This window comes from Pleuronectes platessa, chromosome 14 (assembly GCF_947347685.1).
Source record: "Pleuronectes platessa chromosome 14, fPlePla1.1, whole genome shotgun sequence".
Taxonomy (NCBI): Eukaryota; Metazoa; Chordata; class Actinopteri; order Pleuronectiformes; family Pleuronectidae; genus Pleuronectes; species Pleuronectes platessa.
Window position 1 is genome coordinate 10333270 of NC_070639.1, and position 121896 is coordinate 10455165.

The window sequence follows — 121896 nt, forward strand, 5'->3', positions numbered from 1 at the left end:
CTGTATCAGATGAATAAACAAGAGTTGTTCCACTTAAAGCCACGAGATGGCGGCATTAGTGTGTTAGATGAAGTAAGAGGCGGCGTAACTCCAGGGGCTGAAATACAGACCATTCAAAAAGTGTCTACATATGAAGGACAAACAACTGCATAGGTATATATATATATATGAATTAAAAGATAAATTAATTCAAATATATGCTTGTTCTGTATTTGTTTACTTAATTATGTATGTTTTAACACAGATGTTTATACAACAACCACTGGTACAGTTTATATATGATATAATATGCTCTATTTTCCATACGCCTACTGACCAAGTTGTGTCTATTGCGAACACACTTACATTCTCACCATCATTGAGACGGTTCTGCCTAAGCTTCTCTATGTCAGCCTCAAAACTCAGGGCTGTTGTAATGGTGGCTCTGTGCCTGTGGCCCCTCCACCTCGGATTTAATCCTAATTTCTATTTCAGCTTGTTTGGGGGGAAGTGATGTTCTCATCTGACTAATCCTCAGCTAGCCTGCCAATAGTCAGCATCCACTATCCCACCTGTCATTCAGAAATTACATAATACATGTGTGCATGTGTGTCTGTTTGTGTGTGGATAAGTGATTTTTATATTGCAGGCATGAAGAATGAGGTGAGTGGGTAAGTGGGTCTTTCATGATGATTAAAGGGATAGTTCACCCCCAAAAAATCTTGGATGACACCACAGGAGCAATATGGAGGCAAATTTTCTATTTATTTCTGTTGTTCTCTAGCGTTTAAAGAAGTGGTTGCCATTTACTTTAATTGTATTTGATTTGCTGCAACCCTGTTCACCCCTGTGTTTTGTGGACCCAAACACTTCACCCACTGCTTCATTTGCAAAGTGCTGAGTAGATAATGAGTGCATTTTCGGTGAACTGTCCCTTTAAAACCCTCTCTGTCAACAACAATATGTCAGTAAATTACAATTATAACTTTAGTGTCATTTAAAATTGTGTTTATGGGTTATGCAAATTGGGGTTAGGTCAGAAACTCTAATAGATAACGGACGGATATTATAGTTTGTCAGGAGATCCTTTAGTGGTTCAACCCTGTGTTGACCTACACTCACCAACAGAGAGCAGTAGCATACAGTAACAAATGGAACTAAAATGGTAATTTAGGAGGCATAGACATTTAACATGGGCCTTAGAAATACAACTGTTCTATTTTATGCTCATAACTAACAGAAAGTCCTGGAGGTGTTGCCTCTTCTCAGAATCAGAATTAACTTTATATGAGCGTGGCCACTATGTGCAATAGAGATAAACTGCACAAGAAATTAGAATACATTACATTTAGCTGACATCTTTGTCCAAAGCGACTTACAATAAGTGCATTCAACCATGAGGGTACAAACCCAGAACAACAAGAATCAAGGAAGTACAATTTTCTTCAAGAAAGCTAAACTTTATTTTAAATTTTTTATGCGAGGTAAAGTTGGAAGAGATGTGTCTTTAGTCTGCAGAGGAAGATGTGCAGATATTCTACACAAGGAGAGGGGATCTTATGAAGAAAGTGCATTTGTATAATGTACAGTATATACATTCCGCTTAGATTTATATTGCTGGAAATGTGCAACTGTAAACCTGAGATGAGTAACAGCATAATAAATTATAAATAATTCGGCTTAGTGGTGGATGACTAATGTACAGGTGTATTGTTGTTGGATTGTTCCTGAGATTGAAGGCCCCTCTTGTGAGAAGAGCAGAAAAAATATCTTCCTGCTATAAATATTTCACAAAGTTAAATCTTCTGACGTCCTTATGTAAGGGCCCCTAGTAACAGCATTTAAGCCGAGTCTTTGGCACATCCTCCCGCTTCCGCTTTTTCTCTCCCCGTTTTCCCTCCAGCAGAGTGTGTGTACTTTGTGTGTATTCAGGTTTTATAACAAGAGCGAGGGGTGGAAAACAACATTTGGACTACAGGGATTTAAGGAGATGATCCGCACACATCAGACAGGCCAGTGACATTCACTTCACCGCTGACACTGATGAACACACACAAAAAAGCAAGCTATTTGTGGTGCTGCTGTTCACCTTACAGGACCATCAGTCTGGACACTTTTACGGGCTTAATGGATGAGGCATAATTAAACAGATGCTTGGGCACAGTTGATTTGATGGGCTGAGTCGGGCACTGGGTGGAAGATGCTGCCTCACACAGCGTGCCTGGCTTTGTGGGAAGCGTCTGTGAAGGACTGAGAAACCTTTGCACCAGTTGTTTCTTATCATCCCTCAGTGAATGATGTGGTTGATGCATCTGTGGGTCCTGGATTTAGGCAAGGAAAGAGAGAGAGAACACCACTGTCGGCTAAATATAATGACCTTTATACATTTATTACAAAGATCTACCCTCAGAAATTTGGTCTGTATTTATATATATAGAGCGATAGGTAAATACTTTATTGATCCCGAGGGAAATGTAGACATCCAGTAGCACACAAAACAGTTAAACACAAGAGCATTTTTTTTTTTAAATAAGTCAAGAATAGGTTCATGCAGTGAGTTGAAAGTCGAGCCACCACAACTACTACAAACTTAGGCACTCCACTGTAAAGGAGTACGTGCTAATGGATATATTGACTACAATATTTTAAGTATAAGATGATTGAAAGACTCATGACCTGAGGCAGAGTATTGAAGCCAATATAAATACAGATCTAAATATAAACAACTGAAGCTATACAAAGCTATGCGTTAGACTAACATAGCCTGTCAATGTATGGTACAGTAGATGTAAGTGTGTTTAAGAAAAAGGTGAAATTCACACGTTAATACAGTGCATCTATATGTAGCACTTTGGGGGTTGAGCATCTTGCCTAAGAGCACTTCGGAATGCGGAAGGGGGGTAGACTGGGATCAAACCGCCGACTTTCTCGTTAAAGGTCGACCAAAAAGTACAGCAACATCCATGAAAGCAGTTGAAAATCAGTCTTTAAAAGCCTTTCCCATAAAAGATATGTTTCCAGCAATGGATTGCAGTAAGGTGCTGCCAAGTCTTAACTCCACAGGCTATGAAATCCAGAGCCACGGGCCCCTGATGGCAGAAACTTGGACACCAGCCTCGACTTAAGAGCTAAGATATTGCCTTTCTCCTCCGTAATGCAAAAGCAACATCACTCAGTTCTGTCCAAAGTAAACCCCACTTCCTCAGTGGACAGCGGTGAGCCCTCCAATAGTAGGAATCACAAGTAGGGTCATGGTGAGCTTGGGCCGCAAGAAAGAGAATTGTAGAGGAGATACATATAAATGTGACTTGGAAAGGAAATACTTCTAAAATACAAATCCAGAGAGGATTCATTCTAAGGCTGATAAAATTGATGTGAATAATGTTCCTTTGTGTGTGACAGACGGCAGATTACAGGACAATGGATCGTACGCTTGCCAGGCAGAGGCGCTTCCATCCAGCGACCTTCTCCATCAGCTGAACATAATCTACGTCCATTCCTCACACTTGGCATGCGCCTGCTGCATTCACACCCCCACTCAACTTAAACCGCCTGGCATATGGGAAGCAATAAGAAGATTTTATCTCGCTCTGCTAACAAGTTCAGTGAATTATTATTAGTGCCTGGTTGGAAAAGGAATAGACAGTGTAACTAATGTCCGTGTTATTCAATTGACTAACATCAGCTTCATGAATATTCACTGCTCATTAGAACTATCTGTCTGAACGGAGCAGGCCTCCTTCGTAAATATGCGACACAGAAAGTTGTGGACTTCATGCCTGCCCCTCTGATCGGTGAAACATGATCACTTTCACATCATGAGTCCAGAGGAGAGTCTAATTCGTACTTGGCTCCAGCCAAATATGGGTCATTACAGAGAAAACACGCTCTTCCAGTAAAACTGACACCTGCTTCTTTTTTGTAGGCAGCTCTGAAAGAAATGAATGACGCAGTAAACGTTGAGGTAAATAGTGTCATAGCTCAAAGTACAATTAAACACAGTTCGGCTCCATAATAATTGGCAGCACTCAGTCGATAAAAGTGTACTTGATGCTCAGTGGATACTTAATGGGCTCCGACTGCAGAGCGCACTCACTCACTGCACTTTCCTTCACGTCTTTGCTTTGTGCTGTTATTGTATCGGGTAATGGCTAATTCGCCTTCAGTCAGATTGAGCTGACATTTACAGGTATCCAGGTGAATGGATTTTTCTTCCCTTCACAGCTCCTGTTTGCACAACACACATATAATGCAACACTGAATCATGATGGGAAACACGTTCATTGTTGGGAGCTTGTCGGTTGCTTTTGATCAACCAAGCGTCTGTGCATTAGGCAATTAGGCTCCAGGAACTATGTGTAAATAAGGTTTAACAAGACATTCGGAGATCTTCTCGTTTTGTGCGCCTCTCGGTGTGTGTTTATTTTGACAAACAATTCACCCACAGAGAACTTCCGGGCGCCACCAAAACATTCGTTTTTAACCACCCCCAGGGCACTTGTTACTTTGGTAACCCCACAGCTCCTTACTGGGTGTGTAAGAGTGCAAACCACATTAGTGTAAACCGTCTTTGGTGAATTCTGTATTATCACCTGTCCCCTACACTACCATCTATTTGATCTTTTATCTATCCCTCTCGGTTGACTTAAGCAGCTGTGGCAACTAGACTGTTGGCTTTTCGATCCCCATCTCCACCAATTTGCATGCCGGAGTGTCCTTGGGCAAGATACTTACACCCAAATTTGCCCTGATGTGTAATGTGGATGTATTATGTGAATGGAAAACTGTCCTGTAAAGCACTTTAAGTGGTCATCAAGACTAGAAAAGCACAATATAAACACAGACTGTTTACCGTTTGTGCGATAAAATAAATAAAAGAAAGGTTTGTATATAGTCTAAGGAGCTATTATTGTACACACACGTAATAATCATACAGACTCCAGGCGTCTTACTGGAAGAGCAAGTGTGTGAATTCTTCTTCACACCCACCACTGTTAGAAAGAGTAGGAACATCACCGACACAAACACCACCGCCATAAGAGCTTATACCTTCTGTCCGTTTTGTGATTATTATTCATCAGCTTGTCGAAATCTTTATTAGAATTGGACACTTCAGTGGATCGGATGAGGTTAGGGAAATATCACATAGACGCAGTGAGAGCCAAAGTGGTATTATTAATAAGCCAACATGCTATTTGTGGAATCCCGCGATGAACAGCCTCGAGATGCATCATACATCGTGTATGTGGTGTAATGAGGTTTGAACAAGTCTGTCTAACACACACACACACACACACACACACACACACACACACACACACACATGTTCCTCTCATCTTATCACCATGGAAGTGCTTCAAAGGACTGGTCAGAAGCTCTAATGTGCTGTAAGAGCTTCCTACAGACATGTCTTGAAGGTGGATCACATTGTGAATACACATTGAATATATTTGAAGTTTCTGGTCATTTTTCCCATCTGCAGACATGTTAACAGATAATAAGTAAATGCTTCCAGATTATATTCTTCTACCCTGATCCTTTAGGAGAAGGATCCTGATACACCATCCGGAGGTCATTTGGGGAAGAACAGACAATTGGTCGAATTAGCTCGATCTGTTTCTATGAACTGAGATAAGGTGACTGAAAAAGGATGAATGGATGGATGAATATTACAAGAAAGCGAGGACATATCAGCTTTATCATATCAGTTTTGGCTGTATTCCAACTGAATACAGCCCGGAAACTGCACTTTCTCATAAGTAATATATAATAAATATGAACCCTTCCTGTCATACTTGAATTTAAGCAGATTTCTGATGCTGTTTGCATATCGTTGTAACATAATGAAATGGAATTTTGATTCTCTTGCTCTCTCTGTGACTTTTGGGAGACATATGAAAACACACACACACACAGGAGGATTTACAGAGAGGGACAACTGAATCCCATTTCCTCCAGTCTCTTGACTTTTTCTTACCACAAGACTTTCTAACGAGACATTTCAGACTGATGTCGAGCTGCAGTAAATGTTGCTATGGCGGCTCTGCTGCAGCTAAGTGAATGTGCATGTCGCGTCGTGCTAGCTGCAGAGGTCACGGGCCACACAGATGGGATGATGATTCAAGAGTTAGTGTGTAATGGGGTAAAATGTTGTCATCTGTCTCACTCTTTGCTTCGGGTGGCTACTTTCAAGACTCACTAATCCTGGAGACACACAAACACACACATAAGTAAACAAACAGATACAAATTGCTATGCAACAGTAACAAGCTCTTCTCTCTCTTTCTAACCTCCTCTCTCTCTCACACACACACACACATATACACATCACACACACACACACATGCACGCATAAGAATGCAATAACACATGCATGCAGACATGTACAAAGGTCGCATGGAGCATCAGTGGTTAGACCCAAATGGAGTTGAGCCCTGACTGACAGCATCTGTTTCAAATGCCATCTGCCGCAGACATCAGCCACCGGCGGCCCGCGTCTACAATAAGTAGACCAGGAAATGAAGTGACACTTGCATAACATGGATCCCGCTGTGCAGGAAAAAATGAATATGTAACCGTTTTAGTCAAAGTAGGAAACTGAATCCCCCAAAAGAATGAAGAAACAATCGTAATAATAATAATAATAATCTTTATTTCTTTTTTTACATAAACTCGACAAATTCCCGAGTTATGGATGAAAAAGATTCAGGGTATATACAATTAGCTTCTTACATGCAGTCGTTGCCTTTTCAGAGGTTATAAAATCCTGAGAAGTCTGAACTCGATACAGTTTGGTTTTACAGTGGCCTAATAAATAAGCCACCTCTCTGTTCCCCATTAGTTTCCTTCTCCTTCAAAAGCCATGCGGTGACTCACTCCGTACTCCGAGGGGCTATGACAGGGCGTCTTGCGTTCAGCGACGTAGACGGTGACTTGCTTTGCTCTCAGGACTTTGCGCACACGGGTCTGATGACGACCGGAGGAAACCTAAAAGCCGAATTTGTCTCAGCATACGGGTCAGTACACGTGATTCACCGATAGCATGATGCACGGTGTTCACTGAAGGGGTCTCGTGCTGTGTGGGCTTTGAAACTGTGTGTGTCCAAAAACACACCTAAGGGACAGCTGCCTCTGAAGCAATCAGTTTCTGTGGCCACAGCCTCGATCTGTGAATCACACACAGTGAATAACATGCTACAGCGGTGGTACGAGTGGCCATTGTAATAGGAAATGAAACGATAAGTCATGAATCCAATGGTTGTTGTGTCACGATTGTTTATGATGAGGATGTTTATCTTTCGGCTGTCATACGACTTCCTTTCAGCACTACCCTCCCTTTATGTAATTATTCATTTCAACCATCTAACCACTTTTTTTTTGGGGGGGGGGGGGGGGGGGGGGGGTCCTCTCTATGGAGGCCGCCATGTTTCTTGCGGTAGCCCAGACTGGACAAATTAAACAGCCTTTACGTTTTTTATGACAACTGAAGGTTACCACAGGTTTGGAAGGGGAGGATGAGGTGAGGGGTGTTCAGCTGCAACATGCAACTTCCCCAATTTGTCACTAAATTCTACAAACTGCAACTTTAAAGACTTTGCATTTGCATTATACAAAACGTCAATGCTGTGCTTTTTACCTTTGCCAAATGCAGCTGTTGGTCTGTAAGTGTGTCCCACTTTTGTGAACCCGATATCTGAAGAATAATTTAAGGAAATGTATTCAAATTTATTCAAATAAAAATGTTGTGTTCAAAACTCAAGGGTCAAGGTTGCGGTGACCTTACAGAGTACTTTTTTTTTGCATTTTGAACACAATAGCTCAGGAACATAATCCATGAAATCCTTTCAAATTGGGTATGAATGATCACTTGGACTCACGGATGAACTGATTAGATATGTGTGGTCAAATGTAAGGGTAGGACCTGTTTTTGTTCTTATGAAGGCTACTTCTCACACACACCGTGGAGGGACGTGGTCAAAGCGAAAATTACAGTGACCGCATACAAATCCACAAAACAAATGTATGTAGACTGAAGCGGCGCTGGTTGGCCACACTATAGTAATCCTCATTTATTTTATTGTCAGCGGGATTACGCAAAAAATACTGAATGGACCATAAAAGAAACAATCAAATTATAGGGTGGATCCGGACAAAGGGGGCAGACCCAGGATTTGTTATCATTGCAAGATTGTTTTTTTTTTGACATTTTCAGCATGGGAGAAAGGGGAATTATCTCAAGGAAAAGCTCAGGTATATTCAGGGAACTGATATCTATGAATGAGTGCAGCTTGAATGAATTAAAGGAGACTGTTGGACCTTAGTGGAGGTGTGTATGTGTGCAAAGCTACTATGTAGAATTAAGCCTTGTAACAGTGTGACAGATACAAGGGTTGTAAATATATGTACTAACAGATCTGACAATGTTGTGAATTTGACAATATCAGTAAACTGCTATAGATGTGCATGCAGCAGTTGCTGCTTGCAAAAAAAAGCTCAAGTGAAATGAATTTAATCGTCAGTGGCAGGATATCACAAGGACACACAAATAGCATGACATCACACAGAGGGATAAACCTAATTATTCTGCTTCACTTGTGTCCCTGAAGTCCAGAGGAATGGTAGTGACCCATCAGTGTTTTCTTAATGCAAAGAAAATCTAATCTAGATAAAGCAGAGGATCTCCTGAATTCAGCTGGATATACAAAAGCTTATGTTTGGTTCAATCTGGTTGATTAGGTTGAATTTAACTTTTCTTCCCATACATCACCTTGGCAGGCAGCAATCATTAACTTTTAATATTTTGTTATTTCACTGGCATTACCTGATGGCAATTAAATTGGCCATCGGTAGAGTGCTGTTATCCGATTCCACCGGCTCTAGTGTCTTCAGGGTTAGTCTGCTTATACCCTTTATATATTTGGAAACAATCCATTAAGCCAGATTTGGTTTCTCCTTCAAGGTTTTTTACAATGAGTGGCTTAAAATAGCTCCACAGTATAACATAGATAAACATGACAATATCTGGCATTGATTACCTGCAGCCCTTTTGGTGGTTATGTGAAATCCGAGTGTTACACAGAGTCAGATATCATTTCCAATAATATGTGAATATGGTTTGGTCAAATGTATTTCAAACACATGACATTATAGTAAACACATGACAGACATGTGGGTGCATGTATGTGGTGTAGGACAAAAACCTGGACCCATTTCATTTGTAGTGTCAGTCACTCAACAAGAGAAAGGAAAAACTACTTCCCACCCCCCCTAAAAAAAAAAAAAAAACTTTTAAAAGGGGAAAATAGCATTGAAACCTGAGACAGAGCCACATCTGAAGGATCCCTGTACCAGGACGGACGAGGTGCAGTAGATGCCGTGTGTCCTGTTTCCACTTTAAATCCATCCATTGACACAGTCGTTCCCTGATACCCGAATCAACCATTTAAAATGCATGGGATAAAGTTTGCATTATTATTTCATGATTTTATTCATGTGAGAGGTTTTCACTGTGAGGTTTTATAACACTGCATAACATTATTTCTGTTTTTGCAATTTGGTCTCAGATCACAGACATTCTATCTTTGTCTCATGACATCTGACCACACCAGAGCCTGAATAAAATCAATGTGAGCCTCCCACGGACGCATATATGAATATTTTTATCTTCCCAGAATAAACAATGCAGAAAAGGTGTGCATTTATGTTTCAATTTCACATCTTTACTAATAAAACTTCTGTATATTTGCTTGTATTTCTGTTTCCTTTTACTGGTATTATCTATTATAACGTTTATGATTAAACTGTTAAATAGCAAACCTCTTTGTCTTAAGGGTTTGAAGGAAATCCTTATCAGTCATGCTCACCTTTCACTTTCATTATTCATATAAGCTTTCTGATTTGATGCTTATCTGATAACACAGCTCAGCCCGAAATCAGTGAGCAGAGGTCGGATCCAATCCGTAGCTGTAAAGACTTGTGTGAACCACTGAGTCAATCTTGCTCTCGACTGTTGAACTTACTTTATTTTGGTGTTTTCTTTTTTGATGCAACTGATCAGCATCATCTGTCATGCGCAGGAAGAAACGCTCAAGAAACGTGACTCCCATCACACACACACACACGTTTTCACACTCCTGGAAGCTACAGTGAGAATTTGGTTTGAACCCAGGCAGAGGCTGGGGGAATCTACAGCTGTTTGCTCTGACTCAGACTGAGCTGTTTGCAGGATTTTGTAGGCGTGCGTGCACACATTACGTATGGTGCAGCACAGCCAATCACAGCATCTCTCTCTGTGTGACAGCAGAGTTCGGGCTGCACTGTGACAGCGATAGCAACAAGTGATGATGAGGTAGCTTGGTCCAAAATGAGGAAAAGGTTATCCTATTGGAAGATGAGCAAGGGTCAACTGCCTAGAACTGACTATATTCAGATGTTAATCTTTCCTACAAGTCTGCATTTCTCATAGGTTGTCACTAAAACTAATAACTTATCAATTTGAATGGGAGAATCAAAAGAGATGAGGGAAATCTCAGCTCTAAACCTTTGAGTTATATATATTTTATATAAAATGACTCAAAAACAACACAGTTGATTTTTTTTATTATTGGATCAGCATAGGAAGTTCATACGCCCAAATTTTTTTAAAAACAGCTTGGTCCATGCTTGATTAATATTGGCAGCATTACTCAGCATAAACATGACAATATCTGGCATTGATTACCTGCAGCCCTTTTGGTGGTTATGTGAAATCCAAGTGTTATACAGATCAAGCCCCCACAGAGTCTGATATCATTTCCAATAATATGTGAATATGGTTTAGTCAAATGTATTTCAAATTACAAACACATCACATTACAGTAAACATATGACAGACATGTGAGTGCATCTATGTGTGGTGTAGGACAAAAACCTGGACCCATTTCATTTGTAGTGTCAGTCAATCAATCAATCACATTTTATTTCTACAACACATTTTCACGAATTACAATTTCTCTCATATGGCTTAACAAAGTGTGACGTCCTCTGTTCTCAACCCTGAACAAGAGAAAGGAAACCCTAAAATCTATTGGATCACTACACACACATACAAACACACACTTTTTTCACAAAGCAAATATTAGGGTTCACATTGGATACTTTACAAACCTCTCGTGGCTTAACCTGAGCTCAGCTCCGCTGGATTGGCTGATGTTTTTGTAAAAGAGGATTTGGAGGCTTTCAGGCTGAAATACCAGAATGGCAGAGCAGGGATTAATTCGGTGTTTTCATCAGCACAGTGGTGCAGATGGCCTCCCATGAACCGACTCAGTGCGACGGCGGGTTTCCAAGCTGACTTTTAGCCAGCCACCTATAAGTCACATTATCAATAGGTCGTAAGAACATGGACAGTGAACGCAACAGAAGGTGAAATGTAAATAGTTTTTCAAGATCAATGTTCAAATTATATCAGACATATAATTAGACTAACACTGTGCAGAGTAGCTCCCATGTTGAGTGTGTACTACCTGCCCATCACAAAATAATATAACATGTAGCATTATAGTACCTGGTAAAGAAAGTTCTACATTGAGCAAAGAAAGGGACCCAAATATTTTTTCTCACAAATTCGTCTACAGCAGCGAATAAGAGGACAAATGTGAAGATATTTATCTTTTCTCTAATTTACTTTTCTCTTATTTCTGTCATTGCATGGTTCTCTTTTTCTTTTTTTACTCTATCCATACCTGTATTAATTTTCCTTTGTTTGCAAAGCACAGGCTCAACTCTTATTGCATTGAACATGTTATAAAAATAACTCTGTCTTCTGCCCAAATGCTGTGTGGTTCGTACAACAGTGTTTTTGATTTATCAAAACCACATGATACTGAATTTTTTATTTTATTTTCCAGTAGCAGCTCTGATTAATTCCCGGGAGCAATAAAACATTTCGGTCGAGAAACGTGTTTAATCCCTGAGCCGACACTACTCATGCTCAGAACAGGAAACGGATGTTTATTCAGTGGTATAAAAATATAAACTGATGTTTTAAAATAATTCTAAGCTGCTTGGTGAGTAAAAATAGCAACAAATGTGTTTTCTTTGACCCCTGCTGTTTTCAAAGTGAAGCCGTTTCTGACCCACACCTTCTAAATATCAGTGCTGGCGACACAGTTTGGCTTCTTACACACTGTGCACGACAAAAGAGCTTTTTCACTAACCCCTCAAAAACATAGAGTTCATTACACCACAGCTACATTTCACGTTTTCTTTCATGCATAAATCAATTGTATTACAGGCTTCCTGCTGCTAAAATGGGGTTGGTATGGAACACTTCTAAAGCACTCTTAAAATATTTTTGCCTGTCCACTAAGTCTAACCAAAGCAACTCAGAAATCCAAGAATTGTGGTTTTGTCCTAAGATTTCTATACATTTACAATGTTTTAAATTTCTCTCTCCTTTTTTGGAGCTTGATAAGATTATCAACTCTCTGCATCTCTCTGTTGGTCCAAATCATATTTACCACTGGAAATGAGGTTTGATGTTTACACCCCTTTCTGCTTGTTTCTTTGTTTCTACGAAACTCAATGGCAGGATGCAGAACTCTTCAGAAAAGAACTCATTAAATGTAGGTGTGGATCTGAATCAGAAAATTGTTCGAGGTGGTTTTTATTTCTCACTTCCTTTAACATTACGAGATTTCTGACTTTGTAGACATTGTCACTAATTTCCAGTGGAGTAATTCATGGATACTAATGGAAAAAAAATACAGCATATTTACTGACCCAATATCTATGATTGTGCACCGATCGATTTAATTTAAGTTGACAATTGGACCATGGCGAGGTATGCACACAGATTGCTGCTCAAGTTTTGTCTTTCTATGTTCTCTTTCTTCCTATTTGTGTACATCTTTTTCATTTATCTCCCTGGTCGATGTGTGTGCTTGTGAGACTGCAGCGCAGAGGGCACAGTGGGTAAAGCCTCCCAGACATGTTCCTCTTTCTGTTGACTTGCTGTATTGAGCGACTGGTTAAGCCCTGCCAGATCAGTGTATCAACAGGGGACTCCAGTCCGTTAAGCTGCTGTGGGTGGATGCCTCACCGTCAAGGCTGAGCTTTGTGTGTATCCTTCACTCCTCCACCACACAGAAGTGGAAACTGTATCACATAGCCAGTTCTTATCAAGCGCTGCAGTGTTACCATCACTGTTTTCCACCACGGAGAAAGACACTGATGAGAGGTTCCAAGGCCAGAGTATTGTTACCCGTTTGGGCTGGAAGATAGGAATCTTTAAATCTCCATGGCAGGTGCCCAGGTCACCGGGGAACCCTCCACAAACCACGTCCTTTTCAACAGTGAACACATCCATCTGCCATTTATCCAAATGAAAATTCTACCTGTGTAATATCTTGAGATTAAGTGCGCTAGGGGGTTTCTTTCCTGAGACATCAAATCAAGCACAGATATAAAAACACATTTACACTAATATTAATCTTTAAGCCAGTTGTATTTACCACTGTTGATGTGGGCAAGATTCAAAGAAATAATAAACACATCCTGCTTCTTGTTTACTTTCGTTTTTTTAAATTTCTTTTTAATTTGCTTCCTGCTGAGGAGAAGCGAAGAGCCTCCAGAGTAATTATTTGTGCTCTGCATCTCTGACATGCCTTCCCACCGCTGATTAAAGTTAACGTGAAGCCTCTGTGTTGGATCAGTCTTAGCCTGACCTGTTTGTGACACTGGGCCACATATGTCATTCAACCTGGCCGGCTGCCTGTGGTTGCTTCAAGGTAACAAGAATGAATACCCATGGAATTAGAGACTGCATCTATAGGCTACTTTCTGTTAGCTTTGATAAATTCACTAGAGTTCATAACCAAATATGGCAAAGCGTGAAAACAGTTGTCAAGACATTTCACACAAAATCAAAATGGCAGCGCTGAAGGAGAAGTCAGAAGCCTGCAGCTCCTCCATTAAATTGAAATAGACAGCATTTGTATTGGCCCTTTTCAAGCTTAACCACACAAAGTGCTTAAGTGTACAGAGTCACACTCACCCACTCACACACAAATTCATACAGTGCTTCAATATATTGTGCTTCTCAGTGGTAATTTGGGATTCAGTGTTTTGCTGAGGGAGAATTCGAGGTTCAGGCCGGAGGAGCCAGTGATCAAATCAACCGACACTCCCTTGTACAGCTGCCGAGGAGGAGTGTTGCTAAAATCTGAAATATGCAGATTTGGTTTCAAGTTGGGCATTCGCCAAGCAAGAATTTGCATTCATTAGTGTGTGAGTGTCACCCTGCTGAAAAAACTGGAGCCGCGATATTTCTACTGTTTGCTGATCTAGCTTTTCCCAACACGGCCTCTGGAGTTATATTGGTTAGTGAAACAGGCCACCTTTTCAAAACTCTAACCATCTAAAGAATTGAAGCCAAGACCTCCTGGATATGAACACTGCCATCCTGTTCCTTTTGAACCAGAGGCTGTGCAGTAGTGATCTGTAGCGAGGTCCCATCCATACACATGCTCAACCAATACCGAGTCAAGATGTGTATTTGAGGGACCTCAGACTTGAAAGTGAAAAAAAAAAAAAAACACTATTCCATGTTTTAATGGGATTACTAGTCCCATTTTAACACCTTCCTTGAAGATACACGTATTTGTTGTTTGACACCCCAAAAATGTATTTGTAAATAGTAAATACAATTAAGTTAAATTGTAAAGTTTAGATTTTTTTATGTTTTAATTTGTTCTAACCCACAGACGGACGGAAGCACAAACCACAAGTGAATGAAAGCCTAAACCTGAGGCAGACAAATCATATCAGAAACAGCAGGTGAGGTCAAATAGGTCAGAAATAAAAAAACACAGACTCTTTGGTACAAAGTGCTGTGGAAGGAAGAAAAGCAACGATTTCCCTTTCCTTAACTGGAGGCATCGTCCTCGCCGCTGTGCTCGAGCACTGATTCCACCGCCAGTACAAGGCGGTGAGGGGAAGCCAGCAATTAGAGACGATAGATTTAATAACCTGAGGAGTCGACTGTAAACTCATCCTTGGGTCATTCGCATCTCTAATCACAGGAGGACAGGGGCAGAGGATTTGAAGAAGCTGCAAGGTTAATTGAAGGTTGATGAGATCTTTCATGCCCGAGGCATATTAATGTTTAATAAAACACGACACATTGGCTCATATGGCAGCTTCAGTCATAGCCGGTCTTTGCTGTATCGAGACCGAGTGAGTTAATAAATCGTGCCGTTGATCCATAAAGCTTTATGAGCCGCAGGGCTTTGTTTTACTGAAGGCTGCGGCACACTAGAGGATAATTGGGCCAATTTTCTCCTCACAACGTTCCCAGAATTTACACATTTTTTTAAAACAAATTTTAATGCAACTATCTGCACATATGTTGAAACAGCATAACTGATTTACAGATTTATAAATTGATAAATTGGTTATAGATTGATAAAATAAACACAAATAGATTACATACACCATTACAAAATAAATAAACATTTTTGGAATTAATAAACAAATATGTAAAAATGAAGTAAGGTAATGATAAAAAATGAAATATACAAAACAAATATACAAAATAATCGGAATTACTACTGATTAAGCCAGAACATCTTCGATCTTGAATCGATAATTCGATAATCGAAACACGCAACAGCCAATGAGAGTGAGCTGACCGGGAAGCGTCGCCAACATACATAACTGAGACCAAAAACCAAACATTCGATTTCCAATTTATTCCAATCCCAGTCCAGCGCCTAAAAGTCGTTTGCCGTCCGCCATAAAAAACCTGAAGAGGGATTATGTGCTGTGTTCCATAGACTGTATACAAAGAGGTGGAATCTGAAGATTATAAGATTACATTCGGTTAAATCTGTCATCATATCTGTGGTCTACCATGTTTATCAAATAGGTCAAGAGTTGAAAATCCTCTTGTGTGGAGTGGACTTGAGACTAATTTGGAGATTCAAGGTGTTATGTTGAATCGTCTTTCCGACACCAGGTAAAAAAAACATATGGCTTCCAGAGAGCCTTCTCCACCTGACTCCATGTTGTCTGTGGGTTCTTCATTCCCCGTTAAATTAACTGCTGATTTCCCTTTGGTAGAAACTGTCTCATTCTTTGATGAGCACGTTAGGATTCAGCTCTGTTGTCGCAATTCACCAGCATCCCACAGGCGGACGGAGAGGACGTACAATACACAGAGCAGCAGCAGCAGCAGCAGCCGTGTTCCACTCGTTCATATTCCTCCCTCTTCTTTTCTTTTAATTTCATCCCTCCATCGGTAATCATCATGGAATGAGATGCAGTGGACATCTGTTATCACCTCTAAATGTTCTGATTAGATGAATTCCGTGCAAATCATTTGTTTTGCCACTTCTAACACAAATTTATTCAGTCTCCATCTGTCCAGTCTTTTCTTCATATAATCAGATGATCTAGATGAAGAGTTGAAGCTCCACTTTTTATCTTTTAATCGTAGGGTTTGACTAATGTAATGAGGAAGTTCACCACATCTTACCTGAAACTGATCTGATACAGAAAAAATGAAATAGTGAATCCTGCCAAGGTTGTTATGCTTCAGATATGATACACCTCATATCACATTGTATGAAGTGTTGGTCTTTCACAGGACTTCACTTCCTCCACAATTTGACTGTTCAAATTTGTTTTATGTAAATATTTGTGCATTGTGGGCACCTCAACACAAATTATGCTCTGGTAGAATCAGGCAGGATAAAGAAGCTCAATACAAGTGACTATACATTTGTGTAGGCTCAGTTATTTAAATGTTTCTCAAAATCAAAGGTTAAGGCAGAAAACATCTATTTAGAAAGACGTTTGCCAAATTACCTACACACATATTTTGTGTTAAATACGCAGTACATGTAAAACTACATGCAGATTCAGATTGAAAAAGAACAGACTTCCACTACAAAAGAAGAGGCTTTTAAAATAGTATTTAGTTAAGCTGCAAGATAATCCATCGCATCATATATGGTAACTGCAAGGAAACCAAAGCTGAATCAAAAGCACCAACGGGAATCTCTCATGGGCTGGTTCTGTGACATGTGCAGGCTACACATGATATAACTGTCAGAATCTGGGTTGTGCAGGTGGACCCGAATGCAGGAGCCAAGGTAGAAAACAACTAAAGTGTCCTTTAATTACAAAGTCCCAAAACAGAAAAACACTGGAAACTAGTAGGAAATTACTCAAACAAGGCTAAACATAGAAAACATTAAGAGACAAGAAGTAACTGGAAACATGGAGAAAACACAAGAAAGCATCAACATGGGAAAAGGCAAACGATGACGGTGAACTGACGAGAACAAAAGGAAGCTCGGAGACTTATTTACACAAGGGAGGCGGGGTTGAATGAACACAGGTGAAACACATGAGGAACAGGTGCAGGCCATCACAAGGGCGGGGAAACAGGACAAAGACAGGAAGCAGGGGCATTTCTAGGGTTGAAAGAAAGGGGGGGCTTAGCCCCTAAGTATGCTGAATGTTTGCGCCCGCAAAAATTCAGCATCCTTAGGGGCTAAAAGAAGTAGGAGTTCAATCTTGCCTTCTATTTTTCTTCCACAGATGGCGACATAATTCTGAAGACCCAAGCCTCCCCTGTGTTTACGGATGACGATGTCACCTTGTGTTATCAGCATCAGAGCGGCAAACAAACCAGCTTCTTTAAAAACGGAGCATTGATTGACTCTAACAGTTCGTCCGGTTCAGACCGAGTCGTAAAGATGACTCTTAAGAATGTGACACGGGAAGATGAAGGCTTCTACAGGTGTGCGTCCCACGACAGACAGCTGCAGAGTCCAGAGAGCTGGTTATCAGTGAGACCGGACACAGGTCAGCTGAACATCATCACTCTGCTGTGTGTTCTATAGAAGTGGATCAGTGTCACATATCAACTGTTGTTTCTTTTAGGAAACTCCACATCAGAGGAGACTCCAGCCTCCACTGGTATTTTTCTTCTTATCATCTTATCATTAATATAATTGACTGCTCTAAATCATTTTACATGTATCATTTCTCCTGTGTTTGTTCGAGGTTCCATGTTGTTTGCTCCCTTTGAATCGTTATTTGCTATTTCTTGTCGTCTGAAGTTATAAAAGTCATGGAAATCGTCGTGCTTGTTTTATATCTTTTAAGGCAGAACAAACAACTACCAAGAAACTAGAAATAACTATAAAGATTAACCAAACAAATACAATTTGACACAAATCCACTGCAAACAGACAAAAAAAAGACTAAGTGACACAACACAAGTCTGAAGTGGCACAAAATGGCTACAGAGAGACACACAAAAGTACTACAAACAGACAAGAAATGTAGAAAGAGAGAGAAAGAAAGAAATACTCTACATATATATTCTACATGCACCTGATAATATATTTCCATTCAGCTGATTGAGTCAAATAGATTTTTTAAATTTCAAAATTTACTTCGCTAATTTAGGCTCTGGATTTAAATGCTACATTTTTTTTAGAAAGACCCGAAACCATTATGTGTCTGTCAAGATAATTAAGATGCATGCCACACTGCATTATTCCTCATATACTACACTGCTTATCATTTAAAAGAAGCACATGACTGTAAAATAAATACATGTGCATGCCTTTAGAAGCCGGCATCTTTGGTAGTAATTTAATGCAGTCGGTTTTCAGTTCTTCTCTTTATTGCATTAGAGGATGAAAAGGAACCTGAGAAGAATAGTTTTTTCCACTTTGTTTGATAAGCAGGGGTTTAAACAAACGGAGCTATTTCTAATAATATTGAAAATATTGGCTATGTCAGGGATTACATCTCTTTGCGAGGACTTCACTCTTTTAATGACTGATATAACCAGGGGTGGACTGGGACAAAAATTCAGCCCTGGCATTGTCTGTCCAGACCAGCCCACTACATTATCAGCGGACACCACATAGAAGTCCACAAATCTTGTGGCGTCTTCTCTCATGCATACTACTGTTACCACCTAGCTCAAAGATGGCAACAAGAAGGGAGGCCATACACAAACCTCTCAAGCCAAAAGTAAATTTATTTAACTCCAAATCAAGATAGCTCTAACTACATAGTGGGATGTGTAAAATATGTTACGCGTCAGTGGTGTTAACGGTGTTTGGATGTGTGAAAATAAGGTGTGATGTATGTTGTAAGGTGCAGAAGCAAAGAAAAACAAAGGCTGAGGGCCCCATGCCCCTGGAAGCAGCCTTTAGATCTGCAGCTGAACCCTAGCCCAAAAGGGCAGGCCCAGGGTGACGCCCCTGCCAGCTCTACTTGTGTCTGGAAAACAACTCCTCAGGCTCTCACATGTCAAGTGGTCAACCTGAGAAGGACATGGATACAATATAATGTCTCTAATCATCACAAATTAAGTATGATTTCATAAAACATAAAAAATTATAAACTCACCAGACTAGAGGAGACTCAACAGACATGGTACAGTGAAGGCAGAGAGTGGAGGCAGACAGAGAGTAAGTCCTCGAACATTGACAGAGGGGGAACAACTCCTCATGCTCTCGCATGTCAAGTGGTCAACCTGAGAAGGACATGGATACATTATAATGTCTGAAAAATAAAGAAAATGTTTTCCTCTGTCCTGCACCTAGAGTTGAGAACTTTTTGGATGTGTGTTTCTTTTAAAACCTTTTGAAAATTATTATAATTATGAAGTATGAATTTATACATTAAAAAATACATGATAAACTTACCAAATTCTAACAGTGGTCCCAAATGTCCACATATAAAACAGAGGGAGAACGACTCCTCAAATATATCACAACAACCTGTAATGGAGAATAATTGGTCATTTAGTGTACATGATCACACCATTAAGGATCAACACATAAGCACTCTCATCTCTATTTACAGCTCAGAAAGTTGACTGATGCCATAGCAAGAGTAAACGACGTTAACAGCTCTTAGCTAGCATAGCTAAATCATCTGAACAATAATAACCCATAATATCACAATTCGGCATATTAAAACAAAATCAAAAACGTTTTCTACTTTGTTTTGGACATGCTACAAAAATGTAGCCTAGCCAGCCCCAGGCCAACGTTACTTACCATGTCTGCCTCCACTCGCTCATCATTGTCGAGTCCTCCTCGCTCGTCTCCCGGCGCACCTGCTGCTGCTGGGCTGGTGAACCCGGCACCAAATAGGTCCGTCAGTTTGGCACATGTAGCAGCCTCCACCTCCAGAGACTTCAGCTTTTTTTCCCGATGCTTCTCAGCGCCACCCGGGCGTTTTTTACTCTTATTATCCATTTTAAGTTTCTGTCTCAGCAGCAGGCCGTCCCGCGACTCCCCCCGCCGATGCCATGAGGTCCCGCCCCACCCTGGTTTGTGTTATGATTGACAGCACTGTCAGGGCTCTCTGAGCCTGTCAGCCCATGATTGATTGACAATGACAAACAATAGACCAATAATATGTGTCGATGCTGGCAACACACTGCTAGCCCTCTGTAGCCAATTGGCCGGCCCAATTGGAGGGAATTTAGAGAGGAAGAAGAGAATATCTGGTTTCTCCACCCAATGTGGACCGGACCGGCCCACATTGGGTCAACGGCCCACCGGGACGATGCCCGGTATGCCAGATGGCCAGTCCACCCCTGGATATAACTCACAGTATGAGCAACAAAGTAAAGACTCAAGATCATCCAGTGCTGCTGTGTGCACACAGTTTGCCAAAATACAGTATAAATATGACATGGATTTTCAGGAAAGCATTTGGTCTGAGTTACCAGAGGAACAGAGAGATGACGTGAGGTGCAGGACAGAGAGCAACATTAATATTACAGCCCTGCACTGTAAGACACGCTGAAGACATTGTCGTTGATATGCCGTTCATATGAAGTTCATATATTCTAACAGCCTCTATAGCGGTCAAACCAGTTAGGCCTCATTGATAGACCATGTTAGCTACCAATTTGTTGCATTTTGCATTAATAGATCACTACAAACAGTACACGTCTTCTTAAATAGACCTAAAATCGACTTTAGACAGAAAGATGTTAAGGATCTCCAGTACTAAGAATCTAAAACAGTAAAAATTAACTCTGAGATATTTTTGAAATCCGACACTCAAAATCATACCCCATGCCATGTGTAAGGTAGGGCAGTCGGTGGATGAACAGAATGTGTGTCCATTCATCGTTGAGGAAGATATCAGGAAGTCCTACTGACAGACATTGTTGTGCATTTTAAAGAACAAAGTATTTTCATGTGAGAGAACAAGCATTTCAATGAAAACTAGGGCTGCGCAAAATGATCAAAAGGTCATATCCTCTTGTAGAAGTCATTTCATATCCAGTTAATCATATGTATTGTAATTGGTCATCCGTCTCCGTGATTCTTTAGGTTTTGTTTGAGCTCTGAGTTGTATTACTCTCATCCATAGACACCTATGAAGGTATTTTCTGCTGCAAAACACTTGTAGAAAATCGTCTTTTCTTAAATGATCTCCATACAGTGTAACATGAACCTCTTGGTAAAATAAATTTAAACTATTTAAGTCTGAATTTTGTTTGGAAATATCCTGGGTTGTATAATGTTCACATGTTCGTTTGTGATGAAATACTGCGGCTAAGAGTTACACGACGAAATGAACAATGTATTTTGTTTCATTTATGTATACATGCATATGTATATGTATATAAACATATATGTAAATATATATTGTATATATATATATATATATATATAATATATATATAAATACTAAGACAAGAAGGTGATAAGACAGGAGCCTTTAAAAAAATTTAAGATCAGATGCTGCAAGAATGACGCAATTAAAAGTCCACCAAAATGAAACGTCCTGTTTTTATTTACAGAAATAAATGATCGCAAAACTTCCTCATCAGTAGGTGGTTATATCACCATAGCAACCAGATGCTAAGATTTGAAATAGAAGATTATTTTGATTGACAGGGACACTCTCTCAATACCTCCTTTGATTCTTTGATGAACAGCATCAAAGTTGGTATTTTGATAGGAGACCTCTGATTGGCTGTTGATTGCTTTAAATACTGTTACATTTTAAGACAGCTGCTATTGCACTCTGACCTTGACTGAGGTAAGTCATGTCTCACTCTCTCTCTCTGTATTTACCCAGCATGCTAACCAATACAATTCAGGCTCATTATTCAAGTTTGAAATTAAACCACTGTATAATATGAAGCTTCTGCTGTTACATGTTGATAATGTGCGGTTTTCTGTTGCTTTTATGACAAATGTGAAAATATTGTTGCTGGCTTCTTTTGTGTTTTCTGCTGCTTATCTTAATGAGTGATATTTGTTAACGTAATGCTAAGTAGCTTTAAGTCGCCGAGGCCAGGCAGAGCGAGGCATTGTGGACAAAACACCTGTAGCACCAGGAAATGTTCCCATTTCACAGCTTATTCTACCAAACGATGTGTTTTGTAACATTGGGAAGATTAACCTTGGTGTTTAACTTTAGTATTTAAGATAAAGTAAAAAAAACAACAGCTTCCATCACTGCCAATCAAATTCAGATTAAAATTCAAATCAAAGGGGCTTGGTGCCATGGTGATTGATGAGGGAAATTTTATTTCCAAAAACATTTACTGGTGATTTTTTGGTTAATGTGTAGTTTGAATGTGTTGAAGGACAAGTTGACGGAAGCTTAAGTTATTGCTAGGAGCACATTACATGAGGTGTGTAGCTCCTTTAAGGAAAAAAACAATTATTTCAGAGAAAGCTTTTCTGGAAGGAGCATCAACTTGCATAACTTGCTCACACGGCCCCATTTTTTTACTCTCACAAATTTCAAATTTATCTGTGTGACCGGCAAAGTCTTGGAATTCTCACGATGTCTTTATTTCACAGATAGGACTTATAGTTTCTGAATTATAGTTGTTTGAGTGGTGCACTCAGAGTTTAGATTTCTCTCTTCCCAGTGAGGAGAGAGCAGTTGCATTCAGTTGAGTTTCCATGGCAACCAGATACACACGTAGCAGGAGGGGAGTCTCTCTCTCTCTCTCTCTCTCTCTCTCTCTCTCTCTCTCTCTCTCTCTCTCTCTCTCTCTTCTCTCTCTCAATCTCTCTCGCTCTCTCTCTCTCAATCTCTCGCCTAAACCAGCCAGTCTGTCTCTCTCTCTCTCTCTCATTCTCTCTGCGTGTGTCTCTCTATCTGTGTCAATTGTTTTATATTGAATGTTTGATAGATCAAATTCACCTAAATCTTACACACTATTTCATCCTGTCACCTGCAGACATAAAGCCTTTTGACTTCAAGTTCCAGACAAGAGCAGAAACTTCTTCGGAAAATAGTGCATCCACTCATCCAACAGCTTCTTCAAAAGATAGATCTACTCTCTGTAGTGAACCATGGAGAAACCAGATATTCTGAAGATCCTCAATGATGAACTCCTCACAGCCTACAGGAAGATCAATGCTCTTAAGGATGAGGTGTGGCAGCTGCAAGACCAGCTTCAAGACAGAGATGAGTTCATAAAGATGGCGGTGGAGAAGGAGAAGGAGAAGGAGAAGGAGAAGGAGAAAGAGAAAGAGAAAGAGAAGGAGAAGGAGAAGAGGAAGGAGATTGAGACCGAGACCGAGAAGGAGAATGAGATCCAGGCCCTGACGGAGAAGGTGGAGCAGCTGGAAAACCAGCTGAAAGAGAAAGATGTTGTCATAGCGAAGGAGGTGAAGAAACGGCGCGCTCGCCTCAGGGCCTATCTTGACTGCCTTGCTGAGCTAACTGACTGTCAGGCCAAGGTTAAGCTTATGGAAGCAAGGCTGCACCAGGAGCCACCTCAGCCTGATACAGGATGTAGTAGTAGTGAGGTGGAGGTGGAGAAGGAGAAGGAGAAGGAGAAGGAGAAGGAGAAAGAGAAGGAGAAAGAGAAAGAGAAGGAGAAGGAGAAGGAGAAGGAGAAAGAGAAAGAGAAAGAGAAGGAGAAGGAGAAGGAGAAAGAGAAGGAGAAGGAGAAGGAGAAGGAGAAGGAGAAGGAGAAGTACAAGGACAAGGAGAAGGACAAGGAGAAGGAGAAACTTGTGACGATCTACAATGTCGAAATCCTCCGAGCCAACAGGAACATTTTGATTCTTAAGGAGGAGGTGTGGCGGCTGGAAAACCATCTTAAAGACAGAGATGATATCATAAAGATGGCGGTGGAGAAGGAGAAGGAGGAGGAGAAGGAGAAGGAGACGGAGAAGGAGAAGGAGAAGGAGAAGGAGAAGGAGAAGGAGATTAAGATTGAGACTGAGACCCAGAGGGAGATGGAGACGGAGAAGGAGAAGGAGAATGAGATCCAGGCCCTGACGGAGAAGGTGGAGCAGCTGGAAAACCAGCTGAAAGACAAATATGTTGTCATAACGAAGGAGGTGAAGAAACGGCGCGCTCGCCTCAGGGCCTATGTTGACTGCTTGGCCGAGCTCACTGACTGTCAGGCCAAGGCTAAAATTCTGGAAGCAAGTCTGCACAAGTGAGCAGTGAGGTGGAGGTCAACATGGAGAAGGAGAACGAGAAGGTGCTTGCTTCAGGGCCGAAAGGAGACAAAACTGCAGCAGGAGAAAACTCCAACTATGGGACTGAGCTACAGAAAGGAGGAGGCCGAGATGAGCTGGAGGAGAGAGAAGAGGTGGAGAAGCCCCCACCCTCACCCTTTTTCTACTCCTCAAAACAAACCCCTCCCCTGTCCCCCTTTGTACATATTTGAAATGATCTAATGATGTGTTGTAAATATGTTAAACTTTTTGAATAAAAATAACTAGTAGAGTAACATGTACCTCTGTCTTTCTGAATATAGATACAGGATTCATTGATCAATTAACACAGTGTTGGAGTGAAACAAATCAGTGTGATTCATTTAGTTTGCTACTATTCATATGAACACAGCAGAGCATAGACAAACAATGTTTCTTAACTTTTTTACATTTGGTCAAATCTATATATTAATTATGACAACAATACAATAATAATACTATCATCTCATCTGAGGGCCCACCCATCACACTGACCACGCCCATCTGACACGCACACACACTCACGCACACACACACATGCACACACACACACACACACACACACACACACACACACGCATACACACATACACGCACGCACACACACACACACAAGTCATTATCATTTATATATTTACTGTATATATACACATTTATTTCAATTTATTCATGGTTGAGGTCAATATCAGATCAGAAGACATGTTCATGGCACTGAAGTCAATTTAAAATTATATGTAGCATGTTAGAGTTTTAAATAACTTGTCCATGTGTAAAACAATAGTTTAATTAAAAAAAAAAAAATCACAATAATTATTTTGGGGGGCTGAAGCACATTTTAGGGGGGCTTCAGCCCCCCTAAAACAGGCCTAACGACGCCCCTGACAGGAAGTAAGGAGTAAACTTGGACACACAAAATGAACACAAATCTAAACACAAGGAAAACACAGGTAAAAGTCAATAAACAAAAAGAGTCCATAATCAAAAGACTACAAAAAAGAGTTTAAGGTCTAGAGTCTAGGCCCTAGACTCATGACAATAACTTGGACTTAAAGAAAAAAAAAACTTTCTGAAATAAATTAGCTTTTGCAGACAATCTCATGACAACTCAATTTAAAACCTTTTGGGAACAATAAATGCAGTGTGACCTAATTAATGCAAAAATTAAGAATTTCAAAATGTAATTAAAGTTCAAACTGGAACATAAGAATTCTGTCACTAATTATGTTTCTAGCCTTGGTGTTCCCTGACTGATTGAGCTCCAGTGTCACCACCCATGAACATTTAATGACCTTGAAATGTCCTTTTCAAAATTATCGATCTGCCCATTAGTCAGCCTTTTCCTCACATCACGTCTCTGATGGCGACAGCCGTGACCCTAATGCACTTGCTCCCTCTCCCCGTGGAGATGTCCTGTTAGCATGATGAAATTACCAAAGGTCACCTGTCTGTATCATTTGCAGGTTTGTGCGAAGCCCTCCTGTCCTCAGGCCTTCTCAAAACCTCCTTCCCCTGTGAGACATCTGCTGAGACATGAAAGAGGGAGTCACATTGTCACACCTTTGGTAGACACCACTATTTTATCTGGAAAGCTGGCAACCCTACATTGAAACTCACCCACTCGCTCAGCGCTCAGGCTCTCAGTGGTGTGCTGAAGTAAAACGAGTGATGGAACTCACTGGGGAAACAGATCCACACTTCCGTCATCGGAAACACGTCAGAGTCATCTGACGTAGGAGCTATAGCACGATGGGTCCATTTCCTGAGCAAGCAAAGCTTTTTAGATGGAGGCTCTTTCAAGTGCATGTATGTGCTAATCCAGCCCTTATTTCGGGAATGTCTGAACCTTAACCAATACAGTATTATTTCTTGCACAGTGGGACTCCCTCAGTATTGGCTGCAACATTATAAGACAATGTTACTTTTGTCTCTGTAACAAGGGTGGTCTGCAAACATAGATTTTCCTTTCTCATGGATCAGAAGCATTCAGGTAGGGCCAAGTGTGGGTATTGACTTTAAGGGCCTCAGATATTTGAAAGCCGCTGTAATGCTTTTGGTCTTTGCAACCACCCAGCTGGAAAAAGGCAAAGAAGAGTAAACACAAACACAACAGTTTTGTCACTTTACCAACAGTCTCTGCAAGCTCCCTGTAGTAGCCATCTGAGAATCTCTATGCTCCCATGTCATTGATGAGGGAGCACAGAGATGCTTGTTGATACTGACTTCTATGCAGACTTTTGCCTCCAGGGATCCATGTTGCATGTTGGGTCCCCAAAAAAATACTATTATTAGCCAAATGAGAGTAAAAATATATGTAGTCAGCCTCCTTGGTGGATTGCTGAAATCCATGGTTAACTGCATTTCACAATTAATTGTCTGACCCCCACTGTCCACCGTCCCGATATTACAACACACATTAGTTTTTGCACTGGAAAACTGTCTTAACTGTAAGATAACCTCCAAGGTTTTGGCAGCTTGGTTTTGCCGGTATCTTCTCAGAGCTTCTGCTGAAAGCATTTCTCTGTGGTGGCCCTCCATAGCAAAAAAGAGTAATCAATTTAACCAATCAATCATCTACTCCAACGCCTTGGTGGCTTGCCCAGTCAGACGTTCAGTCCCTTCTCTCTTAGGTCCAAGCTGGATTAGCTCAGCTCCTATCCCCGCTCTTCTCCCTTCCAGTATAGCTATCATTCTGCAACCTGAGCTCATCTACACACTTTATGTCTGAGTACCGCTAACTTTTCTGTGGCTCTCACAACATGCCGGCTCTTGGTACACACACCGGGACTCATTGAGACCCTTTCACAATAAACCTGCTCAAGTTAGAATGAGTCAGATGCATTTAGGTTGTTGTAATGTGGTTGTAAAGGACTGAACTGTCACTGATAACTAGACAGTATTTATTACAGTGTTTAAGTGTGGTGTTTGTTTACCTCAGTTGACTGAGAGGGAACGTACAGAGATAGAGCTCAGAGAGGGATGAGCAGAGAGAAGGAAGGTAAGTAGTGAAGTCTGGGTTTTATGAGGTGCAGATTGACTAACATCCCAACGCAAAAGCATTGTTAGTGCCATATTTGTATCAAGTGGAAACTTTCAAATACAAAATTGGAGCGCAAAATATAGAAATTAAAATATTCTTCACAGACGTGTCACTTTTCCCTCCTCTCAACCGCCCCCTTCTTTGTCCTGGACTGAACATATTTACCTCCTTCCATTATATAAAATAAAGCCAAAATATGCCAGATGCAGGATAATGACCATGGAGGGGAGCTGTAATATTAAGGTCCCCCCCAACCAATCAGGAGCCAATCTCAGCTGACACTTGTGATGTCCCGCCCCTTTTTTTATTGCATCAAATAACTAATCAAAACAAAACTTCTCTGAAGAAAATGACGATTAAACATGAATCAGTACGATAACAACCAACATAAAATTACAGAAACCATCTTTGAGAAATACGTATTTGATGATATTTGAGTACAACTATTATCTATGGAGGATATGCGAGTGCTCCTTAACTCCTTATGCAATCGCGTCCCGTATTCGGGACGCAAGGTGTGTTTTTTTATCGATCAGCGTCAAACATTTGTATTTAAAGAACTGTGTCGTACAGCTAGGTACTAATGCATGTAATGTAGTACTAATGTAGAAAGCTAAGATTCTTCTGATTCCACTGATGTAAACCATTTAAAGATCCGATCACCACAGCCGATACAATCAACGTAACAGTCAGACAACTTACCAAAAAAAATTATTAAGACAGTCGACGTCACTCACCTAAGAAGCATGATATTAATCCACAGATCAATAACATTCCAACAAAAACGGTGTTGGTACATTGATAAAGGTCCAGACGATCGAATCCAGTAACATAATCACTCCATAGAGTAGCCAGCAGCTAAGTGCCAACTTTGACTTTTTTTCCGTCGTAACTTCTGTTAGAAAGTAAACACAGCGGCTCAATGGATTTCAAAATGGAGGGTGCACTCTAACCTTTAGATGGACAGCTCATTCGACCCAATTGGAGAAGGCAGGGGTTGTCCACATTCGGCAAAAGCCAACGAGAGCCCTCGTTTACAGACAGTGCGCGCCCTTCTTCTGACGTGGCGAGGCTCAGCCAACTGCAGTCGATTTTTGTTATGACTGACTTATCGTTTAGCCAATTACATTTTCCAGGAAGTACATGTCCTCCGCGACCTGATAGAGAACTATCAACACACAGCAAGTCACTGCACAACAGTGAACACGTGCTTCCAGAGCATCTCATCTCCATGCGTAACAGTAAGTGAGCACTGGTTTTGAGATCGGTGCGTAAAAGTTCGGGGGCGTTGCTGTGAGATCCGTGTGCAGAATTCAGTCTTGCTATGGAGCGTTTTGAAGCTACACTATGGAGAAACGTTTAGAGAAATGAAACTTGATGACCGAACAAGCAAAGGGATCTGTGTTATCGGCGTGACAGCGACAAGTCTGATGATGACGTATCAGAGGAAGACAGCGACACGTCGTTTGACTACGAGGCAGACGCCATGTTTCAGGAAGGACGAGACATTACTCTTGACAAGTACGTATTTTATTATAATAAATAACTAAATTACTGTGTGTGTGTGTGTTCGTGTGTTTTTTTAGGATTTGCTGTTGATTAGTAAAAGGTGTGGATTTAGATGTGGGAGAGATAATAGTTGTCTTTGTTTGAGAATTAGAATGTGCATATAGATGGTGGAGAGGTGAGTGTGCCTTTGTGTGTCGAGATGAATGTGAACAGATATGCATATAGGTGTGGGTGTGGTGCCTCTGTACAGCTCTTCTAATAGCTCCCGACTAATTTTTCTTTTCCCACATAGGTCCATCGAGGTTCATGGGTGCTGACATCCTGATAGGGCACTACAAAGTCCTCCACAAGCCTCCTCCTGCAGTCGTGACTGCTACAATGGCTGGCATGTATCCAAAAATTTGAAAGATGTATATTTGAATACATTTTTAACCATATGACCAGTTTTGTCTCTTTTATATAAAAGTATGATTTTTAGTGTAAAAGTAGCCTTTTTAGCCTATTTGGTTACCATGGGTACCAAGGGTCCTTTGGAGCCTCCAAATGGCCTTTTTGGAAAACACCCAGACATGCCCTTAGTAAAACATCTGTAAAATATTCATTTTCTTTGGTATTGTGTTCAAATTTGAACTTGAGCTAGTCAAGGCTTCATGCTAGGGTCCCATTGGGTTTTCCAGCTCATAAGTCCCAGCTATAGTCAGCAGCAGGCATCTGTTTACCAAAAATATTCAGGCGAAAATAAAAACCTTCTACCTCACTGTGTGCCAACTGCTATTACTCAATGCAAGTAGCACTTATAGTTATTCTGACTATTGGGTAGGGAAGATCAGAATGTTACCTTTAAAAAGAGACCAAGATCATGCATGTACTCCAAATGGTTCAAGAACAGCTTTCAATTTAATTTGGGTGTCCTCAAACAGGCGTTTTAGGCGATTTTCACCCGTTTCTTAAGAGGTTAATGGATTTTAAAGTGGTAGGTTTGTAAAATAAGAGACCTCACTCTTTTCTGAGGTAGGCTTTTAGCCGTTTGGTAATAATAACCATATGCATCCCTCTTTATCGTGGAACTGCTAACGTGCATTAACACTCACTCATGTCTCCGTTTCCATGGCTCTCGCGGCTCTGTCCATTTTTCCATCCTGTCTTTCAAGTAAGGGCTGATGGGAGAGTCGCTGACCAATCACCCTGACCTGCCCCATTTCCTTTTCACAGCTCTGCCGGGCCTTTGTTGTGAGTTGAAGGTGGTCGTCTCGCTGTTGTCAACCACTCTTCTCTCCAGCACTTATTTTCTGAGTGTGTGTGCTGAATGTGTGAGTCCATTTGTCGATCATCTGAGAGATGGGAAGCAAACACTGTCGGAAAATACTTCCAACTCAAGCCAATGGACCTCATGCCAGAACTAGATAAATGAGCAGATTCATTCTTACGTAACATTTTAAGGATTTAAGAGAATTTGTGGCATTCACAAATTTTCTAGAGCTTAAATCTCTTGAGGAAGAGCATTTATATAAAAGGTGCGAACCTCTAAACATATTAGTGTTTTAAGTGGAAGTTTTTGGGCACAGAAGTTCCTGACGCACTTTTTAGTGGTAACATGTTGAGTTAAACAATGTTTTTTATCATCCTCCCAAAATATTATGCAGAAGTCTGCATAAAACCAACTAATTATGAAATCAAGAAGTGATCCTACTGTGATAATGGTTGTTGAGTTGTTTAACATGACCTTACAGCAGCAGTGAGTCCTGCTGCAGAGACTAATCATCAAGAGAATGAGCATCTGTCCTATTTTCCCCCATATGATGCATGGTATTCAGCAAAAATAGACAAAATCAAAACTGAACTTCACTACAGTTTCAAGTCCAGGAAATATATCAAAGACAAGAGAACATATATATTGTGAGAGTTTTATTATTATCAAAGGAGAAACTGGAGGCTACATGTTAAGTACAAAATCACAGCAAAACCCCAATAGCTATAATATTATCATGTAAATTAGTAAAGAGAATATTTTTTCGTATTTGGTGAATGAACTTAGTTCAAGGTAATTCAATGTCACACCCAACTCAGTAGGTCCAAATTCACCGAGCTAAATTTAATTAAGGACGAGTCAGTGCTGCAGGCTGGATTCTTGGGAGCAGAGAAACCCAAACCTAATTGCATGCGTTTCTCAAAGAGGACTAAACGTGGCATCTTGATTATGACTTCTGAAGGAAGGTCGACTAACAGCCTCACCTTTCTTCGTCCATCTATCTATCTATCTATCTATCTATCTATCTATCTATCTATCTATCTATCTATCTTTCCATTTTGTGTATTGTATTGTATTTGTAGACATTCCTGTGTGTATCCAAGCTGCCAAATAATGTCCCATGCATCCCACCCTGTCACACAAACGAGATGTTATTTCACTTCTTAGTTAGTTAGTTGCTAAGCTACTGAAATGCACTAATGAAATGTTCCATTCTTTTGAAAGAAGGACCCCCTTGTGCTGGTTTCTTCTTCTTAGTTCTTTAGTGAGGTGGGGGTCTTGGTGTGATTACTTCCGTAAACTGCAGGGTGCTGCGTAAATGTGAGGTGAGTCACAATGTAGCTTTGCTTTCATGACTTTCTACGTGCCTGTCCCCACTTCTCCATCAGCACGACTACCTGGATGCATTCTTTTCTCCATCAGCTTGTCAGACCCCATGAATGACCGGGAACCCGTTCACACTGAGTCGTGTTGCTAATCAATTCCGTAACTACAGCAGAAGCAGCTATTACAAAAAGCCAAGAAGAAATTGCAATTTGTTTGTTGATTTGTCACTGATTACATTTAACATCCCTTGTTATAATGTTTATATACAGCAGTAAGTTATTTTGATGCCTTCACATAAAAATTTGTTATAAATTCCATGAGCATCTGGTTGATAATGAGATTTCCCACAAAACAAGTGAATCATCTGAGCACCTTAGCCAACAAAGCAGAAGTTCCCGGCGGCACAAAGGCCCAACAACTCGTCAAAGCATTCTCCAGGGATCTCAAGTGGTCTTTGAGCTAAAATGTCACCTCACAGCAGGAGTAAGAGGGCCTGAAGCATTTTCACCCAGGTGCGTGGTCCTTTTATTGGTCCTGTACACAAGAGTGCCGACATTTTTCTGAAAACACAAACTCTCTACCTCATTCTCTGACGTCCTTTCACAGCTGTTCAGATGGAAAGTCTTTTATTCATCGCAGGTAAAAGCTCTTTAATGGAGAGCTATTTGTTCCGAGCCTTCGACAGACGTACAGTCATTTTTACTGTAATAATATCCAATGTATTAATCCCCAGTATAGCAGCAATGTTTCTAATGACTATATGTTTATAGGTTGAAGGGATACTGACGAATACCATGATAAGAACCCATGGGATACTTTGCTTTTGTTAGAATGATTGTGTGATTCATCATATCTTATCTTATTCTATCACACTGCTGTAAGAGATAACAGTACCAGGAGTCTCTAGTCATTCTAGATGCTCCATTACATCATATAAAGATGGACGACGGTCTCCTCTTCCTACCACTATCCAGAAGTGAAGCACTAGGAGAAACATCAGACAGAAACCATATTTCAGAAAATTGTATCCGACATGTCCCATCCACTATCACTGAGGAGGCAGGCTTTGGCTTTCTTTTTGGGTCTACGAGCTGTATAGGTACATCAGTGTCTTGAGTGAGAATCAAATAGGTGGCCACTTGCACAAAACAAAAGTGGACAAAATTCAATTTGTATGGTGGCGCTAGAGGAAAAGGTGATCACAATCCTTTTTGTGCTTGGGAACCATAAATATCTCCACAGATTTCCGTAACAATCCATCCAAGTTATGGAGCTATTTCACCATTTTAGAGCGGGGACTGAATAATAATCGATCATTACCATTCTGCCCCAAAAAAGACAGAAAAAACTTTAAACCTGGCATTTAAAGCAGCTTTTATGTAGCAGGCAACCACAAATAATTTATATATCCACAGCAATGTCTCATGACAGTGAGCAGTTGCAAAGGCTGCATCATCCCTATTCATCTGTTTATTATGCATCAAAGTGTATGAGTTGTTATGTTTATATTCTAAGAGTAAGCTTTATGCATCCCCATCCTCGTGCATCCTGCTTCCAAAGAGATCACACCCTTCTTTCCAGTGCACGTCTTCTGCCTTCATATACCGCCACAATGTGATTATTCCATCCTATCGCTGTGCAGGTTCCCTCTTGCCAGAGAGGCAGAGGCTGAATCTCCTCTCAAGTGACAGTATATAATATGCTGAGAGGACAAGGAAGGTCAAGGGGAGTAATTATTTTCATCCTGTGACATGTCCCATGTGACACTCACAATGTCAGAGAGGTATTGCCACAGGAAATGGAATAAAAATATGAACCAGTCCAGGCGATCAAGACTCACACAAGGAATCTATGTTTGACACTCCTTGGAGACAGGATGGTACATATCTGAATTGAAACCCAGGCAGCTATGCTCTTTGAAGGCCGGGAAGGTCACCAGTCAAATAAACACAATGCACAAAATAAATAAACACAAAATCCATTACTGCATTTGATGGAATCCTTTTGTTGAAGTTTTCGCATGTTTTATTGTTCATTAAGACAAATTGGTTATTTTAAAGGACACGGTATAAATATATTTACCTTTTATGTGCTGCTGCTGCTGCTGGTGGTGTTTTGATGGAGCTATAGAGGGGCTATCTGAGGAGAATCTGTGTACCAACGTTTAGTTTGCTTTTGGATTCCATTAAGACCATTAGGCCCAACTTCCATGTAAGCAAGAGAATGGGTTGGTGGCAGCGCCTGTGCACTTAACCTTATTGAATTTCTGTATCGTCTCATACTTTACTGCAAAAAACTACACTGTTCCTCCTTTTGCAACCTCGGAGCTTGTTTTTTTAGTCTATATCAGATGTTCCACATAATGTTTTTTTTAATTCAGGGGAACTTGCCCCGCAGAAAGATAAACGTTCTTTCGAGGAGCTGAGACTAACTCAGATGATAATGAGCACATGAGCATTTTCAGAGAACCCAGTCAAGAAATAAGGACAGAGACGTGAAGAAATCCTTTTTTTCTGAATTTTCAATTTACAAGGGGATTTTTTTTCATGACAAACCTTTTGTATATGTACATTTTAGGAGAAAATAAGGCTTTAAGGGGTTTGATGAAGGACTGGAGTGGGACTTTTAACATATGAAAAGCATCCACAGTGCCTTATATTATCTTATTTTGATTTGTATTGTTGCTGCAGAATTTCAAAGTCATATAAAGGAAGATTGAGGACATTGGGTAAAATTTGAAATAGAGACTTTATTAGAATCAAACAACATTACAAGCAAAAAAACTCCTGGATAATCACCCAGTTGTACAAAGACAGTTTAAACTGTTTATGTGTGTGTGTGTGTCTGTGTGTGTGTGTGTTTGAGAGAGAGAGAGAGAGATAATCTAATAAGCCACATTTGTCAGCATTATATCTCAAAGACCACAAAAACCATACCACTAATTCCACAAAATCTGCCTACTCTCTGTGTTCTATACTACTATACTCTATATTTTCTCCAACACACACACACACACACAGATACACAAAAAATGCCCCATATATAGATTATACAAATGCAGCGAGACTTATCATGTCTCTCTTGTCTGCAAAGTCACAAGCAATAAACAGTGACTGTGACAACAATCATAATAGTAATTCCTCTTTGCCTTTATAAAGGAGGTAGACCTGTTGAACCTCCTCCATCCAGAGCACAAACCAGAACGGAAAACCACACATTCCAAACCAAATGTAAACACCTAAGGCTTTGCAGCGTCATAGCAGCACGAACATCCTCGTCGAAGACACGTGGAAAGCAGCCAAGACAAATCACATTAAGTTTCCCCCACTGAATATTCCATCTCAAAGTTCTCGCCCGTTCAGAAAGGACAGAAGCTGCGGAAGCCTCCGTTTCATTAGCGTTAACCCACAGACGTCTGACAATGTCAAGCCAACCCCGAATCTGTCAGTATCCGGAGTGCTCGCCCAAACTCTTTTCCATGGATGGAGAAGCAACACTGTTATGATGCTTTCATCTTCTGCTTTGCCTCAAACAAAAGTGACTCATGCATACACAGAGCAAATGTATAAAGATCACATACTGTACACACACAAACACACACACACACACACACACACACAGATACTGTACACTCAAAACATACTTAAGGCAATGGTGGCCTGTCAACTGTGACCATTCGAGTAATAAATTTGCCCTGGTATGCTTCTCTAACCCTTTATCCCTGCTCATCCCACATGAGCCTACGGCCTGTACAAGCTGCTAAGAAACATGGCACACTGCTCCATGTCACTGACAAGCCAGATCAGCTCCTAATTCCTTCATCACCGGGCAAATATTAACAGAGAATATTGAATGTCATACTAATAACACCTGATTTTGGTACAATTACAGCATATTCCACAATTATATGTGAGCAGGTACGTGCACAGATATGGAGCAGATACAAGTTATATTGGCCTCTTGCTAAAGACAGCTTATGTGTCTACCCACATTCACAACAAGATGGCTGCACTAATACAAAATCCGGTAAACAACAGCAGTAATGAGACGATACCCAGATGTTTGACTATCAAATCCCTGGATCTTAAATCCTCATCATCAGGTTCAACAATATGATTCCCACAGTACACATGGATCATAATGTGACGGCTGCAACGACTGCTTCATCTTCATTATATTACAACTCTGAAGACTTTATTAAAACATGACTTACGATGCAACCCTGCTGCGCATTTGCCTCGAGAGCTGCCTGATCTGTTCATCTGGATGAATCAATAGCAAAGATGTTTGTGACAGCTATAAAAATAGGCTACATTGTCTTTCTCTTTTTCCCCCTAGTTCTTTCAAGGGACAATGAAACTCCTCATTGTATCAGCAAATGTCTACTAGAAATTAATAGGGCGAAGCTGGCGGCTGTTCCGAGATTGGGGACTTCCAAAGATCCTGAAAGCCCCGAGCTCCCTGTGTGTCTTTGCTAGTTTGATAAATTGTGAAATTGTTGACATTTGTGGTGTTTTTTTATTACAAAAGTGCGATCAACACAGGAAGTTCCTGAATTATCAACTAACAAGAGACGCTGCAGTGCTCACACAACCCTGTCTCCTGAAAGTCAGGTTTCTATAAAACAGATTTGCAAGAGTAAAAAAATGTGAGTGAAAGAGGCAAATGTCTTTTATCAAGGGTATCAGTAAAATGGTCTGAGAACACTACATTTAGTTTGTTTTCCAACACAATATCAAATCTCGCAAAACCATATTAGCTATAGGGACTCATTTTACATGGGTATGTTTACTCACATTCCCGGGATATTGAAGCGAGAACATTTATTTGCCAGTTTCATAATCAATCATTGTTATTTAATCCTCTTCTGCCAAACAGTTTTGTAATGGATGCATGTGGAAGAGCTGTATATTAAAGCAAATTTGCTCCTCAAACATCAGCTCGGCTCACGTTAAACAATTATGACCTCATTCAAACTACTATCCCTTCTTCTGTCTTCCTTTTTCCACACATTGGGATGGCGTCCTTATCGTTGAGCAGCAGCACTCCCACTGAGCACAGCCACACTCTTTGTCCCTGACACTTGTGTGTTGTGACGAATGGTCGCATTTTTATTTGGAGGAATGGGCTCTGCCCCCGAGGCAGCTCTTCAGTCTGAGCAGCGGTGAAGGTTCCAGCACAGAAACAAATGAGGCGCTCGAGAGCCCTACATTTCACTGCGATACGGACCATATAGTGCGAAAGCTATGAGATGTCACCGTTAAGCATCGTGGTAAGAAGCTAGAATGAGCGGGAGGTGAAGGTGAAAGTGGTGAAATTACTCAGCATAAGCAGTGACAGCTTCGTGAAGAGAGGGAGGTACAAGCAGCGTGAGGGAGTGAGGACTTATTATGCTATAAAGACCTTAATGTCTTGGCTCAACTTGATTGATAACTGATGTTGATGATAAACAACATGAGAATAATCTTTGATGTCGATTCGACACTTAAAACTTTCTTTTTAATGTTTTTGTAGCCTTTTAAATATAGCATTAAACAATAAAAAATTGTATTTACATTAGAGGTTTTGTACTTCGTGCAACACTGACGTGGTCAATAAGTATTTAGAATATTTAGAATATGGATCAACCCACTACATAAACTAGTACTAGAGACTTTCCTGCTCACATTGCACTAACGTGGAGGCAAACAGGATTTTAATGCCTCAAGCCATTCACTTTACTTAAACCTCATAATCAGCTGCTAGTTGGAAGTAGTTCGTTGCAACTCAAACCTTAAAAGTTGCAATTCTTGACTTCTCTTAGGGGAATAGTTACAGTGGCTTATTTTCCTCGTTTTGTTTTGGCTAACATGTTAACCAACCGTTGCCTAAAATGTACACATTCAGCATAAGTATTAATAGCAATTACTTTGAGTCCTATTTCCTGTTTCCTAAATCTCAGTCAAATATCCACTCTTCAATTCAGTCATCAAAGTATTTTTATTTACGTGCCCAGTGTTAATTTTGTGAAGACTGAAACAAAGCTAATTAGGTGGCATCTGTCTGTAATTGGATGTGAGTGAGTGAATGATAACCACTTTGATCTGGAGTATCTTCTCTTGAGCAAGTTATGAAGTCAGACAGCCTGTGGCCCCTCAGAGAAATCAGCGTCTCGCCGCTTTCTAGACAAAAACTAATAAAACACTGTAAGTGTCACTCAGAAACAACAGCCCAGACATCTGCGTTATAGTTTTTTTCGGTCTGTGAAACACAAGCAGCCACATAAATAGGTCCTGTCTGGGATTTACTGCAGAACTTCAGCCAAAGGAAGTAATGGCTGCTTTTTCCTAATGTTACAAAGGGACTGAGAGGCAGACAATTCAATTTGAAAGAACACAGCCTGTCAAACACAATCCCAAACCAATGTGGTTTTATTGTATGAGCATATTTGAGCTCATAGCCATGCATACAAAAGCCTGATCCCCATCGCGCCTCAAGATCACATCCGCAGCTAGACGAGTGTGTGTCTGGTGCTTTATAGATGACGGAGCTCTTGTCTGTCCTCACTAATTTAGAAGGTGTGTGAAAGTGAAGGTTGTGTCACTGTATTGCACAAACTATTCCAGTCCTCATTCTAAATCTGCCTGTTTTAAATAAGAGGTTTGCTTGGCCTGTGGCAGGACTGGTTGCAGCTTTCTGTCTGAAGCTGTGAAAGTGACCTGCAGTAGGTGAAGACTTCCACAGACACCTTAAGCTGCACCACTTTTGTTGCACAAAGTTCACCTGTTTATTCAAAGTTCAGTGAAGCTGGACTCTGAGCACCCGGACCCACAACTGGTGAACTGCTCTGGACGTTGTGATCGACAACGTCACTTCATGAGTATCATGTGTCCAATTGCAACAAATTCAACACTGCACTTCCTTGGGCCCTTAACAATACGCACAAATTGTTTCTTGAGATGTGTGAGTCCAATACAGACAGACAGACAGACAGATAGACACACAGACATTATTATTTTAAATGTTATCATATAGGACCAGCAGTAGCAGATAATTCATATTAATAATTAATTAGCACATTAGCTTGAGACTTGGTATTTCACTTGCTAGATTTTCCATAACACAAAAGTAGTTTTTTGCTGATGAGGCTCCATGCACACTGTAGTGTTAGTCTCCTGCAGTAATACATTAGTATGATTGATACAGAGTAAACGACCAAATCTGCAGACTGATGTAGAATCTTTCCACAAAAAAAAAAGGCCCACGGGTCCGGCTCATACATCTATAGATGAGAGTCTGACAGCATTGTGCTTTGGTGCACTCTGAAAAATATGCTCATCCTCTCAGTCGGGCAGAGTTGAGGTCGTAACACAATTACTGTGATGTGAGTTGGGGGGTGGCAGTCAGAGCCCGGGCATGACGACCAGAGACCTGTGAAGCCTGGCTGTCTCTCTGTGACCTGCAGGTCGGCTCAACAACAACAACAAGTCACCCGACTTATTCCTAATGCTGCAGGAGCTTGATCCTCGTGTTATCTCAAAACGCACTGTAAGCCTGCAGAGAACTTATTGTGCACAAAAATCACTCTTCAGTGTTGTCACAGAACATATATAATAACAAAATGGTAACATTTTACTGCACACATAGGTTACTGTACAGTCGGACGTAGTAGCTGTGGTGGGTTGTTTGTGCACTGTGAAGCTCTAAACTCTACTAATACCATGAACTTCATTACATTACATGACATTAATATTCAGTGGTAGAGCTATTGTCAATTGTTTTGTCATTCTGATGATGTATATTCAATAAAAAATATACTGTTTGCCGATAGATATATGCACAAGTGTCAAGTGTGTTCATTGGCAACAGTTCTCTCTAATATATAACATTAAATCATCTTTTAAAACTCATTTTTTCTGTCCATTTTGCCTTTTCTCTTGTACTCAGGGGAGTTCATTGAGTTTCTCTCTCTGTATCAGGAATAAATGTAGGGGCCATTGAATAATCTCTTAAAATCACTCAGATGTGATTCCAGATGATCTCCCCAAAGTGATGGGTAAGGGTTATCGAATATGCTGATTTGCTATCTTCAGCTGTGAGACCCTAATATGAGGAAGAGACCCAGTTCAAATGTGGTCAGCAGAAAGGACACATTATATATTAACAAGCATTGCACCATATACTCAAGATAAATTGAAAAAACCCTAACCCTAACCCTAACCCTAACATCACAGTTTCAACCACATCACAAGGCATCATACTCTCCATGTTCTGTAAACGGTTTATACCTCTGGAGGGTTTTTTTTCCCGCACCCACACAGTTGTGTAGAACAGACCAAATGGATTTCTTCATCAGAGGCGTCAGAGGAAAACTTTCATTTAAACTCGACTTCCGTGTGTGAGGCAAATCATGAGCAGACAAACTTAACGTAGTAAGTAGTAGCAGGCACTTGGTCCACAAGGCAATGGAGTTTCCATCATTAACACTAACAACTGACAGCAAACAATAAAAAGATTTTAATGGCTACAGTTCTGCGTCCCTCACATATCACACAGCTACCCACTACTCATTTCCTCTGCGTGCGCATTAAACACACACGCACACTCTGCTTCCAAGCACATCATTTGTCTTGGTCCTCTGTGCTTTTGTTAATATAGCTATGAAGGTATTTACACTGTGAGATGGGGTTTCATTAAATAATCGCTACATCATTTTACACACACACAAGAGAAACCTCTACGCGGCTACATCACACGGCCTGTTTATATTTTCACTCAGCATCACATCTCGTGGGGACGAGCACGGAGTAAAGTAAAAGGATGTGGGGGGGCTGTGTTGCCGTAGCAACTTTCTCTCCTGGACTGGGCCTGCATTCGCCTGCCTCAGCAGGTTCCCATGGTGCTGACTGTAGTGTAACTGAACTTAGACATGGACGCCCCCGTGGCAATAACGTCCTCCTCATTGTCCCGTAGGCCACGGCGGCGGCGGCGGTGGCACGGCGCGGCGCAGCACGAGAACGTGGCGAGCAGGGCTTTGCGGAAACGCGTGTTCATGAAGCAGTAGATGATCGGGTTGACGCAGGCCGAGGTGTAGCACAGCAGGTGGATGAAAGCGATCGGGGCACCCGAGAGGGCGTGCGTGGCGGAGATGTCGTCGAACGCCCGCCACGTGTTGACACAGTACAGCGGCATCCAGCAGATGAAGAAAAGTACAACGATGACCACCAGCATGCGGATGACTCGCTTCTTGGCCTCCAGCTTGGCCTCGGACGTGTTGCTGCGGAGCCGCTCTGCCTTGACCGGGCGGCTCGATGCGGCCATGGTGGACATCTCCATTGCGAGCGGCCGCTGGACATTAACGTAGCAGCCGTCTCCATCATCACTCCCACAAGAAACAGTCGAGGTCAGGCCATTCTTCACATCTGTATGAGCAGAGTGAGAGAGGACAACATTTCTGTGAATTTGGAGCCAGATGAACTGTAGAGATGGGAGGATCTGTACCTGAAGTATTAATGACACGAACTGTTAGTCTTATCCATTCTGTGGACACATCAATAAAGACCTTCTTGTATTTTCTCTTTTATCATGTGGTTAAAATTTAAAAGAACTCATCAGTATTTGAGGTACTTAGCCCTGCGGCTACTACTTGCACTACACAAATGCAGTTATACTACTACTACCTTTGTACATCAAAGTTTAACTGGGCACTCACATCTATACATAATGCGATAACGCTTGACAGTGGGCGTGTCTGACGCTTGGCGCTGGTGCAATCATTATGACAAAAACGAATCAAAGTTTCCAACATAACTAATAATCCCCAACCTGATGAAAACTAACCAGATTTGATGTTAGGTAGGACTCTAAATTATTGCATTGGCCAGAGCCTGCACTTCCAAACCTGCTTGAACATGTTCTGATTGGCTGGTGCCTAGCGTGGAACATTACAGAGCCACACAACCACGGTGCAGTTCCACAATGCACGACATCTCCCCATTCAGAGCATCTCTGTTGAAGACTCCAATGCACGACACTGTCAGCCGGGTGCCGATACTCACTGGCTTCTGTGTCCTGGAACCTTGAGATACATGTTATGAAGTTACTCTTTATATTTATATTTAAATAAACCTTCAAATACATTGAGACTTTGTCAGTCCACTTCAGTGGCGTCATACTTTTGGAGCCCAAAGTGAATCATAAAGGACGAGGCTGATTGAATTGTTGAGAGCAGTTCAGAGGAAGGCAGGCTACAGAACTCAGTGCTTTGCAGATAGAGCGAGTGCTTGGTGTTTATACAAACCGCTTTGTGTTACATGGACGAGTGGATGGTGCTGTGTGCCGAACATGTTAGGAGACTTCGTATTATAATCGTAAAAACAAATCACTTCCGATCTGTTACAGTGCACGCACGCATTCCTCAGCTTTATTTTTGTATGAATCCTACTGGAGTCCTTTAAAGAGCAATTCTCGGTTGACCCACATTAATTATATATCAGAGGATGAGGGAGGTTATTGATACAAATGTTGTAATCCTGCTGTATAAAGCACGCTGAATCCAGTAATAAGAGGCCTAAAGCGGGCAAATACAAACAGGAAGTGCTGCTGCAGAGGGAGCGTATTCGCTAATGCGTTCCTGGATTAAATAAAACACGTGTTATCCTTTCCCGCCTAATTTCCTGTTTGGTTGTTTTTCCCCCATGCGCTTGTCTCTCAAGCTCTTTATTTAGGCAGCCTATTTCTCTCTCTTAGAGCAGACAGATGGTGATGTCCAGGCCAGCAGCTGCCAGCCAATTCCGTCCTCTAATGGAGCCCCAGCAAACACACTCCGCGCCCCTGTCATCAATCCCGGGCCCACTGTCACATGCCCACAAAAGGTTATGTTCAAATTAACCGGCAAACATCACACTGATTGAGGGGCTAATGAAAATCTCCTGATTAAATGAAATGCCTCATCGTTAACATAAATCATGCGGGGGGGGGAAAAGAAGGGGAATTGAATGGATGGTGTGATGATATTTGTTGGTATTTCAATTGAGACATAACTATATAATTAAAGTGAAATAGGCAAAAAATGAATTGATCAGGCACATTTATACTGTTTATTTGTCAAATATCTATTTTAAGGGCCCTTTTTAAATATAAATTGATTTGGACTGCACTAGCTGCAGGGTTAAGGGCAAAATGGACGGAGTTTTCTGAGTTTTTCTTCAACGCTTCCCTTATTACAGTACGCCACATGACTATCTGACATGTCACTTGACTCAAAATGTGTTTTCAATATACAACTCTCTTCCAGAGGCCTCGGCAACACACGATCTGGGAAACTCAGAAACACAGAATACCTGTTTATTACAGTTCCTGAGAGAAAAAAACGTGTTTCAGAGTAGAGCTTTAACAAAATAAAGTTCATAATACATCAGTTTTTCAGCGGTGTGGCACGTGAACAGCATTGATGAGCTCTTGAACAGGGTTAATTTAGATTTGCAGTGTCTTTTGTCCTTCTGGGTGCTTGTATTTCATGGTTTGGTTATTACACAGAAAGACAAGTTGAAGATTGTCCTTCTCAGTTGGAAAGTTTAATTTTGGCACCTCTCTGTTGAAAATAGCCTTTGCTTGTCATAGGTGGATAGCTTTGATTACAGGCGACAATGGCACAGTGATGCTCAAGATAAGACTTTTGGCAGCTGTTTTCTGCATCCTTCCCACATGTGGTGTTTCGCCTCACCAGTAGAGTTTTTCTTGTGGCCCATCTCAAACTGGATGCCTCTGTAAAGTTCCCTGGAGATCAGTCCGTAAGCCACAATCATCACCACCCCCGGGATCGCAAACAGCACAAGCAGAAGCAGAATGTACCTGAAAGAGAGACAAGAGATGCAACTGAGCCAATTTTCAAAGAATTTACATCAACTACAATCACCCTACATATCGTTTATTTTATATTTTAATCGGAAATGGTATACTCTTTTAATCATTAGTCAAATGTAATGGTTATACATTAGAGGCACAAATAGAGTCTAGTGCTCATGTGTAGATTTACACACCCATAATCACCACTGAAGTCAGATACAACAAAGGCACACACACACACATACAAAGACATGATTTTCAGCTGGGCAAAAAATACACAAAGATATTCACAGGGTTGACTGAAAACAACCCTGAAGCTTGTTCCATCGTAAGTCCAACACAAAAATACAGGTAAACATCCGTCTGCTCTGAACATCTGCCACTTCCATAAAAACACCCGAAAGAAAGAAAGAAGGTAAGAGCTGCAGAAAACAGGCTCCAGGTTCATCTCAGGTTTATTTGACGTGAGACGCCACATTGTCCACACAACAAATGTCTGGGACAGTAAAGAAGATGGAAGACCTGACTGCACGTTTTGTAGCCAGTTGCATTTTATGTGGTGTCTCAGACATTTAACTGATGAGAAGCACAGTGAATAAAAGATAAACAGCAACTGGCAATTACAATCTGACAGCGGGATGTCTGCATAATACAAACTTTTACTCTGAATATTTGTATTGCTACCTGCGTCACATTTAAATGCATGACTGCTCGGTCTTTATTATATTTGTTATGATGGACTACTTCTTCTACGACTGTCAGTTTTTATGTAAAATTGTTTCAGCCGATCCTGTTAGATGGAGGCGGCACGATGCTATAGCGGTTAGCACTAACAAATCACAGGCAGAAGGTTATGGGGCTTTGAACACTGATTTGACTGGGTCCTGTGTGGGTGGGGTTTAGATGTCCCACTTTGTGCCTGGGTGGGTTTTCTCTGCTTTCCTCCCCCAGTGCAAAGACAAGCAGGTTAGAGAAACTGCAGACCTTAAAGTACCCCATGTCTTGTAATGTCAATTAATGAACACAAACCTTAGAAAGATGTTATGTAACTGACATTAATGAGTAACTTGGCTCTGCTGTGCTTCGGTTCTACTAGTTTAGAATGACGAAGTTAAATCTGATTTAAAGCTTTAAAGTAACTGACTCAATATTCCAGTCAATGTTCAACAGTGAGCGGCTTTTTTTCTGTCAGGGCTCCCTCTCTTTGGAACAACCTCCCTGAGGATATCTGTCTGAGAGGATCCATATCCTCTTTTAAATCCCTCTTAATGACCCAAGTGTGCTTTGCCAGGACTGAGACTGGTCTGAATTCACCTTTATTTTTTTTTTTTTACTTATAAACATTCCACTAAATTTTCTCACAGACTATTCTAATCATTTTAGAATTTTTTGTTTTATTTAATCTTTACTCTTTTCTAACACTTGTATTCTTATATGCCCAGATGCTGTAGGATTTTTAGATTGTTTATAATTGTTTGTCTTCAGCTCTTCAATATCAACTGGTAAAATTCTCTGTGTTTTGAAAGGTGCTTTATAAAGTATTATTATCAATGCTGTTATTTTCCATTGTTTCCGTTAAACACCATCGAACAATACAGAATAGAAACACACACCGCTCTCAAGCCCAACACTCACCAGGTCTGCTGGGCGATTGGCAGTGGCCACTTGAGGCGACACTGGTGCGCTGTGGTGTTGTCGGGGCGCTGAAAAGTTTCCAGGTGACTGATGATTGGATACGGGATCATGATGATGAAGGCCAGCACCCATGTGGCAGCGATCACCCGATAGGCGTGGGACCGGGTCTGCCACACCCGCGACTTCAAGGGGTTACAGATGGCGCTATAGCGCTCAATTGCTATTGCAACCAGGCTAAACGTGGAGATGCTCACGGATAGGCCTGAAGGGAAATAAAAAGAGATCATTTAGAAAGTAAATAAACATACGTGTCTGCACCCCAATGTCTTTTAGATTGATGAATGAAAAGTAAAAATACGCCTCAGTGGTCAGAGTTTGGACCAGTAATAAAAAGTAACAAAAACACGATTGTTGATGTGATAACTGAGAACAGAATGTGGTCATCAGTGGAGACGTGCTTACAGATGAATACAATGTGAGGCGGCGAGGTGGGGATGGTTATCTGGGTATTGTGGTGCAGGAAATCAGGTCGGCTTCGGCTACTGATGCAATCTACTGTCTCCCTCCTGAAAAGGGCGAGACAGGAAATTACTCTTTACCTCTCTTACCATGTCCTCAGCAAGAATACAAACTGTGCGTGTCTCTGTGTGAGCTTGTGAGTGTGTGCCTGTGTGTGTTTGTGTGTGTGTGCGTGTGCGTGTGCGTGTGTGTCAGGACCCTGTGGTGCAGTCTGTACCTATAGAGAAGCTTAAGAACAAACACCAGTGAAGCAAAGACCAATCAGCCCACGGTGTGTCCCTGGGGTTTATCTTCACCGTCCCTCAGTGCATCCTCTTGAACACTCTCCCTGTTCTTTACTTAATCCACCTTTTCTATTCAATTTTCACTCTGCTTTTCTTTCAGCAGCATCACAATCTCTCAGAATTTACTACTTTATCTTTTTACCCCCTCAACTTGTGGTGGTGATACGTTGACTCAATAAACAAAACTTCAATCATATAATATGTATTTTGATACAAAATAAGAAAAAAACTTTTAAAAAATTGATACTGGAATTGCATTTTGTTGATTAGTTCGATCTATTCTGTAGTAACACATAACTTGTATTTGATACTATCGCTCTATACTTATACTTAAAGGACAAATTTAACTTAAGGAACTGTTCTTCATTACTTCCTTTTTTGAGCCCCATGTATGAATAAAGCTTACCTTTACATAAAGAATTGAAAACACAAACTGAGCACAAGACTGATACCGGCTAAATATTATTAAACGTTAGGGAATTGTAAAGAAATGTCTTTTGTTATCAGATACACAACATGAGCCCCTTCTTGACTCAGATGTGTAAGAAGCCTGAATACCCTCCTGATGATAAATAGGTTGAGACAACTTAGTCTCTTACAATCACCATTAGCTGCAAGAATCCATTCCACTAAGAATCTTAACAAATCTCCTATAAATGAGAGCTTTAATGATAATGGTCTGTGGATGTAAAGCTGATTAATGGAAATCTATATTTTTCTACAGTGCAGTAGTGAAAAGGTTGTGAGAGAATAGATTGCAGTTTGTTTCAGTGGCTGTTGCACTTCAGGTTAACAAGAGAAATAAATCAATGCACAAGCTGTTTGGAGTTTTAAGCATCCGCATTTAACACACCAAGCAGGACAGTAACTAGGGTCATTTTATTTTGGATGGATGTGGATATTAAAATGTGTCATTGACGATGCTGAGACATTGCTATGACACGCCTCTGTACAAATACTAATAATAATTTAGTTTTCATTAAATGAGCTTTCTTAGCAAATATACTGTAAGTATCAACATGTGTTTCACATTCTCTAAGATTTTGAGGCATTTTAACTTGAATTAATCTTCTTTACAATAATCTTCATCCTACATTTACTTTGGAATAATTATTCCAAATCTGCCTTTTCTATTGACTGATACTCCCATTGATAGACATACTTTCTAACCTCCAGTCGACCTCCTGTCTGTAAGAGCATGCCCCGCAAAGGACTGAAATATGACTAAGCTGCATAGAGATCAGTTCCAAATGGCATTTCACAGCAAATTCCACTGAAAGAGCTTCTGATATGAATGGCTTGGGAAACATAATTTGACATTGTGCATATTAAAGAAGATACATATAGCTGTGCTTTGTCAAAGTAAAGCGTTTTCATATCATCCCTTTCCACAAGTTCAGTCAGTTGACTGAAAACATTGAAGACACCAGCCTGAGAAACAGGTTGATAAACCCATTATCACTTTAATATGAATCATTTTGTTAATTTACTGACACAACCCTGCGACATGATTTTTAATTTGGTAAATTTATCAAAAGCTCAATGAATTAGTGAATGTCACAACAACATACGACTAATGTTCTGATGATTATCTTGCGGAATTAACTAAATGATTCATGACATTCATGAGCCGATATTGTTTTTGAAGAGACAATTATAACCTGATAAATGACTAGATAAATCACCATGTTCTGTTAGTGATCTTTGTTCACTTCAGTCTTTCAAATTTAAAAACAGACGCCCACTAAAGAAAGTAAAAGGAGTAAAAGAAGGTAAAATAACGTGAAAATTATGTTGATTCATCCAGTATCAGTTATCTGGGCTGTGCAGTGACATCACTTCCTGTTCAATACATGACCCCCTCCCATTTCCTCTCACCCATGAAGTAGGACACTATCTTGCACATGGCCGCTCCAAAGATGAAGTCCTTGAGGATGCTCGGGATGAGGGTGAAGGGCATGCAGAACACGGCCATCATCAGGTCACTGACGGCGAGGGACAGCAGGAAAGTGTTGGTCACGGTGCGCATGCGCTTGTTGAGCGTCAGCACCACGATGATCAGCAGATTCCCGAACACACTCAGGAAGAAGATGAGCGAGTAGAGCAGGATGCGCAGCGTGTGGTCCTCATCTGGTGCAGAGGGAAACAAACAGCAGGAGAGGGGGTGTTAGAGGGTGTTGTGCAATAGTAGGAGTAGAATTGACGTTGGCTAATTATTAATAATCATGAAATATGATTATTAAAATAACAATTATTTCTTAAAAATAATCAAAAATGATAAAGCTATTAATTAAGAAATGTAACACATTTAATTAGAAATGATACGGTTATCCATTAATAATAGTTAAAATAATTAATGAAAACAATAAAATTATCAATCAAGAATAATACAAATCTGTAATCATTGCTTATTGTCGCGGGGCACCACCCTGGTTACAGGGACCAACGATACAATCTATAAATATCAGTCTCATAATGATAAATGTCAAATCAATAATCTCAATATTTAATATTAATAATTATTTAATTAACAGTGAAGGCTACTAAGTTCGAGCACAGGCAATCATAATCCAGCTGCAATCACATACATATGCACAAATAACCACAGACTACAGATACTTTAATTACAAAAGCATTTATTAAAAAGGGGAAATAAAGTTAATGTTAGATAAAGATAAACACAGCAGCAGCACTTATCACAATTCAGAAAATACATGTAAAACCGGCGGTCTACCTATGTATGTCTGTCTCGGTGTGTGTGTGTGTGTATGTGTATGCATGTGAAATAAAGTTAGTGTTATTTAATGATTCATCATTTTAACAAACTCCCATATTTCAAAGATAACAACAGCAGCCGCTTATCACAATTTAGAAAAACACATGTATTCATCTATGTGTATCTGTGTGTGTGTATCTGTGTCAAAGTGTCTCTGTGTGTGTGTGTCTATGTATATGCATGTGAAATAAAGTTAGTGTTATTTAATGATTCATCATTTTAACAAACTCCCATATTTCAAAGATAACAACAGCAGCCGCTTATCACAATTTAGAAAAACACATGTATTCATCTATGTGTATCTGTGTGTGTATCTGTCTGTGTCTATCAATGTGTGTCTGTGTGGGTGTGTCTGTGTGGGTGTGTGAGAGAGCGAGAGAGAGAGAGAGAAAAAGAAGGGGGCGTGGCGATGACGCAGTCACTTGGTGACGTCACATCTAAGATGGCGGCCGATCATGATTCGTGGAATCAAGGCCTAAAAACTCTCAAAATGGCGGATTGACTACAAAACAAGATGGCGGAGCCGTTATGAATTTAGAGCCAGAATGGGAGGAGAGGGAGAGAGGAGGCGTGGCAATAATAGATTCAAAATGGTGGTTTAACTTGCGTTATTCAAAATGGAGTCTATGTTAATGACACCATGTGGCCGGAGCTCACACTGGTGGTCGTCACATGAATTGCACCAAGGGATTTTCAGACAAAGAGAATTCTTTGTCTCTGCTTTGGCGTTCGGCCGCATGGCTTCCAGATGTGTCCAGCCTCTCTGAATATAGATTTAACTATGTTACATGAACTGTATTCTAAATACAGATCGGATGTGTGTATAGGTCGGTTTAGAAGGAGAGAGAGAGAGAGAGAGCATACAGGGAGAGAGCAAAGCTCTTAAAAGCACAGTCAGAGACAAGTTACATTTACTTTACCACTCAGCACCCAAGTGGCGTTGTGTGCTGAGGTTTGAACGGTAAAGTCTCTTTAAAGTTGTTCAAACGGTCACAATGAGCTGGAGACGCTGCTCACGGCGCTTAAAAACTGTGGCACAAGGCCGTAACCGGAAACCGGAAGTGGTGAGTCGCCGCTAACACTAGAGACTCGGCGGTCTCATACAAAACAAATACATTCAAGTATTAAAACAATACGCTACGTATTAGATTAACATCTGCCCAGACAATAAAGCCTCTTACTGTACCACCCTCGCGGTGTGCGTGCGCGTCGGGCCAGTGAATCACGTGGTCTCTCAAGCGGTCTTCGGCCGCTGGACCGGACAAACAGCGGATTTGCTCGTGCTGCTTCGATGGGATGAACGTCGTCCTTCTTCTTCAGGGATGTGGAGCTCGTGCTCCTCAGCGGAATGAATCTCGCGCTTCTGCAGGGGACGGCTGTGGAAGCCGTTTGTAGATCGTTGGGAAAAGAAAAAGTCCGTGGGGAACGTGAAACAGTCTGAGATTGTTCCGTGTGCAATTTCCTGTTTGGTCTTTTCAAGTTAAAAGAGCAAAAGTCCTTTTGAAAATAAAAAACGTCGACTGAATAAAGAAATAAAAGAAAGGAAAGAAAATAACTCTGGTAAGCTAAAAGTTAAGGTTGCCCCCTTTTAGCAACTAAATCAGCTGGGAGGCCCCGAAGGGGGCCTGGTGTTGTCTTCAGAGCAGGGTAAAATGGCAGCGATGTTTGGGGTTCATGGGCTTTTAAATTACCTGAGAGGTCCTCCTCCTTGAGGAGTTGGTCATAGGATGATGCTGGCTTTAAGCCAATTGAGTGTCAGAGCTGGATCTGAGTGGGCGGGGCTTGGAAATCAGCGGGGTTCCAAGGCAAACCCCAGGACATTTTTCCACCACCAGGGGGAGATTCTTGAGCCTGCAGGAGGATGTTTTCCCGCCCAAAGTTTAACAACCCTTTGTTCCTCTCGGCTCCAGTGTCTGGTGGCACCCCGCTGGGCTCTGGCCCAACAAGGGTGAATGTCTTTTTCTTCCTGAACCACTTCATCAGGTCGGTTTTACATCACGATCGATAGGATCATCCTGAGTTTATTGATTTTCACCACCTTGAGCCAGCAGTGCTGTGTATAACTGCGTCTCACTCCTGTCTCTTTGGGTTTGTTCGATTACTTTAGTAAAGAAGTTGTATGAGGTTATTATTGTATGAGGTTGTTCAAGAGTGTGGTCTTTCAGTTTCAGAGCAGGACGTATTGATTTCATGTCCAGTCTTGCAATTCTTTCACTCAAAACCAAAACTTTGCACTTGCACTCAGGTATTTTGTTGCAAAAATGTTCTGCGCTCCAGTTTTAGCTTTTCTGCTCACGCTGCTTTTGTGCACATGCAAAACGTCTGCCCTCCTTTTCTGAGTCAGTGAATTAGAGGGGAGAGTACATTTCGATTTTTATAGTTGCTGGCAACATTGTTCCCGGTACGTATAAAACTAAATTGATACTCTTGATTTTGACGCATTTTGTTGACCAGCAATCTGCTGGACTCCCGCACGCAGCAGGTGATTGAGGAGGTGTCGTTGTTCTTCCTCAAAGTCCACAGACAGGAAGCCAGTGTACTACTAAAGCCAGTGGAAGGTGTGTTATAGTAATTGCCAGTAACACAACTACAATGAGGGCAGGACAGCTTCATTTGTCAGCACTAGTTGATTGGTTGAGGGATTTAGATTCTTGTCGCACATAGAAATCCAAGCGAAAAAAAAATTCATGAGAAGAGGAGGCTATTTGAGTGTGACGCAGGGTTTTGAGAATGGAATTTTTGAGAATTACTAAATCTGATCTCAATAAGTCCTGCTTTCAAACTGAAAGATCCCACTTTTGAATGAAGGCTGAAAAAAAAACCATACAAATATTTGTGGGCATGTAAAGGAGGAATTTCAAGAGGACAGAAGCTGATGTGGATCAATTGGAGTGCAAACATTAATATTGTCCACATTCAAAGTTGAGCCCCCTTTCTTCAATACAGAGTAAAATAGAAAGCATTGCAGCCGGCAAGCTCATAGTCTGTGCCTTCAGCCATTAGTGGCTTCACTGGATCATATCCTATAAAGTCCATGTTATCTGCTTCCTCTCTTATCTTCACCTAACCCCCTGCTTAGCCACCACACTTTTTACCGGGTGACTGTGCCTGTATCCTGAGGATTAGAGGGACCAATGTGTGCCTCGAAACAATCACACACTCAGAAGCTCAAATTCAATCGACACGCACTCAAGCCTTCATCCTCTGGAAAATACACAAGCAACAGTTCCTCAAATGCAATAATATGACAGCAATAATATCAGCTGCACGGATCTGTTGCTATATCTATACATTATTTTTTTTCTCATTTCACAGAATAGATTCATCCTTCAGGCGTCTTGACCTTTACCAGTTTCCATCTTGTTTTCTGTTGTTTTACCTTCAATGGCTTTATGTATCTGCTAATATCCTCTCTCGAATAAAAGTAGAACTATGACAAGACACACAGACTCATTTCATCATGCAATGATTTGTTCGGGGGGGGGGGGGGGCGGTGGACTACGTCTCCGATGTTGCATCCACAGGCCATCTGAATGCATTCAAGACTAACCTGAAAAGATCACTGACTGTCAACACCAGAAATGGCTTTGAAAACAAGTATCTACATCTAATACACCTCGGATGTAGATCGTGCACACCTGGCTGGGGTCATTAAATCGGAGCTCCACTCATCTGCCTGCTTATCAGAAATCATCTCTGGTTCTGGCAAGAAGTGAAGGAGGAAAATCAGCTGCAGGATTTAGATTCTCCTGAGCCACACGGACAGACAGCATGTTGCTTGATTGATTTAAAGCTTGTTCCTGCACTCATTCACTCTGAAATGTTTCTATGTCACTTGCTTGCTTAGGCCCTGTCTCAATTCACCCCTTATCCCTATACCAACTGGCCCTACTCCTTCGTTTTGCGTGTGGCTGTGAAGTGCTAGTGTTGTCCTATTTCTCTATGTGATGTAGGGGTAGTTGGCATCTAACCCTTCAAACACCCCTTCAACCGCAGTGTATCCTTAAAGTGAAGGGGTATACAAAATTCCTTAATGATCTATATACAAACAAGGCGAGTCGACATGGCCTACCCTTAAATGTCTGAAATCTTGCTAAATAATCATAAAAAAAGAAAATCGTATTTTGGAGGGGGCGCTCCCAGCGAAGAGCACTTCATATCTAGGGGCAGTGCCAAGGGATTTGCATTGGGGCAGGGCGTAAATACAGCCTCCTGGTTAAAGGACCAGTGGGAAGGGTTTAGTGACATCTATTGGTGAGGTTGCAGATTACATAGCACCCTTTCCCTATCTCCTATCATTCCAAGCTTTGGGACAGGCCATTAGTGTGGAATTCAGGCGCAGCTTGGTCAACAAAATTCACTGAGTAAGTTTGTCTTTCCACCCCGTCTCTCTCGGATACACAGACACTGATGCACATTCAGTTTTCCCATCTAATGACATGTGGCTTCACCATCTGTCCACACCCTCCTGTGCAAATAAGAAGCTGTAGGCGGTAGGTGATGTTCTACAGACGGAACCCTCAGGGTTTCTCCTGGAGAACAGGCTTGCAACCAAAACCTAGTGTTTCATTCTGTGCTGGTGGTGAGGGGGCGTGCACATCAGTGCAATAGAAAGGTAGGGACAGATGATTGGTTAGAGAGGAGAACCAACGCTCTCTCCTTTATTACTGTCTCTCGCACTTTTGCCGAATGAAAAATGTTACAATGCCTTCTACCTTATCAAAGCCAATTAGTCTTCCTGCGTGCACACTGACTGTGAGGGAAACACCGATAGATCCCTCAGCACCACCACTCGTCCCTCCCGGCCAGAATAGATGCTACACTCCTCAAGTGTATAGGGCAGAAACATTTGTATTAATCTCACTTTTGCATTTGATGCTTCACCAGTATGCATTGGTCAATATGTGGGACAGATTCCTATCCGTGCCATATAAACTGAGCTCTCTGTTCCACAGCCTGCACTTGATGGATTCATATGATTCATAAAACTACAACGTTCAAGAAGACAGTTTAAACTAATAAGCCTTGCAGCGCACGGTGGAGCAGGATTTTTCTTCTTGACAGAGCTGTACAGTTGGCATGATACACACAGACAGCTCTGCAGTTTTTAGCCAACTGGAGGCAGATAAAAAAGTTGTGAACACAATATAGACATTGACGCATCATCACCTTTCAACTGTTTATGTTTAAACGTGTTGCTTTTTTGCACATTTAGCTGTTATGGATAGCCACATTAGAAGCTGTTTTTGGCACAAGAATACATTTATATGGTAAAACATGTAGGAGAAAGTATGAATATAAATTTGTGATTACAAAAACGACAAAGAAATTCAAATGATTCCACATACGATACTGTGAGATTATTGAGATACAAGTAAAGTCACATTTCTGATATCTGTATGCAGTGTTAAAGAATCACACAATCGCTGTTGGTTACAGTGTTATATTTAGCGAGCAGACTCGAGAGTGCTCCCCCTCTCCCTCTTCCCATTAATACAATTACAACTAAGGCATTTCCCAAAATTTCTAATTATTTCGTTAAACTGGGATGAGGTTCATTAGAACAGCAGTTGGTGCAGGGATCAACCCTCAAGCTAATTTTCAGCCACAAACTCTGAACCAAGCTGCAACGAAACGACGGGCTCAATGCAAATTTAGAAACAGGCTTACTCTATAGTCCACCAATTATTTAGATTGTTATTTCCATTTCAAAGAGCCACACGACAGAAGGGATGCCTGTAGCACTGGAGGTGTGGGTGTGGAGTGGGATGTCTGACCACCGGTCCTGGATCACAGCATGTTCCCTGTTTGCCGACCAGAGGAGCTGAGAAAAAGCTGAGAAGTTTGTGAGAGGAAAAAGACTCTGATTCAAATTCCAGAGGTTTTCCTCTTCCAATTATCTCAACTAATTGAGGCAGATTGGAGTACGCTGCTTCAATTTATACCTCATTTACATTATATCCATTTCCTGCACATGCTATCGCTCTAATGTATCTGCATGTCGTCAAATGGATAATGACATGCAGTGTTATTTCAAGACTGATCAAGTCCAGTCTGTGAGGTCGGGGTTGGATGGACGGACCTGTCTGTCTGATTATAGCTGAAATAATTGTGTCTGTTCTCTATGAAGACATCTGATGCTTTGTTGACCTGAGAGGATGCACAAACTATGTAAGCAACTTTATATGGATTTCACTTACTTACTCCACCAAGGAGGTTCGGTTTTCATGTTTCGTGGATTTTAATTTTTTTTCATTTATTACGTTTGTTTGTTGATTGACTCGTAGGCAAGATTACACAGTTGCAACTAAATGGATTTTCCATGAAACTTGGTGAGGGTGTCATATGGGGGGGGGGGGGGGGGGGGGGGGATCCAGCAAATATTTCCCCACTTCCTTAAACGTTGCATTTTTCAACATGTTCAATGTTTTTTCCAGGGAATAATTCATGGATCTTGATGAGAATCAGGCATGTTTGGGGAACTGATATCCATCAGTGTGTGCAGCCTGGTTGAATTTAAGGGCCGTGGCGGAGGTATACACTCTACTGAATGCCATTCTAGTTGTGTCATTTTGTTTTAATATATATTTTACCAACAATTTAAAAGCTGGTTAGCAGGTTCCTCAACAGCAAAATGAAAGTAATTCAGGTGAAAAGTAAACTAGAGTGGCAGACGCTATTATTAGATATGCAGCCAAAATAGTGGATGAATTATTAATGAGGTTCGTATTCCACCCATGAATATTTAGGTTTTCATTTTTAGTTTTTTTTCTCACAGTATATCAGACATTATATAGACTATAAATTACACCCCTCCTCTCCTCTCGGTTTAATTCATATGCAGTGTGTGCCACTCTGTATCCCAGCTAGCCCTTCGTGTCGCTGCAGCTATCAGAGAATAGACAGCTCCGCTCCTATAAGACCAAGGTTTTCTTAAATGTCACGGATATAGTGGCTAATCTAGCATGGCAAATGTCATCTAAATCTTGCCACTAAGCCCAGTGACCCCCTCCTCCACATACATTCGATGGAGGCGCTGAACGAAAAACACTTTCTGTTGACTGACAGGCTACAGCAGGCAAGTGGCTCTTGTCAAAGCGGTCGGAATGGAAAAAACAACGCAGTGGTTGCTTTGCACACGGCGCAGGTATGCATTGCATAACACCTCAACTCTCCACGGGCGGAGTGAAACCAGACTGTGAGATGCGGAGGTAATGACAAATACACAAAAAGGAAAGGTGAGGCCAGAGAGAGGTGCTGGGAGAGTGGGTGGGGAATGAAAAGTAAAAAGCAGGGGAGCTTTTTTTTATTGTTTTTGTCTAAATGCCTTTTGTCAGGAATAAAGTGTTTTGTGTTCAGGGACTGAAGACGGTGCTCTGTTCCACATGTCGTCTGAAAAGCCCTTTTTTGTCTCCGTGATCATCATTAGCAAAGTAATGATCTCCCACTGGTGTATGATGAATTAACATGTCATGACTCTACGCTATATCATTGTTTCCCCGTGTTTTGTGCAATGACCAAGGTGTGCCTCCAGCAAGGCAGTCAAGCCATGTGCCACCTAGTGCACAGAGCCTGCAGGTCTTTCTTCAAATCAGACGCAACACCTGCTAGTGGATTCAATGTGAAACCATTTTGTGGTTTTCTGCTTCAGCGATTTGTTTCCCTTCAGAGGTGGACAAGGTCGATGACAGCATCCACGAATACAATCTCACAGCAGTCACATTTAAATTTTTTACATATTTTACAAAGCTATGAATGACGCAAAGGATGCATCTTGCACCATTAAGAAGATACAATTTAAAGCTGCCTTCGCATAATAAAAGGCGAACGTTTCTCAGAGAGATTGATAAAAGACATCGTGGACATCAAATATGCTGTTGACAACTTGATGAAGACGTTCGTGGCAACAATGGTGCCTTCAATGTATGTGTGCTGTATCAGAATAAAGACCACTGATTAGAAAAATATATGATGCGACAGAGTACATGTTGATATTCGTGCTATTGTGAAGCGTTAATGGAAATCGGACTGTGATGCGACTCAATCTCCTCTGTGGACACAGAGCTGCGGATGGGAAGAATAAGCCGACGTGGCGGAGGAGCAAATCGATTTGTGGAGTGACGGAGAGCGTGATGATGGTGTCAGCAGCTATGAAGGGTCACACGCGTTCATTTTCTCTCTTTAAATGATGATCTCTGGGTGTGAAGTTCTGTTAGAAGACGCAAAACAGAGAGAAACAAGGCAGTGAAAAGCCTGAATGGAAAGAAGTTTGTGAGTGTATATGTGGGTAACATAACTCAATAGTGCAGCATTAAAATAGATAAAGCTCCTACTTTGTCTAGGTTGCTGTGATAGAGCGTAACAGTGACCTCCAACTTTAAGAACAGCTCTAGTTCTCCCTTCATTTTCAGAATCCCCGTTTTAGAAAATCCTCATGAAACAATTTTTTTACTTATGGATGATTTTAAAGAGTGAGTGAACTAAACATCCCATAAACCATTGCAAACGATTCCTTTCCAACAACTTCCAGTATTGACCTTAACCGTGTTATAGTGATGTTCATCCAGTTGGAGTTTTTTTCCTTATCTAAAAAAAAACAGCAGCATGTTAGGTTCATGTTACGATTTTAATACTTTCTCACGTATCTTGAGATCATTACATCAAATTGTCAAAAATTGCATAATCAAGAAATGAAGTCTCGAGCAAATATATTGTATTCACTTCATTTCCATATGTTATTGCAAAACAGAGTTACAGTAATTTGTTTGCACATGTGATAGGTGGTTGGAACTGACAGTTGAAGGTGAGGGGGGTGCTCATGTGCAGGCCTGGGTTATATTAGGGTAAGAGGCTCAAAGACCTGGGTTAGTACTGGGATGTGGCAGAGTGGGCTAGTGGTGAAGCCTGGAAGGGCTGGGTTGTTATTGGACTAGAACGACAGACATGTGACAACTTACTCCAAAATCACTGAGACAAGTTGCCATGAACTGCGATGTTTGCTGGTGCTATACCTATACCTTAAAATTCTTCAGCAACGGTATAACAAGAGACTTTATTCTCCTCTACAAAGTGCAAATTTATAATTGTGAATATCTTTTAACGCGCATGAGATTATTACAAAAAATGTCAAGTTAGATTTATGTACTTTTAAGTGTGAGAAATGGTAAATCAGTGCTCACCTCAGTGAAGAGTGTGCCTTGCTTTTCCCAGACAGGATATGACATCAGACCAGGCAGATGCACAAATCTAGTATTTTACTTTTACGTATCGCCCTCTAGAGGCGAATATAAACAATGTGACAAGATGCCCCAGTCTCCCCCAAACACTGAGCTATCAAATCTTATCCTACATGATTTCAACGGTTGTGGTAAACAATATCCATGCTAACAGCGAGCTCCACCAATCAGACATGTCACTGTTATACCTGAGGATTTGGGATATTGTAGGACTTCTCCATGACATCACAAATAAAACATAACACACTTCAAACTTAGCTGATATCATTTTGACTTGGAGCTTCCAAAGGAGCATACGGCATCTTCTCACAATAGCGTAGCTGGTGGTAAGTCTACCTTGGATGGTTAAAATCTTATGGATGAAAACTTTGCTTCCAGAACAATGCTGTTGTCAGATGTATCCTTGTTTGGTTTGTAAAGTGTGACTTCTGATTTAGTTCAGGATAATAAGTCATTATCATGCCTGCATGCTACTTATCACTCATCACTGACATGTGTCGAAGATTACAGATCACAGTGGGGATGACCAACGGTGAATGGAATTTTTGAGAACAGTGTTTTTCACAGCTGGGACACTCATGTCTCCCACTTATTATGTTAACATGTCACCTGCCACAATGAAGGTGTTCACATGCACACACACACACACCTCATCAACTAGCAATTATTGGGGATAAAAATAGAAAGTGTTGATTGATAAAGTAGCAGGTCCGGAAAGAACCGAGAGGGAATTGCAGGATGTGTGTCTCTTCTCAAGCCAAGTCAGTTGTATTAACATCGCTCAAAATACCCACTTGTTCAGATGTGACCTGCGACTGGAAGACTCTGCAGACCCTCGATTTGGATTAAGTGCTTGGAATTGGTTTGTTGAAAATAAGCAGCATGAGGCCGCAGTCCAGTTATCAAGCCATTTGAATACATCTTTTTTTATGAATTAATCCCCTTTGTGACCAGGATTTGATTCCTGACTCTCTATCTCTCTCTCTCTCTCTCTCACACACACGCACACGCACGCACACACACACACACACACACACACACACACACACACACACACACACACAAACACACGCTAAGCCTTTAGAGAAAGAGAGGCTGGCACATCAGAATATAATAACCCAGTGAATTACAGAAGGATCAGACACTTAAAGATGTCATTTACAGGGTTTCTTTTTATCATCAGAAGTCCTACAAATTATTCTCTTCAGTAGAAATTTAAGTGATAACCATTAAAAGAAACAGTTTACCCTCATTCAAATCAAGAGCCAAGCTGCCATGTTTTTCTGAATGAAACTGAATGGTGGTATTTTTGAAGGGAGGTTTCATTCAACCTGGCAGTATTGTAGCTTTTCCTCAATTGCATCTCCAGCTGGACACAAGTTAAGTCGGTTCACTTTCTTCACAACGCAGCAGGCAGAATATATAAGAAGGAAATGCGGTTGTGTTTGCGCCTTTAATGAACCTCGGTGTAACAAATAAGAAGTGATGTGTGTGTTTGCTCACCTCTGTGCCTCACGCGCCGAGGTGTGAGGTGTGTGAAGGCGTTGCCGCAGGTGAGGTTGGATGTCTCGAAGCTCCCGTTGCCCCGGAGCGCGTCCGCCAGCGCTGCGGCGCACTCGGAGGAAGTGGAGGTCTCGTTCTGCTCGTAAAGATCCATATTTTGAATTCGGAGTTACAGAGAGTTCAAATCACAGCTTCTGTCCAATTTCGTCTGGGTCTCTAGAGGGGTGAAAAATAACGGACTCTGCATCCGTGTCCCATCTCACTTGGCGAGCAGAGTGGAGAAGCGGTAAGTGACTGTCTCCCAATGCCCAAAACAAAAAAGAAAAACATTAGTTTATTTATTTCGGATATTTTTTCCGTCAGTAGTGGAGAAGCGTCTCACTTGGCATCAGACGCGTTAATCAAGGATCTGTGCGCACCAGGAGGGAGAGAGGAGGAGGAGGAGGAGGAGGAGCGTGGCGCTCTGCTGCGCCTCTGCCAAGTGAAGCGCATGGAGAGAGCGACTGACTGCAGAGGAGAGTGGAGGACTAATGTAGTGCTGCTGGTGTGTGTGTGTTTGTGTGGACGTCACTAAAAAAGGACTGTTTTACACACACACACACACACACACACACACACACACACACACACAGCGTCAGTGCTGAGCAAATTGCTGCTAAATATGTTTAACTGATGCAAAACGCAGAGGACACAGACTGTGTCCACCTGAACAATTATTAAGAATATTTTAATAAGAAAATAGAGAAAAAAATGAAATATATTCTGGCTCTTGACTTGTGAGGCTGTTGCAACCATATCACTAAATCACTGATATTGCGATTCTCTTTATCTTAGATGCAATTTGGAAGAATAAATAAGTTTAAGCTATGAATTGCTCCATATTTCCAATGTGACAGGTCTGACACTGTTTCACAATCTATTCTACGACTGTGGTTCATTGTGAATAACTCCGACTGATGATAATTTAATTTTACAGTCTCGTAGATTGCTCCACTTTTAGGTCGAAAGCATTTACTTACAAAGCTTATTCATTAAAACCTTATTAGAGCTTTGTTCAATAAAAGCGCCTGTTGTGGTTGCAGGGGCTCACTGTCGCCCCCACCTGGTGCATGGGTGCACTTTCCGTCTTTATAAATTGGGTGAGGGATCAATAAGCTCTGTGCTGATGGGGAAGATTCTGGTCTGCAGTGTTGTCTCCGTCCTCAGCAAGAGTACAAACATCATCATCTCCTCACCAACGACAAATGGAAGATTCCCCTTTAATGCGACTGGAAGATCTTACCTTATCTTAAGCCATCCTTCACAAAACCGCAGTGATATTAAAATACTCCAAATCCTTGTTTGGTGTTTTTAAACAGCCACTTCCTTATTCCTTTAATTACCTACAGTCAATATTGGTTTATTTTAACCATCAACACAATCAGCCTTGAACAAATAGTTTTTCCTCTGTGGAGTTATGGTTTGAATAAATGACTAAAAACTAAAAACATGTCATCCAGATGTTGGAGGTAGTGGATCATCGATTCTGCTCCATCGATTGTAATTTAGAACACCGGCAGTGGCTTCACAGATTAAATGACTCAATAGAATCAGTTCGTTATCATAATGATATTGATAATTGTAATAAATTAACCTGATCATATAGTTGGCATTTATAAACATTTACGCAGTGTCTGTATATTTAGTAAGTTGCTCAAAAGAAGAAAAAAAACCACACAAACACTGAAAGGAGACAGCAATAAGTTCAGTAATATGCTCTATGTTCTGATTATTGACGGATTGATTTGATTATAACGTCAGGAGGTTTTTGTCTGAGTTTGTTTGGAGGATTATGCAAAAGCCGACTCGTCCGATTTCCATGAAGGTTTGACGAGGGGTTGGATCCAGGAACCTTTTCCCTTTTTGATGATAGAAATCACACATGTTTGGGGGACCGATATATTATTTTTGTAATTTGGTGCAGACCCTAGTAAAAAATTAAGATCAAGTGAATTTAAATGTGGTTTCATTGGGGGTCTGTTGGGCCCTTCGGGGAGGTACATGTTTCTGCTCTGCTGGCTAGCCTTCTAATTCCAATTGGGGTCAAAGAATAGGAGCTAATTTTGCCTCTATAAGAATCTCATGGTTTTGTTTTTCAATAGGATTGTACTTTCTCTTTGATAATAGTTATAACATTAATTGCATTACATTTAATGGAAGCTTTCATCCAAAGCGACTTCAATCAACCATGAGGGTACAGACCAAGAACAGCAAGAATCATTTAGGTACATTGGCTTAAAAAAAGTCAACAACGTGTTACATATAAGCCCAACTTGTCTTAGACCATCTTCTTAGCCAAGGTGTAGTTGGAAGAGATGTGTCTTTAGTCTGCGGCGGAAGATGTGTAGACTTTCTGTCCTGACTACAAACAGTCGTGATCTTGTTGAGGTCCTAAGTGTCTCGCAGTGAGGGAGAGTTAAAAGGACAAAATGTCTCTGCTGAGTCTCTGAATAACCGCTCTGATCTGGAATGTAATTTTGTGTAGCTGCCATCTCTCCATCAAGGATTTACAAACCAAGATCATACGTGTTAGCCAGATTGTCCAGCTGCATCACTGTGCCCCACTGAGCCGAGGATGACTCACAGAGACAACATGTTCTCTGAGCCCGGACAGGTTACACGCTTGTTTGTGTCTTCCGCACCACCTGTACATTTGGGAGGTTCAAATTGCTCTGCTTTCTGAGGCATGTTATTGTTGCGGAGAATGCTGGGTTTGGCCCCTGAACGCTCAATTGACTCCCGGCAAATGGCTCCCATTATTTCACGCTGCCCAGCTCTCATCATTCTCCTGCTCTAATTAGCCGGCTCGGGCAGGTCCTGTCCAGAGCCTCTTAGCCCCTCATAAACAAGCTGTGTGAGGACGCTAATCAACGTGAAGAGAGCGACTAGTGCTCCCTGCTGAGTGCAGTAATCACAAACTGGCATGGCTGGTTGATTACCGATGCTCCAGTGCTGATGACGACAGGTTGGAGATAATCACTTGTGCTGTGGCATTTTGCTCATGCCTGTATCCTCCGGTTGCTACGGCATATTAATACTCGGCTGCAGGTATGGTAAATACACAATGAGATTTCGTCCCAAATAAACAACTGCAGCTCCGCGGGATTCGTCAGTCCGGGCGGCCAGCGTCACGGAAATACTTTTCTTTTGGCAAACACAGGGCCGTGACAGGGGGTAATGGATAGTGAATGCATCAGTGCTAAGCCGAGCTGAAGGAGATTCCTGTCTCCTGCCTCTGCTCCGGCGGCAGCTCCTGGACCCCTGTTATCGATTGTTCAAACACGGCTCTGGAGCTGGAGCGGAGTGTGTGGCTGCAGGTATAGAGGATGTTTGTGTTGGTTATAATGGAACCAAAACATCAGCTGCCACATGACACTGGTCTGAGGACACATACACCTGGATCAGAGTGTCTGTGTGTATAAGCTGGGAGGCCCGGTGCCCACAAGCCTGCACTGATTCCTCCATTTCCTGCTGGTGCTCATCAGCAGAGAGTCACGTTTTCTGCACTTTACCCATGAGCGCTCAGTAAAATAACAGTGAAGGCACATTTACTGTACTGTACAATTTTGAGAACTTGACCATTAGCATTTTATGCTATCTTCCTTTATTGAATGGTGCAACAAAGTGTTAACAAAAGAAGCGTAATCGAGCACTGGGTATCATAATCAGCTGAAAGTGAAAAGACAAAAATAAGCGACAAAAACAAAAGGGACACAAACAAACTGAGGAACATGCTATCAATTCAACCGGGTGGGTATGAGATGTGAAAACAGAAGGTCTGTGTCTGCAGAGGGATGTGTGTCTGTGTGCAAGGATCAAGATGATGGGAGGTAAGGGTATTAAGTGATGCAAGGTATAAATGGGTTTTGTACAAGCTATATGTGCATCATCACACAAAAAACAAATACAAATCTTGCATTAGTGCTTACTAGTCAAATAAAATGTAATATCTTATTTAATATGTTTTCCACCCCAAGGTGCATTAGGGGATCATTTCTAGTGATGACACTACACTGAAGGGCAAACAACAGCAAGAAATGGGGAATCACAACGGCAAATAGCAAAACACAACGGGGCCACTATATGACACTCGTGATGACAATAGATAGCGGCGCCATGTTCCGCAAAGCCCCTAAGTCTCACCTGGTGGATTCAGATTTGAACAGCAGACATATTTTGACCTTGCTTTGATTTTGTCTACTTAATGTCTAAGTTAATTTGGTTTTGAATTGCTGATGACTGAGGGAAATGTCATCATCTCTGTGTGTATACATGGAATTACAGAGACTTATAGTGTCCCTAGAGACTGTGTGAAGGGATGAGCCTATAGGATCTTCTTCATAGAAGTCAAATCCCAGTGATTAAACAGAGAAAATGAGCCTCACCCTGAAGCACCTCAGCACAGTGATGAATTAACTTCAGCAGATTTGTTTCTCTCGGCTTTGGTTGAGTGCCTCTCACCTTTGTCCCACGCCGAGGACAGCGATGTAATAATATGTATTTTATTACCAAAGGACTCTCCCAGAGCACAGTCACCATAAAACTGGAGGACTGGGCTACACCCGAGCTCTCCATGAACTTTGGTGAACCTGGAGAAAGTTGCCTTTTTTTTCAATCCACTCAAGAACAGAGTTATGGAGAGATTGTTAAGCTCACTTCTGATTCATATCGACATGGAAAACGGTTAAATGGTCTGCATTTACAGACGCACACACACTCACTGATCCATCAGGATACTTTGACATGTGGAACCTAAAGGACACTTGGACTGGACGTTCCAATATGAGGACGAGCTGCTCCTCCTCCTGAGCCACTGCTGTCAAAAGCTTAAATCTTAAAAGAGATGCATGACTGCGGTGAGGAAAAACATATTATAGTCCTAATGTGAAATATATTGGACTATAGATACTAATTTTTACTTTAGCAAAATTAGAATGACACCCTGCCAATTAAGGCCCACTTTGTCACTGGATTGTCACTTTAAGTTTGTGTCTTGACAACAGTTTTTCCTTTCCGTGCTTTAGGTGAAACATTTTACTGCAGAGGAAAGTGCACGTGTATGTAAATGAGTAAATATGCACATGATGCATCACCTGTGATGTAGTGACTGTGATGTCTGTACTGTGCAGCCCCCTGACGGTGCCGATCACCACCTGCGTCATCCACATTTGACCTCCGCTGCTTCACGCTTCCATCTGTCTTACTGGGGGCAGATTGCACAGCGACATGAGACATTTACTTACAAAAAGCTCAGTTAAATAACTCATCCTTTAGTCTTACCTTTGGCCTGTCAAAGTCCCTGCAGGGAGGCCGAGAGGGAGGGCGGAGGAGGGAGGAGGTCACGTTGAAGCTAGAGGAGATAACAACCAAGCAGCAACAGGTGAACTCCTCCTGACTGGTTCCCCGAGCAGAGACGAGCTGGTGAGCACTTTACCTGCTATGAAAATATGAACTCTCTGATTTCATTTTATGTATATACTATATTAATTCTTTGCAACTGTTCTTGTAAATGTAAAACCTCTATAAGCCTTTAAACTTTATGTGAACATTCTTTTGTGGTGCATTGATGTTATATCAAGTGTCTGAAGCTTGAGAATTGTGACGCACCTAGCTTTATAATGGAAAGCTACTACAGCTACGAATATGGCTGGATTAGGAAAAAAATGTGGGTACATTTACGTGAAAAACATATTTTATACAACTGTCTTCAAAATATTTGCACAACCCGATACAGACATTGACGTTTCTTGATTCAAAATGCACTTGGCAAAACATTATTTTCTTTATTGTAACTGATTAAAGGAGAAGATTAAGAGGGTGATAAATGACTTAAGATTTAAGGTTTGGTAAACAATGACTTCTTAGCATGTGATCAAGCTATTTAGATCTGAAATAAATGTGTCGTTAGCAGTAAGAGTGCAGGCATTTTGTTCCATTGTGATGTATTTGTATACACTGCTGAGTTAAATTACTGAATGCTTAACTCATTTTACAGATGATATTTACAAGTAATGCAGTGGATTAGGATTATTATTGTTTTCTTTTGTCAACAGTTTTTTTCCTGGCTCTTGAAATTACATTTTAACCCATTATCGTAAACAGAAAAACTGGAAGAATTGTATGCCACTGACATAACATACGTTTATTCTGTCAATCAATAGACTAAAACGCTAACACCTGCCCACCTGCACACAAACACACACACACACACACACACACACACACACTTTTCCTTTACGACCCTCTGATATGGAAATAACAGCTTAAAGGGGAGGATTAGAGAGACATTCCTTACTGTTGAATTCAAAGTCCAAGCCGTCTTTTGAAGAGAGTCACCACCACAGTCAGCTGTGCCTGCCTAACCATTAACTGCCACTGCAGTGCTGACAGGGGAGATTAACCGAAGCTATCGGCCCTTCTATGGCTTCTTTAAGTCCAGGGCTATTCTATGAATATGTTTAAAGGATGACGGTGGTGACAGGAAATGGGGGGAGACAGAGGACAGATATCAAAGGTTATGAGTAAATCCAATGGTGGCAGCTGCTTCTCTACTGAAGGTTTACATTGTGGAAAATTGAGAAGCATATAGCACTTGTTTAAATCACTTGTGTGTGTGCGTGTATGTGTGTGTGTTTGGTCTTTCCTCCTCATCAGGACATGGCAGAGTACAAGCCGAAGGTGATATCTCTTACCAAGAGGCCGGGTCAGACATTTGGCTTCTATCTGAGGCTGGAGCATGGCGAAGAGGGTCACCTGGTTCGCTGTCTGGATATGGGAGGACCGGCCGAACTGGCAGGCATGAAAGATGGAGACCGCATTATCCGGGTCAATGGAACATTTACTGATGAACTGTCCCATTCAGTGGTGAGTAGAGGATGTGAAAATACTGCAGGGCATTAACCAAATCAATAACCACACCAATAAATCCTGTCACAAGCATCTTTCCTCAGACGCTGCTTTGTTTCCCCGGTGCAGGTGGTGGACCTGGTGAGAAACAGTGGCGCCTCTTGCACGTTCCACATCCTGAATGAAGCCTCCTTCAAGAAGGGAAAAGCAGAGGGAGTAAACTTGTCCAAGCCTCAGAGCACGTCGGTCGCCAATGGTGTCGCCAATCCAGCTCCAAATCCCAAACTCTGCTACTTGCTCAAGTCCGGCTCCGAATACGGGTTTTCTCTTCGCTCAGACAAAAGTGAGGTCACAAGGCAGCGTTTGAAAAGCTCAACTTAGGAAAACTGCAGATAAAACCAACAGACCCTGAGAGACATGAATCCTAACACAAATGTTTTACCCCCTATAGATAATGAAACAGAATCTGAGTGTAAATTTGACTTCAAATTTGCTAAAAATGGCTGAACATTTGGTTTTACAGAGTGTGTAAATGTAGTTTTTAAGACAGATTTACTTTCGACTGCAAACATAGTGGATCCGTGTAAACCCATATTAATATTGATATGATTTTTTTCCATGACATCTTATAAGAGAGTAATGAAATGCAACAATAATGGGTGTGGAGGTATATTTATAGGAAAAAAAAGTAATGGCGCTGAAACAGAGATATCATCTTATTTCTTTCTTATTGTGTCAAAAGCCCAGCACAGGTTACCCATAATGCAACTCAGCTGCCAAAAGTTAAGTCAAAGTTATGAGATTTGGGTTGTGCAAGTAGCTTATGTGATCTTCAAGTAACATGAGGAGGAGTCTAATTGCATGTCCCACACTAGTGGTTACGGATGTACAATACATTGGACACTTGTAGGCACTTAATATTATAGCAATAATGCCTAGAAATGTCCCGACCAATCAGAATGAGCCGGACACTTCTAGGCACTTATCATTGAGGCAAAATGCCTAGAAATGTCACAGTCTTGGTGTTAGGGAAGTGCAATACTTGGGACACTTCTAGGCACATATCACCGAGGCAAAATGCCACAAACCGACACAGACTCAAGTGACATCACTGACATCACGCATAGGATTAGAATCAGAAAGTATTTATTGCCAAGTAGGAAACCCCCCACTAGAGCAACAAAAGCCTTTACACAACTTTTTATACAGATGTAGTTGTGTTCTCCGGTAGGTCACCTGTAAATTAAAAACTGGTGTGAAAATTGGGCCGGACCAAAGTGTCCCTTTCACAACCTGGTTTCCAAAAGATGATCCTATCTGATAAATATGAATCTCTATTAATGGTGCTTCATCATAAAGGAAGAGAATTTGATCCATTAACAATATTAATTTAGCTTATTTCATATCGTCTGTAACCTCTCCAGGTGAGCCTGGTTTGTTTATGACTGCGGTGACCCCAGGAAGTGTGGCTGACAGAGCCGGGGTCAAAGCCAACGACCGCCTGTTGGAAGTCAACGGAGAGACCGTGGAAGACTCCACACACGACCAAGCTGTGGACAAGATCAGACTGGCAGGGGCCAACATTATGTTCCTATTGGCTGATGAGGGAACAGACAGGTACTATCAGAGTAAGCGGATGAAGATTGAAGCCTGTTTAGCCACGACCAAGTACCTCCCTCACAAGCCACGCATAATCAAAATTACCAAAGGACCTGATGGATATGGCTTCTTGCTAAGGGAGGAGCCCAACCAAACAGGCAAGAACAATATCAATATGTTCATTTAACCATAACTGGGATTTTCATCAACATTTATCCATAAACTGAAAAGAGGAGGCTTTGTTTTGACTCATTTACACTGTGCAGGACACTTTATCAGGGACATAGACAGAGGCAGCCCAGCAGAACGATCAGGTTTGAAGGACATGGACAGATTGGTGGCTGTGGATGGCGAGGACATGGACAGCTGCACACATCAGCAGGTAGTGGATAAGATCTGGCAGAGTGGCAAAGATTGCTGCCTCCTGGTAGTGGACAAAGACACGGATCAAATGTATGGACAGGTGAGTAAGGATTCCCCTATATGATACACTAATGTATATCTAATCTACTAGCCTGCAGACAATCATTACTGTGTCATGTTGTGTCACTCACAGGGGAAAGTGTCTCCTATGCTTTTCTGGGAGGAGATGAAGGGTTCCAATTCACCACCCAGTTACACCGAGGCCATCAATTTACCTGCTACCGTCCAACAAGCATCACAAGTCCAGGTGAAGGAAGAGGAGCTCAAGCCCAAACTCTGTAAGATGGAGAGGACCTCAGCTGGATATGGCTTCCACCTTAAAGGCATCCAAGGAATTCATGGACAGTACCTTGAGGTGAGATTTAGAGGAACTTCCACTATTTGATCATCACACCTTAAACTCAAAGGGGCAAGGTATAAGTAACACTTTGTTTCAGGTGGAGAAGGGTGGAGCGGCTGACAGGGCAGGTCTGAACGACGAGGACGTTGTGATGGAGGTGAACGGTGTGAATGTGGAACAGAGTACCCATGAGGAGGTGGTGGAGATTATTCGCGACAGTGGCAGCTCTCTGGAGATGCTGGTGGCTAAAAAGAGCGTCTATCACCAGCTCACGGCTAAAGGAGTGAGCATCACACGGCTGCTACTTGAGGAAACATCCTGTGCTCAAGTTCACAATCAAGAGAGCAAGGAGGAGGCCAGACCTGAAACACCATCTGGACCAGCAAGAGAGCGGGTGAATGAGCCATTTTTCCCCCCGTGTTTACAGATACAATTTTGGGATCATGTTCATGGCTGTTGGGTTGTTTGGTTTGGGAGTCTCTCCACCACTTTGGTCCTTTCCAAACAACCATTGAATCCACTAGAAAGTTTGGCAACCACCAACAACTGATCAAAGATTTCACTTATCAAGTAAAATATCTCAACATCTACCACTCAAATTGGTACAAAAATATTCACAGGCATTCATGGATCCCCAACAATGTATCCTGCTGATTTTAGTTGACTTGACTCTATTGTCACCACAATTCGCAGTTTTGGGCGACACCAACTATTTAGACATTCTTGTTGCCTTACAGCTTTGGTGAATCGTTGGCTTTTCATCTGGCACCTTCATAATCAGACCTTAATCCAATTTGTCCAGTATTTTAGTTTTTGACTAAATACTTTCAAACTAATGAAAAAATCTTCACCCGCAGCTGTACTTTGTGTTCACCGTCAGCTAGCTGATGTTAGCATGCTGATGTCCCATCTGTTAACCAGGAGGAGGCAGGAATATGACCTTTACTGCAGCCAGCAAACTTGGCTTGTTTTGAAGAGCTGACAAATCGTCCATCTTTTAATACAGTCCATGATCTCTACACAACATCAGTATTCAATGTATAGCATTAAGCTCATAGCGCCAGATTGCACCTTCAGTATAGCCTAGTAGAAATGCCTGTACACCACTAAATACCAGGTGCTACATACACATTCTCACAGGTTGAAACTGTTTTTTCTCTTTTAGATCTCATCAGTGTCGTCATCTGCATCTCACAACAGTTTCGACGAGAGGCTCTGAGACGTCACCTCGAGGACACATTCCCTGATTTGGCCTTTTTTCAATATAACGTCGATCCATTGTGTTTGTTTTCCTTTAAATCAGCTCTGTGAGCTTCACTTCTTTCAATTAATATCACAGAAGAGGCAATGAAAAGCAGAACAAAGACAATAAAGACTTCCTGAAATTCACTGTCACCTATGCACTGCAACTTTAAATCAAAAAAGAAAAGCTGCATCAGCTGTATGAAAATGGATAAGACCATTAACATGCTCCTGAAAACTGTAGAGTATGTGACAATGCACCTTGATGTTGGTTTCCAACCGAATAAACTGACCAAAGAAGATGAAAACTCTAGATCTACTCGTTGATAAACCTGTGTGATGATAACTTATATCTCTCTATGAAAAGAACTGCTGCTATTATTTAATGATCTCTGAATTAAATACATTTCTCAAATGAATGTAAATGAGTGAAAATGTATCCGAACACAAATAAATTAACATGTCCATTCTGGATTAAGCTTATTATAACTACTGTTTTTGTTCCAAACTAAATAACTTTTATTTTTGAAGCTCAAGACTGAAATCTTTTTTTATGGACCCCTCAGTGTGAGTGAAGCAGGGATGTGCTGTGAACAGGACATCTCCAGTGTGTTCAGACCGACTCAAAGATAAATAACATTTTGACCAAAAGAATAAAAAAATGTAAGAGCACACAGAACATTTGCCTTAAAAATAAAATGTCTAATAGAATCATTGTATTGAAAATACTTTTTTAATTCCACAGCGCACACATCCAAAGCTGCTCCAGTAGTTCACGATCACCTGGATTCAACAACATTCCTGATTCAGGAATAGGCAGTCAAGACAATTATGTCTTGTAAACAAAACATAGTCTGGATATCCCTATATTCCAGATTAAAAGTCGCCCTTTGGGCCAAGAGTCACATTAAAGAGATAGGAGATGCAGTGCAGGAGATCAGAAGGACATGTGTTTCTCTGGTGCCTGTTTGTGAGCAAGATAAAGAAAGAGGATGCTGGAGAGGGCGCTGACCAGGAAGATGACGTCAAACCAGCGGTGATAGAAGTTGAACTGCAGCTCTCCGAGAACCTCAGTCACAATGGAGCGATACTCCAGCGGCATGCTCATGCGCATCAGCAGGACAGATGACACGAAATACATCCCCTATTAGAGTGAGAAAAGAGAAATGTTCTAAACGATCAGTTGTTGGTCAGCTCGGAGTTATTAGACAACAAGGACACAAACACACTCACCATTATCTGAGCCAGGACGAGCACGATGACATTGGATGACTTGCTGCTTGATATTGCATAGAAGAACTACAAACAATTGAAACATGAAGTTTTAAAATATATCTCAGGTATACTATCCACAAGATCTAGTTAATTAAACATGTACCAAAATATAGACTTTACCTTGGTGAGGGTGATGAGTAAGCCACGTATGGATGTAACGATTATTATTCCCACCAGGATGAAAGAGATGTGTTGAGACCAAAACTTAACCTGTGACAGGCAGAAAGAATATTAGTGTTCAAAGGAAGAGAGATATGAGGAATGAACTATAATATCAGGTATTTAGTTCAGTTCAATTTTAAGAGCCCCATCATGTCATAAACAGATCAAGACCTTCTAATCTATAGAGAAACCGAGCAGTTTCAACAATGAGCAAGCACTTTGGCGACTGTGGAGAAAAAACACATCATTAACTGGGAGTAACCTCCAGTAGAACCAGACTCAGTGTGGGCGGCCACCTGCCTCAAACATGCTCTTGGTGGGAGCTGTAAGAATTCAATCAAATAATTTGTCTCTGTGGAAAGAGTTTAGAAGCGATCATAAACCAAGATAACTGCAGAGCAATCAGGAAGAGAGAGGATAATGGACCGGCGATTATCTTTACAGGAGGTCACACTGTGTGAAACGTTACTCTGTTTCTGCAGGTGTGTGTGTGTGTGTGTGTGTGTGTGTGTGTGTGTGTGTGTGTGTGTGTGTGTGTGTGTGTGTGTGTGTGTGTGTGTGTGTGTGTGTGTGTGTGTGTGTGTGTGTGTGTGTGTGTGTGTGTGTGTGTGTGTGATTCTTACATCAAACTGAATACCCAAGTAGTTCACTGTAATTTCAATGCCCCTCGTCACTGGATCCGTTTTCCCCACTCGGTCAAACACAATGTTTATTGTGGCCTATTAGAGAAAAGATAGAGATTTAAAAAATAAATCATTTTATCTATATCTTGACAATATAAAAACAGAACAAAAAGTGATTATGTTAATTTGGTAAAGGTCAGCGATTATTTATGTACGAGTTTTAGAAAAAAAAAAATCCTTGAAAACCAGTTCTCACCATGAAGATTTTCCAAACACAATAGATGGAAAAGAAATAGCCGAGGAAGTTGAAGTATTTCCCCTGGAATGTCCTCGAGTACTCAATTCGCTCCTAATGATAAGACAAGGTGGTGTTAGCTAATCATTTATCGTACAGACACAAATGAGGTGATAAAAAGGGGTGGTGTGCACAGATAAATGTGAATGTGTCAGTAATGGCAGCCGGGGGCTGAGGCGAATGGTTCCAGGGTTTTAACAGTGTTATCAGGCAGTGATTTGAGTCACAACCAATGATATGAAAGATATGCAGAGTCTTATCAACTCATTCACTCTCTGGCCACTTTTGACCTAGATATTGGAAGGGACCAAACCACAGTGAAGAAAATGTTGGACTTCATTTTATCGGATTCTCAGATTCAACACTAATCAAATGAGACATGATTGCTGCTTTGTGTTTTATGGGTGTGACAGAACTCAATTGTAATCAACACCTGAGGCTTAACAGCTTCAAAACTAGACGTAGCTAAAGGAAGCTGTAAGGTTTTTAAAGAGCTAAAAAAAAATCATTACTCAACATCTTCAGCAGAGTACATAGGTCAGTTATGTCACTTTCTAGCTCTGTAATCCCTTTTCCCCTTAATAAAGAGATCCTGCTGTTTTGGTATTAAGAAGACCCCTCATTGTAAATGCCTGCGTGTGTTACCTTGGTTGCTTGCAGGTCAACAGTCTCCAGAAAGAGTTGCCGACTCAGCTCTTCCAGACCATCGACTTCCTGCTGGATCAGAGAGAGGTCTGGGGGGGGGGGGGAGGTGGTCAAGGCTTGTATCTACTTCATATACTTCTGACTCCTTGTAAATAGTTATCTAGTAAAAATAAATGAATTGTGACCGGTTAGTCATCATGTTTAATGTGAAGCTAAAGGATACTTTCGCTGCCTGTTTGGGTCGAGGTAACACTCTTGATCATGCCCCAAAATCCAGTCTGTTTGTTCTGGTCTTCTCCGCGTTGGTACATCTGCCTCCGCGTCATAGCAATTCTACACCAAAACAGTAAAAGCACTTAGAACAATGTGGAGGCACGATTCTTTGAGTCACTTCCTTTACAAAATATAAGGATTCTTTTACCGTTTCTTCTTGCTCACAATCATATCCATAGTTTGGAGCAGTCGCCGCTCCAGAGCAAGGATGTCACTGTCTGTTACATTTCTGTCAATATCAAAAAAAGAAGCTTGTGTCCAACCACGGATCAAATTTCAGGCATTTAAACAAAAAACATTGATATCACGACAAGAGAACCAAAAAAAAGCAAAGCTACAAACTTATTTCCGGGGTACTGGACTCTTTCCTCTGTTCTGTGTCTCTAACATTTAGAAATCTAGTGCAATACAAAGGCATCTTTCAGAGACAAGATAATATGTAACGGTAGTAATATGAAAGTTGTGTGCGATGTGGTTTTCTGTCATACATATCTGGACAGAAAGGCTTTGTAACATAGGACCACTCAAATTAAAGTGCATAATAGATATGTAATTATTATGTTTTAAGTCAGTGACATTTTGTCATTTAAAAAGCAATAATATACCCAACAACAGCCTCAAAGCAATGATCACTTAAACAGCACTAAAAACATGATAAATGAAGTAATTTGAAGAAATATATTTTTTAAATGACAATCACGCTAATATAAACATATTGAGCTGTTGAGCCATTACTGAGTATAAGAATTATCGATGCATAAGCAGACTTGGATAAACAGGCTTTGTGATGCAGCCGTTGATCGTAAAGTGAGAGCTTACCTGAGGAAATAGGACATGTACGTGTAGGGACAGTTTACAGCACCAAACCCAGACAGCAGAGCCATGAGAGTAACGCCGATCACACCAACTCGACTGATGAGCTGCTCGATGGACAGGATGCCTGAACAACAGATAGAGAACAAGAAACCATCAAAAACACTGTTCTCACATTACGCATGGCAGACTATTGTCCAGACAGGAGAAGAAGCACAATTACCATGTTTGGGACTGAGGATGGGAAATGGGTCTCCCAACTTCCAGAAGAAATACATGAAGGTAAACCACACCATGCAGGCGAAAAGAAGCTTCTGTCTCGCCACTGAACAGACAAAGAGCAAACGGTTTCGAGTTAAAAATCATTCAAACATCATCAGACATATTTATTTTTAAATGACTGTTCTTACGCAGGCGTATGTTGCTGACGACAAAGTATCCGATGTAAAAAGGCACCACGAAGATGAGAACCAGAAGGATCACGTACAGATTCAGTTTCCAGTGGAAATACCTGGAACTGTGGCAAGAACATGGTTTCTGTATCAAATTCTTCATCAGAGATGATCAGCAGCAAAATAACACAGTCCAACAGAATCCAGCATAAAATGAACTTACCTGGTACTTAAGGCACCTAGAATCTCAAAGATGATGAGCTCAAACATGGTACACGAAAAAGCAAACGTGATGGAGAAAACCACTTGGACGATGTACTGTCGCACCTGTCAGGAAACAGACGAGTCAACATCTCAATGACACGATATCCAGAGGCTGTATTAGGATTACAAGTCTATTTATGCGCGTGTTTCATTATAATTATTGGTATAGTCTGCCCAGACCAGTGGTTTACACTTCCAAACAGTGGTTATTAGGAGTGAAATGATTTGGAATGACACTGTACCTCATAGTCTTTGAAAAGTCTCCGCATAAAGAACAACCAACCAAATCCAAAGAACAGCACCTGCCACGGATTAAATGAGAAATACATTAAAGAAGATGAAAACGTGAACATTGGAAAATCACATTTATGAAATGAGAAATGCTTATTACTAAAAACTGTTTTTCCTGTCATCAAGCTGACAAGTTTCTAACAACTATTCATGGCATAATTTTTGAAAGCATCCTCACTTTACTTTTAGTGGCTGAAACTTTTGCACGTCATTGAACAACACTGTCTTCAGAATGTGGACACAATTCATCAACTTGAATTGAATGAATTCATTGACTTAAATGAAAATAAACAAACAGAATGGGTTTGATAGACTGATGATTCACATTAGACCTTTTATTCACCTCAAGCATGTTCACATGTCAAAGCAGGAACGTGTGTTAGGGATGTAATAACATTATATAATAACAATAACATTACAGTCCTACAATTCATTAAAGATATTTTGACTACTGAGTCATGTCAACATGTCTGTTGAGAAAAGGCTCCTCTGCTGGATGAAGCTGTAAACATGGTGAACTCAGAGATGACAAATGAACGTCCCCATTCTGCTAAAGGACAACAAACAGCTAGCTACACAGCATCTATCAAACCAGCACCACTTTACCTGTGAGGTGAACATGATGACGGAGTCCACCACGAACGACATGATGTCTGTAAAACAAATCCGCCTTTAGTCCGGTAAAAAAAGTCCGTGCACAGATGAAACAGGGACGAGGAACCTTTCACTTCATGTTGATGTAAACACACAGTTACATTAAAGAAGCTTTAAGCGCTTTTCTTTTCGTCATTTTAGCTCATTTGTTGTTCAGCTGTCAAGTTGCATGCTGCTGCGTCACCAACGTGCGTCCGACTGAAACGCTTCCGTCGCAGAACTATGACGTCATAAACGACAACCTTCAAATACACACAAAAAAAATCAGACACCTTTTAAAATGATTAGAAAAATTCTAAATTTAATTCTGATTCCAATAAAATCGTAAACTTAATAACTCGATGTCTTTATTTGATGCTGCAGAGATGTCTGCAGAATTGTTGTAATCACCATAATAGCCTACAGAGGTCGCCAAAGCAGAAAACCAGCAGCTGCTACTTTTTATATTAACACATTAGATTATAAATTATATGTTTTGTATCAAAGATAGATAATGAATATGTGTATCGTGGTTGCTGAATCATATATTTTCAGTATATATATATCAGTTTTTCATGTCAGTTATGATGTGTTTGTCTCACAATCTCTCTGATAGAACTAAATAATGTATCTTTTAATATTTTAATATGTTATCCCACCTACTGAAAACACTACTATGGCACCTGATTCTTACATCTTGCAGGATATTGCAGTATTTGACTACTTCTAATGAAATTCAGAGGTATTTCCTCCAAGCAACAAATAGCACACAAATAAACATTGAGGTCTAAATAATGCACCAACAGGGGGATAAAAACAAGTTTGCATCCATGTTAATCCACCTCATCTTTTTTAAATCGATTTAGAATACAACCTTTAAATTAAATTAAAAAACAGTTATATCTTACACTAAAAAACCTACTGTGATCTGTGCATTTGAACTGTGCAATAGTTAAAAAAAATTATATATATAATCACTATGGAGTGTTTAGTCTGCTGAATATAGCATATTTATGTGTGTTGTGTGTGTGCCCTAATCTTAAATCGAACCTAATCTTTATTTGGTTCGACTTTTTTTGTAACATAATATGTGTAAAATGTGCTCTTTTGAACTTGTATTCCTTTTCTATTCTTTTCTATTCTATTTTGAAATCATACACTGATATTTCTCCACTGCTTCTACAATGTAATGTGCACTGAGTGACAGAAGAAGGCGCTGTGAGCCTCAGACAGGACCTGTGGCTCTGTTTTTATTCAGAGCTGCTCCACATCCAGTGGGGAGAAGTCTGGAGCTGCCGCCGGCTGGTGTTCATTGTGCTGCTGGTGGGCAGAATAGAAAACACACGGATGAGTAAAAATAGTTGTTTGGACGGGGCTTGTTCTGGAGTTATGTTTCAGGAGACTGCTGGGTCGTAGGGATGGACTGGATGTGGCAGAAGTAGAACATCTCCAGCTGCTGGATTTAAACTTTTGTCCCAGGACACAAGTAGAGGTGAGTGTCTCCTTATAATGAGTTTATTATCAGGCGAGGAAAAGACAGAATGTATGAGACGATTCAGTTTTTCTCATGTCATCGGAAAAAAAAAGACTTTTATGTATATTTCTGTTGATCTTCAGTGAGTTATTGTCTCAACAAGTTTGTATTTTATTTTTATTTGTAAGTTTATTGCAAGTCATTGTGTCAGACCTGAATTCACCCGTTATTCCATTAGGTCTGTGATGTGGCAGATGTTTAACCAGCTTGTGTATTATACTGATCACATCTGTCTAATCTGAAAATATTTGTGGTATAACAAAGGAAAATATGTTTGCGCTCAGTAGTTTTCTGGATGCTTTAATATGAAAAACATGTTGGAAGCATTTGAGTGATGACAGGAGCTCATGTGACTCTGGGTGAAGGCAAAATTAGGATGTGGCTCAAAGTATCACTGCTAGATAAACAGGTGTATAAACTATATCAGAGTTTGCGTTGGTCTGATGAATGAAATCTGATTCTCCACATCAGAGTCTCACTCTTCCATCTCCAAGCCATGAAGATGATGGTGATCCAGGCTTCCTGTAGGAAAGGTCTGCAGGTGTGTTTACTCCTGGTGCTGGTGGGACGACTGCAGGGTGAGTACCAGGCTGAGTCCAATGTCAAATGAAGACTGACAAATCACACTGGAGTATTGTTTTATGTACAGTATGTAATTGACCTTAGGGTGGATGTATCAGGCAGGGTCACAGCACCAGAGCGTCTGGAGGCTCCGGTGGAGAAGCCCTTCACTCTGACCTGCAGTGTCTCCAGGGAGCGGGGTGAATCCCTGAGGCAGGTGCGTTGGCTGGACGTCCAGAACCAGACCCTGCTGAGCTACCAGCCCGGCCAGAAAGACAGCGTGAGTGGACAGCAGCACGTGGAGCTCGCCTCCTCCCCAAAGGACACCTCGGCCATCACCATCCGCAGGGTGGGCTTCCGCGACGAAGGCTGCTACACCTGCATCTTTGACATGCATCCCTCGGGTTCAAAGCAGGGTCAGACCTGCCTCACTGTGACCTGTAAGTAAAAACATTAATGGCTTTCATTTTGATGATTAAAAAGCAGTATGGCAAATTGAAGAAAAACCCATATGTTAGTGTTCAGATAATATAAATTCATTCTGAGAATCCATAGGAGCAGTAAAAAATACATTTTAAATCAGGCCTTCGTTGCACCGACTCCTGAGATAAAGAGATTCTCTTGCAAATCTTTAACATTGTTAAATGTAAACAAATGATTGCTTTGCAATGGAATTGATTGTTTACACAATTGCTAAAGCCCAACAGTCCTCTCATGAAAACAATGTCAATTTATTAGATCTTTATTATTATTTTTGATCTGCACCAAACTGCACACAATTGTGCCTGGTTTCTGTCATCAGGACCTGTGATTTATTATCTGAGAGATCTGTGAAAATGTCAAAAAATGCAATAATAAAGAAAACGAAAAGAAAATTCTGGATCTGCCCCTTGATCCTGGATTTGCACCAAAATTGAATGGGTTCTTCCCTGAACCATAGCCCATCCCTCAATTTCATGGAAATATATGCTGTTTTTGTTTGGTTTAACCTGAATGAACTCTTGGATGCCCGCCTTTTGCCCCTCTCCCAATCAAAACCGAACACAAAGCAATAGACTCCAGGGATTCCTCCCTACAAGACGATTATCAATCTGCGATGGGGATTTACTGAGCAACTCTGTGCATACAGATGTCCTTAACCACTCCTAACCTCTGAACACAAGTTGATGAGCCTGTGGAGGCTCAGCCAGTAATGTTAATAAAGAGCTGGAGCACAGGGAGAGGGAGGTCTCACTAACCAGAACCAGCTGCTGCAGATTCCACTGACTGGTTTATGTTTGGGTGCCTCATATTTCTGATTATTGACATTGTCCTGTTCTTCATCCTCTGTCTCCCTGTTGCCTCCCCCCATCCATCACTCTGTCACTGGACGGTGGCCCTTTGCTTCACCCCCAGCACAAGTCACCGTCGACAGCAACAAGACGGCGGTGAGCGGCAAGAAGGCGTCCCTCTCCTGCTCCTACGGTTTGCCTGAGAAGGTGCAGCAGATCTCGTGGAGGTACACTCCTGCACAAGGAGAGTCTGCAGACGTGGCCTCCTTTGCAAAGCGCAGCGACCCCATGATTGAGCCACAGTACCAGGGCAGGGTCTGGCTCAGTGCCTCGCTGTCCGATAGCCAGCTCACTATCCAGCCCGTCTCTATCCAGGACGAGGGCTGCTACACCTGCCTGTACAACACAGATCCTGACAAACCAAAGAGCTCCACAGTTTGCCTCTCCACCTATGGTAAAAACATTGTTTGCCCAAACAGACATCACAGATTTTATATATGATAAGATCCATATGGAGATACAGTGGTTGTTCAAATCTAGAGCTACCCTTAAGGAGCAGGTTATTTACCGGGCATAGAGCCATGCACCATATGTTTAGACTTTTTCATTACTTCCTTTATACAAGGTTTGCTGTTTGTTACTCTTATCATTCTTCCTGCTCGAACACAAAAAGCTGCCCAAAAACAAAAGATTATTTAGGAAATTATGTTTTCCTTGTTCATTCAGGTCAGTCAGAGAAGAAGATTGGTACCAGTTTTATATCTCAACATCGCTTTTCATTTTCAATTTATCTCGCAAACTCTACTGAGGAATCCATTTATCTGGGAAACATAAATCTGTAACAAAAATCTGTCTATCAAAGGGATAGTTTACTCTGGAGTAACAGAGTGACCCACACCTCCAGCCTTTAAAGCAAATCCTGTGAAAACGGCAAAAACCTGACTTTCACAGCAGAAAAATACAATTGATACCTACATTGTTATTACTCAAGTCACGAGTCTTACACTGGTTTGTGTCACTTTTGGTTGAGCCTCAGTGGGAGAATTGGTCTGATTTGCCTGATTCTATAAATAACTTGAAGGGCACAAACCTTCACCACATGTATTGAGATCATACATGTTTCCTTAAACTAAATATCCATTCCTGGATATATTTAAAAGGTATATTTGTTACCGACCATATCAGTAACTGCATTATTACCTCCGCCAAGGGAATTGTATTTTCATCTGCGCTGTTTGTTTGTTCGTTAGCAGGATAACGCAAAAACTACAAGCAGGATTCCACAAATCTTCGGATAAGGAAGCAATATGGGTCAAGGAAGAGCAACATAAAATGTCGGTGCGGATCCCGATAAGGAGGCGGATTGATTTGAACTGATTTCCCAGAGAATAATTCATGGATCTTGAAGAAAACAGTCAGGCACAGTCAGGGAACTGATAGCATGTCTGATATCTGTGCTGGTGGTGAGTGCTCCACCATCTTCGTTTAACAGTCGGAAAGAGGGGGAAAAAGTAGAACATAAACTGCACTGAACATAAAACAACAATATAAAAACAACAATATAAAACAACAATATAGAACATAATATATATACAATAACAGAGTTAGGGGCCTGTGGAAGAAATAACAGGAGGAGACTTAACCCCTCAGACTAAGACAGGAATGTTGATCTTTCCTTCGTTCTGATTGTAGTCGCTGATTGTTTTCATGATACAGCAGCAAAGCTGAGCTGTCGGGTGATTTGTTAACACAAACACAGAGCGGTGTGTGTGTGTCCATGTGAAGAATAGGCCATTGGAAAAAGAATGATGGAGGCAGGGAGCGAGCTCCTGATGCATGACTGTGACAGTGTTTGGAGCAGACACTGATTCCCTCTGTGCGTTGTCTCGCTCTCTTTCTGCTCACTGGCTTTCCCACTTTTTCTCTCCCTCCACCGTTCTCTCGCAGTTATCTCAACAAACACACAAGCTTTTGTTTGAGATGTGAGCTGTACAGTAGCCTACAGTAGGTGTTTCTAATAGCGAGCCTCCATTAGCATTACTTATTTTTTTTCATCTTGCAGCTCATTGCTCATCCACCCTCATCCCACTCTGGATGATGTGATTCCCTCCCACACACACACACACAAACACACACACATACGCACTCTCTCTCTCTTTCTCTGGCTCAGAATCTGGACATTTCCTTTAACCGTGTAAACATTGAGGTGCGGCAAAGGTTCATCCTTCGCCAAAGGAGACGATGTTTTCATAACTCCACTTTGCATTGTCCTATCACCACCAAACTTCTGTCTCATGATCAGAGTCCAAGCCTGAACAGCTCCATGTGTCAATATTCGTTCATTGCTGCTTTGCAGTCCTAGAAATTGTAGAAATTGTAATTTTAATTATTCATGATATTGTACAAAAATTAAACATACACCGTTGTTTCCTTAAATATTCATAAAGAATACTCTAATTTCATAGAATTAAACCAAATAATACTAAAATAAGTTACTTTATGTATATAAATCCTTAATTGAGTATAAAAAAAGCCCCAAAACTCCCATTCTAGGACATATCCCTATCATGTAAAACCCTCTGCGATGGTCGCACTACATTTGGTTGACCACATGATATTTTCTAGTTCAGTCGAAAGTTACAGCCACAGAATTGGCCACCTAAATAAAACAAACTAGGTCAGCACAAAAGGTCACTATGAAATTTATAATTGAATTTGGTTTTGGTTTTGATAATGAATCTTTTTTTGTAAACCAAAAAGTAGTGGTAGTGTATATTTGTGCTGAGCAACATATCATGAAATTGTATTTTCAGACGGTAGACATATATAGATTACTCTGGGATATTTTTCTTCCATGATTAAATTCGTTATGAAATTTTAGTTCCTTTGTGAATCAACTTTAAGGGTAACAATCTGTGAAAGTTCAGTTGAAGTTGTAACGTAGAACATTTCTACATTTTATATGATATAATAGCAGCACAGATTATTATAAATCCAGTGTTAGATTAAAGAAAAGCTTCTGTTTAGAAAAAACTGTGGAATGTAACTCAGCGCTGAAACTCTTATCTCCTTCATCAGGCATTGTGGTTTGGATTATTCTATTATGCATCCACCCAACCCAAAATCTGACACTGCTCCAGACTGATGGGGGAAGAAGCTCATTACTTAGAAACTCTGAGAAGAAGAAGATGAAACTACAAGGGCCAAATATATGTGGCTGCACATGTTCTTGCCAACAGAAATGTTCTCTGTTCCAGTGTATCACATTCCTCGCTCCCCCCAGAGAACAGAAAATTGAAAACAGCCTCAGATTTACTTATGGATCTTAAGTGTGCAGGATCTCACATACCGTAACTGATCCCGAGGCTTCAAGGTCTTTCCCAGGTATCAACCCAGCAATTTACCCAAAGACACTTTCCAAAAACAAAGACACAAACCGTACTGCAATCTGAATTTGGAAATTAAACCAATATGTCCACCCCTGACCGCATATTAAAACCTTTGTTCTACAACTGTGCTACATGGGCACCAAGATGATAGTTGTACTCCTTTCTGTTCATTTCCCACAGTGCTACCCAAACCCCAGGTGAGCTACAAGACCACCTCTCCAGGTGTGATCGAGGCCAACTGCACCTGCGTGTCACGTCCCCCGGCCGAGATCGTGTGGAACGTGGAGCGTGATAACCGTACCATGGGCCCCCCGGTGACCACACAGCTTCAGCGGGCCGACGGGACCACTCTGGTCATCAGTACGCTGACTGTGAAGTCAGGGCTGCTGAAAGACGTGTCCGTCAAGTGCCTGGTGCACCACAAAGGCCTGGAGTCACCGATCGCTGTTTCCATGAACACTAAAAGTGAGTTGGTGGCGGTTGTGGCATTGCATCTTCTTTTGTGAAGGCATCAATATAACACATCATGGTTACCTACCTTAAATAAGGACCACGTGTAAACCAGATTTCCACGAAGAGAACTCAAAAATACAGTTTGTGAGTTCATGTGATGCCAGCATAATATGACTGAGAAAATTAACTTGAATGCCAACTAAAGTAGGAATAACAACTCAAATAAATCTATGAACATGTTAAATCTTGTTGACGTCATCACCTATAAACAAACTCAAATCATTTTATAATCAGCTCTTAATAGTACATTTTTTTTCCAAATTCTATATTTTTGTCCCTCCCCAGTGCAGAACACACACACATACACACACAAACATAAACACACACACACATATCTATTCAGCGTTTATAACTTCGATCTTATTTCCCTGATCTTATTTTACTTGCTTTCTCTTCCTTCAGTTGGAACAGCTCTCACCATCCTGATCTCAGTCACCACAGTAGCAGCTCTGTTGGTCATGTCCCTCTGCTTCTGCCTTTGGAAGTGTTTCCTGCACAAAGAAGGTGAGCGTGTGTGACCGATGATGAAATGAAACAGCATTCTATGTTTATTCATTTGATGGCAATGTTTCCCAGAATGTGCAGCAGTATGGGGCAGTAAACTCTACAGGAGTGATACTGTGTATTTCTTGATAAAGTTTGTTTTTTCCAAGCTTGCAAAAGAAATTATTAGAAATTTGATAAAAAGTCATTATAGGACTCGCTCGCTATTGTAGGTTTTGACAAACTGCTCAGATGCAGATAGAAAAATAGCCCATTGGGTTGAGGAGCATCACAAACTTGAATCACTGGTTGTGATATCAAAAGCCAGAAGGTGAAGACTTTCCTGTTTCAATTAGATTTTAAGATTTTGTTCAATAGACAAAACTCTCTTACATGCTGATTTGGGGAACAGTCAGTTATATTAGCATGTGCTAAACTTAAAGCTGCATCAATCGTGTTTTTGTTGTTTTTTGGATCCTATGGCTGCATGTGTGAGTTGAAAAGAAGGTCAACGAGGAGCCCACGGAATATGATGTGACTTTACAATTGCCTATGACAGCCACGTCAAAATCAATTTTTTTTCTATCTGCACTAATCTTCACTTTTCTCACGGTCGGTCACTGCTGGAAATTAAGAGACAGAAAATAAAGAAAACGGTGCCTCAGCTGAGCAGACGACTTGAAACACGATCTGGAGGGATAAAGTCTGGTGCGCACGGGGAAAGCTATGTGTGAAAGTAAAATAAAGCAGGAAATGAAGGGAGTTTGCTTTTATAGCTTTGTGGCGGAGAAGAACTAAGTTCTTCACCTCCCAGTGCCTCACAAGAGGTCTGCAATTGGAGCAAATACTCCCACTCCAACAGCCTTGTCTAACTGAAAGTTGTTAAAAACTATACGTGTGTGCTCCAGAACTCATCACTTCAGATCATGTGTTGTACAAGTTCATACAGCAGAAGTTTCATATCATACACTTGTTTCAAATCAATATGTAAATGAAAATCTAGGATACTTAACCCCAGCCTGTTGGTGTATTTGGGTGGGGGGGCACGTTGGCTAGGCTAGAATACTTGATTTTTTTCACTGCACATGTCAGTAATCGGGTAAAACAAGTGATAACCATGTGATAACCAAATGTATTGAATGCCTTTAGGCATTCAATACATTTGGTTATCAAAATAAAATATAAAACATTAATATTTAAAATATTAATATTAAATCATAACTTTGATTGGTTAAAGTTACCTCGGGGCACCACCCTTCAAAGGAAGGGAAAAGATAGCCAATTTATTGATTAAGATCAGCTTCATTTAGATATAGTTCAATTAGAAAAAAAATTGAAGGTTATGGAGTTCTTGACAGTGTAGAGGTTGGCAAAATTCACTTATGCAACATTACTGAAAGAACATTTGTGAAGAAGAACATTTATTATGAATATAATAAAGTATAAAACATGTACATGTAGACATCAGGCTTTGTCTACATGTGGCCGAACCTTGGTTTCACAAAACCCATGTCCCAACAGTGTCATGAACAGATAAATGCGGTCCTATATTTTAGATTTATATATATGTGATGTCTCTTTATTTGTGTCTTCTTCTGTTTCTCAAAAGATTAACAAATATGAAGAGAGATTTGAAATAAGTTGTTTTGAGAGTCCTCTTTGTAGCTTTAGCACCAGGCCAGATTCGAAATGAGATTTTCCTTTAATTAATAGTAGAATTAACTTTGGCAATTTTATTCAATTTTGTTTCATCACCTCTCTCTCTCTCTTCATGTGTTTCTTTTCAGTGGAATAACTGTTCCGAGCCTGAAAAGCAGAGGCAGTGTTTCTCAGAGCCAACGTTGCAGAACTGACTCCCGACATCCTCCTCCTCCTCCTCCTCCTCTTCATCATCACCTTGGTACAAATTGAAGATGGTTGGACACACCAACACAATCCTACTCGTGAACGGCGACCGTTCAACGTTCAACTCTGCTCCTCTGAATCTGACTCTCACATAATCTCCAGGCTGTGTTCACATGAAGTCTGTGGACTGGGTCCTATTTATTCTCTGTAATGGATTAGTCACCGTATGGTCAATAAAAGCACAGGGACTTTTCTTTGACAGCATGTGTCTTTTCCTCAAAACACTGTCCTCTTTTTGTCTCTGATGTTTAAATGATGATAAAAAACAAGTGTGGTGATATTTTATGTTTTTCTTATTAAAAAAAAAATCCTATTCAACAAAGATCAAAAACAGATCAAAGAGACACATGGTGCACCTGTGAAATGAACATGGGAAGTTTAGTTTAGTTTTATGTTGATCCAAAAGACACCATTCTGCTTCCATACATACGCTCACAAAATGACTGCTAATCCAAACGAATCCACTATTTATCCCGCCGGTGTTTGTGTAGCATTAGCTTAAACTACAGAATGAAAATATTTATCTTTATATTTATCTTTTTGTAATGTTGATTCTATATGTATTTCTATATGCCCTTTTTCTAGAGATGTGTCTCATTTAGTCTCACTTCCTTCACCAGACTATAGACTGAAAGATGATGGAATAATAGAGTTGGAAATGGTAATGTCGTCCATCCTTACAGTCTCTAAGTCAGACCAGTATTGAAGAGATTGACTTGTGATTTTGGTAAGTTTGGTATTTCATGGGATTTTTGACAGTAGGAAAAATATTAGAGACATAAATGTAGAATAACACAGCGAAATGATTCTCTTCTTTTACCTCAGTCGATGACCTCCGTCCTGTCAGCTGGGAGGGGTCATGGGTAGATGTCATCAGATAAACTAAAGAGGCTGCACGCTTATATATTTGTGTATTTACAGAAAACTTTTCTACACGTTGTGTGAGTATGCACGTGCATGTGTGTGTGTTTGTGTGTGTTTGTGTGTGTGATAGAGAGAGAGAGAGAGGGACTGTAGAGGTTAAATTCCATGAACAAATAGCTTGAATCAATTCCCTGAGGAAGAAATGCTGAAACCTTTTTGGTGCCTCTGAGCGGAATGCGTGTCTGTCTGCATCTGAAGAGTCCAACGAATTCCTGTGGGTGAACTCAGGTTAGGCTGTGATGGGGTGTTGAGGTTGGGCGGCTTTGTGGTTTTAGAAATTGACTCAAGCGCTGCAGGTTTAACACATTAAAAAAATAAAAAACCCTGAAAGCTGGCTTCACGTTTTTGTTGGATCTGGATCAAAGTAGCACCTAAAGTAAAATGTAAAGATGCTTTGTGGATATATAAAATGTGTATGTGTGCATGCATTTAAAATTGTATTCTTGGTTTTAGAACAGATAAGAATCTGTCAGTTATTTGTCGACAGAAGAATGACGCACAGGTTATCAGTCTTCAATCACTTTCCGTCCTTTTCAGAAAAAGGATTTTTTTGTAATAACATGATTATCAGCTGTGTTGTTCTTCCTGTGGAGTTTCAGTTTAAGTTTTCAACACTGATTATGAGTCCAGTCCTGTATAGAGCAAAAAACAAGAGTAGATGATGAACCGGTGCATTACGATCAACTAGTTGAAATTGATATAATAAATGCAATAAACATTATAATACAACTTAAAGCCTATTAAGTTTCCGAATCTTTTATAATTTTTAACATCATGACAGCCTATTACTATTTTGGCTCAGCTTTTAAAGAACATCAAAGTCCTCTGTGCTGTGCAACACCTGCCAGCCAGATGCTCATTTTTTCAATTGAAGGCTTTTTATCCTCAGCCAGGCGGGTTATGGTGGACCAGGCAGAGCCACACACACACACACGTTGTGCCCACACTTAGTGCTTACTGCTCTGTTAGCTCTGTTCTGATGTGTTCATAAGCTCTGAGATAACACAGAATATTTGTTAGTAATGTTAGATTGTATCTGTAATATAAATACATATCAGATTACAACAGCAGAGTGGACTTGAACTAACTAAACTAAGTTTGTCAGGAGGTTGTTAAGCTGTCAATCAGATCAAGTCTGACTCAATACTTCTGTTAGTCTCTTTGTATGTGGGTCAGGATGGAGTGAGAGGGTATACGTGTTATATATGTGTTTTTTTTTTTAAATGCACATGCAGAGTCAGATATGTGTTAGGGCGAAGGTGGTTTTTTTTATGTACGTGTGTGTGAAGCATGAGCATGAAGGTCAGGCTGCGGTGAAGAGACTGGTAACAAGTACAGAGGAGAAAGCGTGAGAAATTGAATCAAACTCTCCAGTTACTTGAGAGCTGCAGTATTGAGAATACTGAAAATGCTGCAACTGGATTCAAATACAATGTAAAACTTATTTTCAATAGAAGTAACAGTGTTCTGCTTCTCTGTTAGGCTGCACGCTGCCGACTCGGTCCACCCGCTCTCTGACTGACCCCAAGCTCGATCATATCAGGCCTGTCTCTAACACGGCCTTCACACATGCCTCCAGCCTGTCTATCTCTGAACCAGAGCTTTGTTCACAAGAGAAAGTAAACACAACTTGTGTGTGCGTGTGCGTGTGCGTGTGTGTGTGTGTGTGTGTGTGTGTGTGTGTGTGTGTGTGTGTGTGTGTGTGTGAGATACAGAGAGACACGTGTGTTTATGTGGGTTACCAGTCACCACTGCTTACGTTTATGTTGGTGGGGAAGTATATGCTTTCTTCCTTAATTTTGTATGTTTTATTTGTTTGAGACTAAAAAATATATATAAAATCCACTGGACTTATTTCAAAGGCTCTACATCACTAATGTTGATATGAAAAAAAAAATAGGAAAATACAAATTTAGCATGCAGAAAATTAGATGATATCAATAATAATGTGTTTGATAAAACAACAATACCAATATAAAAGCACCCATATGACTGTGGTTCCCTACCCAGGGGTCTGGACCCTCCTCAGGGTCCAAAGATTGATCGAAAGTGGTCAGGAGATCATTTAATGCTTAGAAAGAATCAAATTAAATGATATTACTTGTATGCAAATTAGACTTTTTTATAGTAAACTTCTGAATATTCTGAATAACCTTCAAATTCAACATCCTGAGAGAAAATCTAGCATCATTTTTAACAAGGGTCACATGGGAACCAGTATTCGACTGTGACATATTGTCTTAAGCTGGTTTTGGAAAACTCCTCGTCGTTCCTCCCCTCTCTTTGTTTTCCGGTATCCACCAAGGAGCTATTTGTCTGTCTTCTACGCAATTTTTCTTTATCTTGAGATGGATGCTGATGATGATGATGATGATGCTGGACTCGTACATCTTTTTGTTATTTCACAGACCAGATTGCTCTTTATCAAAAATCTTCAGATCTCCAGTGAAATGGAGGAATGAAGGAATGCAGAAATACATCTTAAATACATCACATCTGCTGCCTTGAATACAACTCGCACTCGTCACAGATCAGCCCGAAGGATCTTATTCAAATGCTGAGAGTAATTATTTTTAATACCAACGACCAAGCTTTGGACGACAGGGTCACATCAGATAAAAAAAAAAAGAAGAAGTTCTTCAAGTCCTGTAAATGAAATAAAAGAGGGGGGAACAATACTATAAAAAGACACAAGTAATACAAAGCAGCATCTGCTGGAACAAATGTGAAGATCAGAGAGCAAATAAAACACAGCGTCTGCTTTGTTGTAGCATCTGCGTGACCACAAGCCTCCTCCATCCACCTCCTCTACAGTGGTCGTGTAACCTCTGCCTGTTCCACCACACCATGCTTACTTGTGTCTGCATGTTTCCATCCATGTGTCTATAATCAATACAAAAACATTTAGGAAACAATGACAGCAGCATACTGAGGACCTCCTTCAGAGGCAGCATGCTGTTTACTGGCAGGTCTCCCAGCCTGTGTGTGGTTGATGGTGGCGTACACGGCACAGTGAGATGCTTTACGCTCGTCTGCGACCTCCGCAAAAGGCTGGATCCCACTGGTGATCAGGGAAGGTGGTGTCCGTGGAGAGTGGAGGTCGCTTGGAACAAACATGACGGGAGAGGAAGGAGCACTCCACTTGGGCAGGTCCGGTATCGTACGAGTGGATGTTTCCTGTGACACCAGATCAAGATTAGTTGAGACTAAGTGAAATGCTCCTCATTGACTCAATTAGCCTGTTATAGCCCAGACCAGCCTCCACCACACACACAGGAGGGCCGTTCCCAAAAGACTCTTACAACTTGACTTTTATCTATCTATCTATCTATCTATCTATCTATCTATCTATCTATCTATCTATCTATCTATCTATCTATCTATCTGTCTGTCTGTCTGTCTGTCTGTCTGTCTGTCTGTCTGTCTATCTATCTATCTATCTATCTATCTATCTATCTATCTATCTGTCTGTCTGTCTGTCTGTCTGTCTGTCTGTCTGTCTGTCTGTCTATCTATCTATCTATCTATCTATCTATCTATCTATCTATCTATCTGTAAGGTTCCGTTAGGCAGATGGACCCAGGATGCAGAGTTTAAACAAAAGGTGTCCTTTTAATTGGAAAATGTCTTTAACAGAAAAATAACAACAAACGCAGGAATCTCAAAAGTCAAAATTGAAAAAAACACAGAGCACACGGGGAAAAACACCAGAAGTTTACAGAGACCAGAAGAAACAGGGGACGTGAGCACAGAAGATGGAGTATAACGACAGGAGATTACTGCAGGCAGTAAGACAGACATTAAGACAAGCACAGGAGATCACGACAAACAAATAATGACGAATAACAGAAAAGGACAAAGGGAAGCACAGAGGCTCATATTCACACACATGCAGGGACGGCAGTTGTAATTGAACAGAGGTGGAACACATGAGGACTGGTGCAGACAATCACAAAGACAGGAAGTGAAGAAAGAAAACACACAAGGAGCAGGGCCTACAAAATAAAACAGAACACAGAGTGGTAAAAACCAGAGACAGAAACAACAACACATACAAACATAAACACGAGAATATACATGAAACAGGAGGTAATAATTAAACAGAAAAACACTCTTAATAAAGAGGAGAGAGACAAATACAAAACCATTACACTATCTATCTATCTATCTACCTATCTATCTATCTATCTATCTATCTATCTATCTATCTATCTATCTATCTATCTATCTATCTATCTATCTATCTATCCATTTATTTGTCTACGAACACACAAGAAGAGTATTCCTTTAAATTAGCACTATCACATTACCTTCCCCTTCGTTGACTTGTGGGTCAGTATCTCTGTGAAGAAGACAAATAACAAATTGTAAAAAAAATGGTCTTACAGTCCAATCCATGATGTGAACACGTGTTCATGTTCTTACGTTTCCAGCCGTAAGAACTCAGGAGGGTAAAGGCCGATAATGTGAAAACAACAAGAGCGATGCCAGCACAGATGTAGAAGTAGGGCAGCCAGGCCTCAGCCTCGTCACCCGGAGCGGGCAGAGACACAACTACAAAAGAAGAACCAGATCAATAAGCCTGTATTTATTTGAATATATTTATAATGACTAATAATTAAAGTTTCTTACCAGCAACATTGTGAGTTGACTCCGTATGTTTGTCTTATCGGAGTGATAGAATAGAATTAGAACTTATGACATATTACATATTTATTGGCAATGAGGGGGAAAAAATGACCAATACCTGAAACTGAGATGTTGATGGTGTGACTGATTTCCCTAAATCCGTTTCCTTTTAAATCACATCTGTAGAGGCCTCCATCTTGTGCAGAAATCCATTTGAAAGTTAAACTAGAGACCAGTTCACTCTTCACCTTGCCGTGTCTCTGACTTATTTCGACATTCTGTCTGTTTCTTATCCGTTCACAGATGTTTGTGTTCAGTATTTTGCACCAGCTGACGTTCACTGACTTTCCACAGTGTTTGACGGGACAGCTGATCGTCACAGGCTGGTGTGGCGCTCTCATCAGCGCCGTGCCACTCCGCACCATCAGCCCAACTCGACATGAGGGAAACAAGCCTGAGATTCAACAAAAAGAGAAAAAGGAAAAATGATTTAAGTTGAACAAAATTGAATAACCTCCCAAAAACAAACATTATTACAACCAGATTATTCTTGTATCTTTTCTTTTTTCTTTTATAATTAAACAGCCACCAAATTGCATGAATACTGTTAAGATACCGGATTTCAAGGAAATACTCACTGGGGATAAAATAAAGGGAATAACAGTCAAACAAAGCACTTTTTACATCACCAAGCATAAGTCACGGATGTGGCAGCAACCTGTACATACAGTATTTACAGGTTTTATCATTTAAATTCTGTTTGTTTACGTCTTTTAGTCTCCAAACATTATACCATTACAGTTGACCAACAATATATAAAGATATATATATAAGATAAATGTTTCAATATATATTTAAAAAATATTATATAACAATGTTATGTTCACAACCTTTTCGGTTTTGTTTCCTACCAACAGCATCAATGCTTAAAACAAACTATATATATTATAATTTATTTTTAATGCCAGCACTGTTATTTAATTTTCCACAATAATTCCTGTCTTATTACCACGTGGTTATTATTATTATGATTATTGTATAGGGTATATATATTGTATAGGGTTAGGGTTATTGTATAGGGTTAGGGTTATTGACTGTGATACTGAGAAAAATAATGTATTTATTATTGGTATTTATTCATTTGTTGTTACTCCTTTATTTACCGAGTTTTTGTCCTGTTCTGTTGTACCTATGTACAGGTAACCAATAGGTATTCTATATATACCTCAAACCTTTGATGATTACATGAAATACCTATCGCTACATTTTCTATTATCCGATTAATAACTGTGGTCAATTATGAAATATTCCCTCAGCCTTACCTTCAGTTCTTCCACAGATGGAAACCAATATGGAAAAGGTCATCAGATAAGTGTATGAGGTTCTGTCCATGTTCATAACCTGAAACTTCACGAATGATTTAATCTGCAGCGACTGTGGGGGCTCAGTTCACTTGTGACACAGCTCACTCACCACTTCCTGACCGCCCACGCACCTTTTCCCCAAGACCATCGTGCGATCGACTTTTTCATGAGGTTATGAAGCAACCGTTTCCGATGTGCATGTGTGAATCTTTGTGCTTCTGTAATGAACCACTTTATCCAGATTTATACAAATAACCTCACAACAAACACTGTGAAGTGTAGTTTTAATCTCTACAGTCGGGGGGGGGGGGTCCGAAGAATAATGTGTAGAGATTCACTATCTCAACAACACAATTCATTGTACTTAAAGTGGCCCAGGTAACCATGAAGCCCGGCAGGAAGTTGAAACTAAGACCTTGACCTTTGGTGTATGTTTCTCCATTGAGTGACATAAAGGAACTAGAAACCATTTTACACAAAATAACATTGAGTATGTTGAATTTCAACTATATGTGAAGTCTTGAAAACAGTTTACATTAGTCAGCAGGGTGCCCTGGAATTCACCTCATTGTCTTCATAGAATAATACAACTCCAAAAAACATGAAGAACCAACCAAAAGAGTGAGTAGACAAGAAGCTGTGCCGGGGCCTGGATCGATAATGGTCAGTCTTTAAAACTATAAGGCATTTATTTGTTTTCCTCACAGTCGATTCACATCCACTGCATCATTTTGTGTTTTATCACCTGATCATGGATGTTGTACACTGACGCAGTTAAAACAAGGTGGTTTGATTGCGTTATTTCCTTCAGTAATACCAACAGATGTGTAAGTAGTCAGTCACGTCTCCATTGTAGACTGAAGTCTTAGTGGTATGTGAATCAGACTTTTCCAACAGCGCCCTCCAGTGTAGAATAAAGAGCCTGCAAATGAATGCCTATGTGGAATTGATCAAACCTTTCTTGATAATAATGTAATGTATGACAGCTGACATCAACTGTTCCTGCTCAGTGGGTCGTCCTCATATTGAGCTGCTTTTCTCCTCTGAAACCTCTGAAGCCTCCAAAACGGATTGGACCGCACTGTGCATATCACAACAGTGTCTAAATGATCATGATAACTCACTGAGGTCTATTTTTGGCTGTTGACTAAGACGTGGTTTGTAAAGTAAACTGCACTTTTACTGAAAGTGAAAAGAGATCCGCGACTTCCTTATTTTTTCTCTTCAAGACGCCTTTCAATTTGCACAATCATGAAAGTAGGACATTAAAGCAACGAGAGTTCTCCTTGCCTCGATCCTCCATTTGCCTAAATTCAGCTTCCATCAATGCACATGTGTGTTCAGTCACCTGCTGCTAATAGTTTTGCCACTAACATGCAGAAGGCAAGAGGAAGGCAACGTCAATTAAAATTAGATTTCCGAATAGTGTGTACTTGTGTGTGTAAACCCGGGAAATAAAAAAAGCTGTCTCAACACTCCCTCCCCCTCTCTCTCTCTCTCTCTCTCTCTCTCTCTCTCTCTCTCTCTCTCTCTCTCTCTCTCTCTCTCCTTCTCTCTCTCTCTCCTTCTCCCTCTCTCTCTCTACTGTGGCCTGTGTGCTCTCAGTCTTTTGCGGCACTGAATAGATCAGTGATATCAACGTGTGCTACGGTGCCAGGCTAACGGTTATTCTCAGGCACGGGCACCTGCTGACAAATACAGTGTGAGCGACTCAACATGGGAAACTGCACCTCAGGGTAAGTCATCATCCTCAAAGAATCACACACACACACGCACACACACACACACACACACACACACACACACACGAACAAACACACAAACACAGTAACATAGACCACTTTCACATAACATTGAACTGTATGCTAATTACCCTTTACAGCTTCACAGAGGGTTCTTAAGTATTGAGGGTAAGACCAATCATTTGATGTGAATTAGATGTGGACCTAAAAGAATGCAGGGTAACATGTCCACTGCTGTTAGTCAGTGGCATAGACAGTTGCTCTTTGATGGATGTGAACTGTAGACAAGTTGTGCAAAATGCTTCCTGTTCCAGCACGCGCTGTCATCTGTTGAGCTGTCCAGGAAACACTGCTGCTGTGGTCAAAACGCTACACAACTGAAAAGCTATTTCATAATATAAAAGTAATGTTACCATTGCCAGTCTTTTAAATAAATGTATCACACACTAATGGGTTTTATCATTCTTTTCTTCATTTTATGTTAACTTGACTCTGTCCTTATTGGGTTCTTATAATTTCATATTGTTTCATTTCCAGGATAAAGAAGAAAAGAAAAGGTAAAATTACACCTATAACAGCATTTGTTTGCACAATTATTTGTTTTTTTGACAGATTTTCATTTCCTCTTTCAGATGAGTCTGCAAGAAATGATAAGGTACATGAGCCCAATGCAATGTTGAGTTAATAATTCACGTGAGCATGAATCTTTAGTGTTATCAGCTGCAGCTTTACTGTGCTTTTGTGATGAACCAGAACGAGGTAAAGCCAGATCAGATTTGCATACTGGGTTCTTCCATTCACAGGAAGTCATAGCAACTACCACATATAACAATGTCTGCTGTGTACAGTGGCACGTTATGGAATGATAGGACAAACTATTTGCGGAGATAGATTACAGAAAGTATAAAAAAGCATGTTCGTCCAAACTTGATAAACACGAGGTGCCTGACAGAAGTGAGGAAAATCAGAAGACCAGAATGTCTGCACACCAGTTAATGCAACCATAACATATTGATTTTACCTCTCAGGTAGGTTAGTTGTAATTGATTTAGTTATGTATTAATTTCCCGTGATGTCTCTGCTTTAGATGTAACAAAGATACATTCGTGAGAGCGTTCACATTCATCATCTTGCGCTGTGGGTTTTTTATCTCTCGACAGCCTGCCGAGGATGTGACGTACGCCTCGATTGACCACAGCACTGCCAAAGGACCGAGAACATCCAGAGCTGTGAGTGACGACTGTGAATATGCCACAGTTCAGGTCCCGGCAGCGCCACAACCTGAACCCGAGTGTGGGTCCTCATCCAAAGAAGAATGTGGAGATGATTATGTTCTGATGGGTTGAATATGAAGTTCATTTGGACCATTGACGGATGGAGAACTGGCAGATAATATCATACACTTGCAGTGTGCTGTTTGACTGAGACATTTCCAGTTGAACTGATCAAATCTTGATTTTCCATGACCAAAATGGGACAAAATGAAAAAACAAAACCCTTCAAATCCAACAGCAGCTGTAGAAAAATAACCCCTGACATGTTTCCCTTCACTTCTGAGGGAATCTGACCTCTACATTCCTCTGTGGTGCTTCTTTCTCAAGGAGAGAAACGTGTCTTGCCTCTTTTCAGCAGAAACCCAACCTCAGGAGAACGTGAAACTGTGTAGCCCTGACTACCCAAAACATGAACTAAATATCAGGAAGCACTAAGTCAGAGTCAGACTCGATGACATTAAGATGCATAGTGATTAATCGGTTCTGGGCCTTGTGTGTGTGTTTGTGTGTTATAGTCAGAATCACTGCACATCACCTAGAACAATATATTAAAAGTTAAGAATCTTAATTTTTCATGTTTTCATCTGAATTCCCGAAGCATGGTGACATTAGTACATGATCTAAGAGTAATAAATCCGAGAAAACTGAAAATGGTGAGAAATAAAAATCCATAAACCCATTAATAATACCGTTTATTCTGGAGGGGTTGGAAGTGGAACTGGAGCCAGTCTTCTAAATATTCTGATTGAGCAGATAAAGGTTTGATCTTCATCACAGTCTCAAACCTTTACTCCCCCTCTAACCAAAGTTTCACTTAAGCTCAGATCTCTAATGTTTGTACAATAAATTGGCAAAAAACAAATCAATGATGACAAAAATGAGGTGTTGATAAAATGTACACATTTCAAATCATTTTAAATGACATAGTGCTTCCAATACTGCTACTATTGCACACCACTTAAACATAATACATCTTATCTGAGACCTTGTTTTTAAATTTGTATTTGTTTCTTATTTTTTATGTGTGTGCATAGACCACATCTTAGTCTAAGCCTGTATCTCATTGGATAATTTATATGTTTGAAAGCAACATGAAGTGATGGATTAAGTGAACAGTTGTAATTGACTGGAATTTTCTTTATTTCATTGTGTTTTTTTTTATATTTTAAGTTTACGAACTTACAATTGTGTTTGTTATTCTGCTGCATTAATCACCTGCATTTCTGAACATATCTGAAACATTTCACAGCAGTGGTCCCTTCGACGTTCATTAAACCCACGATTAAGATTCTTTGCTACATATCATAGAGAGACAAGTATTTATTTACTAGATTATTATGTATATTCTTTTTTTGCAATAAAACTAGGCAACATTGGGGTGAGACAAATAATAATTATAGTTGCTGCAGCCTTTTATTTGTAAACTGAATTTGCATTATGCATTTAAGTATCAGGTTCTCCTGACACAAATAAAATATCCATTATTAATTTTGCATTAAAAAGCTGCAGAGGTGAGGTTTGCAATAATTCAGCCTGTATTCCAACAATTGTCACTTGCCTTTATTAGCATTCGGTGAACATATAGACATTTTTTCTGCTAAGTTTGATCACTCTTCCCGTTCTTACTGTCCATCAGTAGATCCTTTTATTAAATAAATCCAGTGTGAGAGATGGAGGACGACGTCCAAAGTCCTTGTTCCACACACAAAATATTGAATAAAGTTCAGCTGGAGTTAAATATGAGGCAGATCTAGTTGTTTTTTTCTAATGTTTAGGCCCAGGGTTCAGTGTGTGGAATTTAGTGACCTCTAGTGGTGAAGCTGCATGTTGCAGTTGAGAGAGAACCTGTGGTAGCCTTCAGTTGTCATAAAAACTCAAAAGGTGTAGTTTGTCCTGTCTGGGCTACTGTAAGACACATTTCTGCCTCCATAGAGAGGAACCGCTCCTGATGTAATTATGAAGTATGTAAGTATTAAGAGCCCATTCTAGGATAAAGACAACGACAATTTAGAATTTAGATGAAACACTCTGGTGAAAACATCAGTAGGATTATTCTAATAGATCCCTTTCAACTAAATCTTACACCCTGAACCTTTAAGAAAGTATCTTCCCATTATGAGCTGGAGGAGGGATCAGAGCCGGAAAGAGCAGGTTCACTCAACACACTGACAAGGCTGTTGTTTAAAACATGCACATCTGCAGACCTAACCCATAAATAGTTGAAAATGTAAGCGTTTATTATGAGCGCTATTTATATTATGTAATGTACTGTTATTTAGACCATCCTAATAAGGACTGTGATACAGTGTGAGAACATGACTGTGTTGTGTTCATGTTCTGATCTCCACAGTAGGTGGCAGAAGAGCTCCCTTTTCTGATTTCCCCTCTCAGGCCCCATAACCCTTATCTTTAGAGGACGTGCAAAAATGACACGAGGATATGGAAGCATATTTCATCTTGTAAGTCAAAATAATGAGAAGCCTTCTCAAAATAATGACTAACCAACTCAAATGAATGACTTCGGCTACTATCTCATAATAGCCACTGTGAAAGGTGTGGACTGCTTTTCACACTTTATGTGCAACTCTAACTTTTAACACTGCACCACCACTGTAATGTAAAAACGTAGTTCCGACAAAACAAGCACAACTTGTACTTGTTAACTTGTTCTGAATAGTTTAGTATTACTTCTGCTGAAGTCTCTGTCTCCGTTAATTGACAAATTATTATCTAAATTAACATCTAATTACAGCTCCTGTATTTCTTCAGCAAAACCAAGAGTGTGTAGTTCTGTAGTCTGCAGTGTTGTATAAAGCACTTGAAAACCATACTTGAGTAAAAGTACAGATCTCTTACCTGAAAGTGACTCCGGTAAAAGTCACCCGTCAGAAAATGACTTGAGTAAAAGTCTTAAAGGTTCTCATATTACAGTTTTTCTCAATTGCTTTGGCTCATTTCACGAAACAGAAATGACATTCTCAAAACAACACGTGCAAACCTCCAAACCACTGGGCACTTATTCACAACAGATTGGAATATCTCATTCCTTTAATCAAATTGCAATTGTATTAGCACATCCTTTCAATGACAAGTACAATTTCCAACAGCTTGCACAAATTTCAAATGATTTAGCACACCTTTGCAAACGGTTAGGTACATTTGCCTTCAGTTAGCCCAATTACCAATTGAATATATATTGCTGGTCAAAACTGACTGTCGCTTCTCAGTCAAGTGGTTGTTCTCTGCAGAACATGTTGGCATAATTTCATTGTGTACATCATCACCTGCACAATAGTTCACTCCACCGTCAAAATCATACAGGCACATAATACCATGAAAAACATCATGGTATATACTGTAATAAGGATATCTTTGATCATCGGCTTAATTTCCAGGTGCAACTAGAACTTTAGTAATCAAGGTTGAGTTTCACACATCTGATCACCAATCACACAGTAAGTTTACAGTTTGTCTCCATTGCTTTGGCTCATTTCACGAAACAGAAATGACATTCTCAGAGCTCTAAGTGCAATTGGCAAAATAGCCCATATGGTTCAGCACAACTACATAGATCACCTTCAAAAGGTCATATCTCACCCAAAACAGTTAACTCAAGTTTCAAAACCAAATCATTTTCTCATATAAATAGTCAGTGCCCCCAAAATGAAAATTTCCTTCTCGATTGCTGTGGCTCATCTCTCAGAAAAAGCAGGACATTCTCAAAGCTTTAAATACATTTGCCAAAATAACATAGATGGTACAGCAAAACTCCATAGCACACCTGCAAAAGGTCATATCTCTCCCAAAACAGCCAACTCATCAGTCAAAACTAAATCCTTTTCTCATACAAATAGTCAGTGCCCCCAAAATGAGAAGTCCCTTTGGCATTGTTTAAACACTACAGGTCAAAATGTTTAGATGTTTTGTCAGTATGGCAGTGGACCATAGAAATATCCCTCATGTGCACATTTCAATCTTGGCTCAGTCCTTGAATGGTCACTGAATGGTTACAGTAGATGTTTTCTTTCCAGAATATTATGTGTATCAAACAGAAAAAAGATTTATTCAAGGTTTCACATAAAATATGTTTATTGAACTCATACTGCCATAGAAATTGTTACAGTAATTGCCATACATCGTGCTTACAGTAACAGAAAATGTGTACAGCACAATATACTGTCAAACAATAAGCACATCAAAACTAAAATTTGATATAGATAGGTCTAGGTGTGCCAAGATAAGATCTAGGCACACCTCCGCTGCTTAAGTAAGGAGCCAGTTTTGAGAATGTAAGAAGTAGAAACTACAGAAATTTGTGTTCAAAATGTAACAAGTAAAAGTAAAAAGTCGTCTGGAAAATAAATACTCAAGTGAAGTACAGATATGTGAAAAATCTACTTAATTACAGTATTTCTACTTCGTTACTTCCCACCAAGTCTGTCACATCCGACTGAAGAGTTAAGTTAAAAGTTATTAATGGTTTTCTCCATGAGGCCCACACACAGAGCAGTGGGTGTGACATAAGGTGCATCCCCTGTTCCATCAGTCGAGTGTTAGTTAGAATGGAGCTGAGATGCTCTGCTCTCTGCTCCAAAAAGAGTTCTCACGTTGACATAGCTGGCATAAGGCTCCACCTCCTCCACTTCCTCTATCTGAAAAACAAAACAACAGTGGTGTCATGAACATAACTTCACATTGCGCAAAATACAAAATTACAGGGTGAGTTACGGAAGAAATGACCCACCGTTGGAGATTTGGATGAGTCACACTGGTGGCATCCCCTTTACCAAAAGGTACACACACAATCCATCAGTGACTCGATACAAAAACTCGTCAATGCAAATTAATTTATCATCAATTGAAGCTTCTTACCTCAACATAAGGATTTTCTTTCGTGCAAATATGGCAAATCCCAGTAAAAGCGTACTGCCTACCACAACAGTAATAAAGAGCCTCCAAGGAAAATAAACTGGGGCAGCCTGACCTTTTCTGAGTTTTACCCCCAGAGTCTTCTCCAGGTCCCAGGATGGGTGCCTGAAAGCACAGGTCAGGTTCTCTGGGTCCGTGCCCTCGTCGAGCTGCAGACGACTTTCCACTGTGATCGATCCATCTGACTCAGGAGTCTCCACAGGCAGCGGGTCTCTGCCGTGACTCCAGCTGATGTTGGCGGCGGGTCTTCCTCCTTCAGCCTTGCACACTGCCACCATCTTGTCCCCTCGCTCTAACCAGGCTGACAAACGGGGAGCAACTGAGCCGGGGGAGACAGAGGAATTGCAAAAGTTAAACTCGTTCATAAACACAGACATCAAACGCACAAGTTTTATGTATAAATTTAACTTTGTTTAATCAAATCTTAAAATACCCAACATGATCGAAAACATAAATGAGACCCTTTACATTTAACTTATGCAATAAAGGTAAATTGGAATTTTATATGTTATTGGATAAGTAAACATTTAACGCATCATTATTTTGTAACTTCAATGTTTAAAATTAATAAACTAGAATATCACTCAGTAGAGCTCAAACCTCTGCCAAGGCCCAACAGTGCCCTTAAGACTCCACATTAAAATTTGCCGGCGAAATCCACATCCCTCTGTTAATTGTCATAATAATCCGTTTAGTTGTTTTTGAATAATCTTGCCCACAAACAAACAAACGAGCCAAAAAAACAAATCGACAGAGCTGAAAACATAACGTTGTAGTCGGAAGGAATTTAAAGTGAGGAGACATTGTATCTAGAGAGATAAAAGGCTGTTAGTTAATGTATATATGTTCCTGGAAGCTACATTAAATAATGTCTTCTTCACTGTTGTGTGATCCTTCACCTCTCCAGTCCTACCTGTGATGGCCACGTTGATCTTGCAGTCCTTCTTCCCCCCGTTGTAAACAAAGTTACAGTTGTAGACGCCCACGTCAGCGGCGGAGATGTTTGGGATGTGCAGGTATGACTGAGCCCTGGACGTGTTCCTGAGAGACTTGCCATCGTTGCAGGAGTCTTGGACCTTCTCTCCGGTGCTGAGGGAGACCTGACATATTCTGTCTCTCAGCGTCATGTTCCAAATCACATGGAGCGTCTCGCTCCACGTCCTGTCACTGCAGCTCAAGTTCACATCACTGCCTGAGTTGAACATTAGATTTGTGATAACTAGAGAAAAGGGGTCAAAGAAAATAGGTTCATTCATTTTGCACAGAGAGGTGGAGTGACTTATATGGTTTGTATTTATTCTGTCATTAACAAATTTACACAGCATGCATGATCTTAACTGTAAAGTACATAAAAATATATATAAATTATCAACATTCTGCAGCAATATGAAACACCACTTACTAAACTGTAGCATGGGATAAATACACAGGTGTCAAATACATTTAAACAAATTTGGATTAAATGTGTCAAATGGAAATTTGTGTCTGAGATAGTCTTTCAAAATTAGATGATACATGATACATGTCTACCAAATACAGATTTTTAAGGATTGTTTCACTTAGTAAAGAGTGTTTTTTTAAAGTGGTCGAACATGTTGTCCAGACTCAAATAATAATATATTTCATTCAGATGTCACATCTTTTGAAAATAAACTCAAAATAATGACTCTCTACTTCAGAAGTAACTTGTGTCAAAGTATCTTCTTGTTCATTCGGTTTATTCAACCCGGTAAAATGTGGGTTAATGACAATAGCGGCTGCTTAAATGTTTATTATATGTTCGATCAGTTGTCTCGTTTAACGTTTCAGTGAAATACCTGGAGAGGAAATTAGGAAAAAGAGTTTACCATAAGTGCTGGAGGTCACAGTGGTGCTTTGATTAGTTCCTGAGAGAGACGATCGTGAACGTTAGTAAAAAGATTAGTAGAACAATGTGTGAGCATTCAATCAGCACAGCAACAGCCATTAATTAGATATTAGTTTATTAGTCAGTTAGGTTGTGACTGTGAATAACAAACAGTTATGAAAGAAATTGATATTTTCTTTTGTAATGGAATTGGGAAATCTCCGAGAGGGAAAAGCTAAACTTATAAAACATCATAATGTTATTTCCATTGTCTTCTTCCTCTCGTCTGAACCAACTCATGAATTCACGTCGTTATTTCAAACCCGTGGATTGGAACAAGTCTGTGTTTATTGGCTAGTGTTTACTGCAGGCTGTTCTGGAGGCCTGAGACCTGTTGGTTATTCTGATGTGGGTGAGCGTCTGCAGTGGAACTGCAAAACCAAAGAAATCTCTTCCTCACCCGCAGAGTGGAGGAACTAAAAGCTGATCTGAATTTATGATTTCCACTGAACTGGCTGCTTGTTCATTTAGACAGTATGATGCTTATCTCTTTTTTGTGCATCTGTTACGAACAGTCTTCCTTACACCTCCATGCTTGTGCTTTCCACTGAGCTGTGAGTCATAGCAATAACCAAAATCTCGGTGCAACACATTTACATTTAGAAAAAAACCTTTTACTACTTTTCCAAATGTTACTAACATTCCACAAATTATTAAAGTTAAACTAATAGGAGGATAATTAGAGTACATTACAGTTAGAGGAAATTAATTCATACAATACACTAACATGCTTTATAAAGTACCTCAAATGACACACTCATGACTAAAAATCATGTTGACATCTGAAGCCTGAATTTCATCAAGACCTTAAACTATCAAGTACAGTGCCTTCCATAAGTATTCACCCCCCTTGGACTTTTTCCCATTATGTACTGTTACTAACTGGAATTCAAATAGACTTAAATAAACTTTTTCCCGTTTGATCAACAAAACATGCATAGTACTTTGGAGGTGCAAAATAAATTTTATTGTGACACAAACAATAATGAGAACAAAAAAGTTGACATCTGTTGGGTGCATAAGTATTCACCCCCCTGTGTCAATACTTGGTAGAACCCCCTTTCGCTGCAATTACAGCTGCAAGTCTTTTGGGGTATGTCTCTACCAGCTTTGCACATCTAGAGATGGAAAGGTTTGTCCATTCTTCTTGGCAAAAAAGATGAAGCTCAGTCAGATTGGATGGAGACCGTCTGTGAACCGCAATCTTCAAGTCTTGCCATAGATTCTCTATTGGATTGAGGTCTGGGCTTTGACTGGGCCATTTTAAGACATTAACATTCTTTAATCCAAACCATTCCTTTGTAGCTCTGGCTGTATGTTTAGGGTCATTGTCCTGCTGGAAGATGAACCTCCGCCCCAGTCTCAAGTCTTTTGCAGACTGCATCAGATTTTCTTCAAGGATTTCCCTGTATTTGGCTCCATCCATCTTTCCCTCTATTCTGACCAGTTTCCCTGTACCTGCTGAAGAGAAGCATCCCCACAGCATGATGCTACCACCACCATGTTTCACTGTTGAGATGGTGTGCTCAGGGTGATGGGCAGTGTTGGGTTTTCGCCACACATAGCGTTTTGCATTGAGGCCAAAAAGTTCAATTTTGGTCTCATCTGACCAGAGCACCTTCTTCCACATGTTTGCTGTGTCTCCCACATGGCTTCTGGCAAACCCCAAACGGGATTTTTTATGGATCCCTTTCAACAATGGCTTTCTTCTTGCCACTCTTCCATAAAGGCCAGATTTGTGGAGTGGACGACTAATAGTTGTCCTGTGGACAGATTCTCCCACCTCAGCTGTGGATCTCTGCAACTCCTCCAGAGTAACCATGGGCCTCCTGGTTGCTTCTCTGATTCATTTTCTCCTTGTCCGACTCTTCAGTTTGGGTGGACGGCCTCCTCTTGGTAGGTTTGCGGTTGTGCCATATTCTTTCCATTTTCTTATGATGGATTTTATGGTGCTCAGAGAGATGTTCAAAGCTCTGGATATTTTTTTATAACCTAACCCTGCTTCATATTTCTCCACAACTTTATCCCTGACTTGTTTGGTGAGCTCCTTGGTCTTCATGATGCTGTTTGCTCAGTAATGATCTCCAACAAACTCTGAGTCCGTCACAGAACAGGTGTATTTATACTGAGATTAAATTGCAGACAGGTGGACCCTATTTACTAATCATGTGACTTGCAAATGTGACTTGTGAATGCAATTGGTCGCACCAGATCTTTGTTAGGGGTTTCACAGTAAAGGGGGTGAATACATATGCACTCAACACTTTTCAGATTTTTATTTTTAAATAATTGTGAAATCCATGTAATATTTCCCCCCACTTCCAAATGATGCACTATTTTGTGTTGGTCCATTACATAAACTCACGATGAAATAAATTTTAATCTGTGGTTATACCATGACAAAATGTAGAAAAGTCCAAAGGGGGTGAATACTTATGCAAGGCACTGTATATGGAAGTAAATTGTGTTTATGATCTAACCTGGCTCCAGGCTCCACGCTGCAGGTACCAAGAGGAAAACTGTGGCAAAAATCAACATCATGTTCCTCATCTCCTGAAGACATCAGGTTCCTCTGTGACGTTACTTCACTCCAGTAAGAGAAGCATCGAGTCTGATCCTCCCCTTAATCCTCAGGTTTTTTTTTATTGTCTCCGCATTAACATCAAATGGCCTTTAACGGTTTCTCCTTCAGCCTCTTTTCTTCTCATCCAGACTGAGTGTAAAACAGTGATGGCCCTCATGTTCAAGAAATGTAAAGGGCGAATATGACTTATAAATCCCTCCCTCCTTTTTTTTACTCTTCCCCTCTCTCCAACTAGCTTACCACACAAGACACAGGATGTCTTCTGATAAGACAAGACACCAGTTTCCTGTCTATGTCACATGATCACCCTCTTTGTGCTGATAATGTGAAAAAAACAAGAGCGATGCCAGCACAGATGTAGAAGTAGGGCAGCCAGGCCTCAGCCTCATCACCAGGAGCGGACAGAGACACAGCCACAAAAGAAGAACCAGATCAATAAGCCTTATTGATTCAAATATATTTATGATCACTAATGATTAAAGTTTCTTACCAGCATCATTGTGAGTTGACTCAGCCTCCTCATGTTTGTCTAATCGGAGTGATAGACTAGAATTAACACTTATGACATATTACATGTATTTAATGGCAATGAGGGGGGAAAAATCACTTTGATGTGGACCTAAAAGAATGCAGGGTACTATGTCCGGTGCTGTTAGTCAGTGGCATAGACAGTTGCTCTTTGAATCGATGTGAACTGTAGACAAGTTGTGCAAAATGCTTCCTGTTCCAGCACGCGCTGTCATCTGTTGAGCTGTCCAGGAAACACTGCTGTGGTCAAAACGCTACACAACTGAAAAGCAGATGATATTTTAGGTTGTTTCTAATTCATAATATAAAAGTCAGCATTACCTGCTAAATAATCATTTTAACATTGCCAGTCTTTTAAAAAAATGTATCACACACTAATTGATTTATCGTTCTTTTCTTCATTTTATTTTAACTTGAATCTTTCCTTATTGGGCTCTATAATTTCATATTGTTTCATTTCCAGGACAAGGGAGAAAAGAAAGGGTAAAATTACACTTATAGCAGCATTTGTTTGCACATGTATTTGTTTCATTCAAAAATTTTCATTTCCTCTTTCAGATTTGTCTGCAAAAAATGATAAGGTACATGAGCCAAATGCAATGTTGAGTTAATAATTCACGTGAGCATGAATCTTTAGTGTTATCAGCTGCAGCTTTTCTGTGCTTTTGTGATGAACCAGAACGAGGTAAAGCCAGATCAGATTTACATACTGGGTTCTTCCATTCACAGGAAGTCATAGCAACTACCACATATAACAATGTCTGCTGTGTACAGTGGCAAGGTATGGAATGATAGGACAAACTATTTGTGGAGATAGATTACAGAAAGTATAAAAAAGCATGTTCGTCCAAACTTGATAAACACGAGGTGCCTGACAGAAGTGAGGAAAATCAGAAGACCAGAATGTCTGCACACCAGTTAATGCAACCACAACATATTGATTTTACCTCTCAGGTAGGTTAGTTGTAATTGATTAAGTTATGTATTAATTTCCCGTGATGTCTCTGCTTTGGAAGTAACAAAGGTACATTCGTGAGAGCGTTCACATTCATCATCTTGAGCTGTGGTTTTTTTTATCTCTCGACAGCCTGCCGAGGATGTGACGTACGCCTCGATTGACCACAGCACTGCCAAAGGACCGAGAACATCCAGAGCTGTGAGTGACGACTGTGAATATGCCACAGTTCAGGTCCCGGCAGCGCCACAACCTGAACCCGAGTGTGGGTCCTCATCCAAAGAAGAATGTGGAGATGATTATGTGCTGATGGGTTGAATATGAAGTTCATTTGGACCATTGACGGATGGAGAACTGGCAGATAATATCATACACTTGCAGTGTGCTGTTTGACTGAGACATTTCCAGTTGAACTGATCAAATCTTGATTTTCCATGACCAAAATGGGACAAAATGAAAAAACAAAACCCTTCAAATCCAACAGCAGCTGTAGAAAAATAACCCCTGACATGTTTCCCTTCACTTCTGAGGGAATCTGACCTCTACATTCCTCTGTGGTGCTTCTTTCTCAAGGAGAGAAACGTGTCTTGCCTCTTGACCCACAGAAACCCAACCTCAGGAGAACGTGAAACTGTGTACTCCTGACTTCCCAAAACATGAACTAAATATCAGGAAGCACTAAGTCAGAGTCAGACTCGATGCATAAAGATGCATGATGATTAATCGGTTCTTGGCCGTTTGTGTGTGTTTGTGTGTTATAGTCAGAATCACTGCACATCACCTAGAACAATATATTAAAAGTTAAGAATCTTTATTTTTCATGTTTTTGTCTCAATTCCTGCAGCTTTGTGACATTAGCACATTATCTAAGAGTAATAAATCATAGACAACTGAAAAAAACATTAACAATACCGTTTATTCTGGAGGGGTTGGAAGTGGAACTGGAGCCAGTCTTCTAAATATTCTGATTGAGCAGATAAAGGTTTGATCTTCATCACAGTCTCAAACCGTAACTCCCCCTCTAACCAAAGTTTCAGTTAAGCTCAGATCTAATCAAAAATGTGTAGATAAAATGTACACATTTCAAATCATTTTAAATGACATAGTGCTTCCAATACTGCTACTATTGCACACCACTTAAACATAATAAATTTTATCTGAGACCTTGTTTTTAAATTTGTATTTGTTTATTATTTGTATGGAAGCACTAAGTCAGAGTCAGACTCGATGACATTAAGATGCATAGTGATTAATCGGTTCTGGGCCTTGTGTGTGTGTTTGTGTGTTATAGTCAGAATTACTGCATATCACCTAGAACAATATATTAAAAGTTAAGAATCTTAATTTTTCATGTTTTCATCTGAATTCCCAAAGCATGGTGCCATTAGTACATGATCTAAGAGTAATAAATCCGAGAAAACTGAAAATGGTGAGGAATAAAATCTCTAATGTTTGTACAATAAATTGGCAAAAAAACAAATCAATGTTGACAAAAATGAGGTGTTGATAAAATGTACACATTTCAAATCATTTTAAATGACATATTGCTTCTAATACTGCTACTATTGCACACCACTTAAACATAATACATCTTATCTGAGACCTTGTTTTTAAATTTGTATTTGTTTCTTATTTTTTATGTGTGTGCATAGACCACATCTTAGTCTAAGCCTGTATCTCATTGGATAATTTATATGTTTGAAAGCAACATGAAGTGATGGATTAAGTGAACAGTTGTAATTGACTGGAATTTTCTTTATTTCATTGTGTTTTTTTTGATATTTTAAAGTTTACTAACTTACAATTGTATTTGTTATTCTGCTGCATTAATCACCTGCATTTCTGAAAATATCTGAAACATTTCACAGCAGTGGTCCCTTCGACGTTCATTAAACCCACGAGTAAGATTATTTGCTACATATCATAGAGAGACAAGTATTTATTTACTAGATTAATATGTATATATTTTTTTGCAATAAAATTATGCAACATTGGGGTGAGACAAATAATAATTATAGTTGCTGCAGCCTTTTATTTGTAAACTGAATTTGCATTATGCATTTAAGTATCAGTTTCTCCTGCCACAAATCAAATATCCATTATTAATCTTACAAGATGCAACCGTAGGAAGTTGCAGAGGTGAGGTTTGCAATAAGTCAGCCAGTATTTCAACAATTGTCACTTGCCTTTATTAGCATTCGGTGAACATATAGACATTTTTCTGCTAAGTTTGATCACTCTTCCCATTCTTACTGTCCATCAGTAGATCCTTTCATTAAATGAATCCAAATATTGAATAAAGTTCAGCTGGAGTTAAATATGAGGCAGATCTAGTTGTTTTTTTCTAATGTTTAGGCCCAGGGTTCAGTGTTTGGTATATAGTGACCTCTAGTGGTGAAGGTGCATGTTGCAGTTGAGAGAGAACCTGTGGTAGCCTTCGGTTTTCATAAAAACTCAAAAGGTGTAGTTTGTCCTGTCTGGGCTACTGTAAGACACATTTCTGCTTCCATAGAGAGGAACCGCTCCTGATGTAATTATGAAGTATGTAAGTATTAAGAGCCCATTCTAGGATAAAGACAACAACAATTTAGAATTTAGAGGAAACACACTGGTGAAAACATCTGTAGGATTATTCACCCTGAACCTTTAAGAAAGTATCTTCCCATTATGAGCTGGAGGAGGGATCAGAGCCGGAAAGAGCAGGTTCACTCAACACACTGACAAGGCTGTTGTTTAAAACCTGCACATCTGCAGACCTAACCAATAAATAGTTGAAAATTTAAGCGTTATTTATATTATGTAATGTACTGTTATTTAGACCATCCTAATAAGGACTGTGATACAGTGTGAGAACATGACTGTGTTGTGTTCATGTTCTGATCTCCACAGTAGGTGGCAGAAGAGCTCCCTTTTCTGATTTCCCCTCTCAGGCCCCATAACCCTTATCTTTAGAGGACATGCAAAAATGACACGAGGATATGGAAGCATGTTTCATCTTGTAAGTCAAAATAATGACTAACCAACTCAAATGAATGACTTCGGCTACAATCTCATAATAGCCACTGTGAAAGGTGTGGACTGCTTTTTACACTCTAACTTTTAACACTGCACCACCACTGCAATGTAAAAATGTATTTCCGACAAAACAAGCACAACTTGTACTTGTTTTGAATAGTTGAGTAGTTGCATTACTTCTGCTGAGCGTAGCTGAACTACATGTGTCCTCTACTTAAAAATGTCTGTCTCTGTTGAGCTACAAATTATTATTTAAATTAACATCTTATTACAGTTCCTGTATTTCATCAGCAAAACCAAGAGAGTGTAGTTCTGTAGTTTGTCACATCCGACTGAAGAATTAAGTCAAAAGTTATGAATAGTATTCTCCATGAGGCCCACACACAGAGCAGTGGGCAAGACATGAGGTGCATCCCCTGTTCCATCCGTCGAGTGTTAGTCAGAACGGAGCTGAGAGGCTCTGCTCTCTCCTCCAAAGACTAAATCCTCCTTCCATCACCTTCTCGTCCACCTCTCATTTCCTCATCCTTCAGTCCCTCAAAAAGAGCCACGTGCATCGAAGTGTCTGACGCATGTGCAGGATGTGAACAAGTGTGCAGCTCAGTTATAGATAGAGTTCTCACGTTGAACATAGCTGGCATAAGGCTCCACCTCCTCCACTTCCTCTATCTGAAAAACAAAACAACAGCGGTGTCATGAACCAAACTTCAGATTGTGCAAAATACAAAATCACAGTTTGAGTTACGGAAGAAATGACCCACCGTTGGAGATTTGGATGGTGATGAGTCACGCTGGTGGGATCGCCTTTACCAAAGGGGGCGCACACAAACCATCAGTGACTCAATACAAGAACCTCGTCAATGCAAATTAATTTATCATCAATTGAAGCTTCTTACCTCAACATTAGGATTTTCTTTAGTGCAAATATGGCAAATCCCAGTAAAAGCCCACTGACTACCACACCAGTAAGAATGTGCCTCCAAGGAAAATAAACTGAAACAAAAGAAAATATTAAATTTGTATTCATAATCTGATAGACACTAACTCGATGCTTCTGTAATTTTGTCTCTTGTGGTGCAGCCTGACCTTTTCTGAGTTTTACCCCCAGAGTCTTCTCCTGGTCCCAGGATGGGTGCCTGAAAGCACAGGTCAGGTTCTCTGGGTCCGTGCCCTCGTCGAGCTGCAGACGACTTTCCACTGTGATCGATCCATCTGTCTCAGGAGTCTCCGCTGTCTCAGGAGTCTCCTGAGACAGCGGGTCTCTGCCGTGACTCCAGCTGATGTTGGCGGCGGGTCTTCCTCCTTCAGCCTTGCACACTGCCACCATCTTGTCCCCTCGCTCTAACCAGGCTGACAAACGGGGAGCAACTGAGCCGGGGGAGACAGAGGAATTGCAAAAGTTAAACTCGATCATAAACATAGACATCAAACGCACAAGTTTTATGTATAAATTTAACTCTGTTTAATCAAATCTCAATACACTCAACATGATCTAAAAAATTATTCTGACACTTTACATCGAACTTATGCAATGAAGGTACTTGGGTATTTTATATGTAATTGGATAAGTCAACATTTAACGCATCATTATTTTGTAATTTCAATGTTTACAATAAATAAACTAGAATATCACTCAGTAGAGCTCAAACCTCCGCCAAGGCCCAACAGTGCCCTTAAGACTCCAATTTAAAATTCACCAAATGAATTGTCTGTTAATTGTCATAATAATCAGTTTAGTTGTTTTTGAATAATCTTGCCCACAAACAAACAAACGAACCAAAACAAGAAAATCGACAGAGCTGAAAACATAACGTTTTAGTCGGAAGGAATTTAAAGTGAGGAGACATTGTATCTAGAGAGATAAAAGTCTGTTAGTTCATTTATATATGTTCCTGGAAGCTACATTAAATAATGTCTTCTTCACTGTTGTGTGATCCTTCACCTCTCCAGTCCTACCTGTGATGGCCACGTTGATCTTGCAGTCCTTCTTCCCCCCGTTGTAAACAAAGTTACAGTTGTAGACGCCCACGTCAGCGGCGGAGATGTTTGGGATGTGCAGGTATGACTGAGCCCTGGACGTGTTCCTGAGAGACTTGCCATCGTTGCAGGAGTCTCGGACCTTCTCTCCGGTGCTGAGGGAGACCTGACATATTCTGTCTCTCAGCGTCATGTTCCAAATCACATAGAGAGTCTCGCTCCACGTCCTGTCACTGCAGCTCAAGTTCACATCACTGCCTGAGTTGAACATTAGATTTGTGATCACTAGAGAAAAGGGGTCAAAGAAAATAGTTTCATTCATTTTGCACAGAGAGGTGGAGTGACTTATATGGTTTTATTTATTCTGTCATTAACAAATTTACACAGTACGCATGATCTTAACTGTAAAGTACATAAAAATATATATAAATTATTAACATTCTGCAGCGATATGCAACAACACTTACTAAACTGTAGCATGGGATAAATACACAGGTAATAAATACATTTTAAAAAATTTGGATTAAATGTGTGAAATGGAAATTTGTATCTGAAATCGTCTTTCAAAATTAAATGATACATGATACATTTCTACCAAATCCAGATTTTTAAGGATTGTTTCACTTAGTAAAGAGTGTTTTTCAAAGTGGTCGAACATGTTGTCCAGACTCAAATAATAATATATTTCATTCAGATTTCATATCTTTTGAAAATAAACTCAAATTAATGACTCTCTACTTCAGAAGTAACTTGTGTCAAAGTATCTTCTTGTTCATTCAGTTTATTCAACCCGGTAAAATGTGGGTTAATGACAATAGCGGCTGCTTAAATGTTTATTATATGTTCGATCAGTTGTCTCGTTTAACGTTTCAGTGAAATACCTGGAGAGGAAATTAGGAAAAAGAGTTTACCATAAGTGCTGGAGGTCACAGTGGTGCTTTGATTAGTTCCTGAGAGAGACGATCGTGAATGTTAGTAAAAAGATTAGTAGAACAATGTGTGAGCATTCAATCAGCACAGCAACAGCCATTAATTAGATATTAGTTGGTTTATTAGTCAGTTAGGTTGTGACTGTGAATAACAAACAGTTATGAGAGAAATTGATATTTGCTTTTGTAATGGAATTGTGAAATCTCAGAGAGGGAAAAGCTAAATTTACAAAACATCATAATGTTATTTCCATTGTCTTCTTCCTCTCGTCTGAACCAACTCATGAATTCACGTCGTTATTTCAAACCCGTGGATTGGAACAAGTCTTTGTTTATTGGCTAGTGTTTACTGCATGTTGTTCTGGAGGCCTGAGACCTGTTGGTTTTTCTGATGTGGGTGAGCGTCTGCAGTGGAACTGCAAAACCACAGAAATCTCTTCCTCACCCGCAGAGTGGAGGAACTAAAAGCTGATCTGAATTCATGATTTCCACTAAAGGTGCTGCTTGTTCATGTAGACAGTATGATGCTTATCTCTTTTTTTTGTGCATCTGTTACGAACAGTCTTCCTTACACCTCCATGCTTGTGCTTTCCACTGAGCTATGAGTCATAGCAATAACCCAAATCTCGGTGCAAGTACATTTACATTTAGAGTCAGTGGAATAAACCTTTTACTACTTTTCCAAATGTTACGATATGCCACAAATTATGAAAGTTAAACTAATACGAGGATAATTAGAGTTACATTACAGGTAGGGAAAATGAATTCATACAATACACTAACATGCTTTATAAAGTACCTCAAATGACACACGCATAAAAAAAGAGAGAACATTTCTCACTAAAAATCATGTTGACATCTGAAGCCTGAATTTCATCAAGACCTTAAACTATCAAGTATATGGAAGTAAATTGTGTTTATGATCTAACCTGGCTCCAGGCTCCACGCTGCAGGTACCAAGAGGAAAACTGTGGCAAAAATCAACATCATGTTCCTCATCTCCTGAAGACATCAGGTTCCTCTGTGACGTTACTTCACTCCAGTAAGAGAAGCATCGAGTCTGATCCTCCACTTAATCCTCAGGGTTTTTTTTATTGTCTCCGCATTAACATCAAATGGCCTTTAACGGTTTCTCCTTCAGCCTCTTTTCTTCTCATCCAGACTGAGTGTAAAACAGTGATGGCCCTCATGTTCAAGAAATGTAAAGGGCGAATATGACTTATAAATCCCTCCCTCCTTTTTTTTACTCTTCCCCTCTCTCCAACTAGCTTACCACACAAGACACAGGATGTCTTCTGATAAGACAAGACACCAGTTTCCTGTCTATGTCACACGATCACCCTCTTTGAAAGCATGTACCCAACGTTATGAAGCAGGTATAAAATGAATTCATAAAAAAAATCTACCTCACTGAAGGCATGATGTTCAGTTTATGAACATCAATCGAATAAACACCTCTCAAAAAAACTAAAAATCAAATTAAATGTCACTATGGTTGTATTATTCAAGTTTTAAACATCAGCTGAATGAAGATGAAAATGAAAATGAAAATAAAGTAAAATAAAATAAGAGGCATATCATAAAGTTCATGTTAAGGAAGACACAATTTCAGGGTTTTGTGAAACCGCAATGTCTGTGACAATAAGTGTATTCATTTCCAGTTAAATCTGTCCTGCTGAGTAAGCAGAGATGCAAACTGGTGGTCATGGGCTTGTGTAAGAGGCGGCTGATGTTTGACAGATAACACCGATGCATAGTTTTTCATGTGTGCTGCTCATGAAGCGTCAACGGGGCGTAGGTGTTGACGCTCCGTCCCCGGCTTGCAGATCAGTTATTAACACATTAGTAGTTATGTTTTTATGCCTGTGGTTATGTGGTCCATGATCATATCTCAATGCGCAATATTAACTGTCACAACAAAGAACGGATGTGGAATCTTTTTTCCATTTTCTTATTTTCTTCTCTCGCTGCCCATGTCAGAATGAAACCTTTTGTCTTCTGGTATGATGATATTTCTGTAGGCTGTAGGCACTAATGTGAGGAAGTAGTATCCGTTGTAAGCTATAAGCAGACACAAGCCTCTTCTCCTTTTTTACCCCTGAGATCTAATATAAGAAACTATTTGTCGAACATAGGCAGCCGCGGTTCAGCTGACTGTGAGCTGTCACACTCGGGAGCGAAGGAACCAGCTTTACTGCAGAATTGCAAAATCTTCCAGATGAGAAGTCGTGTTGCTTTGGTCAGCGCTCGCCAAATATGGACTTGGTCGATAGTCTAGTGTGTGTGTTGCGTGTGTTTCCTCTTGATAACAGTGACTTCTTGTACGTGTCAAGATCAACTTTTTGGAATTTAGAGAAAAGTAAAGAAAAAAGGGAGACGCAATCCAGTTTTCCACGTTCACAAGAAGAAGGCTATTCCTCATTTTGTTTAAGTGATCGGCTTTGTGCTGTAGTGTGACGCGTCTCTGGCCAGTCTCTCCTCGGCTATCTAGTTCAAACAATGTGACTGAAACTGAAAGTCCATAATACCGAAGTGGTTTAAAACACCATGTTTTGATGTGATATTTGGTTTAAAACACTGTAGCTACTGAGCCTCACAGGTCCCAAAAGCTCCAAAGGCTCCTCATCTGTTGACCTTTAAATGAAAGAGGTTTAAACCATAAAGAAATATATTACATTTGTCAATTAGGCAAATGAGCAGTTGTCAGAAGTTCACTAGTAGGTTTGGTTGCGACTGTGACAAGAGCCAACTCCAGGTCATTTTTTTATACAATCATTGATATTAAAAATATAGGATCAGGGCTGTAATATGGTAGGTTGATGAAATATAAGTAACTTTTTAAAACACATGTTGAAACACCCACATTATTTTTGATTCATTCCTTTCCATGTGTGTCCTTTAAAGTACTTGTCATTATATGACCCACTTTCCTGCTGGTTGTTGGTTAGTAGTGGTTACCAGTCTCTCATGTAACATAGTGAGTGGCTGTATAACCACACACAAGTGAATGAGTAAAAGTGGAATCTCTGAATTGAACGAAGAGAAAATGAACAGAAACATGAAGGGAGCTGTGAATTACAAATAAGTCATTTTTTTATTTCAACATATAAAACAGCTGATGGTATTTCCTGCCAGATTACAATGTCCTGTTATTGAGCTTTGACCTGGATTGGCTGTTTTTTCATTGATGAAACATAATGACACATTGCTGTGTAACTTTCATATATTAAACTTCAGAAACAATCAAATTACTACAATCTGTACACGTATTTAACCACAGTACTGTATCATCCGTATCATCAACATTACTATATGTTATCTCTGTCGCGTCAAGTCATCGCAACAGAATGTCCACTGAGTCATTGACTGCGAAAGGACAAGTTGATGTACACCGGATCCCCTGGAAAACTTGGAATAAGTGACAGAAGAGGAACCGAGAGGAAAAATCTGTTTCTGGTATTCCAGATTAACTGGGGCAACTGGTGATTTGTTGTCTTTTTTCCAGATGTTGTCGGTCAGTTGAAGATTCGGTCGCAGATTCGTCATTCTCACAAAGCGCCCGTGTCTGAAGCAAGGCGATACACTGAATGTCTCGTTGAAATAAACAAACAAACAATCTAATTACGCGAAAGAAGTATTTTTGACTCTGCCAGCTGTAGAACACCTGAAGTTGTTTAAGGCAACGGCCATGTTACCTGGTGATAGTCCGAACACAGAATAAACGCTGCAGACTTAATACCAGGCTTCACAAACTGATGCTCCTCTTCATAGGAGACACAGGGAGTTGTGAAGAATACACAAGTCTGGTTCATCATCAAGATGTGGGTGTGTCTTAGGATCTTGATGAAGAAGGCTCCTTTGATGATGTGGAAGATGAGTCGTCTTTGTCATCAAAGTCGTTTTGGTAATCAAAGGACGGGTTTTCATAGATTGCATATCAACTACGTACTTACTCTGCACGTAGTCATCTGAGAGGAGAAATACACAACACTTGGTTCGACAATGTAGACGTTAAGGTAGTTTTCCAGATTTGCTGTCATGTTGACAAAACACATTGGACACAAATTTACCACACTTACATTACAGAAACAACGAAAAACAAACTGTGATATTTTCTGATGAGCGTTTGGGTTGTTTTACTTCTCAGATGACTGAACCTCATCATCAAGAACATCTTTTAAAAACCCTGTCTGATGACTTTATCCAGCGGCAACAGGAGGACACGTGCAGCTTAACACATCCAATAAAAGCACGTTCACCGGAAAAAAAAGCCCATTGAAACTGGAACACCGGAAAACATGGAGCCTGGCCGCCGAGTCGAGAATAAGCTGCAGCCCTGCCTTGTTCGAGGTAATTCATATCTGCACTTAGAACATACATTTTAAATATACTTATGTTTTTATTTCAAAGATATAGCAAAAGAATACTCGTGAATGAATGTTATGAATGAAATAACATAGGAAATGAATACGGGTCATTTTTGGCATTGGAAGGGGTGACCATAGCTTGTGCATCAAAGGGTTAATGCTTTATTCATACAATCCCCTACTTCCTCTTTGGCATAACATCAACTCAAATTTCTGTAAAAATAGTAAAATCATTCACCGTGCCGTCAAATCAGCGGTCTTCAACTGGAGTCTCAGGTAGAACAGCACTGAGCTTACAGGTCATCCTTTCACAAGGTGCATGTGATGCAGTTAGTTAACCTATGATCAGCAAGACATGGTCAAACACTCTTTGTGTGTTTTTTGAAAATGCTAAATCTAACAATTTTAATCTTCTCTCCACATATGGAGTCGTCTGGCCTTACCCTCACACTGCTCCTGCTTACCAACTGGCAGGTCTTCCTTCAGCTGATCATACCTTCACTCCTGCTACTTTTCCTTTCCCTCATCCTGCTGCGCATCCTTACCCTCTTACAACTTGCCCTAATGCTCTTCCTTTCCAGCATTCGGATCTTCCCTTCCCTCGTGGTCCTGTTCCCTTCCACTCTGGTCCTCTTCCCTTCCGTCCTGGTCCTATTCTTTTGAATCAGTCTGCACTTTTCTCCGTTCACTCAGCTCCTCTCCCCCCTGCAGCATTTACCTTCCTTCAACCCGCTCCTGCTTTCCAAATTGCTTCTCCCAGCGCTGCTTGTGAAGTTCCATATTTTATGGACCTCATTTCAGACAGCTTGGATTGCTTTTTGGCAGAGGCCCTTGGGTTACCCAAACTATTCGGGTCTTCTACACAACAGGGAAGAGGAAGACCAAGAAATATGAATTAAATGCCAATCCATTGTTGAATGAATGTTGGGCCCATATTGTGTCAAATACATTTTTGGGGCTTTTACTATCTGTTACTTCTTGAAGGGGGTCAGTAGGGACCCTCAAAGTATGAAAACAGTCACTCTGGATTTTTCCCTCAGTGCTTTCTAAGAAATATGTTATTCAAACGTCTCATTTCGTACTTCCTCTCTGTATGATGTCATTCGGGATAACACTCGTCTCTCAACCCCGCCCAGCCTAACGTTCTTACGAGGAATGTGACTGTTCCGAGACCAGCGGTTACACTTTATTTATTATGACTTGCTGTGTCGGTTTGCTCAATACGGAGTAACGTAGACGTTTCAGCTGTGTTTACCAGAGTGGATGCGCCAGAATGAGACTGGTGATAGGCCTGGTCACGTGTCACTCAAATTGCAGTCAGCCAATCAGAGGAGGGGCTCAAGAGGTAGGTGAAAACAGCCTGTTCTGTCTGCAGCTCTAGAGAGAGGACGAAAAAGGGGACATGGAAATGCACGTTGCAAATGATATAACATCTTAGGGGAGCCAATACCTCAAATTACATCCCACAAAAGGTGTAACATATGGGCCCTTTAAAACTATAAAAGCCAGCCTTTAAAACAAAAGAAAGAATGGGGATGTGAGCTGCTCTATCCAAAGGAGTGCCACCGGTCACCTCAGCTGCCTCACAGCAAAACACAGCAACAATGGCCGCGCACACACTCTTATCCCAGTGACCTAACTCTACATGGGGAGCTGACCCAGACTGCCAGCAGTGCGGCTCTCATATAACCAATATAACCATAAACAATACTTTTGTAAACAATATAAACAATGATGAAACCCAATTGTCCGAACAAACAATAAAGTAAAAATGGCCAAAGAGAAATAAAACTAGTAAAAACCAAAGCAAAAGCAAACAAAACGGAACCAAGCAAAACAGCAGGAGGTGAACCTAAGACAATTGGTTAGGCCAGCCATGTTGCAAAGAAACACCTTCAATATGGGGGTCATAACTGTTTACCGCCTCCAAGATGGTCCCTTGGTATGTGTCTCACACATCCAGGACAACAGGGGACATGCAGGCTGTAATGGAGGCAGTACATTAAAGGCCAATGTATGCTTCTCCGTTTTGACGGACACGGACAGATAGGACCGCCCTCTCCAACGTGGAACGCCCTCTCCGTGCCTCTCCGAGGCTCCTCGGAGAGCTTTTCGTGCAGCTCTCATTTTTCACTACACGTCAAAATGACGGACAGCCCAAGGATAGCACTTGGCTGTGATTGGTCCGCTAACGCCAGCATTTCGGAATGGAAACTTCCTGTTCCATTCCCTACATCACAATAAACCAAAATCACAACTACGACTCTATGATTAATGTGACAAGTGTGTTAACCCAGCGGCGTTGTCCGGCTGACGGTGGCTGGTTAGAGCACTTACGGCATGTGTGTACGGTCACATACGGTTATAACGAACTTTGACAACGGGGGTAGCGGGCTAGCCACCATGCTAACTGCGGTGGGAACAGCGCAAAAACCCGCTGACTTTAATCCCACGGCTCTCATGACACTGCAGAGCTGCCAACTCTCACGCTTCCGCCGTGTGACACACGCTTTTGCATGTTTTCACACGCACTCACGCCACACATCCAATTTCTCACGCCAAAAAAAAACTGGATCTTTGAAGTGAAGCGCATGACTAAATCTATTTTAACTTGTTGACGAGACGAGACGAAAATGTTGGTGGTTGACTAAGTCACGATCATTTTTTAAAACATCATCGTATCAGGCCGTCATGAAGTACCAGGAGCGGGCGAGTGTGTGTGTGTGTGTGTGTGTGTGTGTGCCCCAGATAGCGCACCGGTCCCGAGGCTCCGCCCCCCGCCCCGCGCACTCGCTCAGAGACACAAGACCAGAGCTCCTTCACGTGAAGGAGCTGGTCACTGACTCACCGGCTGCTCAGTGGAAACAGTGAAAACACAGAGTTTCTCTGGTCTCAGCTGATCAGAGCTCAGCGTCTTGATCAGAGCAGAAGCTGCAGTTGGTTTCTACCGAGCTGCAGTTTCTGTGTCCGCCTCCAGCCTGACCTGCTCTCACTTTTCGTTTAAATATTTCGCCAACTAAAATATATATTTTTAAGCTATTAGGCTGCAGCTATATGTTTTTATTTATTTAAAAATAGGGTACTTCTTATTTCATACATTTTCCACAAATACGGGGAGGACTCAAATAACCCTACAAAGGTCTGTGTTTAATTTATTTCAAAGTAGGCCGACACTTGCCTGTGTATTTTCTTCTCTTCATAAGCGTTTGGTTTTTCCTTTGTTGTAACAGGTAAAAATATCAATCAAATGTCAACAGTTTTCTTTATTGTTGTTCGATAATTTCATAAATGCAACAAACCATAGTTTAGTATAGTATAACTTTATATAAAACTTTATTAGCTTTGTTATCAAATATGTTTTGCGGCTCCAGACAAATTTTATTTTGGGGAAGAGGGTCCATTGTGTTGCTTAAAAAGGCTACTGTTTAAGCACTTTATTTGTTGCACTTTTTTGTCTGATGGAAAGTGTGGTGGGAGGCGAACATAAATCATTAACTGCTCTTAAGAATACAATTATTTAAAATATAGGTTAGGTTTCAGTTCAGAATTAGTTGAAAACCATTGTAATCAAAATGTCAATCAACCTACCTTGGTCAAATCTTAAACAAAGGTCTATTAATTAGGCTATATTGTGGTCATTGAGGCACAACAATAGTTTTCTGGTTGAATGTTCAGCTCAAGGCTAGAAGGCCCTACAAGTCATGATCAGAGGAACATGAATCAGAAGAAGTTCAGGTATTGCACATCTTTAGCATACCACCCAAAAATCCACTAGAATGCAGGAAACAACATCTACTTAAACCAACATTTCCTGGGGGTGGACCTTCAGCTATGTCTTTGCGTCACAGAATGTAACCAATGTTGTCCATCTCCAGTCGGCCGCTCCTATCAACGACTTCGGGCCCCAAAGGCCACCAGAATGCAGCGAACAACATGGATACAACGCCAAATTCCAACAATTCCCTGATATTTGAGCCACCAACGTGTGTGGCTGTGTGCGCGGCAAAATGTTGGTCACCCCCGACAAAATCTCATTCCAAGGTTTTTTGAAAAGTTGGCAGCTCTGCACTGTTTCTCAAACACCGTCAGGTTAGAAGCAAACACTTGGTAGTAGTTAGTATCGGGTGTCCGTGCTGATTGTGTGTGGAAGCTGGGGGAAGCTAGCTGCCTCCGTGTAGCTTCAAGCTGTTGCAGCTGTTGAATTAGCAACGAAGTTTGGAAACAAGACCGGGGAACCGCTGCGCTAAGACACGATAACAAAAGCATTTTGACCCGCTGGGTGTCACTTTATTCAGCAAAAACTGTCGCGTCATCAACATCCTTTTTCTGTTAGTTGCCATCGTTCACTGTGTGTGAGGAGCCGGGAGGACGTAAATAAACCAGCGTGGACTTCTTCTATATACCTCATGAGGTAGGCTTGTCTAAAGGCCAATGTATGCTTCTCCGTTTTGACGGACACGGACAGATGGGACCGCCCTCTCCAACGTGGAACGCCCTCTCCGTGCCTCTCCGAGGCTCCTCGGAGAGCTTTTCGAGCAGCTCTCATTTTTCACTACACGTCGAAATGACGGACAGCCCACGGATAGCACTTGGCTTTGATTGGTCCGCTAACGCCAGCATTTCGGAATGGAAACTTCCTGTTCCATTCCCTACATCACAATAAACCAAAATCACAACTAAGACTCTATGATTAATGTGACAAGTGTGTCCGGCTGACGGTGGCTGGTTAGAGCACTTACAGCATGTGTGTACGATCACATACGGTTATAACGAACTTTGATAACGGGGGTACCGGGCTAGCCACCATGCTAACTGCGGTGGGAACAGCGCAAAAACCCGCTGACTTTAATCCCACGGCTCATGACACTGTTTCTCAAACACCGTCAGGTTAGAAGCAAACACTTGGTAGTAGCTAGTATCGGGTGTCCGTGCTGACTGTGTGTGGAAGCTGGGGGGAGCTAGCTGCCTCCGTGTAGCTTCAAGCTGTTGCAGCTGTTGAATTAGCAACGCAGTTTGGAAACAAGACCGGGGAACCGCTGCGCTAAGACACGATAACAAAAGCATTTTGACCCGCTGGGTGTCACTTTATTCAGCAAAAACTGTCGCGTCATCAACATCCTTTTTCTGTTAGTTGCCATCGTTCACTGTGTGTGAGGAGCCGGGAGGACGTAAATAAACCAGCGTGGACTTCTTCTATATACCTCATGAGGTAGGCTTCTCTAAGCTCGACTTCCGTTTCACCATCTACTGTTCTGGCGGTGAATTGTTTTCACAACAAAAAGGCCCGTAGAACTATAAATCAAAAAGGGTCCGTCCGATCCGTCCGTCCGTCATTCCGAAACGGACTCGGAGAAGCATACTGAGGCCTTTAGAGTGCATGCCACAGCAAATTAGCCTGGCAGGGTAGAGGGTCATTTCAGCCACATGTGTATAACCACCAACCCACAACCACAACCACAGCAGGACAACAGCAGAGTCTCACAGGTTATATAGCCAGGCTGATTAGAGGAGGAGTCAAGGCTGGGGCTGCGTTCAGCACTGCTGCACACTTTGTTCTCCCACAGTCAGGATTCTGTATGCAATTAA

At 40.7% G+C, this 121896-nt stretch overlaps 8 protein-coding genes and 2 long non-coding RNA genes across 13 annotated transcripts; 4 read left to right on the forward strand and 6 right to left on the reverse strand.

Annotated features, from left to right (window-relative positions):
• Positions 1–25337: 25337 nt before the first annotated feature.
• Positions 25338–28447, reverse strand: LOC128456105 (uncharacterized). Its single transcript, XR_008341790.1, has 3 exons — positions 28251–28447; positions 26091–26235; positions 25338–25996 (listed from the first exon to the last, which is right to left on the reverse strand). It is a non-coding gene; the product is annotated as an uncharacterized LOC128456105 (long non-coding RNA).
• A 12012-nt stretch (positions 28448–40459) lies between these two features.
• LOC128455994 (cholecystokinin receptor) lies at positions 40460–59745 on the reverse strand. The gene is made up of 5 exons (XM_053439998.1): positions 59377–59745; positions 47740–47991; positions 45059–45320; positions 43302–43429; positions 40460–40998 (listed from the first exon to the last, which is right to left on the reverse strand). Exons 1-5 carry the CDS (start codon positions 59528–59530, stop codon positions 40460–40462), a joined length of 1335 nt encoding a protein of 444 aa, XP_053295973.1. The 5' UTR covers positions 59531–59745.
• A 6327-nt stretch (positions 59746–66072) lies between these two features.
• pdzk1 (PDZ domain containing 1) lies at positions 66073–69842 on the forward strand. Its single transcript, XM_053440433.1, has 7 exons — positions 66073–66279; positions 66391–66604; positions 67686–68018; positions 68127–68323; positions 68417–68638; positions 68721–69017; positions 69789–69842. Exons 1-7 carry the CDS (start codon positions 66073–66075, stop codon positions 69840–69842), a joined length of 1524 nt encoding a protein of 507 aa, XP_053296408.1.
• Positions 69843–70579: 737 nt separating this feature from the next.
• On the reverse strand, positions 70580–75757 carry si:ch73-390b10.2 (Golgi pH regulator). Its single transcript, XM_053440434.1, has 14 exons — positions 75505–75757; positions 74850–74909; positions 74567–74670; positions 74362–74468; positions 74175–74276; positions 73958–74078; positions 73287–73367; positions 73089–73198; positions 72866–72954; positions 72182–72274; positions 71926–72021; positions 71261–71350; positions 71099–71164; positions 70580–71009 (listed from the first exon to the last, which is right to left on the reverse strand). Exons 1-14 carry the CDS (start codon positions 75544–75546, stop codon positions 70803–70805), a joined length of 1368 nt encoding a protein of 455 aa, XP_053296409.1. The 5' UTR covers positions 75547–75757; the 3' UTR covers positions 70580–70802.
• Positions 75758–76844: 1087 nt separating this feature from the next.
• Positions 76845–88154, forward strand: zgc:113337 (uncharacterized protein LOC503741 homolog). The gene is made up of 8 exons (XM_053440331.1): positions 76845–77023; positions 77537–77643; positions 77746–78066; positions 79022–79351; positions 82467–82751; positions 83202–83303; positions 87594–87730; positions 88122–88154. Exons 2-8 carry the CDS (start codon positions 77562–77564, stop codon positions 88152–88154), a joined length of 1290 nt encoding a protein of 429 aa, XP_053296306.1. The 5' UTR covers positions 76845–77023; positions 77537–77561.
• A 7-nt stretch (positions 88155–88161) lies between these two features.
• si:ch211-214p13.8 (B- and T-lymphocyte attenuator) lies at positions 88162–92228 on the reverse strand. Its single transcript, XM_053439887.1, has 6 exons — positions 92063–92228; positions 90859–91194; positions 90744–90776; positions 90537–90665; positions 90422–90453; positions 88162–89288 (listed from the first exon to the last, which is right to left on the reverse strand). Exons 1-6 carry the CDS (start codon positions 92136–92138, stop codon positions 89016–89018), a joined length of 879 nt encoding a protein of 292 aa, XP_053295862.1. The 5' UTR covers positions 92139–92228; the 3' UTR covers positions 88162–89015.
• Positions 92229–93642: 1414 nt separating this feature from the next.
• On the forward strand, positions 93643–96858 carry si:ch211-214p13.7 (uncharacterized). Its single transcript, XM_053439061.1, has 4 exons — positions 93643–93840; positions 94384–94403; positions 94479–94501; positions 95007–96858. Exons 1-4 carry the CDS (start codon positions 93821–93823, stop codon positions 95190–95192), a joined length of 249 nt encoding a protein of 82 aa, XP_053295036.1. The 5' UTR covers positions 93643–93820; the 3' UTR covers positions 95193–96858.
• Positions 96859–98148: 1290 nt separating this feature from the next.
• On the reverse strand, positions 98149–104797 carry LOC128455421 (cell surface glycoprotein CD200 receptor 1). 2 transcript variants are annotated; one of them, XM_053439057.1, is made up of 6 exons: positions 104436–104797; positions 101897–101935; positions 100963–101268; positions 99993–100368; positions 99865–99901; positions 98149–99772 (listed from the first exon to the last, which is right to left on the reverse strand). In XM_053439057.1, the coding sequence occupies exons 1-6, from the start codon at positions 104503–104505 to the stop codon at positions 99674–99676; spliced, it is 927 nt and encodes a 308-aa protein (XP_053295032.1). In that variant the 5' UTR covers positions 104506–104797; the 3' UTR covers positions 98149–99673. The 2 variants fall into 2 exon arrangements, with proteins under 2 accessions (XP_053295032.1, XP_053295033.1); XM_053439058.1 differs by lacking the exon at positions 101897–101935 and having other exon boundaries at positions 104436–104792.
• Positions 104441–107941, forward strand: LOC128455425 (uncharacterized). Of its 2 annotated transcripts, none has more exons than XR_008341731.1 (2): positions 104441–105039; positions 106155–107941. It is a non-coding gene; the product is annotated as an uncharacterized LOC128455425 (long non-coding RNA). The 2 variants fall into 2 exon arrangements; XR_008341730.1 differs by lacking the exon at positions 104441–105039 and adding an exon at positions 105440–106021.
• si:ch211-214p13.9 (cell surface glycoprotein CD200 receptor 1) lies at positions 107683–113229 on the reverse strand. 2 transcript variants are annotated; one of them, XM_053439059.1, is made up of 7 exons: positions 112873–113227; positions 111926–111964; positions 110994–111299; positions 110124–110405; positions 109934–110030; positions 109799–109841; positions 107683–109706 (listed from the first exon to the last, which is right to left on the reverse strand). In XM_053439059.1, the coding sequence occupies exons 1-7, from the start codon at positions 112940–112942 to the stop codon at positions 109638–109640; spliced, it is 906 nt and encodes a 301-aa protein (XP_053295034.1). In that variant the 5' UTR covers positions 112943–113227; the 3' UTR covers positions 107683–109637. The 2 variants fall into 2 exon arrangements, with proteins under 2 accessions (XP_053295034.1, XP_053295035.1); XM_053439060.1 differs by lacking the exon at positions 109799–109841 and having other exon boundaries at positions 112873–113229.
• Positions 113230–121896: the final 8667 nt, after the last annotated feature.

Coding starts and splice junctions, on each gene's coding strand:
- LOC128455994 (XM_053439998.1), bottom strand. CDS start 59,530: ATGGATCTTTACGAGCAGAACGAGACCTCCACTTCCTCCGAGTGCGCC. Junction 47,992..59,376: donor TCGGCGCGTGAGGCACAGAG/GTGAGCAAACAC, acceptor CCTCTGCACCAG/ATGAGGACCACACGCTGCGC. Junction 40,999..43,301: donor CCACAAGAAAAACTCTACTG/GTGAGGCGAAAC, acceptor CTGCTCATACAG/ATGTGAAGAATGGCCTGACC.
- pdzk1 (XM_053440433.1), top strand. CDS start 66,073: ATGGCAGAGTACAAGCCGAAGGTGATATCTCTTACCAAGAGGCCGGGT. Junction 66,605..67,685: donor TTCTCTTCGCTCAGACAAAA/GTGAGGTCACAA, acceptor TAACCTCTCCAG/GTGAGCCTGGTTTGTTTATG. Junction 68,019..68,126: donor GGAGGAGCCCAACCAAACAG/GCAAGAACAATA, acceptor TACACTGTGCAG/GACACTTTATCAGGGACATA.
- si:ch73-390b10.2 (XM_053440434.1), bottom strand. CDS start 75,546: ATGTCGTTCGTGGTGGACTCCGTCATCATGTTCACCTCACAG. Junction 74,469..74,566: donor CTAGGTGCCTTAAGTACCAG/GTAAGTTCATTT, acceptor TTCTTGCCACAG/TTCCAGGTATTTCCACTGGA. Junction 72,275..72,865: donor TTGACCTGCAAGCAACCAAG/GTAACACACGCA, acceptor TCTTATCATTAG/GAGCGAATTGAGTACTCGAG.
- zgc:113337 (XM_053440331.1), top strand. CDS start 77,562: ATGAAGATGATGGTGATCCAGGCTTCCTGTAGGAAAGGTCTGCAGGTG. Junction 82,752..83,201: donor TGTTTCCATGAACACTAAAA/GTGAGTTGGTGG, acceptor CTCTTCCTTCAG/TTGGAACAGCTCTCACCATC. Junction 87,731..88,121: donor AGCTTTGTTCACAAGAGAAA/GTAAACACAACT, acceptor TTCCCTACCCAG/GGGTCTGGACCCTCCTCAGG.
- si:ch211-214p13.8 (XM_053439887.1), bottom strand. CDS start 92,138: ATGAACATGGACAGAACCTCATACACTTATCTGATGACCTTTTCCATA. Junction 91,195..92,062: donor CATCTGTGGAAGAACTGAAG/GTAAGGCTGAGG, acceptor GTTGAATCTCAG/GCTTGTTTCCCTCATGTCGA. Junction 90,666..90,743: donor GTCAACTCACAATGTTGCTG/GTAAGAAACTTT, acceptor CTTCTTTTGTAG/TTGTGTCTCTGCCCGCTCCG.
- si:ch211-214p13.7 (XM_053439061.1), top strand. CDS start 93,821: ATGGGAAACTGCACCTCAGG. Junction 94,404..94,478: donor GATAAAGAAGAAAAGAAAAG/GTAAAATTACAC, acceptor TTCCTCTTTCAG/ATGAGTCTGCAAGAAATGAT. Junction 94,502..95,006: donor AGTCTGCAAGAAATGATAAG/GTACATGAGCCC, acceptor ATCTCTCGACAG/CCTGCCGAGGATGTGACGTA.
- LOC128455421 (XM_053439057.1), bottom strand. CDS start 104,505: ATGAGGAACATGATGTTGATTTTTGCCACAGTTTTCCTCTTGGTACCT. Junction 101,936..104,435: donor AGCGTGGAGCCTGGAGCCAG/GTTAGATCATAA, acceptor CGTCTCTCTCAG/GAACTAATCAAAGCACCACT. Junction 99,902..99,992: donor AAGAAAATCCTTATGTTGAG/GTAAGAAGCTTC, acceptor CTTTTGGTAAAG/GGGATGCCACCAGTGTGACT.
- si:ch211-214p13.9 (XM_053439059.1), bottom strand. CDS start 112,942: ATGAGGAACATGATGTTGATTTTTGCCACAGTTTTCCTCTTGGTACCT. Junction 111,965..112,872: donor AGCGTGGAGCCTGGAGCCAG/GTTAGATCATAA, acceptor CGTCTCTCTCAG/GAACTAATCAAAGCACCACT. Junction 110,406..110,993: donor GATCAACGTGGCCATCACAG/GTAGGACTGGAG, acceptor CCCCCGGCTCAG/TTGCTCCCCGTTTGTCAGCC.